The sequence below is a fragment of the Panthera uncia genome, unplaced genomic scaffold, assembly GCF_023721935.1.
Source record: "Panthera uncia isolate 11264 unplaced genomic scaffold, Puncia_PCG_1.0 HiC_scaffold_169, whole genome shotgun sequence".
NCBI classification, from domain to species: domain Eukaryota; kingdom Metazoa; phylum Chordata; class Mammalia; order Carnivora; family Felidae; genus Panthera; species Panthera uncia.
In genome coordinates, this window is record NW_026058349.1 from 1 (window position 1) to 124,663 (window position 124,663).

The following is a 124,663-nucleotide window of genomic DNA, read 5'->3' on the forward strand; positions in this document are numbered from 1 at the left end:
TGTGCCGACCGCTCTCCCTCCTCCCGGGTGTGCGGGAGTCTGTGGCGTGAGCACGGGTGTGAGAGCAGGTGCTGGCAGAGGCCCGCGCGGCGGGCGCAGGGGCAGGAGAGAGCGCAGGGGGGTGGGGGGGAGAGGCGGGTGGGCGAGGTGGGAGAGTCCGCCTCGTTCTTCGGGCACAGATGAAGGGAACTTTTCACTCCGTGGACGTGGGGCCCCAGTTCTCCCAATTCCGCTGAGCAAACCACACTTGTTATAATATGGAAAAACAAACGGGGCCCTCAGGTCATGATCTCTGGTGTGCCTGTGCCTCGTTGGTGACCATGGGGCACGTGTGGAGGCTCCGAGTGCTTGAATAGAAGCCCTCCTGCCTTGAGGGGCGTGGGGACGCCCGGGGGAGCCCTGGGAGGTCCTGGTGGCCCTGACACAGGCAGTGTGCACCGACCCCTGCTAAGTGAGAGCGTGGTAAGTTCCAAGGTCATGGTTCTCTGCGGCCTGGCCAGCAGTGGTACAGCCCCCCGGAATTTACTAGCAATTCACACCACCGAACCGGAAAATCTGGGGGTGGGACCCAGCAATCTGTGTTTTTAAAATTTATTTATTATCAGAAAGAGAGAAAAAGCGTGAGTGGGGGAGGGGCAGAGATGGAGAGAGCGAGAATCCCAAACAGGCTCTGCACCATCCGGGCTGAGCCTGTCGAGGGGCTCAAATGCATGAACGGTGAGATAGATGCTCAACAGACTGAGCCACCCAGGCGCCCCACAACCTGTGTTTTTACCGGATGATTCTCTGTTTCTAAGGGTTGAAGAGCCACCGCTCTAAGACCACACGATCCATGACTCAGGTATTAACTGGTCTTTGGAGGCAGGGTTGGTAATTGATATGGGAGAAAAGAGACAGCTAGATCACTGCTCTTACACGAAATACCAGCTCTTAGTTACTCAATTCAGCAAACACTTTTAATAACTTTTATATTCACATTTTACAATATACTGTGAAGCTGTAGTGTTTGGTCATCGGTGAGTCGTTTCATTCAATTACAAAAATTTGAACCTCTTTTATGTGCCAGGCAATTTCCTGGCCCTTGACTTCAATAGTTAGCAAAACCAGGAAGAATTCTTCTGAGACTCCGCGAGTGTGTACGTAGCGTGTGTGGTGGTCAGGGGAGGGGCAGACATCTCATAACTCATCGAAGGAAGAGCAGTTGTGATTAATGCCTTAAGGAGAAGCGGAGGTAGCCGTCGAATGACCAAGCAAATAAACACAAAATTTCAAGTCTGATACACTCTACGAAGGAGAGGTATGTGGCAGATGGACCGAGGGTCGGGAAAACTTTTCCTGCAGGAAGTAACTTTTAAGCTTAGGTCTAAAGTGGCCATTAACAACGGTGGACACCGGCCTGCTGTGGGGAAGCAAGGCTGCTTTGAGGAGATGTATGTAGGTCTTGGTGAGAGGTTATGGAATTTGGATTTGAATCTAAGAGGAACAAGAAGCCTCATGTGTCAGTATTTACTAGGTAATGCTGCGTAACAAGCAGGCTCCAATATCTCAGTAGCTGCCAGTAGCACACGTCTGTTTCTCGCTCATCTTGACTCTGGGCTGCCACAGCTTTGCTCCCATGGGTCCTCCTCATTGCAAGACCCAGGCTGAAGGAGACGCCTGAATTTGTGTCATTCCTCTCTATGGCACAGGGAAAAGAGCAATGACTAAGCCCCACCACACACTTCTCCCTGTGGCACGGGTCACCTCTGATCACGTTCCACTGGCCAACGTAAGCCACGTATTGTGAAGGGGCAGTGGTGATTAGGATCGGGGCCCCCTTTCAAGTAGCTGGGTGCAATGTTACTACCTTATTTGTAATAAGATCCCTCCCACCTCCTATATTATTTATAATAATATACTATGTAATATAATATAAATAATATACTTATTCTTTGTAATAACTTTTTCCCCCCAATTTTCTTTGAAATATTACCTAAAAGTTATCCTGAGAGTAACTTTTTAGTGGAAATAAGCTTCGTGTGATCATGTTTTTTCACTCTTAGGGTACTTAGCTATTCAAACATTGTTCGCGGGTTCCCGAAGTTTTCCTATTTTTTGTCCCAGGTTATTTAGAAGGAAACACGCTCTCCCTTTATGTTTCCCATTTATCGGTACAAGTGTTCCTGCTTCACCACAAGCTAGAGAACGTGCCTCCTTTTCCTTGGTGACGCGCTGGGGTGGGAGCCAAGGGGATCGGCATGTCGGGATCAGAAGGTGTCTCTTCCACCACCGTGTCGGCAGACCTCCCAAACTGAAGCACGGTGTTGACCTCATCCAGCATTTTCACATCAGAAAACTGGCGAATATAGCCAAGGCTGATGAGCAGCTGAAATTACAAAGGGCTCTTGGACCAATGAGACAGATTTTAATCCTTTCAGGATCCGCCAACCTTTTCTGAGTGGTGCTTCATCTTATGTACATTAGTAGAGTTCACGTACGTTCCGTATTTGTCAGACAAAACAGGATGGGTTGGAGCTTCCTTTATTGTTTCCTCCAGTGTTCCTAGAGATTAATACGGTTTCAGAAAACACGCCGCTTAATTTATGAAGCCTATTTTGACTGGAACGTTGGCAAAACCCCTTCTTTTCCAGGTAACACCCTTTATGTAATTCATGATTGGAGTCCGTGAACCAAGGTGACAAGTCCTGTGGACTGTCACGTGTCTCTGCGTCTTACATGAAGTTTGGAAAGGCTTACTCAGAGTGTTTTAGTAAAAATCGAGGTATTCTGTTTTCTCACCTGGATGCCATCCAAGAAACGATTTCTCAGTTTCTTTTCATTCACACCAGAAAAAGTTACTACGTTTGATGTTCCATATTACTCCTAAACGTAAGCCCGATGAGTCACAGATTGGGCTCAACAAATATTTGTTTATTAGATGTGAGCTCCAGGAGAGCTGGGACTGCCTTCCCCTTGGCATCTCTCAAGGCACCTGTGGCTGAGCCAACAGGGGCCCAAGTAGGGTTTGTTGGATTGAGTCAGTTGCCTACGCTTTGGTTTGGAAAGAGAGTATCTACCCTCCAAGGACAGCTTCCCCCTACGGGTAGGGGATGAGTTTCACATGAGCTGACTAAGCTCCATGGTGGTGAAGTCGGGCTCTGAGGTCATGAACTCCCACTTGGACCGTAGGCTATGATTTTCCAGTGGTGCAACCCTGGGCAGCTGTGTCATCTTCCAGCCCTAACTTCCTCACCGAGTGCGTGTGGGTCCTAAGAGGTGCAGTGTGCAGACAAGCCCATAGGCCACGAATAACAGTAATGTCAACGTCGATAATGGGGACATCATAAACCCCAGCATGGGTTTTGTTTGGAAAGCACAGGTAGATGTAGGGGCACCTGGCTGGCTCAGTCCGTTAAGCGTCCGACTCTTGATTTCAGCTCAGGTCATGAGCTCACGGTTTGTGAGTTTAAGCCCCTCACCTGGCTCTCCGCTGACAGCGTGGAGCCTGCTTGGGGTTCTCTCTCTCTCCCCTTCTCTGTCTGTGCCCCGCCCCCCCACACTCGTTTCTCTTTCTCTCAAAAATAAATAAACATAAAAAAATAAAGCAGAGGTAGACGTGAGGAATTCAGCCGTGAAAAGGAAGGACATCCTGACATGAGCTACACTATGACTGAAACTTGGGGACATTTATAAATGAAATAAGCCAGACCCCGAAGGACACATATTGTATGATTCCCTTAAATGAGGCACCTAAACAGGTGAATCCATAGAGACAGAGAATAGAACGGTGGGTGCCAGGGGCTGGGGGAGGGGCCGGGGAGTCAACATTTAGTGGGGACGGAATTTCAGTTTGGGAAGACAAAAAAGTTCTGGAGAGGACGGTGGTGATGGTGGCACAATGTCATAAAAGTACTTAGTGCTACTGAAATGGCCACTTAAAAATGGTTAAAATGGTAAATTGTATGTATATTTTACCACCATCCAAATTGCGGCCAAAAGAAAAAAATCCTAAAAAATATAAAAAATCCAAAAAAAAAGTCACAAACTTTGCAAAGTATGGCACAAACTCCGGTTATAATAAGCAATGTCTCTGGTCTGTCTTTTTTTGCACAGTAAGAGAGACTAAGGGAAGACAGAGAGAGGAAGTTGGGGTTAACCGGTAGCTCTCGTGGCCCTTTGCACCCCCGGCTCTGATGAGGGTTGTGCTGTGTTGGCTGTGACACCGTGAACTCTCTGATCCTCAAGTGTCCTCACCTGTAAAACGAGGGGTTCATTCCAAAAGGCCTTCGAGTCCCCACCTCACCCCCATAGCACTGCAATTCCCAAATTTCCTTGTCTTGATCCAATTTCATTCTTTTCAATGATTTTATCCTCATTTACTTTTCTAAACACAGGGGCCCAAATCCTGCTATTTGATCGTTAACTTCCATTTTTAACCCGGAAAAACCCCAACACGGCAAAACAACACATAGACGTCCGCACATTCTGAAAACTACCCTTTCCAGCGGGGAAATCGACACCCCGGGCGGGGCTTGCGAGGCCCAGGCGGCGGAGTCGCAGGGCCCTGGAGGGGGCGGGCTGCGCTGCTCTGCGGCGCCCTCTGGCGGCCGCTCTCCGTTATGGTCACCGGCCGCAGAGGTTCTCCTGGGCTTGTGCCTTGGGCAGGGGGAGGACACTTGCCCCAGGAACAGATTGACTCCACCGAGCACACGTGTGTCTGATGCTTCAGAGAAGAGACGTGAAAAATGACGTCCTTCTATTCGGGAAGTCTCTCTCTCAGTGGCCAGTGATGAAGATACCAGAAAAAAAAAGGGGGGGGGCATTCATTATATTTATGTTGTGTGATATTACACCACCGAGAGTAAAGTCAATGAGAAGAATAAGTAATTGAAACAAGCATTTTTTTTCCCCTTTGGCAGAAATTCGCTCATTAGCAATATACCTTTTTACAAAGGGAGATTAGATAAATTAGAGATTAAAGGAAGTGGAACAGATGTTTTTCCTCTGATAAGCATCATTCTATAAGAAAACGCCAAGGCTGAGTTAGAACCGGGGCAGAAAGCACGATGCACTTTTTTTTTTTTTTTTTTTTTTTGGGGTAAAAAAATTTTTTTAGGGAAAAAAAAAAAAAAAAAAAAAAAACCCCAAAAAAAAAACCCCAAAAAAACAACCCAGGCAGGAGGGAGAGCTGACCCAGCTCCCAGGGTCACGCTCAAACAGCCCTCTGACACGCCCCTAGCGATGGAACTCAAACCACGGTGCCTTGCGTCTTCCAAGGACCTGCTAGGGGCTCTGTGAGCCCGGTGCCAGCTGTCTTCTGGACGTTACCTTCAATCCTTTCAATAAGGGCAGTGTGGCAGCTCTCCTGACCTCTGTTTTACAGGGGAGAAAGGCTACGGGGGCTCGGAGCGGGGTAAGAGTTTGATCCAGATGCCTGTGCCCACGCCAGCGTGGCCACCGACCGGGAGCTTGTTAGAAATGCAGATTCTCGGCCCCACCCCAGACCCACCGAGCCGAAAGCTCAGCGGGGGGCGCCCAGCAGTCTGTATTTTAACGCGCCCTCCCGGTGAGGGCCGAGGTGGGGGGGGTGGGGCTGATCCTTGAGAAGCGCTGGTTGGGAAGGCCCGGGCCCAAACCCCCCCCCCCCCCCCCCCCCCCCCCCCCCCCCGGGCGTCCGATTCCTCTGGGAAGTTTAAAAAAAAAACCAACCAAGCCACAGGTGCCTGAATCCCAAGCCCGGGAGACTTGGATTTGGTTGGTCTGGGATGGGGCTCAGGGAGTTTTAATGTGCAGCCAGGAGTCAGAACCGCTGGGGTAGAGAAAAAGGCATGGTGGGGACTGAATTCGGGTTTGTCTTGTCTTGTCTTGTCTTCAGACCCCTGCACCTTACCTCTTGCTCGCCTGGCCGCTCCAGAGCCTGTCTCGCTGGTGGACAGAATATTGAAGACGTCCCCCTCCCCGCCACCCCCGGCTGAATCTAGAAGGCAGAAGAGGCTGGCAGTGAGCGAGGAGGCTCACGTGGCCATGGCATTGCGCGTGCCCCTAATTGAGGGCATGCGTCGGGCACAGAATTGGCTCGGGGCCGGGCCTCCCGTCCACCCTCAGCTACGTGGCTTGGCCAGAGTTGGCTGTGGGGCTTCTGGGAAGAGTTGAGTTTCCTCGAAGAGTGAGCCACGGGAAGAGGCCCCAGACTAACCAGTCTGGCTTCTTCCCCTGAGCTTCGAGGTGCCCGGACGGACGCCTGCCCTCTGTGCCTTCTCGCTCCCCGATGAGCCCGCCCGGGCACGGCAGGGGGACAAGACGGGCAGAACCCATCCCCACAAGCAGACGAGGGCCCCGAGGCCAGCCACGACAGGACACGTTCCCCGGCTGGGTCAGGAGCCCCGATCCGGCAGGCTGTCCCACGCGGCCGAAAGCGTCCCAGCCTCCTGCCTGAATCCCACCCGCCTTTCGAGGCTGGCACACAGACCCTGCGGCTTCTGTCAAGGCTTCGAGAACTGAAAGAACTCCATCTAGCCCAGTTATGATCGCCCGGACATCCTGCTTGCCCCCCTCTTCTGCCGCGTATCACGTGGGCTTTTGTGATGCGGCTGTGTCTATGCCTGTTGTCTTTCTCTGCGGGACGTTGAGACCCATGTGAACGTTGGAGTTTGTCACGCTGCCCAGCACCCCGTCTGGCAAGGCTGGGGCCCTCTCAGGGATCGATGACCAGTTATTACATAAGGAACAAACCGAGGGTGGTGGACACCCATCGGAAACTGGGGTGGAATCTCAAGATGTCCCGTCTGGAAGAGGCTTTCGAGAGGCGAGTGAGGAAACGGAGGCCCCGGAAGCGACGCACTAAGGCAGGTAAGTGTCCAGGGGGCAGGGATTGGATTTCTCTGGAGTCGTGATTCCCATAACCCGACCGGTCCCGTTCTAACCTGGTCACTCCTTGGTTAGAGTCTTGCTTTTCTGGAACTGGAACGTTGGCTTGATTCATTCTGTCTCCAACTCTGGACGGAGGGAAGTGGCCTTGCACGTTTCAGCTTTTTCATTCTTACGGGTGCCTTTTCGGTTCCTCCCTCCCAGGTAGGAGCGAGGACCCATCCCCTCCCGTAACAAGAGCTTTATAATGGGGCCCACGTAGATGGCAGGCTCCCAGGGGAGAAGTGTTAGTGGAGATGATATGTATCTGGTTGTCTGTCGTGCCACTCACTTCTCAGTTCAACCAAGGTTTATTGAGTATCTACTGTGTACCAGACGCTCAGTTTAATGAACCAGTGGGAACCGAAAGTATTACCGTTTACAAAGTTTTGCTAAGGGGAAAGTGTGTTTCTCTGGAAGCCAAGAGGGAAAGCTCCTCATTGCCCTGGGGAGGGGTGTCTGTTAGAGCACCCCAGGAGAGGTGGTGAGCGTGCTTCGTAGTGTGGAGGACTGTCCAGATAAGAAGGGGGGGAGGGCATACCCACACCGACGTTGGTGCCACCGAGGGCTGGGGGCTGGGCAGGCAGGGGCCTGGGAGGTCCCCGCAGCTTCGTGTCACAAAGCACGCCGGTGGAAATGCAGATGGAGAGGCAAGTAGAGGCAGGTGTCACACGCACAAGTTTGGATTTTATCCCGAGAGCACGGGGAGTCATCCAAGGAGTTAGAGTGGGGAGGGGCACACTGGGCTTCACAAGACTTGAACATCACTTTGGAAATGGGAAGCTGCCAGCAGGTGGGACCGTGAACCTCCCCGTGTCCGCCGCCCAGTTCCAGCACTGATCACCTTATGGCCAACTGTTTTCTCTTCTCCCCTTGCTCTCCAACTCCCTGCCTGAAATTGTTCTAAAGCAAGTCCCAGACAGCACATCCTTTCTTCTGTGAACATTTTAACGTGCCTCTCTGAAAGACAAAGACACCTGAGACATAACCACAGTATCATCACGCCCAAAACTTAACAATTCCTAAACAATACCAGCGGATCCAGTTCGTCTTAAATTCCCCGATTTTCATCTCTATATGAACAACCTGATTTTCATATATGTGAACAAACTGTATGTATTTTACAGCTTGTTTAAATCAGAATCCAGTAAGGTCCATATACTGTAGCTGGTTGACGTATTGTACGTCTCTTGTAATCTGTATCCCCTTCATCTCTCTCTCTCTCTCTCTCTCTCTCTCTCTCTCTCTCTCTCCCCTTCTCCCTTTATATTTCCCTGCAGCCTGTTGGTTTAAGAACGCTTTTTATTTTTGTCCTGTAGCCTTCCCCACAGTTTAGATACATGGCGGGCTTCCTGATGGTGTCATTTAACATGCTCCTCTGTTCCCTGTAGTTCCTGTGTATAGGGAAGTGGATGAAATGTAAGTGTGGCTCTTTGGGTGAATGAACCGAACAGGTGGGACCTTGGTTCATGGCGTGACCTGGTCGCTCCTTGGTTAGAGTCTTGCTTTTCTGGAACTGGAACGTTGGCTTGATTCATTCTGTCTCCAACTCTGGATGGAGGGAAGTGGCCTTGCACGTTTCAGCTTTTTCATTCTTACGGGTGCCTTTTCGGTTCCTCCCTCCCAGGTAGGAGCGAGGACCCATCCCCTCCCGTAACAAGAGCTTTATAATGGGGCCCACGTAGATGGCAGGCTCCCAGGGGAGAAGTGTTAGTGGCGATGATACGTATTTGGTTATCTGTTTTGCCATTCCTTTCTGGTGTGCCCGTAATTTTTTCATGGTGCCCTCGGCCGAAAGAATATCGGTTCAGTTGATTAATAGTGGTTCAGTTGATTAATTCATCATGGTGTAATTAATTAATTTATTTAAAATTTATTTTTATTTATTTATTCTGAGAGAGCACTAGTAGGAGAGGGGCAGAGAGAGGAGGGGGGAGAGAGAACCCCTAGCAGGCTCCGCACCGGCAGTGGTCAAACCCGTGAGCTGGGAGATTACGACCTAAGTTGAAATTGGAGGCTCAACTGGCTGAGCCGCCCAGGCACCCAAGTCGTCATGTTTTTAAACAGCTCAGTAAGTGTTTGTGTTCTAACAACCGAGTGGCCCATTGGAAACTACTATGCGTAAATGAAATAAAAACAATATTTCCACTGCATTCTTAGCCACAGTTTCTTACCAGTTGGGCACAGAATAGCTTTTCACGCCTGGGATCATATCTGACACTGCCATCCTCATTTTCTCTTTCGCGTTGATTGTTGCGAGGTTTTACTTTTTTTTGTAATATAAAACTTCGTTTTTATATTTATGGTATTTTTATATCTAATATATATAATACATATATTTATACGTATTTATATTTATATAAATTATATATTAAATTAAATAAAAATGATAAATACATAAATATAAATTATATTATTATAAAATGTAAGTCACATATATATTAAAATATATAAAAAATATATAAGTTATGTATATATAAATTATGTTTATTTTTATGTATAATATATTTATAATATAAAACTAAGTTTTAATATACAACTTACCGCTGTAACCGTTTTTAAGTGTTCACATTAGCGGCATTAAAGTACATTCACGGTGCTGTGTAGCCGGCACCATCATTCACTTCCAGAGTTTTGTCATCATCCCAAGCTGAAACTCTGTACCTATTAAACGCTAATTAACATTAAACACTAATGCCCCATCCTTCCCCAGCCTGTGGCGACCACCATTTTGTTTTCTGACTTTAGGACATTGACTGCATACTTCCTAAGAGTGGAATCATACAATATTTGTTCTTCTGTGTTTGGCTTATTATTATTATTATTATTATTATTTGCCTAGTATCATGTGTTCAAGACCTGTCTGTGATGCACCAATGACGTCCTTCATTCTTTTTTGGGAGTGAATGATATTCCGCCACACGTATAGACCACATTTCGTTTATCCCTACCTTTGGGATGTTGCTACCCGTTGGCTATTGCGAATAGTACTTCTGTGAACTTTGGCGCACACGCGTCCGCGGAGTCCCTGCTTTCCTTGCTTTTGGGCGGGTAACAAGGGGCTCACTTTTGTCACAGCGATCTGGAAAGGCCAGCTGCACAAAGACATGATGTCATTGAAAGGTGCGTAGCCTGATCTAATGAGGAAAAGTGGGACCCCCCCCTTGGGCTTGGGCTTGTAGCTTGCTCAGTGCCTGACAGACACGTTCTGCTTTTTTCCATCAAAAATATAAAATCTGTGGCAGCTGTGTGAACGGAAGGCGGGGGGTGGGGGGGCTCTTGAAAAGACTGAGGGGCCAGGGAGGCTGGGGACTCGGCTGTCACTGGCTGGAGGCAGGGATCTTGGAGGGACCTGGGGGCTGGATTTGAGAGGTGTTGAGTGAGTGGAGTGACCGTTGGTAAAGTTAGTGCTCATTAGCAGGGAGACCTTTTCCAGAGTCTTCAAGGCCTGGGATCCACAGAGAAGCACGGTGCGGCGGCCAGCTTTTGTCTTTAAATAGCGGTGGGTCAACCCATCTCTAGGTGGAGGCCATCGCCGGGGTGACCTGTGTCACAGGCTTGAGTACTTCTTGCATGCATCTTCAATTCTTTTGTCACTTCAAAGAATCCTGTGGTTTTTTTCTAATTCTTGATGGATCCCTGAAATTGTCTTGATGACTGACGAGAATCAAGCTGATTCAGGCTGATACTTCTCTTCTTGGTCCAAGAGTTATGTATAAGTGCTAGCTACGTCTGGTGACACTGTTAAAAATGTATCAAGGGACCCCAGAGGTGGCTCTGATAGAACTTGCCTGATAATCCTGTATGATAGGATCAATTCCTGGTTGGGGTCATCCGTTGGTTTATCCACAAGTCATTCTTTGAAAGCCACGCTGTTTTCTGTTGTATTGAGGGGCTTTACACACGCTGGGAGGAGACCAGCCCTCTCATTATCACTTGTGTGATTTACACCCTCTGTCCTCATCTGTGAAATGGGTCGGTGACATGCCCGTGACTGCCGGCACTGGATGGTTGTCAGCCTCCCCGAGATCGCACTTGAAGGGGAGCTCTACGAAGCATCAAGAGCTGGTCAGGCAATATCTTCAATCAGGAATCTGTGGCCTGGAGCAGGCTGTAAGCCGTGGAAACTTCAAGAAATCAGACGCCCTGCCATCTCTCCACAGATGGCAGTCGGTGATGCTGTGTTTCCTCGCAGCCCTGAGTTCTCACGGCAGTCCTGGAGTGAGGAGACTTAGGGCTATGCTGTTTATCTGAGAGTCAGCACATCCCTATACCGCATCATGCCACGAAGAGAGGCGTGTACGTTGGACCATTCCACAGTATTTATAGATCACCTCCTAGGAGCCGGGCACTGCTTTCTGCCAACACCGGGAGAACAAATAGACATTATTCCTGTTCGTCTAGGGCCTGTAGTGAGGGAGAGAAAGACAGAAAAACCCAATGGCAACAGCAAACAACCCCACGCTACTAAATATGTGACCAAGAGCTGTGACAAACGCCGTGAAGGAAAAATGAAGGGTGTGGAGAGAGTTTGAACAGGAGATGGCCTCTCTGAGGACGTGGTCCCTGGACTGAGCCGTGCAGGGGAATGACGGGGGCTGGGTGGGATGCACAGCAGGTGCAGGGCAGGTGAGGGGGGAAGGCAGTGAGGCCAGGATGCCGTCCAGGTGGCTGGTAGGTGCGGCCGAAAGCCGGAGGTCCTGCTCACTGCGGGGGATTCTGGCCCAGGGCTGGGCATCGTGCTAGTTTCCTCGGGCCACGAGCCAGGTGGCTTAAACAATAGAAATTTATTTATGTGGGGCAGCTCGGTGGCTCAGTCGGTTAAATATCCGACTTCGGCTTAGGTCATGATCACACGGTTTGTGAGTTTGAGCCCCACATCGGGTTCTGTGCTGACAGCTCAAAGCCTGGAGCCTGGTTTGGATTCTGTGTCTCCCTCTCTGTCTGCCCCATCCCCGCTCTGTCTCTCTGTCTCCCCCAAATAAAATAAACATTCAAAAGAAGACACGAGGCCCTGCACATGAACCTGAGGACCCGCAGAAGCCGAGAAACTCGCAAAGAAGACCGAAAAGGGATTTATGTATGTTGAACCTTGTTTTCTTTTGCAGACTAGACACTTTCCTGTCTGGGGCCTGCCAGGTCTTAAGCATTCTGGATTTTAGAGGCTAAATATATATTACTAATTACTGTTACTCATAATTAATGATTAATGCAATTTGGGCTTCTGCTACTTAAAACAACTTTGATTAATCCTTCTGCAAAGCAAACACCCCTTTTCTAATGAGAGGAGTCAACCACTTAATGTAGTATTTGTTGCATCTATAATTCCATCCATCAGTTGCACCCGTGAAGCCCCTCTCGCTGGACTGACTCCTGGAAGGTAATGAAGGATACTGTTATTCCAAGGTTGATAATCGAGCTGCATGCTGAAATGAAAATGGACAGTTGTACACAGGCCAGAACGAATGGGCAAATTTCCATGACGTCTGTCGACTGGATGGAGCCTCCTTCGAAATGAAATAATGTGATTGTTCAGTACCTTGGTTGAGGTTGAGTGGGGGGCCAGGGGGGCAAGGGTACGGGAACCGGTGTGTTTGGTACGTCACGTACGCTCTCCTGGGAGAGGTGTTCGTGTTAGCCCCACGCTATGAATGAGGAAATGGGAGCACTGAGATCAAGTGATTTATCCAAGGTCGCACAGTACAGCTGGAACTTGGTTTTTCTTTCCCAAAGCAAACCTTCAATATGGTCTATGTGACCACTGAAGGAATCTTGCCAGGGCCTGCCCCGGTCACATTGGTGAGGCACAGTGGCTAGGTGGGTTGTGGAGTAAAGCAGCAGACTCACCTATGGAAGAGTAAGGCAGCTGTCAAGGCCTTGTGAATCATCTGGGTGACTTTGGGATCTTTAGCTGAAACCACACGCCAGGCGCACCGCTAAGCCTACTGAATCAAAATCTCCCCACTGAGGGTGGGAGAGATTTTTATTTGGGAAAATATCCCCAGGAGGTTTCCACGCACACTCGTCTTCCAAATGACCCTGGTTTCTGTTGGCCCTTCGTTCTGTGGGTGACGTGCTAGTTGAATCGAGCCTGACCTTGGCCTTGCCGAAGGGCCTGGTGAGTTCTCAGATCACGTGAAGCTTTAATCTAAAGCTAGAATTAATTATCAGCTTAGAGAGCCTTGATTTCTGGTGTCGGGGAGGCACGTGACCCTGGGTGAGTATCAAGGCACTTCGTTCTAGCTGGGTGTTTGGCTGCCCACGCAGAGCTAGAGGTAATGGGCAGAGAAGTCGGGGAGGTCTGGGATTGAATCCCAGCTCTACTGGCCATGACTTTGGGTGGATTACTTAACATTTTTGGGGTTCATTCTCCGTATCAAAAGATGGGAATATCCCCTCAGAAGGTTGAGGATCAACGTCAGTCATTGGGAAATAATGAACCTCCATTATGAATAGTAGAGAGCACGTTGTGTTGTCTTGCCAGGGTGACCAACCTGGGATGCGCCTGGGAGTTTTCTGGTTTATTATTTAAAACACTTTTATTTTATTTTATTTTGAGAGAGAGAGCAAGCATGTGCACAAGCAAGAGGGTGAAAGGCAGAGAGAGAGAGAGAGAGAGAGAGAGAATCCCAAGCAGGCTCCACACTAGTAGAGTGGGAATGGGGATGGGCTGAGGGGGGCAGCGAGAGAGAGAGAGAGAGAGAGAGAGAGAGAGAGAGGGAGGGAGAGAGAGAATCCCAAGCAGGCTCCACACTAGTAGAGTGGGAATGGGGATGGGCTGAGGGGGGCAGTGAGAGAGAGAGAGAGAGAGAGAGAGAGGGAGGGAGAGAGAGAGAGAATCCCAAGCAGACTCCACACCCAGTATGGAGCTTGATGTGGGGCTCGATCACATGATGGTGAGATCCCTGGGAATTTTCTGATTTAAACATAAAAGCCCCTTGCCCTGGGAAACCCTTCGGTCCCAGAGTTGGTCACTCTGTGCTTGGCACAATTGAGATGCTCAACGAAAAGGATGAATAATCTCCATTGTCGCCCTCCCCTCGAGTCACATCTTGTCAGTACACCTACCCGTGAAGCCAGCTTTTCCATGAGCCAAAGTGAGGGAAGTCTTCTGTGATCTTTCTGTGGGATGACAGTTCCCTTGAGACACTGATGGAATGGCAACTCTGTAAATTCTACCTCTGACCTAGAGCAGGTTTTGTCTGAACCCCCTTGTGACATGTGTCCAGCATTTGCAAAATCCCCCATCAGAGCTAACGTGCAAACACTGTGCATGGAATGTGGGAGTGCACAGTCTTTTGGGGGAAGCGAATGACCTTATCGGGTGGGCCAGCCAGGTGGTTACTTCTTATTTTCTGGGTGAACAGGGCAAGGTACAAAGCTTCTAGAATCTAAATCCCCTGGGTAACAGGGGCTGAGGCAGGTTAACAACGCCCCTAGGAAAGATTCCCAGTTCTACGTACGGAGATACTGAGCTACCCATGAGCAATCTATATACAGCACTAAGCTCCTGAAATTGTGCTAAATGATTTGATTTAAATACCGGTCTATCTACGGATGAAGACCTAGGCAATGTAGATTTCCATTAATAATGAATGATTCACTGTATTCTAATCCTGTTAAGCATACAGCTCCTCTGCAAATGTATTAGTGGCGGTGTGTGTTTGTGAATTAAGCCCTTGGTGTATCAGGTTTATGAGCCTAATTGTCTATTCAAAAGGCTATCACTTTATCACGTCATGAAAATTAAAAAGGTCCCTTTTGTTGGAGTGTTTTGTTAATCCTCCGAACGATATTTTCTCTTTCTTTCTCATTTTCTTTTTATTGAGCTTTATTAGGATTTAAATGCAACGGAAGCAAATCCTGCCATTCCGCTGAAATTGATTATTAAAATAACACTGATAATTATACACAGGTACTAGAAAATAACACATATGGTGTGCTGGCAGGAGAACGGAGCATTTTCCCCCTCAGATTATGCTAAAGAAACTCCAGGGCACTAAAAATAGGAGAGCAGTACAATACATCTCTGAAATGGGTTAAAGCTTTAGCGACTGTTCTACCTTAAGGAAGTTTGAGTGATTTCTGCTAAAATTATCATCTGGATCCAAAAATGACATCTGACGACAAGGTATGAACAATTTATTGGGCTATATCTTCATTTCAGGCACTTATATGGCTGACAGGGCTTTCCTATTTAGCTCCTTTATATGTTCTCTTCCAACTATGTCTTTTTCTTTTTTGAAAGAAAAAGATCCTTTCAGATAAAAAAAAAAAAATCTGGTGCCTGGTCTCAGTCGCAAAATAGAACTCAGGGGAAAGTTTTAGCTAAATTCTGCTTGGCTGTATTTGAACACCAAAAGAATGCATCTGTCTTTTTTGAAAGTTAAAAAAATAACCTTTTCTTTTCATATGTGTTTAGAAGACTCAAAAGTATCTTTGTTTTTAAACTTCAACGAAGGACTTGTAACTGCTTTGTTTGAAGAGATTTGCTTTTGAAAAACAAAGTTTGGGGAGTTGACAGAGCGCATACTCAGTGCCCTCAAGTCTTTCTCCCTGTCGCCTCTATAGGGATGTCCAGAGATTCAATGTCTGTGTGTTCCCAGCACTGGAGGCAGGGACAGGGGACCATCTGAATACAGAGCGGGCAAGGAGATGACCCATGAGGTTTACTAGAAAGTGCGGGAGCTGGTTTTTCAGGAAGTCAGGTGAATGTTCTTCTTTTCACAGATAATTTCAAAATCATCCACACTGGGAGACCAGAATGCCATTCAATTAGATTCCCAATAGAGTGAGAACCCTACACTGTAAAGATGGAAGGGACCTTCCAGGACACAGTCTAGTCTAGACACAAGATGTGGATGTCTTTATGGGGATGAGAGTTTTTTTTTTCTTCTTAGAAAATTGATTTGGTGTTTGAAAATTGCCCAATGCCGGTCAGCGTCAAAATGGATAAATAAGGTGGCTTGCAGAAAGACAGAGGTATTGCTTTTGACCATCTAATGTTTCTTGTCCTTCTTTTGATAGTGCTTCTTATCTTTCTTTTTGGGAAGGCACTCCTCCCAGACTCTCAGTCCACAGGGTTGGGATTGGAATCCTCACCTTTTGCTCTAGGGGTGGGCATAGGCTCCCAGCTTTGGCCGGTCGGCAAATTCTCTCCACGTCTCCTCAGTGACCGTTCAGCAGTTGACGTGACCCAGATGAACCAGCGAGAGTCAAGCCCAGGACTCGTGCTGTAACATCTCGGGTAAAAGGATGATGAGAAGTGGGCTGCTGACCGCCATCTTGTCACACAAGAGTAGAGCCCTTTGGAGAATAAAGCTAACATAGAGGAGAGCAGAACCAAGAGCTGGAGTGAGACCAGGGCTTTCAGCCCTGCCTGTCCCTGACTTTACAGTCCTTTCCTGTTTTTAGTTCAAGTCTGTCTGAATTCGAGTTTGTATCACTTAAACATGAAAGGATTCTTCCTCATAGTGTCATCAACCTGGTAAAAGACTTTGGGAAACAATAACTGAAATAAAGTTACAGATTGATACTCCTGCATGGCTCTCTAAAAAAGGAGTTAACTCTTGATTTGTCCTCTTCAGAGAACCTGTGTCACCATTGTAAGGTAGGGCAGTGCTCTGGTTTGTAAGAGAGAGTAGAACATGGTCGTCAGCTCTGATTTTATATTCTGGTGGAGATGAGAGAATCTGTATTTGCAAGTAACGGGTGCCTGAGCATGTTAGATCGTTCTCCTAACCTCTAATCTATTACACACCAGACCCTATACCCCCCAATCCTAAGTTAGTAATTTGGTTCGGGTTGGGATGATGTATTCCTGAGGAAGCAGGAACCACACTCCTGGGCGTAGGGGCATGTGTACTAGCTATTGATTGCTCTGTAACAAGTAGTCATGACTTTGGTGACTTAAAACAAATATATTTACCATCTCGCTCTCTGTGGATCCGTAATCTGGGCATGGCTTGCTTAGCTGGGTCCTCTGCTTGGGGTCTCACAAGGCTTCTATCATGGTATAGGCCACATGGAGTTCCTATCTGGGCACGGGGTCCTCTTTCAAGCTCAGGTGGCAGTTGGCAGAATTCAGTTGCTTGTGGTTGCAGGACCGAGGGGTTATTGGTGGTTGTCAGCTGGGGCTGCTCCCGACTCTTACCCAGTGAGCCTTTTACATCTGCTCTGACAAGATAGCAGCCATCTTCTCCAAGGCCAATGTATCAGTTTCTTATTGCTGCTGTAACAAATTACCACACATTTAGTGGCCTGAAACAGCATGGCTCAGCTGGTTCCTCTGATCTGCGTTCTACTAGATGTTGGCAGGGCTCTCTGTGATCCTTTCTGGAGGTCTTAGGGAAGGAGCTGATCCCAAGCTGCTTCCAGTGGTTAGCAGGACTGGGCTCCCTTGTAGCTGTGGCACTGAAGTCTCCATTTCCTTGCTGGCGGTCAGTTGGGGGCTGCTGTTGGTTCCTAGGGGCCTTTCCCTGGTTCTTGCACTTGGCCCCTACATCTCAGAAACAGCAATGGTGTGTTGAAGGCTTTTGTGCTGAGAATTTCACCTGCTTCTCTCTTGCCTCCTCTTTCTGACTGGCTAGATAAGGGTCTCTGCTTTTAGGAGTATGTGATTAGACTGGGCCCGCCTGGATGTCCCGAGATAATCTCCCTGAGGTTTCCCACGGAGTGGTAGGGCCAGGCCTTACTTGTACACTCTATACCTGCAGAATCTAACGCCCAAAGCATTAGGGTGTAGATGCCCAGAGCCCAGGGTTTAGATGGGGAAGTCATTTAGCATGCAAGTGAGGGTCGTGCCTGAGGACATGTAGGGCATCCCTCTGGCTCCGTGTGTAGGGCAGACTCTTGGCCTCACTGCCTGACAGGTGGAGCCCAGCAGGGAGCGCTGGGTGGTCGGTCCCACGGTGGGGACACCTGAGACAGGCCTTTTCAGCCACACGTAGAGCTCGCTGTCCTTGGGCTCGTTCTCGCTGGGCACGGTTCTCAGCTCCCTTCTTTCCATTTCTCCAAAACTTATTTGCAAATTAAGATACTCTTCTGACATTCCTCACCATTTACCAGGCACCAGAGATATATCCCCTCTCAGAGAATGAGCCCCAGTCTTTCTGAGATAATAGTCTCAGTTACGGAAAACTGGGTGTCTTTGTTATGTAGAGCTTTATCACAGCCGCAGCAAGAATGAGTACAAAATACCATTAAATATCAGAATACAAAAGTGTTTCCTGGATTCATATTCTCCAACAAAACACAATTCTGTTCCTCCCTAAAATAGTGATACTTATTTTGTATCTTTTCTGAAATAGACTGTTTTGCATTTTTCCTTATCTAGAAAACAGCCAGTTTCTGTCTCCTGTGCCATTTGCTTAATCTAAGTGACCCACTGCTCTCTGGGAGTTTCAAATTGTGTGTGTGAATGGTATGTGTGTGCATGCGTGTGTTTATGGCTGGCTATCTCGGTGATCGGTGGGGGTCTGGAAACTGACCCTCTTTAAATGAGTTGTGTAACCCATGAAAACGCTGCCCCTCCCCATTGTCAGTTTGTGTCGTGTGGGGGTTATTCTAAGCCCCGACGTAGTGGCTGTCATTTAGCGTTTACACCTAACAATGCTCAAACACTTCCCCATCTCTAATAAGGCACAGCTCTACACATCATCCGTGTGCGGAAGAGAAATGCACACATGCCCTTTTGGTTATAGGTGCGAGTTGTTTTTTTTTTTTTTAATGTTTTTATTTTTGAGACAGAGAGAGACAGAGCATGAGCAGGGAAGGGGCAGAGAGAGAGGGAGACACAGAATCGGAAGCAGGTTCCAGGCTCTGAGCCATCAGCACAGAGCCCGATGTGGGGCTCGAACTCACAGACTGTGAGATCGTGACCTGAGCCAAAGTCAGACGCTCAACCGACTGAGCCACCCAGGTGCCCCTAGGTGCGAGTTTTACCAACACCATGAACTTGCTGGGGTCCATCTCACACATCTACCTGAAGATGCACCTTAGAGACAGAAACTAAAATTCAGTGAACGCGGTCCTTTCGGTTCAGTGGTTTCATGAGCGGATTAATTCTGAGATGTATTTAACCGGCTTGGCGTATCAGAGATTTTGGTAGATAAGAATAGGAACTCTAAAAGGATCCTTTCAGGGGCGCCTGGGTGGCGCAGTCGGTTGGGCGTCCGACTTCAGCTCAGGTCACGATCTCGCGGTCCTTGAGTTCGAGCCCTGCGTCAGGCTCTGGGCTGATGGCTCAGAGCCTGGAGCCTGTTTCCGATTCTGTGTCTCCCTCTCTCTCTGCCCCTCCCCCGTTCATGCTCTGTCTCTCTCTGTCCCCAAAATAAATAAATGTTGAAAAAAAAATTAAAAAAAAAAATAAAAGGATCCTTTCATAAATGAAGATTGTTTTTGTCCTCCGACAGAGCCATTCATCCGCACGTTTAGGCTTCCACCTCCGTGGCCACACCATCCTTTGGATAGATTGCCTTATAGCACTTTGAAAATCCCAAGCACTGGGACTCAATGTGCTTTCTTCCCCCCTTTCGACCCGATTTGTCCTCAGAGCCGCCCCGACTGCTCTTCTCTCGCGCTGTGAAGAGCGATATGTGGAAGAGAAACTCCCATCAGGCCAATGGGGATTTTTGCCCAGGGTCCCAAATGTTCCCGAGTAGAGACAATGCAGAGAATGCCAAGTGAATGATGTGTTTTTGGTTCGGTTTCTGTCGAGACGCATTTACGGACTTATTAGTGAATAGCCAGGTGCCCCCATCTTTGGGTGGAATGAATCTGGGGGGAGGGGGGCACCCTGGTGTGCTCAGCTGCCCTGTGCATGTCGCCTAATGTCCTGGGCTCTGCAGAACATTCAAAAAATTAACACGCTCACCAAATATGTTTTTCTTGCTCATTAACTCGATAAAGCCCACTGGTTTTTTAGAATCACAGCAGCAAGTTGTAAATGATGTATGAAATGAAAAATCTTTTCTCGCCCAGTGAGCAGGGAGAGACAACTGACAATGCTTTCTCACTGTGGCAGCTTACAATCACTTCTAAACACAGACATGGCCACATAGCAGCGGTGACCTCAGGAGGCGTCCAGGAGGAGCACGCAGTGAGCTCACGGTCAGACTCGTGCTCCCGCAGCGTCCCCTCCTCCTTCGCATCCTCTGCTGGAGGTCAAAGGGAATGTGGTGGAAAGAAATCCAGAAAGCGACCTGCTTGTCTACCCTCTGAGGACAGGGACAGACCGGGTTCTGTTCAGAAGTCAGGACCGTCCCTGGTATTGGAGCCACTGGCATTGGAGGCCTTGGCTGTGGGCTTCCCATGTCAAGGCTCTTTGGTTTATGTCACGTGGCTGTAGTCAGCTGCAACGTGTAGTTTACTCACTTGATAATCTAACACCTGCTTGTGAACTCCTACCCACAGCTGGGCCAGGCCTTGTGGAGGACAAAATGAACCTAAAACATAAATACAGAAAATATAAAAACTCAGCATTTGCCCTCAAACTGCCTGCCCTCAAAGTTCACAAGATGGGAAACTCACTTATTAACATTTCTCTCCCAAAGGAAATAGTTTTATTCTTTTTTTTATTAAAAAAAATTTTTTTTTAATGTTTACTTATTTTTGAGACAGAGAGAGACAGAGCATGAACGGGGGAGGGGCAGAGAGAGAGGGAGACACGGAATCGGAAGCAGGCTCCAGGCTCTGAGCCGTCAGCCCAGAGCCCGACGCGGGGCTCGAACTCACGGACCGCGAGATCGTGACCTGAGCCGAAGTCAGACATCCAACCGACTGAGCCACCCAGGCTCCCCGAAATAACTTTATTCTTAATGTCGGCACTTTGTGGTGCTATCACAGTGACTCATATATAATAATTGGTAATGTGTTATATGTTGGCCCACTTTTGTAAATAGCCTGAGTTCATTGTTTTGAGAAACGGGCGAGGACTGAAAATGGAGGAAGAGAGTTGTCATCGGCTCTGTCTCCTGGGGATGGACACATATTCACCAAACTCAAAAAAGGCCGAATTATAGATCAGAATCCTAATTTACTGTTTTGAAATGTGCTTGTGACCTGTGAAGGCACATTACGGTGGAAAGATTGCGGCGAGCACGGACTTCTAACAAATGCCCAGGTCAAGGGATTTGAATGCTTACTGGCATCGGGTTCTGAGAGCCAGCTCTTGTCATTTCTCTCAGAGAAGCCGACCTGCCCTTGGGACTTGATATTGTGCCCCAGGGCCTGGCAGCCCTCCCCTCTCAGTCGAACCTCTAGCCAGTTCTCTCCATGTTTCTATGATTGTCCTTCCCTCCCAACTAATGCGTTTTGTCTTTGGACACTTAACCTAATCAACCAGATGACTGTCATGTCCTACAAAATGATGCTTCTTTCTTTCTCTAATTTTAGGAGGCTTTGTGATCTCTTTGGTTTATAGATATTAATTTTATCATTTGACTACAAGAGGCAAAGCTGTCTCCAAATTTGTGTGCACTATTTTGTCCCTGTTACCCTCTCTTGCATGGGAATGGTCACGGCTCATGCCCAGAGCTATAACAGAGTAGACAACGTCAACTTTGGAAGTCTAGAAGTCCACCAGCACCGGAAGACCAAAGAGCTATAGATTTTCAGTTTGGCTTTGGTATGGGCTTGGGGTTCATTTCGGGGAGTTTATCTTTATCCATTTAATCTGGCTGCTTTAATGATGTCCACTGAATGGCTTGGGGGTACACAAGTGTGAACGTATTAATGTCTTTCTGGGGAAGGATACAGGGCACATCTCTGGAGCAGAAGGACCAGGTCTTGGCTCGGCTCTCCTGGCCTTTCATCCATCTTAGTGACCACTGCGTATTGCTACACCATTAAGGGTTTTCATGGTGCTATCCTGTCTCTCAGTGATGGAAAAGTAGCTGAAATACCTGGGTTGACTGCCAATGTTTATTTTGGTGGCTGTGTGTGTGTGTGTGTGTGTATGTTTTGACTCCCTTTTTTATTTAAAATTTTTTTTAATGTGTATTCATTTTTGAGAGATGGAGAGAGACAGAGAGCATGAGTGGGGGAGGGGCAGAGAGAGAGACACACACACACACAGAATCTGAAGCAGGCTCCAGGCTCCGAGCTGTCAGCACAGAGCCCGACGCGGGGCCCGAACTCACGAACCGTGAGATCGTGACCTGAGCCGAAGTCAGATGCTTAACTGACTGAGCCACCCAGGCGCCCCTGTTCTGACTCCTCTTAATAAAAATATACTGATAGATTAAAAGCCCCCACCAGCTTTTGTCATTACATTGAATGTATACTGAGAAAGACTACCTTCTAGGTAGGGTGAGAGGTCCGTCACTGACGGCGGTTGCCCTGCAGATGCCAGGAAGGCGGTAATGTTGGGCATTAGGTGTACCCATATTTGCAGAAGACAGAATTTCCACATTTCAATATGCACAGAGATTACTCCATTGTCCCCCCCCCCCCCACATACCAATGCTTTGGAGCCCATTTTATTTTGCACAAAGATTAGCAAACACCAGTCTGAATCCATGCAGACATTTATATAATTACCGCAAAAGAAATAGCATTTTTAGACAATGAAAATCTGGATAATCCTTAAAACGAAGTTACATCAGTAGCCGTAGACTTCAGGCAGCTTTGGAACACCGTGTTCACTGAGGATTTCGCAACGACAGATGGGGGAGGTTTAGGGAGGTAGGGAACCCGGAGGAAGAAAGAGGTGGGCACAGTGGCGGGGGCCAAAACAACACCCCTTCGCAACCTAAACACTTGAGGGAATGATGCGAACCTCTCTCGGGGTCCCTTTACAACCACAAGAAGAGTGCAAATGGAATGTGGGCTGTAGAGGCTTAAAGAATGTGGCAGAATGAATAGAAGACAAAAGTGATATGTCAGCTGTAGAAAAAAACCCTCAGATCTGACCAGCGGTTTATCCCTAGGAATTTCTGTGGTGTTTAGGTGGCTCCTATCACCTGAAATGGGTAGCTCCTGCATTTCCTTTTCCCTCTGGAAGAAATTCGGAACATCCTATGTTCAGAATCTGCCTCTGTAGGCCGGGTCAGCCTGAGAAAAACACATTGGATTTTGCTGTTTACATATCTTGACAAACCCAGCCTCGGAGGCGATGCATCTAGAAAGAGCTGTGAGGACATTAAAATGAAAAGCTGGCGTCTTCCCTGTTCACTGAAATATTCACTTCAAGGCAAACTCACCGCTCAGCCTGAATGTAAAAGCTGCTGCTTGAAAGCGGGTTGGAGTTAGTTTGAAAGTTAGTTCACTGCAGAATGCCCTGGAATCAAAGGGGACATTGCCCCTTAAATTTTGAGAGAGTCAGACATGCACCCCACCCAGCAGGATGAACTGATGACAGAGAATAAAATACACATGCATATTTATGACGCTTACCTAGTGTTTCTAGACAGCCTTTCTTTTAGGAACTCAAAAGCTTTACAAGTCTCACCTCAGGGACTTCTGGTGCTGGGGGAGTCCCCCAAGACCCCCTGGTTCACCTCTTTGCCTCCAGGCAGGCCTGATCTAGGCAGGTTCGAGCCTTTCCTCCTCCTGCAAGTCTCCTGGGGAAGGGAGCTCACAACCTTTATGAAAACCCATCTAATAATGAGATTCCTCCTGTTACCCTTGAAGCCCATTTGTTCTTCTTTAAAAGAGACTTTAATAGTCTGATCACAATTTATATACTCAGGCTGTTTTAAAGTCACCTTCTCAGCATGCTACGGCTCACTTAAATCTTACAAACCATTTTTCTCAGGTCCTATGTTTGTCTACTTGATTTCCTTGCTTCCCTCTACTTTGGGTTGGGGTCTGGGGTTGAGGGGCGGGTAGGAGATGGGTGTTTAAGGGGCAGGGCATCTGGGCTCAAACAGCCGTCAGTCTGAGTGTGTGAGTCTCAGCTCCAGTATTTGCTGGCTGTGATTTGGGACAAATTACTTGGGCCCTTTAAGCTTTGGTTTCTTCGTCTGCAAAATGGGGATGATGGAGTTGTGACTCCCTGAGTTGGTGACTGTCTGCGTGAGATGTTTGCGTCAGCCGTCATGCCATGCTGGGTGCAGAGCTGTTTCCTCGCCGTGTTATTTCAGACACGGTTTTCCTTATGCTCCGAAGCAGATGTGCTTTTGAGAAGCTGCATACAAGTTCCAGTTTGGTGAAGGCAGGACTGGAATATGGATCATTTGTGTCTGGCCCCTGTTCTGGTTGGCTTGATTTCTTTCTTTAAAAAAATTTTTTTTAATGTTTATTTATTTTTGAGAGAGAGAGAGAGAGAGAGAGAATCTGAAGGAGGCTTCAGGCTCTGAGCTGCCAGCACAGAGCCTGACGCGGGGCTTGAATTCATGAACCCCGAGATCATGACCTGAGCCGAAGTCGGATGCCTAACCGACTGAGCCACCCAGGTGCCCCTAAAATAGTAAATTTTATGTTACGTGTATGTTACCACAATGAGAAAAGAATAGGTAATGAGTAATTTCATTTCTGCAAAGAGAAACTCTTTTGATCCTGTAAGTGATGGGTTCTTGAGTTTTACGGAGGCACAGTTTCACATATTAGGCAATCCAGTAGCCAACCAAGAATGTATTTCATACTTTATCATACATAGGGTGTGTCAGAGAATCATAAAACTGCTGTAAGACCATTCTCTTGTCTGGTTGGGTTAAGGATACATTTAGACAAAGAGAGGGCACAATGGAAGTCGGTCTCTGTTACGTGATCGATCCCAAGGAAGAGGCAGGGGATGAATGCGCAGGAGGCAATGAGGGAGAAGTGGGGAAGAAAAGGAGGCCAGCAGGGCAGGGGGTGAGCTGTCTCACTGCCATGCGGAACCAAGTGGGAGAATTAGGGGCTTTCCCAGGGCCTTTTAAGCAAGGCACTGGCCTTCCGAGTTAAATCAGCAAGGAGCCAGTTTTAGAAACTGTTTTTTTAAAGTCCATTTATTTTTGAGAGAGGGAGAGAGCGGGCAGGAGAGGGGCAGAGACAGAGGGAGAGAGAGAATCCCAAGCAAACTCCACACCGTCAGTGTGGAGCCCCATGTGGGGCTCGAACGCACGAACCGTGAGATCATGACCTGAGCCGAAACCAAGAGTCAGACGCTTAACCTACTGAGCCGCCCAGGTGCCCCAACAAGGAGCCAGTTTTAAACTGGAGAAAGCAAGCAGTGTTGAGGAAATGTTTGTCAGTGGCCAGGAATGGACTTGAGGGAAGGAACCAGAAATGCCAGCAGCCCATCTTGTTTTCTCTCCGTGGCTGCGTTGCTTTTCCGTACTGAAGCAATTCTTTTGTATAGATGGCCCCTACCCCGATTGGGGTTCCTGTGCCTGGAGAGCTTGCTCAGCCCACCTCCCCCCTCCACGTGGTTCCCCTCCCAACTTCCCTCTCTCTGTTTTGGCAACGCGTTTCAGACACACACACACTCGAAATACTAATGTTGTCTTGGCCTCCTGCCTTTCCCTCAATCTGCATATTGTAGACATCAAATCATTTTCCTTTTTTCTCTTGACGGAGGCCTGGTTACGAGGATAGGCAGGCTCATGCTATGGAAACTAAGGGGAATAGGAACTTAGAAGGAGCCGGCGGATTTGGCAATGAGGTGATCCCTGGCTACTCTTTCGGAATTGTTTTTAGTGTAATGGTTAACAGTGGGTCTGGGATTATAAACGGCCAAGTAGGGAATTTGGTAAGCAACACGTGGCTGGGAAGGTTATAGTGCCTTGCGTAGATTTGTTTCTGGTAGGAAGTATGTCCGTATTAAGGGCAAGAAACCCAGGAAGGTTCTTCTCATCCAAGCTTGCAGCCCAGAATCCTGGCCTTTCCCCTCATTCCTTTGGTTTTCCCTGGATGGTGGTGATGGGTGGCTTCACCCTCCCAAACTGTCTACAGTGAAGCAAAGCACACCTGCACTTCACCATTGCACGGAGAAATGTGTGCTACTGATCTGGCTGTAAGCCTAGCAGGAGTTTGGCGTTACACACACTCCAGATATAAAGAATAATGCAATTTCCCCCTCCATCCGAAGCCGGCTCTAGGCTCTGAGCTGTCAGCAAAGAGCCCAGCGCAGGGCCCAAACTCACATAGATGTGAGCTCATGACTTGAGCCCAAGTTGGTCGCTCAACCGACCGAGCCACCCAGGTGCCCCTAGATAATACACCTTCTTGAATGAAATAATTGATGACTTTTAAAGCATTACCGAGTTCACTATGTGTTTCTTTTTAGCCCGTTGTTATCAAAACCACAACTATTAATGACCCAAGAGAGTAAAAGAGAAAAACTAAAACTTGGATTTCTGTAAAATGTAATTCGCATGGCTGTTTAGATGATCTGTTTTCGCTCAGTCCCTCCCTGCTGTTGGGCAGTGCACCAAAGGGAACCATTAACAACAGTGCCTCCTTTAGCCGAGTGCCCCCACCGCTCCATGTTTCCCCCCAATTTCTGTTCTTGCTCTGCTGAGCCTGGGCTGTGGGACTCATGGCTGCACACTGGGCCTCCCGAGGTTTGCCACCTTTGGCTTCTTGGGTAGAAGCTTCTGGTCAGTCTGCTCTCCTATCCCTGGCGTTGGCCTTTCTCAGAGGTCTCCAGCCTGGTCTTGACCCAGAGAAAACCACCGTCTGGGCTGGGCCTTGCCTGGTTTTCTCTGGGCAGAAGGTGAAGGTCAGGATGTGGTGGGATTCAATCTTTTATAGACGTGACATCATTTTTAAAAAATCAACAAAACCGAAGTCAGGTTGTATAACTTACTGGCTTAGCATTGTTCCCAGGGACTCTCAGCTTCTCCTCTCTGAACTCCTTCATTCTTGTCACTCTGACTTGTTCTCAGTGGTCTAAGTCTGTCAGTCTGTTCCCTGTCACCATGGAACCTTTGCAAGCAACCACCCACCCCTGCTACCACCCTGGAAGGTCCCCAAAGCATGGAAGACCAGTGTAGAGGAAAGACATCACATGGGGCCAGACCATGCAATTCAGACTGATGAAGCCAACTGGTGTTCCAGAAGGACTGTTCCTGGGGAAGAGAACAAAGTCTGGGCCCAAGTATATGGCAGGGAGTCTGGTCTGGCCGCAAGAAGGATCTTAAAGATAAGCTCTAGGAATTGTTTCCCAAGTTTCCAGCCTTTGGCCACAGAACTCTGATGACAGTGCTGCATTATCACAAGGGGTTTGTGAATCCATTCAAAACACTGCCTATAGAATGAAGAAGTGTTTCACACATAACTTTTTCAAATGTATATTGATATGGTCATTAATAACGTACATACAAGTATGGCTGAGTTCACAGTTGCTTTTTTTTAACATTATGGCGTCTTCTCTCATATAATGGCTACTAAAATGATAATTTCCAAGCAAGCGTACTCGGATTTTCAGTAAATTAGGTTCAAATCCTAGCTTCAACCTTGTGTGATGTTTCTTAACCTTTTCTCTCTATTACTTCGCCTACTGAATAAGGTTTATGATACCAGAATCATCACATTATTAAATGACATAATATATATATATGGCAGGCTATCAATATGCTCTACAGCACTTGAATACAAGAAATCTGTGAGGTTCCTTGTGTGTGTTTTAAATCTGTTTTTAAACAGATTTAGCAGAGAGGTGTACCTTGCACCAAAATTCAGTGAGAGAATTCGGTGCTATGCCTGCTGCCGGATGTTAAAAGCTGGAGCTCTGAGTATACTTTTGACTTTTGCTGGTCGATATTTTTATTTGCATGAATGAGTTACAGGACAGTAAAATAATGAAGATGTGTTTCAGAAGCGCACCAGTTTGTAAGGTCGCTAGAGGTATCTCCTTTACTGAATTGGATAATAGTTCTAAATATTGGAAGAATATTTCTTTAATTTTTTACGCCACTCGCAAACACGACTACGGTCCACAGACACAACACATTTTTAAGCTTGATCTGCATTATTTGCATTTTCTCCATCGCTTTTTAAAAAACAGTGAGACGTAATTGATGTATACCATTATATTGGTTTCAGATGTTCAATATAATGAATGATTCACTATTTGAATATATTGTGAAATGATCACCACAATTCTCCATCACTTCCTTAAATCTGGATCAGGGGTCAGCACCATTTTTCTGTAAAGGAACAGATAATAAATATTTTAGGCTTTGCAGGTCATACAGTCTCTGTTTTCACTATTCTATCCCACCATCGTAGAGAGAAGGCAGCAAAGGCAGTAAAAACTTTCATGGCTAGGTAAGGCATACATGAATGGGCATGGTTGTGTTCAAGTAAAACTTTATAGAAACAGGTGGTGAACTATATTTGGCCCGTGGGCCACAGTTTGCTGACTCCTAGTCTAGAGCAATACATTGAGCCCTGATCTGTAGTGTTTGCCAATTTCTGTGGTATAAATACTCCCATCCAGGTATAGTGAACATAGATGCCTTCAAGATGCCATCGAGAACATAGATTATAGTAAAATGTAGTCAAATGGGTAGGAAATAGGGAGTTTTTAAAGCAAAAAAAATTTTAATGTTTATTTTTGAGAGAGACAGAGAGAGAGAGAGAGAGAGAGAGAGACAGAGCTCAAATAGGGGAGGGGCAGAGAGACAGAGGGAGACACAGAATCAGAAGCAGGCTCTAGGCTCCGACACGGGTCTTGAACTCACCAACCGCGAGATCATGACCTGAGCCGAAGTCAGACGCTTAACCGACTGAGCCACCCAGTCGCCCCTATTTTTAATAATGACTGTGTTTCATAATTGGCTCACAAAATTCCTCAAAATTTAACAATCGACTCTTGTGAGCCAGCAGGCCGGCTGCAGCAGGATCCTGGTTGCCTTCCCCCATTAAAAACTCATATAAAATTCCACCATATAAGGTGCTAGAGAACAGAAGAGGAGTTTGTTCCAAGAAAAGCCTTCCACTCAACGTTGCCAATGATATATCCTGGCCCAGGCTGGCGGTTCCGTTCTCTTTACGGTCAGGGGAGCATAGAGATCTTACGCCAGCTCTTCAGGCATCCGCCTCTCCAGGACCTACGTTCAGCCCCATCGGAGTTGTGCACGGGCCCTGGCTCCTTATGGAATCCACCTTCTCAATCCTCTCCCCTTTCCCCTTACGTAGACCTTCCCCTGCCCCCCAGGTACAACCCCCCTGTCTCCAGCTGCCTCACCTGGAGAGTCCTCTCCTCTCAGGCCTGCATTTGCAGATGAAAGCCTGGGAGCTGGGGGGCTCATTTGGACTTGTGTTTCTTTGTGCCTCAAACGGGAGGGATGTTAGAGCCCCCTGTACTCTACCCCCCTCCATGTCCAGGCAGACTGGAAAGAGGAAGGAAAAAATAATACCTCTCATTCTTTTGAGATTCCACCTGCAATGAGAATAAAAGAGGAATTACTCAAAGAATTCACTGACTACCTGTTTCTCTTGTTTCGAGCAGTGTTAGCTATAATTGTTAACAAATGTTAGCTATCCACGGACACTTAGGTTGCTTCTGTATCTCGGCTGTTATAAGTAATTGCAATAAACAGAAGAGTATGGATACATTTCGAATTAGTGTTTTTGTTCTCTTTGGGTAAATACCCAGTAGTGGAATGATTGGATCATATGGTATTTCTATTTTCAATTAAAAATTTTTTAATGTTTATTTATTTTTGAGAGAGAGAGAGAGAGAGAATAAGGGGGGGGAGGGGCAGAGAGAGAGAGGAGACAGAATCTGAAGCAGGCTCTAGGCTCTGAGCTGTCAGCACAGAGCCGGATGCGGGTCTCGAACCCACAAACCACTCGAACTCGTGAACCCTGAAATCATGACCTGAGCCAGAGTTGGAGGCTTAACCGGCAGCCACCCAGGTGCCCTGGTGATGTATTGACAATGATGATGGCCTAGCCTACACAGCGTGTAAGAAAATCAGAAAACCAGTAGGCAGGTGACAGCCTTTTAAATTGCTGCCTTTTAGGGGCGCCTGGGTGGCTCAGTCGGTTGGGCGGCCGACTTCAGCTCAGGTCATGATCTCGTGGTCTGTGAGTTCGAGCCCCGCGTCGGGCTCTGTGCTGACAGCTCAGAGTCTGTTTCAGACTCTGTGTCTCCCTCTCTCTGACCCTCCCCGTTCATGCTCTGTCTCTCTCTGTCTCAAAAATAAATAAACGTTAAAAAAAAATAAATTGCTGCCTTTTAAATTTGGGGGATGTGGCAAAATTTGGTCTTCAACTTCACCAGTAAACAGGCATGTTCCTTATTTCATTTTTTGTCTCTTAATATAAGTATCGGTGTCTGGGCCAAAGGAAGGTAGGTATTAAGTCTGCAACTCTTCCAAATAACTTAGGGAGGCATAGTTTTTCTTCCTTTCTTCTGACGTGAGCTCATTGACGATTATCATTGCCCTATGAAAGGTGCACAGCAAAACAGCACCGCTCCTGGTTCTGAACATTTGCATCCCTGGGTCAGTGAACCAGCCTGGAGAACGTTATGTACAATGCACGGGGCGCCCAACTGCTAATCTTTGTGGCTTGCGTTGACCTTTAATACCCCAGCAACAGAGTTTTGCACTGTTTTTTCTTTCCTATCTGGATTCTTTCTTGGCGTCTAAGTTAAAATGACTTCCGTCTTACCTTTATTTTTAGAGCAGTTTTTGGTTTGTAGAAAAATCGAGTAGAGAGCCCCGAGCCCCCCTGTATGTTGCCTATTGTTATCTTGCTACAATCGACGAACCGATATGGGTACATTTTTATTAGTCAAGTCCACAGTTTGATTGGGGTTCCCTCTTTGTGTTGTGCAGTTCTGTGAATTTTGACAGAAGCACAATGTCTCACGTATCGGCGAGAATAATTTCATCTGTCCTCTATCCGTGTGGCCTCCCTTTTGCTTCCCTTTGCCTTTGTTTAATTCTATTTTTTGTTTTCTGGCTAGGTTCTTCCTGCTACTTGGAAAGGCCACTTTGTCTTACTTCGTTTGCCACCTCCATTCCAAAATTCAGTCCTCCATGAATTGGTTTCACTGTTACAAATTTAGTAGATAAGCCAGGGAGTTCTATATAGAGGAAAACACTTAAATCCTTTGAAATCTACTGTGGTTTTCTGTGCCTTTTAGGAAGCTTTTTCCTTAAATATCCCACAATTTCAATTAGGTCTGATACAGCATGTCCAAGTTGGGAGGCAGACCTGAATCAAATCTATTTTGCAAGCCCATTTTCTCCTTTAATTATCTTGAGCCAAATGTTTCTAGTGCCTAAATTATGCTCCTACTCCCCATAAATGTGGCCCTCTGGAAGATGTATTCTCTCTCTCTCTCTCTCTCTCTCTGAGGTTCCCAAAGTATTGTTTACTGTGCTACAGCTTTAGTTAATGGAAAGCATCTTACTTGGATCTTGGAGCTGACGGCTTATTCGACGCCCATCTGCCTAAAGTGAGTTATACTTAAAAGATAGCAGTCTGTAAGTGTGATTGAGTCGTATGTAAATAGCAGTAATCCCCTTTATTTGGGCTGTTAGATCTGGTGCAGTTGAGACTCCCAGTGAGAGTTCCTTACGTAAATATACAGTCTTGAGAGTAGCCACATAGACAGAAATGTTATATGAAGCAGTATGCCATATTTAATTTTGATATTAGTTTATGAGATTAGCAGTGATGAAATTTATCTTGGGAAAGAGAACTGACAAAGGTCACCCTAAAGGAAAAAAAAAATCTCTTTGATTTTCAAATTTTGCATAGAAAAGAATTCCCTCTTGTCTTTCTTCTTCCTTCCCTCCCTGCCGTCAGAGATCCCAGGTTCTCCCTTAAGCCCTTCTAGCTGGTGCCAGTTCTCTTTGAGACATACCCTGGGAATTGGCTTTCTTTATAAAGAAACAGAGTTCAGGAATGAAGTTCAAGATGTTTTGCCCATGACTATTACTTGGGGCATTTTTCGATCTCTATTGCCTTGTTCTCGGTCAATGGGACCTTAATCTCTCTCTTTAGAAATTTTTAACAGTACGTATTTTGTGTTTGGTAGGTATCCTGATGGAGTTCAATAAAGCCCTCAGATCTGAGAAACCAGATTGGCCTGGGGCATTTGTTTTTCCTTGCCTCGGTTGACCTCCAGTCTTATTTAATTCATTTATTTGCCATAGTTTTAACTGATCTTCTGTATTGTAAGCACTGAAAATCCAACTCCTATTACCATCATAGTGAATCCATTAAATAAACATCTCGTGTGCTTCTCCTGGTACGGCAAACCAGAGAAGTTTCTGGAATGTAACAGCATAACGCCACTGTCTATCCACACACATGGGAGCAAAACCCCACGAGTTATTTTCGGAGTTCAGATGGCTTCAGTCTCTTTCTTCCTTTGCCTCAGTGGGCTGGGGAGTTTCTGCTTTTGGTGGTGGTTCAAAATAAGTTAACTTAATGCACCGCATTCGTGAACCCTCGACCCGCTCTAGTTTCTAAGTGAGGTACCTTGGGAAGGTTGGTGTGAAAGTGCCGTAACGGTAAGCAGTTGAGCCCATTGGCTTTTATTTACAGTTTGCAAATACTTTCCCATACCTAGAAATGCAAGAGTACTGATTCTACAAAACACAATAACAACAACAAAAAAAACACATGGTCACAACAAATCCATCTATTTTTAGGCTGAGAATATTATGTTGCTTCTTCCCACATAGCATCAAACATTTTCTCATCCTATTTATACCCCAACTCCAAGAAGATTTACAGCCTTGGTTGCTTGTGGAATTTGAAGTACAGGAAATGTTTTAGTGTATGTCTACAGTGTCTGGAAAGTGCTGTCATGGGCATGAATGATGTCGACTAAAATGTAACGGCGTGTCAGCTGTGTGCTAGGCTCTGGGTGTGCGGGCACCTGTTTCATTTACTGTAACAGTAACAATGGCTCGACATTAATGCCAACAGTGGTTAAATGTTCGTCCAGAGGGAGGAGGGTGGCTGGGTGGGAGAAGAAAATCTCCGTCAGGTCGCTGTTCACTAGCCTTCTTTCCCTGTTGCCGTGGCCATGTGGCAGTCCCCTGCGGGCTGAACCCTGTCCTTGACTTGGGAAACCATGCTGAGGGCCTGTGAAGAGCCCGATTCAGGCATCCAGATAAAACTCACCATCAGATCAAGTTGGATTTACTGCTCGTGATTCTTCAATCTTCTACCAAGTTCTGGTAACTAGGCCTCTGGGCTGGTCCTGTAACCACACCATGATGCCACGCCCAGATCTAGGGGCTGGACTCTCGTCATGACCCACATATCTGCATATCCTGCCAGGACCTGGCTTCCAACCATGACCTGGCTCCTGCCAGTACTCCTTCTCCCCCCGGAAGTGAGCCTACCTTCCTGTACTTCCCTCTATTTGCCTTCTCTCAGAGTCTTCAGGGTCCTGGCTGCAAGGCATTGTGATTCTTTGTTTATGTCTATCTCCTTGAATAGACTATGAGCTGCTTAAGGGCAGTTACTGGGCCATTTCTCCATCCATCCAGACATATGGCCACCCGTCCATCTGTCATCTGCATTTATTGAGCACCTATCATGTGGAAGGTGTTTAACACTAAGAACCAGGCAATGAGTAAGAGATCGTTTTCCTGTCCCCTTTGTAGCCTTAGCATCAAGCAGGACACTGTAACTAGTGACTGGTAAATAAACGTTGGTTGAATGAATGGATGAGCCGGGGACTTATTGGAAGTTACTCATGATGCAGTGATCTGGCTTCTTACATGGATTTCCTCTCCTTGTCTACAGCAGGGTGGGCTCCTTGGAGCTGGAGTCTCTACAGGGCATGCCCAGTTTCCTATCTCTGTCTTTCTTGATCCGATGTGTCCAAGGTCAACAGAGTTCCAGAACTCTAGTTGGATCCAAATTTTGGTTGCAGCTCAGCCAGTGGATTGGCAGTGACTGGCATCTTAGAAGGTGATTTTGCTGTGGGTTAATGAAGGCGGGAGCAAAGTCCCCCTCCCTCCTCTATCCCTCCACTGTTGTGCTGGTGCCCTTTGAGAACCTGAAGTGACGAGTGCTTGGTGCAGAGTAAGTGCTAGTCAATTTCTCCTCCTCCTCCTCTCCCTCCCCCCTTCTTCTTCTCCTCCTTCTTCTCTTTCTCCTCCTCCTCCCTCCTTCTTTCTTCTTTTTCCTCGTCCTTCTTCTTTTCCATCTCCTCTTCCCCCTTTACCTCCTTTTTTTCTTTCTTAAACTGAGTGGCTCAGTTGGTTAAGCACCTGACTCTTGATTTCATGTAAGGTCATGATCTCATAGTTCCTGAGATTGAGCCCTGTGTCAGGCTCTGTGCTGGGATTCTCTCTTGGGATCTCTCTCTCCCTCTCCCTCCCTCTCCCCTTCTCCTGCTCATGTACATGCACTCTCTCTCAAAATAAATAAAATAAACTTAAAAATAAACCCCAAAAAACCTCAGTGTAGAGGACTGGGTTTCCCTGGGACTCTTTCCAAGGGGTCCACAAAGTCCAGATCATTATCACAATAAAACTAAGATGTTACTTGCCATTTTCACTCTCATTCTCTCATGAATTGACAGTGGAGTTTTCCAAAGGCTACATGACATGTAACACTGAAGTAAATTAAGCACAAAAGCAGATATATAGGTATATAGTTCTTTTCTGTTAACCTAGACATGAAAAGATTTTCAGAAAGATAAAATAATACCATTTTTGTCACTACAATTTTTTTTTTTTTTGGTTTTGGAAATAGAGTTATTTTAATAAAAGTGTATTATTTGTATTAACATGTAATGGGTTTTCATTGTTATTTTTAGATGAATTAAGCATTTCTCAGCTTTAAACATTATGAATGGTATTATTACATATATCAATAGCAATAATCTGCATAAACAACATTCCTTTGGGGGTTTCAATAGCGTAAAAGGATCCAATACCAGAAAGTTTGGTAATCTCTGATATGACTGATGGTTAAATGTGTACATTTGGCAATCACAGGGCCCGGGTTTGCCTACGTCACTTACAGCTTACTGGCCACACCAATTACTACTGCATGACCTTGGGTAAGTTACTAACCCTTCCCGGGCCTTCGATTTTTTTTTTTTTTTTAACGTTTATTCATTTTTGAGAGACACAGAGAGACAAAGCTTGAGTGGGGGAGGGGCAGAGAGAGAGGGAGACAACAGAATCCGAGGCAGGTTCCAGGCTGTGAGCTGTCAGCACAGAGCGGAGCCTGATGTGGGGCTCAAACTCACTGACCACGAGATCATGACCTGAGCCGAAGTCAGACGCTTAACCGACTGAGCCACCCAGGCGCCCCTCCTGGGCCTTAGATTTTGAATTGGTAAAATGAGAAGAATAACAATCATTATCTAGCTCGCAGATTTACTGAGAGAATTAAATGACATAATACATACTAGAGATTTTGAATAGCCCTTGGCACAGAGCAAGCACTGATTGGTTATTAACTCATGGTAGTGTTTTCAACGTAACATATATTTATTTCAGAAAATTTAGGAAATATGGCGAACTATTGGGGAAAAAGTGAAAGTCATCCATGATCCAACTACTCAGAAATAGCTGTTGTTTACCTTTTAGTGCATTTCTTTCCACTTAGTGTGTTTGTGTGTCTGTGTATTTCGTCTGCTTACAAAATTGCGTTCCATACACTGTGTAACATATTTTCAGCGATCCGTTATATAGTCTCATGAAGCATGAATTTTCACGGCTCTATTATATTACTTATATTCCATTATATCATCAATATGTGCCATAATACATTTAACTCTTCTCTGTTTAGACTGGGCCCAATTTTTCACCATTATAAATAATGCATAATTAACACTCCTATACATAAATCTCTGTCTATATCTGCGATTATTTTCTTAGGGTAAATTTGCAGAAGTGTAACTACTGGGCAAAAACTTTCCATGCATATTTCCAAGTTGCTATTTGGAAAGTTTGTATCCGTTACATTCTTTTCAACGGTGTATGAGAATGTCCGTTTTATGGCATGTGCATTGGCCAGCATTTAAAATTATTGTTTTATTTCACAATTAATTACTTTTTGCCAGCCTGATAGGGTAAAGTGGCACACAATTTGAAAATTTTTTGCATGCTCATTGATCACTAATGAGTATAGTTTTTGGAAATTTGAACTTGTTTTTTTTCCATGCAATGTTGATTTATCCCATGACTTGCGACACTAACTCTGACCACTTGGTAAATGTGGTGTCTGCCTGGCTTCCCCTATTTAAAAAAATTTAATTTTAATTTTTTTAAGGTATAATTGACACACAATGTTATATTAGTTTCAGGCATACAACATAATGATTCTATATCTGTATACACTGTGAAATGACAACCACAATAAGTCTGGTTAACATCTGTCACCATACATAATTACAGAATTTTTTTTTCTTGTGATGAGAAATTTTAAGATCTACTCTCGGCAACTTTCAAATATGCAATATACTATTATTAACTATGGTTGCCATGCTGTACATTACGTCGTCATGACTTATTTATTTTGTAACTGGAAGTTTGGACTTTTCGACCCCTTCACCCATTTTCCCCTCTTCCCCCTCCCCCCCCCCCCCCCCGTAACCATTAGTCTATTCTCTATATTCATGAGCTTGTTTTTTTTGTTTTGTTTTGTTCTTTAGATTTCACGTATAAGTGAGGTCATACAGTGTTTGTCTTTCATGTCTGGCTTATTCCACTTAGCATAGTGCTTTTAAGATCCATCCATATTGCAAATGGCAAGATTTCCTTCTATTTTATAACAATATTCCATTGTGTGTGTAGGTGTGTATGTATGTATGTATGTATCTGTTCCACATCTTCTTTATCCACGCATCCACTGATGGACACTTAGGTTGTTTCCATGTCTTGGTTATTGTTAATAATCCTGCTATGAACATAGGCGTGCCGATATATTTTGAGTTACGGTTTTGCTTTCTTTGGTTAAATACCCAGAAATGGAATTGCTATATCATACGGTAGTTCTGTTTTTAATTTTTTTCAACGTTTATTTCTTTTTGAGAGGGAGAGAGAGAGAGAGAAAGGTAGAGAGAAAGAGGGAGACAGAGGATCTGAAGTGGCTCTGTGCTGACTGCAGAGAGACCCATGTGGGGCTCGAACCCATGAACCGTGAGATCATGACCTGAGCTGAAGTCGGACGCTCAACCGACTGAGCCACCCAAGCGCCCCACCTTTGTTGAAAATCAAATGACCATCTGTTCATGGGTTTATTTTGGGGCTTCCCATTCTATTTCATTAATTTATGTACCTGTTTTTACCACAATACTGTATTGTTTTAATTACTATAGCTTTGTAACATATTTTGAAATCAGAAAGCATGATGCCACCAACTTTACTCTTCTTTCTCAAGATTGCTTAGAATGTTTCAGATCTTTTGTGGTTCCATATAAATGTTCGGAGTATGTGTTCTATTCCTGTGAAAAATGCCGTTGGAATTTTGACAGGGATTGCACCGAATCTGTATATTGCTTTGGGTAGTATGGACATTTTAACAATATTAATTCTTCCGGCCCATGAGCACAGAATATCTTTCCATTTATTTGTGTCTTCTTCAACTTCTCTTGTCATTGTCTTTCAGTTTTCAGTGCACAGGTGTTTCATCTCCTTGGTTAAATTTATTCCTGGGTATCTTATTCTTTTTGATGCAAGTGTAAATATGATTGTTTTGTAAATTTCTCTTTCTGATAGCTCGTTATTGGTGTATACAAATGGAACGGATTTTTGTCTATTGATTTTATATCCTTCAATCTCACTGAAGTTTGAATTTTCATTCTATGACTTGCTGTTCATTTCCTTTGAATCTAAAAAAGGAATGCACTAGTATTTTTCCTACTGACTTTTAAGAGGTTTGCAACTTTTGTCTGTTAAACTTGTGGGAAATTTTTTTCCTGGTTGGTTGATTGACATTTTTTTTCAGTTTAAAAATTATGCTGAAAATATTTTGTGAAAAGTTTTACATGGTTATAACTACTTACTTATAAATTTTTTCATTACCTTTCTGTTTGACTTTAATGGCATTTGTGACTTCTGTTTTCTCATCTCTCCCCACCCTTTCCCCTGATTTTCTTTCCTTCCTTTCTCTTCTCTCCCTCTTTCTGTCGTAGTGACCTGCTACTCATTCAATTCTTTTATGTTTACCAGGGAAGGTTTGAATTTCCTTCACACAAACACTACACATCTGTTGTCACGATTATTTCTTGGATTTTTCTGTGAATGATTTTCCATTTCCTTTAGAGGCTCTGTTTATTGCTATTATGTACACAAGCTATTGATTGTATATTTATCAATATACAATAAGAGCTGTTATATTAACAGCTCTTGAGTGTTGCTATTTTCAGAGTTTACATAAGCATCTCTTGGTATTTTTAGATGTGTAATCATATTATATCACTGTAATTTGTTAATTATTTATTAATGTCATCTACTCTTATATAAAAACATTATCTATAACGTTATGTATTATGTTATACAAAATATCTATTATATTATATATTATTTGTTTTATGTCATATTGGTTAATTCGAATTTACAGCAGGCTGTTAAGTAGTTACCGTGGTAGCAGATGTTCGTATCTGGGGTCATCTAGTATTTTGCAGTTAAATGCTGGCTGATGATGTGAGACAACCAGTCTTTATTATAGTGGCTATATGTCCTTCCACTATTCCTCCTTCTCCCTTCCTCCCTGTCTCCCCCCACCGCGCCCCCATCCTTCTCTCCCTCCCTCCTTTCTTTCCTTTTTTTTTTTTTTTTCCTAATAAGACACAGGCAGGATCTTACCAAATGGCTTTTGGCATTGACTGTACTTAGTGAAGTTTTTCCTATGTGATCTCTTAAAAATTTTTGTAAATTAAAAAATATTTTTTATGTGATCTTTGATATGATGTGTCAACATCATGGAGTCCCTAATAGTAAGCCATCCTTGCATGGCCAGGGTAAACCCATCTGGCCAGGTTTTAATTCCTTCTGAGGTTGTAGGATTCCCTCATCTTCCAGAGATTAAAGATGAGGGAGTTTGACTAATTTTGTAGGTATTGGTAATACCTTTAAAGATGCTTTAAAGATGCAAGTGTTTACAAACTTTCTAAATTCAGTGGTAAAATTTATTCCAGAAATTACTTTTTAGGTTTGAAAATAATACCACCTTTTTTTTCCTGTGCAAAAGCCACTTTGTAAACGATATTTCTCACCAGTAAAGGTGTCCTTCCTCATCCTTTTCCCTCTTTTTCTTTTTAATTTGACTTGTACCTCACGTGTTAGCAGTAGTTTGAGAGTTGTAATCCTAATCCAATTACAGAAAATGGTTATACTGCATTAAAAATGCATTAAGGATTTCATTCCTTCATTATTTACATCACTCTACAGAAAACAGGGACTATAGGGCTAAAATATGGGTGGTTGAGAGACCAAATGTGGAATAGATTAAAGTGTCTATAATAATAACTAAACTATAATACTTCAATTATTTAACATGAATATGTTGTTAGTGTATTGGAATTTAGAAACATTATTTTTCGCGCTACTGACTGAGATTACATTTATATCTCCAAAATAAAAAGGATTATAGTAGGTTACCTCAAAAGAATTTTTTCCCTCATTTTAGTCTTAGAAATTACTTTTTTTATTCTAGCTGCCAGTGGGATCAAAACCAAATAATTATGACTTCAATTAAAATTAGTGAACTATAAAAGAAGCCTCAAACTTTTAAAGAAAACACAGAATTGAGAAAGTTTCTTTCTAGTAGATTCACTTTTGGATTGGAGTCGGCTCGGCAGCCCTGAGTCATTTCTTCAGCCAAGTAAGGACGGTTGTCTAAGTGTTAAGTCTTGTTATCACCGCATTTAGAACATATGAGAACTGCTTTCACTGTCTCTACAACTTGTCAGGCTTCAGCTGGCTCCCGCGGACACTGGGGTGCTTAACTGCCCGGGTCCTCTCTCTCCAGGATGCAGGGTGGTCCCTCAATTCCCCCCATCTCAGCTTTGCCAAGGGGCATCACCTATCTTCAGGCGTTGGAGACGATTCCTCAAAGTGGCTCCCACAACCGCAGAATACTGGGCTTTGGTCCTCGGAAGGGGGTTTTAGTCGTGGTTCCATGAACAAGATCAACACTTGAATCCATTTGCTTCATACTGGCCCTAGAGGAAACTGGAAAGGAAAGTCCTGTCTCTGGCACCGCGTTAGCCCAGCTGAGGGGAGCGGGAGTGACTGAATGTCCCGAGTACTTGTCCGTGTAGATGCTGCCTATGTCTAATTGGACATTCACAGTTAAGTATTAAACTCCTACTATGGGCCAGGCACTGTGTTAGGCTCTGGGGCTAAAAACATCAGGGTGGCATTGTTTCTTAAAGTACCTAAAACATTGTTCTATGTTACTCACGTGCCTAAGAAATGCTTGTTGGGTATCTTCTGCATATTTGGAGTTTAAGGGAGGGCAGGCTATTGGTCAGATGGCAAGACATAACTGGGCTCCTTGGTTTTATGTAGAGGAGACCATTGACAGGTCTGTGCCGACCTAAGTCAGACAGTTGGTCTGACAGTAAGTAACACGATTAATGTTACAGATTCAATTCCTTGGATGAAATGAGGATGAAAAGTAATTCCTAGTCAGCTTCGTGTCTGGCTCAGCAAAATAGTATGCTCAGTTTCAAAATTAATATTGCAGAAAATATCAAAGTGTGATTATTTATACTAATTGTTCAAAGCTATTAACCTTAAAAGATTATTTTTCTTGTTTTTATATCTCATGTTTATATCTTGGTTGTAGCAAAACCAAGATAATCAGCACTGGCAAGAGAGCCTAAAGGCTTTAAAATCATGGAGGGAAGAATCTATTTTTAGACTGTTAACGAATATATTTGGTTTTGAATTTTCAATCGGACACACTTCATTAATATATATAGTGTAGCGATGTCAAGGAGCAGAGAGATGGGGTGGCTTTCGCTGTAATTCAGCATCTTGTTGGCTTGTTTTGAAGAATCTGTATAAGTGGCCTCCGCGGCTGGAGTCCCAGAGATGTCTAACGGTGTACATGGGACACGCCAGGGCTCCTCCGAGGGGCTTGCGCGTGGAAGCTGACCATTCCCGGCCACGCAGGCTTCGAAGTATCCTTTCCTTTTGGCATAACTGGAAAAAATGCTGGTAATGGGAAGGTGGCAGGATGGCGTGTCCGGGTTGGAGAGGGAGATGTAGATACAAAAAAATGCCCAAAGCACCTGTGTGTGACCAGCAGGTGCACAGCATCCTGCCGGGGAAGAGCACAGGAGTGGTTCAGGAAAGCCCCACCGGGGGCAGGACCTCCAGGGTCTGGGATGCACTTCTTTCCACATACACCAGGAAGTCCTGGGAGGGCAACAGAGGGACTCTTGAGGGAACTGGGGTCGGGCTCCTTCTCTCCAGTGGCACAGCCACCGGGGTCAGAGGACTCACCCCCCTGGCGGGACTCCTCGAGCCCTCAGCCTTGTCACAGTGGCACCCTTCCTGGGTTTATCTCTCGGCCAATTCTTTGGGACCTCTGTAAGGTGCAACATGCCCCACACCACCACCCTCTAAAATCCACATTCTTCAGAAGGGCCTATAAGGACGTGAGCCCTGGGACGTAGCCCACTGGCTTTCTGCCAGCTCCGTGGAACAATGGGACTGGTACCACCTAGTGACCGCCTTGTGGGGAGTGAGTCCCAAACCGGCTTTGGGGAAGGTGGCAGAGCATTAGCAATGCAGCCAAGGCCGTTCTGAGGTGTTGTCTATGAGAAACAGTTAAGTTCAAGAACATCTGGGGGAGATTTGGGAATAGGTGAAAATGGGGAGATGGGGAGAGGGAAGGGGGAGGGGGGAGGGAGGAGAGAGGGAAAGAGGGAGAGAGAGATCGGTGGATCTAGGTCACAGCTGCTGAGGAGTTAGGAGGGACGAGACAGACACTCTGGCATCACGTTGCTTCGAAGTGAAATCGGGATCGGCCAAGACTGAACAGCCCTTTAAAGGGAAAAGAGACTCCAAACCAGTACTGTGATAGATCTGTTATTTTTAAGGAACATCCTTTAAATTTATGCACACACACAAATAGAGAGACAGGGAAATGATGAACATATACCCTTTCCTCAGTGAAATCAGGTTAGGAATTGTAACGCATTATCGTTTAACTGTTTAAAAAATATCCTTTATTGGTTATAAGCACTAAGAGTTTGAGAGGAAGTTTTATCGGGGTTCAGAATCTTGTCACCAAGATGGAGTTTTGTCATTTAAAGACCCGAGAAGCTAAAATATTAGAATAGTTTATTAACTTCTGTTTCTTTTGCTCTAGATCTTTACCTATAAGAAGATGAGAAATAATTGTATTTTTACCCAGAGAACTCATATGCCTTGGGGGGGGGGAAACCCCTTTCTGTTTCTAGGATGGGTTTGAAAGTCAGTTGGCACCGGGGGGTGGGAGCCGGGGCCTTGGCCGCCCTCCAGGGGCTCTCCGTGACGTAGACAGTTCCAGTGTGGGCCTGTCTGAGGTTCAAGGGGAAAGGAGTGAGGATAAATGGAGTTTTCCTTTGAAGTTAATAACCTCCTGCAAAGGCTTTTAGTAGAAGAGCAGACACCTGAAACAGCACTTAACGTCCCCCTTTCTTTCCCTGAGATGGTCAAACTCCGTTCGAGAACGCGTGGTCTTTGAGAGGTGGGTGTTGGCCAATCACCGGGTCTGTGTGCCAGGCACACCCTGGGCAGGACCCAGGACCGGGTGGTTTATGCCCCTTCTCAGCCTCACATGTGGCTTCTCCTCAGCTGGGGGCCCCGCACAGAACAAAGAAATGCTTGGCTCTCCTGAATGCCTCTTTCCCCCAGCCCAGGCAGGAAGGAAGCCAAGAGAAATGTCTGAGTGGCCGAGGTTTCTCTTTTCCGTTCTACTGTAGGAGGCAGGAGACCCTTTTTGAATTAGCTCGGTTTTCTTGTTCAAAGGCACACTCTCCAGACGGCATTTGCAGAAGTCTGTCTGTAACAGTCTGTGTCTTCTTATGCCTGGGACTTATTTGGGGAGTGAGAATCTTTCCAGGATGGATTCTGCTGGCCATTTTGGGCCACTTTTGAAAATGCTGTGGGGACACGTATTCTCAGATATGTTCCACCTGGGGCGACACGTGGATGCTTCACAAGGAGCACAACCAAACAAAACATCACGGTGACCTCACACTCAGACAACACGCCAGTGGGGGCCGGACGTCGTGTGTACATGAGGGTGAAGTACATGCTGGTGGGGACGTAGGATGGGGGAAGATGAACTCTGAGCGTTTGTAGGCTGTCGCACGCGCATTATCTCATTCAATCTCCCCAAAGACCATTGTGCGGTGAGATATTTCAGACTCCTATTTTACCCATAAGGAGACAGAATCAGGGAGGTGAAGCCACTTGTCCATATCATAGCTAGTATGTGCTATAGCTGGATGGGGTTTGTGCCCAGCTCCCAGCTCTGGTCACAGCTTCTCTGTGCTCCTTCCCTCCCTGTGGTTAGTGGTACAGGCGGTGGCCTGGAGGATGTCCCAGGGTCTCAGCCGGATTTAGGGTGGTTCGTTGGGTCCCCTCAGATTCAGATGCTTCTGCCGTAAGAACATCCAGATGGCACCCTTTAACCCAGAACTCTTGGAAGCAAAGTTCCAGAACAGAACCTGAGAACAACAGAAGGAGAACCAGAACAACAACCTGAGTTAACACGATGCAGGTTTCCTCGACAGCTACGTGAGAGAGTACAGAGAATCGGGCTTTGGTCGCAGAGGACATAGGTTGGAATCTAATGGCATGATCTCGGCCAAGCTACACAACCTGTGTATTCAGTTCTCCTCTGGCTTATAATCGTTTGTACCTCAGAGAAGTGTGCGTGAAGGAGGTAATGCAAGGAAGTACTTAGCACAGTGCCTGATGCACCGTGAGAGCTATGTGGAGTGCGGTGTTAGCATTATGTATAACTAGTTGAGTTAATTGGACAGATCTGACTTTTTTCCAGTTGTCGCATCACTTGGGTTGGATTTTGTCTCACCACTGGTATCTAACAGGCCACCTTTCCATGTCAGTTCCTTTATTCTCACTCTAAGTACAAGCTTATGTGTTGATTATTCATAGGATATAGGAATCACCTGGATGGGTGTTAGAGGAAATAAATAAACTTCTGAAGAGAAAGCCCAGTGAAGAAAAGCATTCATTAGGCCCGCAGTAGTGTAAACGTGACCAAGTATTGCTGCATGGACCCATATTTATTTTCCAGTAAACATTGCCACTTGTAGTTTGGGGGTTTTAGGATCTTGGTATATTTATGCTATATCTCTCCTGTGGTTGGTTGGCTGTGGGTGTACAGGCTTCTCCTTAACGTGCCAATGCTCTGTGAAAGAAGACCTCAGCGTCAAGAGTGATCTCGGGGTATACAACACGGTTCTAATGTGGGCGTGTCTTGCTGTTTTCCCTAGCTTCGAAGGACTAATGTACTTACAGAGTATATATTCTGGTAGTCCACAAGCTTTTAAGAAACCATGCTTGGGGCACCTGGGTGGCTCAGTCGGTTAGGCGGCCGACTTCGGCTCAGGTCATGATCTCGCGGTCCGTGAGTTCTAGCCCCGCGTCGGGCTCTGTGCTGACAGCTCAGAGCCTGGAGCCTGCTTCATATTCTGTGTCTCCCTCTCTTTGACCCTCCCCTATTCATGCTCTGTCTCTCCCTGTCTCAAAAATAAATAACTGTTAAAAAAAATTAAAAAAAAAGAAACCATGCTTAAACCTGAGTTTAGAAAGTCTTAAAATCCCCACTGTCTTAGTTCTGGCTGCTGAAACAAAATACGTGGCTTATCAACAACAGAAACTTACTTATCGCCGTTCTGGGGGCTGGAAATCTGAGACCAGGGAGCCAGCGTGGTCAGGGTCTGGTGAGAGCCCACTTGCGGGTTGCAGACCCCTGACTTCCTGTTGTAGCCTCACCTGGAAAAGAGCAGAGAGGAAGTAAGCTCTCTGTGATTCCGAGAAGGGCGCTAATCCCAATCATAGGGGCTCCACCCTCGTGAACCATCCAACCCTGACCACCTCCCAAAGGTCCCACCCCCTAATACCATCACATGAAGAGGGGTTAGGGTTTCAACATACGAATTTGGGGGGAGGTACCAGCATTCCGTGTACAGCACCCACCCACGCCCTCTTGTTTCAGGCTGAGTCTGAAGGTCAGTTGCGATTTCTTGCTGACCCTGTGCTGCTTTTATCGGCAAGGAGTCTGCTTCACTCATCTGTTACCGCCCGTCCTCTGTGGGTAGTTACGTGGGTGACCTCCATTCTTGTCACCTCATCAGGCAAACCTCCTTTCTGACTTCCCTTTCGTATAACCCAACTGCCCTTTTCTGTATTCCCTCCCCTCCCACCTGGATTACCGCTCGCGTTCTCTGGTGGATATCCCATCTCTTTCACTGGAAAAAAAAAATTCCGCTCTGGATTCCTCCACGGATCCTCCTGAAGTTTTCACTGACTAATCCTACATGGTTTCAGCCCTGCTGATTATTCCAACAGACACTCAACAAGGAGGGAGAGAGAGGAAAGAGAAAAAAATGATAAAACTAGTATTTATTGAATACTTAGTAGATAGCTGGAACTTTTAGGTTCTGTCGTTACCTTTTGAAAGCAGAAATTGAGGTTCAGAGAGGTCAGAGATCCCACAGTTTTATTTGTGGCAAAGTAGGACCTACATCTAGACCTGTCTGATTCAAAGGCTCACATTCTTTACATAATAATAGTGTTTATACCCTTTTTTCTGGGATTATGGTTGTCTTTTAACCTTGGTCATTGCAAAACAGAACACAGATAGAGAAAACCACATACAACAAATATGTAGCCTAGTGGAATTTTATGAAGTGAACAAACACCCTTGTAAATGCCTTGCAAGTCAAGAAATAGAACTTTGCCAGACACCCCGAGGGGCCTCTATGTGCCTTATCTCTGTCACTGTCCACTCCCTCCCAAGGCAGCCACTACCCTGACTTTTTCTGCTGCTTCTTATTTTTTTTTAATGTTTATTTTATTTTGGGAGAGAGAGAGAGAGAGGGAGAGAGAGAATCTCAAGCAGGCTCCGTGCTGTTGGTGCAGAGCCTGATGTGGAGCCTGATCTCGCAAACCATGAGATCGTGACCTGAGCTGAAATCAAGAGTCAGAGGCTCAACGGACTGAGCCACACAGGCACCCCTACCCTGACTTCTTTACAGTAGTCACTTCCTTGCATTTTAAAATGGTTTGGCCATTCAACTATGCATCCGAGACAGCATTTATTTGACATATATATTTTTAATTTTGTAATTATAGATTGCCCGATATCCCTTTATTTTCTTTAAAACTTATATGTTAAGGAACTTGGCCATTTGAATTTCCCAGAGTTAAGGTTTGGTGCTTGTAGATGCATGGGACGTTTTGATATGTGTTTCTATCCTTTGTGTTCTCTGCACATTGGCAGCTGAATACGGAGGCTGGTTGAGACTCTGGTTTGCTCTCTTCGACAAGACTATTGGTGACCTTGTGATTTTCATCAGGAGGAACACAATGCCCGCTTTTCACTTTTTTTTGATGTTAGCAACTGCTCATCTTCAATGCCTAGATCCATTAATTTATAGTGCTTGCCGAATGGTGGTGTTCTAATTCTACCATTTTATTTTTATATATTAGCTGGAATAATTTTATAGCATAACTCCCCCCATCCCAACTGCTATTGGTTACCCAGAGGTATCATTCAGACAGAGAAGACAGTATAAGTTCTTGATTTTGTCCTTTTATTTACCCAGTTTTTGAGATTATGCATTGGTTCTCTGCCATCTTCAGAAAGTGACCACTTAAAAAATTATTCTAAAAGTGTGGATTTAAATATGTATGTTAAATTTCAATCCATTGCAATTCTAATTCTTACTAAAGCTCAAACAGGCCTTGAATGTATTCTTGATATCTGGTATGTTAGGATATACTAGACTTATCTTCTTATCCTTACATTTCTTGTCCCACCCACTGCCCCAAGAAGCCCTCCCCCCATCTTTTCATTTTTATTTTATTTTTTAATGTTTTTTTCTACCTGAAGTATAGTGGACTGATGATATTACATTGGTTTCAGGCACCCCTCCCCTTCCACTTTTTAAATGATGGGAAATGACATTTCAAGGCTGCCATCTAGGAACCCACAATACTCATTGTTACTGGATTGCTCATTTTTTCCCTAGGCTTTTCCAGTGGATAGATCTAGGAAATAAACACAAGCATATGCATATTTAAAAATAAAATACCTCATGATTAAAAATAAAATACCACTGATACCTCCAATTCAAATTTAGTACTATGGGATTTTTACCTAAGCAGGATGTACATTGTATCTGTATCTTCTTTCTTTTATGTCAAGAAGGACACAGAATGAGGGAATTAGAAGATCCCATAATTACTTGTTTGCTTAATCTCATATCACCCACACACAAAGTATAGGAGTAACAATGCTAATAGTATGTCACCAATTTTTTTTTAATTAAAATTTTTTTTAAACGTTTATTCATTTTTGAGAGAGAGAGAGAGAGAGAGAGAGAGAGAGCGAGCACAAGCAGGGAAGGGGCAGAGAGAGACAGGGACACAGAACTCAAAGCAGGCTCCAGGCTCTGAGCTGTCAGCACAGAGCCTGACACAGGCCTCGAACTCATGAGCTATGAAATCATGACCTGGGCTTAAGTCAGATGCTAACCGACTGAGCCACCCAGGCACCCCAGTATATCACCAATTTTGATTAATAAAAATAAGTAAAATTATTTAAAGTAGTTAAAGTATTTTCTTAATGTTTATTTATTTTTGAGAGAGAGGGACAGAACACAGGTGGGAGAGGGGCAGAGAGAGACAGAGACAGAATCTGAAGCAGGCTCCAGGCTCTGAGCTGTCAGCACAAAGGCCAACACAGGGCTGGAACTCATAAGCCACGAGATCATGACCTGAGTTGAAGATGGATGCTTAACTGACTGAGTCACCCAGGTGCCCCAGTAGAAATATTAAAGTTTTTATTAAAAAGAACAAAAAAAGCAGGCAGACATTGTATTCTTCCTAATGAAAGAATGGAAGAGCACCTATAATTTTTCAAAGGAATCAATCCTGAGTTTTCTCAGGTCTCTGAATGCAGAGACTTATAAATTTCTTCCAGTTTATAGGAAATATGCTATCTTCACTCCTCTCCCATTTTAAAAATGACTGTGCTATATCCATACTACCATATCATTTAGCTATTACATATTATAATCTCTCCCTTTTATTTTTTTTTAGCCTTAGTTCTACAGTTAACTATGTATTTAATACTCATCACAATTCTTTTTGTTGATGCCCTTCTAGTCATTTTGTCTGTCTGAATTCATTAGAAATAATGGATTCCTTAGGATAGGCTCATGGAAACAAAGCTCTCTGAGTTTTGCATGTTAACAAGAGTTTGAGCACTTTTTACATGAAGGCCAGGTGTGCTGGGTATAAAATTTTGAGCTCATATTTTCTTTCCCTGAGTATCTGAAATATATTTCCTTATTTTCTTTTGGAACAAGAGTTGGTATTTAATAGTCTACTGAAAACCCACTTTCATTCTTTTATAAATCACAAGTTCTTTTTATCCAATGTCCAAATGATTTTTTTTCTTTTTTCTTTAAAGTCCAGTATTTTTTTTAGAATACATGTTGGTGTTGATCATTCTGGGGTAGTCTCAAGGATACAAGAATTCAAAGAGCTCTTTCAATATGTGGTCTGACACTTTTTTTCTTTTAATTTGAGAAAAGTTTTGCTTTTCTTGTTTTTGTTTTTTTTTTAGTTATAATTTTTATGATTTGTTCTGCTCCCTTGATTCAGTTTTCTTTTTCAGGGACTACTGTATCGATATGTTAGATTTTCTTTGCTTATCTCCAATATTTGTCATTTTCTCTTGATCCTATTAAAATCTTTTTACAAATTTATTTTTTTAAATTCCTTCCTTTTTACTGTCTGAAGTCACTATGTTATTACCTTTATTTGCTCTTGTGTTCCTTATAATTTAGTCTTCTAGTGATTATTTTATGTGTAAGTTTTTCTTAAGTTTTGTCCCTACATTTTTGAGTTTTTCTAATTCTAATTCGTTGCTCTTTCCTGTCTCATATCATTTTCTTAAAGCCTTTAGTTTGTTTTGAAAGAGTATATTGCAAGGTTGTGTGTGTGTGTGTGTGTGTGTATGTGTGTGTGTGTGTGTTTAATATGTCTTTCTGGGATGTTTTTGTTGTTTGTAGTGATGTTCTGATACATATTTTATTTTTTGATAGTCACTTTGTATGGGAATTGACCTATATATATATATTTTATTCCTCATTTTAATGCGAATTTAGTTCTCTTGAATTTTTAGATGGAGGCTGAGTTCATAGAGTTTTGCTTACTTTGTGGAGCTCCCTCTTATGGTGTTTTTATATAATGTTAAAAACACAGTGACAGCTTGCTTCCTGAGATTTCACAATTCTCTTCCCTTCATCTCTGTCCCACTTTTCTCTGTATCTTATCTTTTCTTTGCCTCTATCATCCCTATCCTGCTCAGTTTTGGTTACATTCCTGACTGTCTCCTCATGGGGCCCCTTCCTGGAAGGAGACTTTGTTAGTTTGCTAGTCAGTTTGGAGGGTTCAGAGGGACCAGATGGCTGGAGAATCTTCAACCTTCTAGTCACAGATTCAGCTGCTCTTCTCAGATTTGTCCACCACACTTTCCCGGATACACCTGTCGGTTATTTTTGTTTTCACTTTCGTTTTTGTTTTCATTTTTGTTTTGTTTTGTTTTTCTTCTCCTGCTCACAGGCTTGCTCTAAATCCTTCCCTTGGATTCTACCTCACAGTTGCCAGTAACGCTCAGGTATTGGGGCATTAAGTACTTTAGCAATATCCACTTATATTTTGGGACTTGTAAAGAAATCTTGTTGCCTACTTTTGTCACAGATGTGGTCCATGTGTTTCAGTTGTGCCATCTACATGCTCTGTTTTACGTCACAATTCTGGAAGGTCCAAAACTGTGCCATTGACACCACAGCCATCCTCCCAGAATTCCTCTACTAACTGGTTTCGCAGGACTTTACATCTGTGTTCCGTGTGATATTATACAAATTGGGCTGAGCCCACCAGTTGTTCCCCTGAGGCTGAAGGGCACCCAAGGACAGGAACCATGCTCTTCTTCCTTCTACTAATGCTTGTCACTGGACAGAATTGTGCTCTGAATGATAACGATGGGCCTGCTTCCCCATGACCGCTTGTGTGGTAAACAACAACTGGTTAACATTTCCTTATTCAAATTCAAGAGGAAACCAGCCTTTGTCCTTTCATTTTTCTCATATTCTCTAGAATTAGCAGTAACATCTGCAGCTGGATCCCTAGAATACGCCTTAACATGTCCACGTTTCTCTATTCTAACCCCAGAAGATGGACTGTGAGCCAAGATTTAGAGTTAACATTGACCCTCCCTTTTATTATTTTTTTTGGCCTATACAACATTTACTTGGTCTCCGTGTAAAATGTGCTGTTATAAAAGCACAAGGGCATACGTGTCTGAAATAACCTTAAGTGAAAAGAAGTAAATTAATTAGCATCCAGTAGATTCTTATTGTTAAGTGGGAATGTAGCCCTTCCTGTGGGGATTGCTGTTAAACAAGATGATTGATAAATTGTTATATTCGCACAGTGTCGCTCAGTGATATAATCATGCCTTTTGTAAATATTTAGTCAAGAGAGCAATCCAGCTGTTCCCAGTCAGGTTTCATCCAGTGTCAGCCAATGCTCTGTGCCTCTGATTTATCTCTCGTGCTGTTTAAGCATTGAGGAAGCTCACATTTTTATGAGCCTCTAAATACCCATAATACTAAATAGTGAAAATGATGGCTACAATAGCAATAGCCCAAGTAATTATAAAGAAGGATATCTGCGATGGCCAGAAATAAGAATAAGGAAGAGGCTATTTTTTTTTCTTTCTTTGTGTAGAAATAAATGTCACTACCTCTACCTTTAGAGCCACTGTTAATACCAAGAAGCCCATCACCCCTCCTTAACAGGGTCATAAAAGACCCATGGATGAGACTAGAAAGTTCTGGTGAACTGAATTTCTAACCTTTGACCATTTGTTGGCTGAAGAATAGAAAAACGTTCTAGAATGTACTTTTCCATTGTCTTTTTTTGAGTTGTTCAGTACGAAACAGTGCTTGTTTTAGGAGTTTAGAGTGATGGCATTGGAGGAGGCAGAATTATTCTTCCTGAGCCCTTCAGGCTGCCCTGTGGAGGTGGGAGCAGAGAGGAAAGCCCCATATGGAGCAGGAGATGTCCTCTGCAGACACTTGTCCTACCAGAGGAGAGTGGGCTGGTGGGCTGGAGCCATGGTGGGAGAGCCCCCTGGAGGCAGGCACCTCACAAGTCTGGGAGTGTGAGGACCGAGATCTCCACCGCAGGCAGACACAAGAGTAACAGAATGCAGGAGGGTCAGGCAGTGGCTATCGCTGTATGAATTAGCAGATTTATTAGTCCAAGGGCCAACAGATGGAACAGAAGTAGAGGTGTAAGATACACCTATTGCTCATGTTGTCTCCTGCTGTATTTCATGATTTGTCCAATTCCCTGTCATTTGGAATCAAAGACATAAAGAACTTCAGAGGTACCGATATTGAGAGGCCTTGCATTTCATCACCATTGTTTTCTGGGTTATGGCAGCCAGTCGCTCTACTATGAAGGTAGAATTATGGCAATCAGGGTAACAACGGGGAAAAATACACAAAAATATGCAAGTTACATTTTGTTTTTTTACCTAGAAAAGGTCTTTGTTGCATGAGCTTCAGTTAAAGCTTATATGGTTGACTATTATTTAAATTAAAAGAAAGAGTGTATTCATTTTTGAGAGAGAGAGAAAAAGAGAGAAAGAGAGGGGAAGAGAATGAATCTGAAGCAGGCTCCATGCTATCAGCGCAAAGCCCCAGGTAGTGCTCGAACCCCCGAACCATGAGATCATGACCCGAGTCAAAGTCGGTCACTCAGCTGACTGAGCCACCCAGGCACCCCGTGCTTGATCATTATTTAGAGGTTTGGGCTATGTTTCCATTTATGCAGTGAGCCACTGAACTTAGTATCTACTTTTTTTCCTAGAGGCTAAACTGATTCATGGAGAGGCATCGAGAACCCCAGTAATAATTGTAATTCAGGTGGATGATATTAAAAGAGTCAATGTTGTCGGTGTCTGCCCACCTCAGAGGAAAATCTTGTAAGAAATGTGAGCCAAAAGTGGAGCGGTTCACCATCAAATGAAAGGCCCACTACAAAAAGCTTTCCCAAAGATCCTGGCCAAGAGCTAGGCCATATTTTATGGGTGTAGTCAGCACAGTGGGAAGAATGGGGAAACTCAGCCGGGCCCATTATACATCTTACAACAGCCCCACCATTAATTAAGGATCTTTCTTGAAGGTAATATGACATTCTAAAGTCATAGCTTTAGAGAACCTTTTTAGAATTTGATAAGCGCTTCCTTGCCTAATGACTACCTTAGTTCCACAAGCAATAGGAACCGCAGTGAAAGACCCATTATTTACATTATTCCAATTGATATTTCCTCATAAATTACACTTTTGTTTTCCAGACCCATTACATTTCCTGTGTGGCTAATTATATTAGGCAGTTCCTTTAATTTACACACTGTTTCCTGCAATTTACACTCATTTCTCAGAAAATGCTGGGTAAGCATCCCCATTCTTTGCTTTCAAAGAGCAGACCAAGGTTATTGCAAGCATCCTACCAGTGTTTAACACCTTCCTTAAAGACCGATCACTTTCTTCTAACGTTTTCAGAAGGTGATCCAAGAGCAGATACTTTGATGTGACGGACTAATAAATAGGAACCGAGACTATGGGTAAATATGCAGATGTGAACAAATTGGGAGAGAGAAAAAAAATAGCATTGATAAGGGGTGGTCTACCATAGGGGATGGGCAGGGCAGCCCGGGAACTTGTAGATAATTTATAAGGAGACAGCACGTTCTAGAAGAGATTTAAATTTCACACATTGGTGGTTTTTTTGTTTTTCCTTTCCTCTGATCTTCTCTTGATGGTTTTGTCTATTCACTCCATACCTGAATTGATGAAGTGAGGACCTGGTTATCAGTGACACTGTGCTCTAAATCCTACAAAGATGCTTCTGCGGAGCAGTGTTTCTCAAACTTCTATAGTGGAACCCCTTCTTATCAGAGTTCCCAGCAGAAGCATGAAAGAGAAAGGGTGGGTTGTTTGCTTGAAGCAGAGGTGTCTTGCCCCCGCCCTTCTAATTCTGGTCCTGGTTATTCAATTTATTGATTCACTAATAAGCATTTATGCTGCACAAATCATGACCAGGGTGCTATGGACAAGACTGGCTACAGCTTGTAAGCAACCTGGACGATCACACAGGGCCCAGCACTTGGTTTATTGCTCTGCTGTCATGCTCTTGCAATTCTTAATTTTTGAACCAGCAGCCCTGTGTTTTCATTTTGAAGTGGGCCCTACATATGATTTATCTGGTCCTGATATAGCAGATACTAGAGGGGAAAAACACTAAACCCAATAGGGATCCTGACCCTAAGGAATTTACACTATACATCTGTTCTAGTTACTTAAAATCTAAGCCCTGTGGCTTTCCCTTCTGGAATATCCTCAAGAAAATTGCAAGGAGTATCATGGTGGTCCCAAGGCCGATGGTCATTGGGTTGATGTTGCTTAGCGATGGCCACTCTGGAGGGAAAGTCCCCTCCCTCTGGGCTGGAACATCAGTGGCTCCCATGTGATACAGAGGTTCCAAGAGCAGATTCTGGACACTCTTTGTTGGCCTCAAATGGGTAGAGTCTTTCTATATTTAGCCGTTGTTTGTGAATCAGACTGAATTTAGGACTGAGGGGTTCATCCAGTTTTCCCATGTCTACGTTTTGGAAGCTGTTTTGATTTAACCAGGAAGCGTATACAAAGGCAACCTTCTCAGGTATTTACCGGATGATTGGCCTGGGCTGTGAATGGGAAGAGGGAAGCGTGACAGGATCATGAAACATTCCTGCCGCGCTCAGGGCCTGTTCGACTGGAAAATCCCTTTGCTGCTTGACTCAAAGCAACCAAAATAAGCAGACGTAACTCTCTTGGCCCTTCCGAGTTTCTCTCCCTGTGGCCTACAGAAAGAAGTCCATGATTTGGACTGTTGCCTAGCATGAGGGACTTTCCTCTGTTGTGAACAGGACATCAAGAAAGAAAAAGGAAACACAAGGAGACTCTGAAATAAGTAGCATGGTTGTGAGACCTCATTTCCTTACATTTCTTTCTTTTTTGCGGGCCAACAAGCTCTTTGTAGGATTGCATGAGGTTGACTAATTTCACCGGTGTAGTCCTGCAAGGCAGCTGGCTGGCTCCGGGGTGGGGTCAGTGCCCCACACTGTGTCACTTAGGAATCTTCGGTGGCCAATGACAGAAAGTGAACTCAAACTACCATAAACAAAATGGGGATTTATTTGAAAGGTTTTAACCGAGTTTTGGGACCCAAGGAGAAGAACGTGGCTTATCTAAGGAAAACGGGGACAGGAGTCTTGAGCCTTCGGGATGCTCTTAGTCTGTTGCCTGGTGCCTCCCTGCCTTTCTATTTCTGTCTTCTCTCTCCTTGCTGGGGGTGGGGGCGTCCCCATGGCCCACATGGCTGAAAACATGGCAGGTCACAGTTTCCAAGCACCTTATCTTGGGCCCAGTCACCAAAGAGAGATTAGTCTCTCTGCCTCAGTTTTGGCCTTAACTCCTGTAGAAAAAATGCTGTGGGCTCAGCTTGGGGCAGTTGACCAATTGGACTAAGAAGCTGAGGGTGTGGGATCACACTGACTGTGTGAAAACAATGGAAATGGCATGGGAGGGAGAGAGATAGTTTCCGGAAGGGATTGGTAAGCCCATTCAGGAGTTTGCTCTATATACACAAACTGTAATTCAGTAATTCATTTAGTGGTAAATTTCTTTCTTTTCCGGATAAGGTGACAAGACTTGATATATTTCAGGGCACTATTACGTGATAGGTCTGGACTTTATTAAGGGCTTTGACTAAGTTTCCTGTAATATTTGTGCAGATAAAATGAAGCTGTGAGGTGACAGACTAGCTTCAGGGAGAAGGGACGTCATAAGAGGGCAAAGGGAATAATGGAGGAAAGTCAGCTGGTTTCAGGGGGATCTATAGCAGGCAAGTTGGTCCTTTGGGATTGGAACCAGGAGCATCCAAGCTCAGAGGAAAGTCTGATGAGTGGGAGGGACGGCAGGCTTTAGTTGGAAGCGGGAATACCGACGAGGGCCCTTAGAGGGGAAGCCAGCCCATGAGGCGGGGGCCACAAAGCAGCAAAGGGGCAGTAAAGTAGCTGATCCAGGGGGATTTTGCATAGTTTCTCTCTCTTGTCCTTCAAATAGCTATTGCCTGCAGCTGAGCCTAGAGCAGTGCCTGACCGGAAGCGTGTGAACTGAATACCAGCCGAAGAAATCCACTTCTCTTTGGATGACCAAAGGGAGTAGATTAATGAGCTAACACCAACCAGCGGGCACTCGCCATGGCCAGCTTTAGGGCTGTACTCTAGGCTCCAGTCCTTGAACTGATTAATACTTTGAAGGAAGGCACAGAAAGTCCGACTTAGACATCCAGGCAGGATAAACAGTGTGCTAGAAGGTAGAGTCAGGAGTCGTAACAACTTGGTAGGCTGAAGTCATGGGTGTGAATACAGAGAGCACTGAATATTTCTAAATGTGAAGTCCTTCACTGAGGTAATTAACGGCACAGGTACAGAATGGGGGTTTGGTGGCTGGAAAATCTGGCAGTGTCTGTGAAGTGATTTTGAGGAGGTCACTTGGAGTCCATGGTGTGAATGGAGATTCCCATCAAAGCAAGCAGAATAGTCTCCAGAAACTGGTCTCCAGAATAGTCTCCAGAAACTCCAGAACTAGTCTTAGTGTCTCATGACGTCAGATGGTATTTGGGATAATTTAAAAGTGAAGTGCTATTCTTCTGAGGGGTTGGACTCATCATCCAGAAACTTGCCTACGGAGATGCTACGGAGGGGATTCCTGTTTGAGGTGGAAGCTTCAGCTACGAAACCTCTCATCTTCCTCGTGACTAAGAATCCAGGAGACCAGGTTCCCTTCTGAGCCCTGCCAATAAACAGGCAAAGATTTGGGGTAAGTCACTTGCACTCTCCGAGCCCCCATAAAATGGGGTTAATAATTCCTGCCCCCTCTCTCTCCAAGGATCGTCACAAAGTGCAAATGAGAGAAAAAGAAAAAAACCCAGGTGAAAGGAGATTGAAAAGTGGAAATCGTTCTCCCCTTGTAAGATTTTATTTCGACTCTTCCCTTTGTGGAGTTTTCCACAGCTGCCAACCTCCACAAGCCCTGCTTCCTGCAACCTCGCTCTCTTGACGTTTCATCCTCTGGAAAGTTTTGTTCAGGGGTTTACACTCGTGGCTTTGAAGCCATCTATCAAAACTCCTCTGCCAGGAACTGCATTAAGATGTTGGCAGCAGGTGGCTTATTCTCCCCAAATGTGCTGCTTGTTCCAACGAAGGAACGTTGGAGAAGGGTGGAGAGTGGGTTTTCTCCTCCTTCTGCCAAACCACATGTATTACGATGCCATCTAAAATCTAAAGAGGCGGCTTCTTCCTCAGGAACTTTCCACAAGATTAGAGTGGGCTAACTTCATCGCACTAATTATTACTTTCTCTTCTTTAATAAATACACGAGTTACCATTGAATGGGCACCCCCGCGACTACGGTGTCAGGTGGCCCTCACACTTCCCGCACTCACCCCTTCGGGAGGGCTCCCCAGGAGCAGAACAGTGATCTGTACGCAGCAAAGGACGAAGGCAGTTTGTAATTCCATAAAACACTTTGAGGCTTTCAGAGGGTGCTGTATACATCAATAAATAATAATAATTTTCACTCTCTCTTCTTTGTAATACTCCCTTAGAAGGTTGAAAATAAAATTTCTTTTGCTATTGATTTTGTCCTTCTACATTTGGCAAACATTGATTTTTCCCTTTCCTAATGGAGCAGAAGCCAACAGAGCTGTATTTCATTTACCTCGCTCTCTGAACTCGGCATCACGGCTGATGTGAGCAGGACCGCAAGCGGCAACCAGGGACACCAAAGGCACTTGTTTAACTGGAGGGCACGGGGTCTCAGAAGACGTCGCCTTGTGTATCGTGCGTAGTGAGTTCCTGGTAAATGCTTGACTTCAGTGTAAGCCGGAATATTGTGACTGATGCAGGAAGGAAAAGAGCTTTGAAACGTGGAGCTGCACGGGGGGGAATGTTGTTAGCAGCTGGAAAAAGAGGAATGCGGGGCTAGGACGGGGTAAGGTGGGTGGGAGATGAGAACGTGTCCGTCTTAGGCTGCTGGCGTTGCCATAACACAATACCACGGGCTGAGGGGCTCAGTCAACAGACACTTAGTTGTGACAGTTCTGGAGGCTGCAGGTTCAGGCTCAGGGCGCCAAGCATGGCCAGGTTCCTGGTTAGGGTCTCTTCCTGGCTTGCTGTGTCCTCACGTGGCAGAGATAGAGAACGAGTTCTCTGGCGTCTCTTCTTACAAGGGCGCTAATGCCACCCTGAGGACCCCACCCCATGGTCTCATCTCAACCCGGTCACCTCGGCTGGCTCCCTAGCCATCGCACCAGGGATTAGGGCTGCCGCGTAGGAATTTGGGAAGACGCGTTTCGTTCCGTAGTGGTATCCTTCCCACATTGTCGATTTTGTGCCGGTCGTTTGGAGAGTTCTGCGCACAAGCATCACCTAATTTAATCCTCACGCCAGTGTCACTCCCCCTGCAGTGTGGCGAGCAGGTGCGCCTGGCACTTTGTGTTGCGTGCGAGATCTGTTAGGTGGAGGTGCGGGAGCCAGGTTCAGAGGTCCCGCTGTGTCTCAATGAGCTCCGTCCCAGCATGACCTGGGAGCCAGCTGCAGGTAAGAGAAATGCCCCGGGTGCCCATGTTTATTTCCATCTCACCGTGCTGAGCTAAGTAGGTTAAGTAGAGGATGCCAAGTTAGCAGGCGCACAGTCGATAGCGTTACCTAGAAATGGAGCTCTCGGTTTTCTGAGGGGAGGAAGGAGGGACTCAGGGTGAGGCTCGAGCAACTTCTCAGGAAGGGCAAAGTCCGGGGCAAGGAGCAAGTACATCAAGGTCAGGCTTTCAAGCGAGATCGTTGCTGAGGGTCCTTGCGGTGTGGTGACGGTGGTGATGGTCACCACTGCCTCTGGGACATGTGCCACGTGCCGGAGAATCTGCCCCCTGTGGCCACAGCTCAGGAGCGCGTAGGTGCCGGGAGACACAACCAGGAGCTGGGTGCTGTGCACACATTTGCTTAATTGAGAAGGTGAGCGCTGGGCTGCGAAACTCTTCTCATCAAACACTGAGCACAGTCCTGTGCTGAGCACTGGGAGAGAAAGTACATAATATGGGAAGACCCTCTAGGGTTATCGTTTTCTTCTCGCACACCGTTCAACCAACTTTTGTCTCTCTGGCGGGAAGAGGGAGGCGATTACCAGATTTATTCGGAAGAAAACAAAATACGCTCTAGCATGCGTGGAGGCAGTGGGCCCTGAATTCCCTAAAACTGACCTTTGGGTTTCCAAGAAAATCCAAGGGAGTCTGAGCGCACTGCCGGGTGATGTGACATCCTGGCACTAACGACTTCGGTAAAGATGTCTCTTTGGCGAACTCCTGTAAACTAAACTGTTAAGAATCAACATCGTCTTTTGAAGGCGTGCTCTTCACGTGCTCGCTTACTGTTTTGTGAAAGCCTGCTGCTTCCGAAAAAGGTTTGAGGAAGCTCCTTGCTCTGGGGATTGAAACTTTATGGTTTCCATGATATGTACAAAGGGTGGGGGTCAAGGCAATTATCCTGATAAGGAAGGTTAAAAAGCCTTTCTCCTGAAAACCCGGATAATTGAAACTAACGTCTATTTCGGCTTCGTAGGCCGGATAATAGCTTCAGGTCTATACTTTGCACACCTAGACTCTCCAAGCAGAAACTGACGCAGTTTACAGGTTGGAACATCAGGAAATCTGACTGCAGCGTTAATGACAGGCCGGCGGCTGCGCTGCCAACGAAGAGAAAAGGAACAAACGCGGATCAACAGCCGTCTCATTCTTGTTCTTTTAAGCGATGTTAACCCACACGCTCAATGAAAACCGGAATGCACTGATGCAGAATTCCTGGAGCTCATGGAATTTTTGAGCAGTGTTTAACTTCTATATCCACTTTTCGGGAGGCGGTCTGGGGAGAAATTAACAAGCGAAAATTGCTCGGCTCTATAAACGTGAAGAAGTGGGCATGGGGGATGGATGGTCCTCATTTGCTAAATATACAGCTCCTTCCTCGGAGACATAAATAAGAACACCGCCTAAGTAGGTCAGATTTGAGCTTGGGTGGGCCTTTCAGAAGCCTTGAAAGCTGCACCGTGAATATGCACTTCAAAGCCAGAATCCATTTTTTGTGTGCACATTTTGTTCCCGAGAAGTTTTCCATCTGTTCTCATGTCATGGCTGTGCCACCGTGGCGTGTCCTCAGACTCTGAATTTCTGGCAAGCCACGGAGTTGATTTGCAAGCGTGGCAGGTAGAGGGGATCACTGGGAGACCCTCACGGCCGGCGCGGGGAGGGTGGGGGCTTCCGAGGAACGAAGGGGAGGTGCGGATGCTCGCGGGGCAACATCGCTGTCAGGGTCTCTTTCTGGGCTGCAGGACGTTGGAAGAGAGGAGGGAGGGGTCGCAAATGCCTCCCCGGCGGGGGTGGGGGGTGGGGGTGGGGGGCTGCCTGGAATGCAAAAAAAAAAAACCCCAAAAAACAAAAAAAACCAGCCAGCCTGACAAAGGTTAGTGAAGCTCTGCTGTTCTGAATTCGAGATTCTGACAGATTTAAACGCTTTTTCATCAGCGCCAGTGCTACGTGATCCACCTGTCACTTTCCCAAGTGCCATCTCCCCGACTCCTTTTTCGAGGAGCCCCGCGAGGGGAGGGAACTTTCTCACTAACATGTCACTCAATCCACCCACCCAGACACCCACGGCTCGTGGAGACTGGCAAAAAAGAAAAAAAAAAATCTGGATTTTGTACCAACTTGAGAAAATGCTTCAAGCCTTCCTCCCATACGTGTGATTTATGGGATGTGACACGACTCTGTAGTATTGTTACCAAAAAGCTCGAGGTTTTAGGTGAGGGAGGGCGTGAAGGAACTCTGTTATTTTCCCAAGCTATAGTCTCACGAATAAGAGGAGAATGCACGTTTCCGGTACCGGGATTGGCTGGCATCGGCAGAATTCTGATGGTGCTGTTAGGAACCATGTATGAGAATTGTTTTTGTCTGCCCTTTGAAATGAAACAGTTTTCTCTGCTGGCCGCTCACTGGTTCCATCCACTGCCCATCAGCTTCCAGTGCCCATCTGATCTATTGGTGTTGCAGCCAACAGATCTCAGGTGGCACCCAGCCTCTCCCATTGGAAGGCACAGAACTCCAGGATCAGGTCCTACCAGCTCCCTCCAGCCAGGAGATCGTGACAATAAACGCTGGGGGAACAGAGGGCTTCCAACAGGGGAGCCACGGCTGAGGGAGCCCCTAGTAGCTTTGCAGCACCCACATCTTGGAACACAAGGGGATACCTGAGCCAGAGGGCACAGGTTCTCCTCCCAGTCCCATGGCCTCTGAGATTACAGGCCCTGGCTTTGTTTCTTTATCTGTAAAAGGAGAAGGTTGAATTGATGGTGTCTCCTGACTCACAGAGTTCTGGGATGCTTTTATTCCATGGGTAGATTTGGGGATAATTGGTATTCACAGAGTTAGAGGTGCCTTATTAGAATTCGTCTGGTTCAAGGGATATTAACTTGGGCTTTATGAATTGATAACAGGCTCGAAGATAACTTGGGTAGGTTAGATGGATCCCTTAGGAGTGTACATAACGCTTGAGGTGTTTGTGCATTATCTCTGGGAAGAGTGACCATAGCATGCGTTGGAGTTTTCAAAGGAGTCTAAAATCTGGAAAGGTCAAGATCTACCTTGAGCAGGATCCTCTGGTCCAAATTCCCTATTTTGCAGTGAGGAAAGAGGGTGGGAAGGTACATGGCTTGCATAAACTCTTGGTGCCACAGCTAGAAGTTAAACAGGGGTTTCTGCTTTCTGGTGTCTGCTCCCTCAGCCCTACTGTGGTGTGCTCTGGGGGATGGTGGCGGTGGTGGTGAGAAGGGACTTCTACGGTGACCAGGGCTCATCTACATCTGGCTGGGCATGTCCAAAAAGAGGTCCAAGAGATCACTTATAGCACCAAAGCCACAAAACACACTCAGAACCCAGAGTGGCCATCTTCTCCCACACCCGGGTCTAGTCTCGGTTGTCCTAACTAGCAGCTCGGAACCTCTTCCGCTGACGTGACCTTCCCTTTGGAGACAGCAATCCAAACTCTCACCTAATTTTTATAATTTAACCTTTCCCTTCACTGTCTGCTTGGGCTCATTTCAGCTGTCTCTTATTTTCCCTATAAAATGGAGCAGAAGGGAAGAGGCAGTCCAGGGAAAGAGGCAGGGCGAGAGAGAAGTAGGAGTGAATGTGTTGCATCCTGCCTAATTTGCTAAGTAGAAGGATACTGAACCTAATGTGGGGGGGGGGGGGTCGAAAGAGAACTAAAATTTGAATGAAAAACAGCACAGTTTGCTCCTTTTCTATGGCAAATTGAAATAGTTCGGATACTATAGGATGGAATATGAATATCATTGTTGGACTCTCCCAGGAGAAGAAGATGATTTGATGGCATTCTGCTCATCCCTCGGATTATAAGACCTGGAAAAAGGATCTCTCAACTCCACTGAAACATGCGATTTTTATGAGAAGTGTGGAGAAGGAAGTCTAGGATCTGTGCTGTCATTATTCTTATTTGTTCCTGATGTTCTGTGTCTCTCTCTGATCGTATTTATGGATGGATAATATGCAAGGTAATTGAGGCGTTTTTCTTTCAGTTTTGTATGTGGCCCCTCTAAGGCCACCATTATACAACCACTATTTTCTGAGTAACGTAGCTTCAAACTCCATCTTCCCTCCAAGTGAGAGATAGTCTTTGGGTTGACGCCGAGAGGTGGTATAATATACTGGCAAGGGTCTAGATGCCGAGTTGGAAAATCTGGATTAGTGTTGACCCCACTACCTCTTTGGATTTCTATGTCATTCCTCTGTTGTTGGAACTGCCTCCCTTCCCAGTCTCTGCTGAAGGGTAGGCCTGGTCAGTCCACGGATCCTGGTCACGGTTGATTGTATCATACTTGACCTCTGGCCCCAAGATGAGCCAGTGAAATCCACAATTTGCAGACCGTGGAGAAGGTGGTTACAAGGGGTTGGGCTTCGAAAGTGGAAGGTCATATGCAGGTGGGATCAGATTTGGGTACCATGGCAGCCCAAAGCCACATGCAAGCTGGAGTCACAAGGGACAGGAATGAAGACCGTGGCAGATATGAGAAGGGGGCAGACGTGTAGGAAGAAGCAGAAACAGGAGGCAGTGGCTTTCCATTTCCGGCAACCCCCCAACTGGATTCTGTGAGAGTCCCCTGGACTCTTATAATAATAAATCTCCCTTTACTGAATTAAGCTAGCCTTGAGCGGGTCTGTCTTTCTTGCAACGCAAGCTTCCCTTACCAAGACATTGTGCTACCTAGTCCAGCCACTCTTCTTCTCTGGTCCCCGTTCCATCTTATGTAAAATGAAGTGGTTGAATTAGATAGCCTCTAAACTCCCTTTAGATTTCAGGAATCTGTACTTTTAATGATCTCTGCTGGCTGTGCATGAGGCTTTAAAAACCAGGGGTGCTGGGAAACTCTGCCCTTCTCTTTGTCCTGTGTAGGCTGGGTATGCGATGTACTTAGTCCAAAGTACCTTCCAGTGCCAATCAAGGTTATGTGTGAATGGAAAGGTGCTGGCTAGGGGGAGAGGCGCTCCTGCCAAATGGTACGTGATGGGCCGGATTAAAGGCTTCCTCGGGCCCAGCCTCTCCTGAGTCCCCAGTAGACTCAGGCACCGCGAGAAAGATGTTGGCAGCTCCTGAACATTCTCACTCTACATGAGCTGTATAAATAAGCACAGCCTTGTTGATTGTACATCAACTTGATGGACTAACTATGGAACAGTAATTAAGCCAAAGAGAACATTCAGAAGTACTTATTGCTATTTGCTGTCTGTTCAATCCCCAGAGTGCTGCAATAAATAGAACCATAAGTTTAATTAATACCTGCAGGTCTGATTACCCATTTAGGATAGGCTGTAGTGGACCAGAGGTTACAAAGACATCCCGCTGTGAGTGATGTTGAAAATGTCTGTCTTCGCCTGGAGAAGAAGTTTGCTGTGCCCTGCAGAGTCCTTCGGGGTCCAACGGAGGTGGCCCCCCGTCGAAAGGAGGAGACCACGGTCGGGCAGTCCAGGACCGCAGCACCGCCCGACTGGCTTCCACTGGGCTCTGAAGGCCTCGAGACTTTTCGTATCCTCCCCTGGTCTTCTGAGGTGGCGCCGTATTTCTGTTGGCGGATGTGAGGCCGCCGCGCCCCTCCCCAGTGCATCCCAAATCTAGGTTCCACAGGATGAAGCAGGTAGAGGGGCCTGCCAGGTGGCTGAGACAGCCACTGGCCCTGCAGTGGAGAAATGATAGCCGGGGGAGGACCATCTCCTCCGTCGTGACTGTGTCTGGCCCGCAGCCCGTGCTGGTCAGGGCTCAGCTATCTGGATTGTGGGTGTGAGTAGGATCTTCCTTGGAGCGCTGACTCGGGTGTTCATTTGTCTCCTTTCGAAGATGTGGATGATGGCACGTGGGGCCCATAGCGTTGCCACGAGGCGATGCAGTGTAAGTGGTTCGCTCACTGCTTGGCACGTGGAAGTGTTCACTAAACAGCTGCCATACGCGGGTTCGTATTTGTCAGGCACCGTGCGAAGGGCTTCTCTTTAGCAATTGCCTCATTCAGTGTTTATTACAGCGACGATTATGATTATCCCCCTTTTACAGAAGAGGAAACTAAGACCCTGGGGATTTACGTAACTTGCTGAAGATCACAGAGCTGGTTCCGGTGAGGTTTATCCAACCCTGGAGTCTATGCCCTTAACAATCATGCATAATGACTAGGAAGATTGGGAGTGTGTGAGGCTGATGCCCTTTGGGAGCTGAAGCGAGGGCCCAGGAACTGGGAAGTGCTCTTTCTTAGCAGGTAGAGGTGTGTTTGAATTACAGGAGGAGCATTCCTGGCTAGAGGCTGGTGACTTATAGAGCCTTTCTCCTCTCCTCTCCTCCCCTCCCCTCCCCTCCCCTCCCTTCCCCTCCCCTCTGCTCTCCTTTTCCCCCCTCCCCTCTCCTCTTCCCTCTTCTCTCCTCTCCTCCCCTCTTTGTCCCTTCCCTTCCCTTCCCTTCCCTTCCCTTCCCTTCCCTTCCCTTCTTTGTCTTTTATCCCTCCAGCTTTACTGAGATATAATCAACACATAAAATGGTGGGATATTTAAAGTTTACATGTTGACTTGAAATACATATACATTTGAAAGGATTCTCCCATTGATTCCATTCACACATCCAGAAGACCCCAAATAGCCAAGGCAATGTTTAGAAAAGCTGGAGGTATCACACTTGTTCATTTCAAATTTTACCACAAAGCTATGGTAATCAGAACAGTGTGGTATTGGCATAAAAGCAGACATATGGATCAGTGTAATAGAACAAAAAGCCCAGAAATAAGCCCACGCATATATGGCCAACTAATTTTCAGCAAAGGATCCAAGAACATAATGGAGAGAGAGAGCAGGCACTTCAGGAAACGATCTTGGGAAAACTGGACCCCTATCTTACACCATACACAAAACTCAACCCCAAATGGATTGAAGGCTGGAATAGCCTTTCTGACGTAGAGCAAGGGGCTTGAGAGCTTTCTTATGTGTGGCAGGGTTTTGTTTCTAAAGAGAAAATTCAAGGAAAAATAGTATATTGAGGGTAACGAACAAAGAAGTAATAATTGAAAAGAAAAATAATGTGTTTATAATGAAAAGAAAGAAAGGTAGGAAATAAAGGAAAGACAAAAAAAAAAAAGAAATGAAATTAAAAATAAACACAGACAGCGCGTCTGGGTGACTCAGTTGGTTAAGCATCCGACTTCAACTCAGGTCATGATCTCCCTGTTCATGAGTTCAAGCCCCACATGGGGTGCTCTGATGTCAGCACAGAGCCTGCTTCAGATCCTCTGTCTCCCTCTTTCTGCCTCTCCCCTGCTTGCTCTCTCGTGCACTCTCTCTCTCTCAAAAATAAACATTTAAAAATTAAAAAAAATTCCTCATTTAACTCAGTTGCAAACCAAAAGGCTCTATAGTCCACATGAAACCAATTATACTATATAGTTTGATGAATAATGAGTTTGCATTATAATGGGGTCTTAAAAACGCAGTTAAGATTTCTTTTCTTTTCTTTTCCTTTCCTTTCCTTTCCTTTCCTTTCCTTTCCTTTCCTTTCTTTTCTTTTATTATTTTTCATGTTTATTTTTGAGAGAGAGAGCGAGAGAGCATGAGTGGGTGAGGCGCAGGGAGAGAGGGAGAGACAGAATCCGAAGCAGGCTCCAGGCTCTGAGCCGTCAGCACAGAACCTGACGTGGGGCTTTGAACTCACAAACTGTGACATCATGACCTGAGCCGAAGTCGGATGCTCAGCCATTTGAACTGCCCAGGCACCTCCAAAATAAATTAAAAAAAAAAATGGAGCCATAGGGGGCAATGAATAATGAGAAATTTAGGATAAAGAAATAAGAGGTGAAAACTGTTGGACAGTGAATCCATCTACTGGACACAGACGCCGTGTAGACATTATCAGCATCAATATTTAAGAACTCAGCCCCCTGCTGGGCAGGCCTGATTCTGATTCAGGAATCATGCCATGTTTAATAAAGCCAGAGAAGGGACAGCAAGCCACGTCCTGCATCTGGGTGAGAAGCGCTTGACATTCTATAAGAAATGCTTCTTCTGAGTCCACAGTGATGGCTGTGTTACAGAGAGGGAGTTTCTGGACCAGGCAGCTTTCCTGCTTATGTCTTGTGAGTGCTTAGTTAGTGAAGGAAAATTACTCAGAAACGATAACATGGGGATTTTCCATGAATTATATAGCAACAAGAGTGAAGAGATAGGGTGTAATATTTGTGACAACATTGAGCATTTAGAAACACTTTCACATAATGAGAATATCTACATCCCTCCTCAGAGATGTAAATGGATGCAAACAGGAATCTATGTTTTTTTGGGAGATTGGCTTGAAAAAAAATTCCTGATATACTCGTGGAAGCTAAGCTCACTAAATTGGGACAAGGCACGTGGTGGTGACTCAAAGCCATTTCTGAATCCAAGACCAAACTTCAGATACAGAATTTATAATGGGTCCAAGGCCAGTCAACTTTTTATTGGCTTTCAGAAGAAGCTTGTAAGCATTCTTACGTCATCTCGTGTCCAGTTTCTCCAAAATTAAGTTGAGATCTTACTGATTTATAAACAGACAGGCCAACCTTGTTAATAAAATATACTAGTTGGCGAGAATACTGCTCGTTGCTTTGAAATAACCGGGCCACCTGGCTCTGGCAGCTAGAGTGAAGGGAGCGGAGGTCAAAGCCAGTATGGCTGGTCCAGTCTTTTTTCTTTCTCTTTCTTAAGAAATCAGATCAATGCACGGTTGATACAGTTCAGCGTCACAGAATCAATTGAAAAATGAAGGCAAAGGCACAAATACCTTGTTGATCGTGCTATAGTGATATAGTTTCATTATGTAGATGTGGTCTGAGTCTGCACAAGTAAACGTAGTGAAAAGTGAGGAGGAAAATTGAGGCAATTTCATGAATTATTCAAGGAGAAAAAAATCCCTTTGCCTCAATTATCCATAGAGTACTTTCCTTTGAAAGTGAGAAAGTGGGAGAAAAAGGGAAGAGAAAAGAAAGCAAGCTTGATTGCCTTAATTCTCCATTTTGTAGATTAAGGCACATCCATAGATGTTATTATTCCTCCCTGTGCACTGCAGTTTACTTCTTGACAAAATATTTCTTTGCCATTGTGTTTATGCAGATTTTACGCACCCTTCATTTTTCTCTAGTTAAATGGTGAGAACTTGAACTGATTCTGTTCTTGTTTCCCATAAATGGGGTGCCTATTCAAAAGACTAATTTCCCAGTAATCCAACTTATTCCAAACATTCCACCCACAGGGCAACAAGTTATAGAACAGGATTCTGCCTGAAGACGTAAGTCATAATTACCATCAAAAGATTTATCCCACCTTCATTTCCTTGGTGATGGGAAATAACAGTGTTTGGACCTAGAGTAGAAATTTTTGTGCAAAAAATACAAATGTCCTCAAAGTTTATCTGCTAGGGGCCACCGTCTGTGGTTTGCATGGGCCAACTGGGAGCTGTGTGTGTGTGTGTGTGTGTGTGTGTGTGTGTGTAAAATCTGCCAGTCGCATTACAGATATTATGCCGTTGTATATTAGGACAAATTTCTGTCAGCAGTAACTCGTCCCAACAAAACTAGTATTTGTGACAATTTTCCACGAGATGGAAGTAAAGTGTCTTGAGGAAGGTGTGCTTTCAAGTTCACATAAAGTCACCGTGTGGACTGATGGAAGCTCTGGTTGCCAATTATCTCAAGATTGAGAGAATGTGGAGAGGGTCTAGAGGAAAGCAGCGGAAATAATTAGTTTGGGAAATAAACCTTAGGAGGAGATGCTGCTGGAACAGGGTTACAGAACCAGGAAAAAAGAATGTTAAATAGGGAATTGGTATTGGTCTTCTAGAACAGGAGGACGTGACATGTACACATGGGCTAATGGCTCTTCTCTGTGTCTACCAAAGGGAATGTGAAATGGTGCGGGCTTAAATCGGATGGATTGAAAGTATATCTGGGGCGCCTGGGTGGCTCAGTCGATTAAGTGTCTGTCTCTTGATTTCGGCTCCGGTCATGATCTCACTCAGTTCGTGAGTTTGAGCCCCGCATTGGGTTCTGCGCTGACAGCACAGAGCCTCCTTGGGATTTTCTCTCTCCCTCCCTCTCTGCCTCTCTCTCTCTCTCTCTCAAATAAATAAACAAACTTAAAAAATAAAGTATATCTAACTTAAGTTAAATATAGTTGCTTGATTGGAGTTCGCTACGAAAAAGTTCCCATGTGGCACTAATTTCATAACAAAGTACGTCCTTCTTAAAGGAGGGATTTTTACTGTTAGCATCTATGACCTGATGTACCTTGTAGGCTGTGAGACACTTGGAGAACAGCTCAGTGCACTCACCATGTGTCTGTGTGACCAGAGGCTTTTCAGCTGATTCTTGTTAGCTTGTAAAATGTGCTTCTTCAAGGGTGTGGTGAACTTGGGGCTCTCATTAACAATGCTGGTTTCTGCTTCCCACCTCTGGCTTGCTGAATCAGAATCCTTGGTGGGTGGGACCCTGGATGCTCCATTTTCTCATATATATTTGTTCTAGAATTACTAAGTTAAACAATGAGCTATTTGGTGACAGGCATCAGATATTATTCATTTTAAAATGCGCAGTATTTTGTGTTATCAGGCTCTCAAGAAATGAATCTCTTAATTGTTAATGCAATGCAATGAACTGTGCTAACAGTATAGCAAATGATAAGGTTATGATATTTAAATAATTTTACAGTAGCAACTCTGATTTTGTGAAGGTTTCAGGATTATTACATAAAATCACTTTGCGGGTTTCTGAAAGATTGGAAAATTATAAAGCTTATTAATAAAAATGTACTCTAACCTCTTGATGACTGTATTTAGCATAAACAAGTCTTAGTCTGGGTGAAACTGTGTATGAAGTCTTATTTCCAAGCATTCTTTTCTTATGTTGATAAGTGCCTTTTCTATATCAAAATGGAAGGAAGGAATCAAGAGATTTGTCTGTAGGTAAATGAGACATACCGAGTCCCGGCAGGTGGTATACAGCTGATCAAAAATTCTGAACTTGTACTTGTGATAATATTAAAAAGGTAAAAAAAAATAATGTTTTAAAGTGGAATAAAATAATAGAGCCTATGTCAGCCACTGGCTGGAAGGAAGCTGCCTGCTTTCCTGCCTGTGTGCTCTCTCCTTCTCCTCTAACTATCTAGAATAGAATTCAGCAGTGATCCACCAATTGGTGGTTTTTGCTGTAAAAGGAGAGGACAGATTTCATTATAACAAGAGCATCCCGAGAATGTATCCTGAACAAATTATGCAGGCTGTGTAATCTTGAACTTCTCTGTCCATCTCTCCCTGCCTTTCGCCACGTGACTCCATACAGATGTGCCATAACTTTGGTCCCGGTCTTTGCCCCCTCCTTTAGTTCTTTTCCCATCCACCGTGCAGTAGAAATGCACTTTGTTGATAATGTCAACCTTTGGCTGCATAGCCACAAGGCAGAGATGGCCAGGGTAATACATTCAATGAACCCTTGAACCTCTTGGTAATTCAACCATTCAACTGTCGCTCAACTAAAAGTTTCAACTGTGGTAGCCAAACCAATTGTCTAAAGTCTTTTCTAACTGGTTTCCTGGCTTCCTGTTCTCTGCTGATGGCCACAAACACCTGGGTGGGTCGGGAGAGGGGGAATCATGGAATTATTGCCAAGGGGTTTTGAACCAGCTGCTCGGTCATTTCCTCAGCCCACTCCCACTGCTGTGCAATGAGTCCTTACCCTGCACTGGCTCTGCGAAGGAAGCTGCCATTTTTGTACGTCAAAGGCAATAGTAGATAAGCAGTTTCCTATGACTCAGCCTAATAAGTGTTATCTTGCTTAATCTTTGAGGTAACTTTATGAGATGAGTATTACTACTCTCATTTTCCAGTTGAAGAAAGATGAGGCTCGGAGTGATCACAGTGACCCAGCCAGGATGTAGAGTGTGGAATGATGCCGTCATCTGCCAGCTCCCTTGGGCCCCACCACTGGGCTGGCTGACTACTCTGTGTGCATCAAACATTGTTCATCATGTGAATTATTACATTTCTGGCATCAGACGTATGTTATCAATCTTGGATGTTTTGTGATTAATAAAATTTAAAGTATCTTCTAAATTCATGGTGTTGTTTTTGAAATTAGGTATCTTGTCAATCAAAGGGTGTGCAGAAAGGGGTGCCTGGGTGGCTCAGTGGGTTAAGCGTCTAACTCTTGATTTCAGCTCAGGTCATGATCTTGCAGTTAGTGAGTTTGAACCCTTCATTGGGCTCTGTGCTGACAGTTCAGAGCCTGCTTGGGAATGTCTGTCATCTCTGTCTGCCTCTCTCCCTCCCCCACTCATCTCATGCTCTCTCTCTCTCTCTCTCTCTCTCTCTCTCAAAAATAAATAACTTAAAAAAAATGTGTTCAGAGAAATTGCCCCAGTGTTCCATGGGTATACAACATTGATTCTGCTTCAAATCTAACCCTTCTAATAATCATTAAGCCCTTTCTTTCTTGGGAGGAGTTTGGAACTTGTTCCCTGGACCCCATTTACCAAGGTGTGTCAGCTCATACCTCTCAATGTCTTCCTTCCCTTTGAGCTGCTTTGAGTCTTTGTACCGTTGAAAAGATTCTGAGGTGTGGACATAATCCATATGGAGAGATCGGTGACACGCTCAGCCCAATGCCTGTAACAGAGTAAACACTTGGTGAATGAACATTGTTGTTAGTGTTATGTGGGCATTCTCATGACTCAAGAGCTCAGTCTGTCAATACTTTTGAGTTGACTTGTAATATATTTAGGCTTTTTGATTCTTCTTTTAGCCATGTGCCTCTCATCTGTTAATTCCATCTAAAAATATTTCTAGATATTATCTATTATCCATCTATCCATCTTTCAGTCAATCTTTATCATCATAATCATCATCATCATCATCTATATCTTCCATCATCCCTCCTTCCCTCCCTCCCTCCCTCCCTCTCTCCCTCCATTCATCTATCTATCTATCTATCTATCTCATCTATATCTTCTATCATCCACTCCAATCTTATAGGCTTAACCTGCATATCACTTTCAAGTTCTCTTATTCTAGGTCCCCTTCTCTAATTTTGTTCTAGACTGGAGTTATATCATTTTTACAAGTGCCATGCTTAGATGTGTCAAAAATGGCAAGAGGTTGTATGTGTGCAGTGGGCAGATTACGGATGTACAGTTTTGTTATTAAACATATCAGTTTACATATGTTGCTTCCAAGCATTTGAGGAGGGCTTTCAGGTACTGACCCAAGCCACTGAGGCTGAGCACCTAAAGGAGGCAACAGGGCATCGTGGCGTGATGGCTATTTTGTGATACTGGAATCACAGGCTCTGAGTAGTTTGCTTGAGAGTGGGTAGAAGGAAGTATTAATTATCAGGTTTCAGTTTCTACCATTCGAGGAGAAATGGAAATAGATGTGAAATAACTTGCAGGTATTGCCAGTGTAAAGTGAATGATGGCAGTCAGTTGATTTTATAATATGGTGGCATTTGAATTGGATATGCTAGCATTGAATCACCCAAAATATGTATTTATGCATGAGATTGGTTCAAAATTCATGGTGCAGTTTTATTTTTAACAAGAAATAAATGGTGCTTCTGACTTTTGTCCTTAGGTTGTTCATGACAGTGATTCAGTGTGGCCCTGTACTAAATGGGATTCATGTAGGAGATAAACACACTTAGAAACTAGTTTGAAAGAAGCCATTCATTGAGGCAAGAAAAAACAAACCCTGCTTGAATAGACAGGACTTATTACATTTCATCACCCTCAGCAAAGATTTATACAGCACCTACTATGTGCTTAGTTATAATTCAAGTAACTTTGGTATGGGCTTAGCAAGGAAATGGTTTTAGTCGAATGTTAAAATGAAGGGCCATTTATGGATCGTGTTCATTATGTACACTTATGGGGAGTGTATTATTTGTCCCTGTTCATAGGTTATTGGCTATTATATATGTATTTATGTGTTCGGTTGTGCTTTATGTATTGAACATGTTTCAAATAGCCGTGTGCATAACTTTTTAGTCAACTAAACTGGAAGTTTTCTCAAGAGAGTTCTCGCTGCCATATGAGTTTTGTGTAGCACCTGTGCACAAATACTTAATGTTTTCCTTCAGAAACTGCACTTCCGTGAGGGAATTAGCTCATGGCATTAAGTGGAGCCAAAACTCAATGAGGATAGTGTTTTAGACACCTGTAATTTCAGTTTTTAAAGGGTGTTATGTACACTCGTTAATCATCGGATGGCATCGACTGCGCTTTTGCTAAATGGAACGTATTATTCTGGCAACCTCATCGAATCCTGTCAGTCACCCTACGTGGAAGGCACCGTTGTCACCCTCATTTCACAGATGAGGAAACTGAAGCATCCAGTTGCTGAGCGGAAGAGCCAGGATTTGAATTCGGGTGTTTCGGCTATAGAGCTGCTGGTCTCGATTCTTCCGCTGTTCTTGCTCCCACTTAGCTTGGTTTTAAAGATTGGCACTGAGTGTAGTTTATTCTTTGAAGGCTGAAGGTAGAATGCAGGAGAGCAGAGCAGCACAGAAATGGAGCAAACAGCTGGGTTATCTGTCTAATGTTCATCCGACTGTGTTAATGCAACCTAACGGCCCTATTTGCAGGAACCATCCAGCATTGCTTTCTTCTCCTTCCCTCCCCCCGCTTCAGCCCAGGCCCCCCCTCCCCTTTCCCGGATTCATTTCCCCTCATCCTCTACTTCATTCCTTTGAATTGCCCCTTTCCACACCGCTCCGAATATTTCCCAACACTCAGCAGTCTATCAGTCCATGCATACCCTGTCTATTGCAGTCTGAACTTGGTCAGAGGGTGACAAAGACGTGATTTGATGTGTTGGGGGTGTAGTTCAAATACTGTCAGTCCTTGTTTTATTTTATTTTATTTTATTTTATTTTATTTTATTTTATTTATTTATTTATTTATTTATTTATTTATTTATTTATTTATGACTTTCCCAGTCCTATCCCTTAATTGCATAATTGCATCCTGGGCAGATTTCTTGGATTTCTGATCTCTTTCAGTTAAGAATCCATACTAGTTCATTTGAGACCGTGGTCTTCCCCCTCTCTCTCATCTAAACCCTATCCCCCCTCAGCCTAGGCCCAGCGTTTTCAGTGGGCAGGGGTGGGGCCCCTCTGGCACTCTTGTGACCCCCTTCCTCTGGAATGGGGGTGGAGGAAGACAGGAGAGCCCTCAAGGGCCCTCTTGGATTTCTGGCTCTGCTGGAGTCCCCTCTGGGCTACTGCTGATCCCACAGGCTAAAACTGGCTTTTTTTTTTTCTAACCCTGTGTGCTCCCTTTAGGGGTGTGTATTCTGCAGAGAGCTCTGCCCCCACTGCACAGATTTTTGGAGGTCATTTCTTTCTTGACCCCTTAGAGCCCTCCCTCAGCTCCTGCCTCCGTGGAACACCCCACGGTGTCTGGCTGAGAGTGGAAGTCGCCTGGGTGGTCAGGCTAGCCCCTCGCACGTCGCATCTGCAGTGTGGCTCAGGTGTGTCCCCTTCTCTGGGGCCAGGACAGGGAGAATCATGCATCCGCCCACACACACTGGTGGGGAACCGATTGCCCCTCTGGCTGGTCCCGCTTCTTGCCTTGCTGTTGTCTTTCCAATTCTTGCCCCACCCACAGAGGGCAGCTTGGTGAACTCACTGCATGAACAGATGCCCAACCAGGGTAAGATGAAGCCTGTTTTCCCCTTTTGAAGGCAAACCCGACATTAATGAGACATTATCTTGGTCCCCTTTTTTTTATGGAGGGAATAGTCATGGTACTCTTCCAACCTAGGTAGACTATGCATTTCTTTCTCAGCCTTCTCTACCCTCACTAGTCTTTTATTTTATTTTATTTTTTATTATTATAATTTTTTTCTTGAGAGAAAAAGTGTGTGTGCTCATGTGAGCAGGGGAGGGGTGGGGGGGGGAGAGAGAGAGAGAGAGAGAGAGAGGGAGAGAGAGAGAGAGAGAATATCTCAAACAGGCTCCCCAGTGTCAGTGCAGAGCCCAACACGGGGCCCAAACTTGCGAATCATGAGATCATGACCTGAGCTGAAATCAAGAGTCTGACACTCAACCGACGAGACACCCAGGCGTCCCTATTTTATTTTTATTTTTAAAAAACTAGGCTGACTGATTCTAAATAAGCCCTGAGGATTTATCTGGTTCAATTTCAGCTCTGTGTGTGTGTGTGTGTGTGTGTGTGTGTGTGTGTGTGGCTTATCTTTGTCCTCAGCCTTAAGTCCAGCAAAAGTCATTTAAAATACCTACTACCTTGACAATTACATGTTCAACATACATTAACATGCATTGAATGTAGTGCAGTACTCCGTAATCCTAATCCGTTTCTTCTTGAGTTGCTGTAGGTGAGAAGTGTGGGACGGGAGTGTAATCAACAGGAAGGCAACACTGATTGAAGTGTCAGGGATAACATGGTTTAAGCCAGATTACAGAGATCACCACCATTTGCCCCATACCTTCAGTATTCCATTTTTGGTGGAAGGTGTTTGTGAGGAATAAATAATATGCGGAGTATTTGTAAATACGATGGGATACACAAAACCTTGGATTGTGAGTAACTTGTTCTGTGAGTGTTCCGCAAAATGAACAAACTTTTTTTTTAAATTTTTATTTATTTGTTTGTTTTGAGAGAGAGAGAGCGAGCGAGGGAGGGGCCGAGAGAGGGAGTGAGAGAATCCCAAGCAGGCTCCGCACTGTCAGCGCGGAGCCCAGTGTGGGGCTGAAACTCACGAACTGTGAGATCATGACCTGAGCCGAAACCGAGAGTCGGACACGTAACCGACTGACCCATCCAGGTGCCCCGATGAACAAACGTTTCTAATAAATTTTAATTCGATACACGAGCGGTGTCTTGCAATACAAGTGGTAGGTGATGCCGAATGTCACTTGATCACAGCTGAGCCAATGGTTCTTGAAATTCACTTTGATATACAAGAGCTTTGGATTACAAGCTTGTTTCTGGAATGAATTATGCTCACAAACCAAGGTTTTACTATACTTTATGCCAGAATTAACTATCAGTTAGCTACTGGGATAGGGTAAAAACAGAATGAATACATAAAATCAATATGTTACCTTAAAATTAAAATATCTAATATTTTCAATTCCTATTCATGTCAAACTCCTTAGTAAAATTCCGATAATTATGTTTAATTTCCTTTCCCTTTTTTCTGCCCATATTCTGGGAACTGTCCTATTAATAATGAAATGGGAGATAGTAGAAAGATAAGAGAATCAAAAGGGTTGCTTATTCTTTCCTTAATTCTTTCCTTTGATTAATCAAGGAGTCATTAATAATATTTGAAGAATATAATATAATGTCATTAACAACAAAATATTAGAAATATGTGTGGCAAACCAATATATGCAAAAGTTTCTTCATTAGGAAAGAGTTTAGACTTCACACTTAAGATTAAAGTTCGCTGAATTTAAATTATAGTACAAAAAGAGATTAATTCCATTAATATTTTTGCAGAAATTTCCAGGGCTTAAACATAGTGTGGCAGTTTTCATCTATGCCATTAGGTCCTTCCTCCACATATGATACTGTCCCTTTCTCCCTGGCATCCCCCGTTCCCCAACTGCACTCCTGCAAAATGATTCTTTTCCTCCTCACTCCACCCCAAATCATCAATGTGAATTAGCCATAGTGAATTTCACAAATAATCAAGCTACGGGCTGGGATCCATTATGGAACAATGCAAAATATTGGCAATTGTCCTAGGGTATTTCTCCTTGGCTGTGTAGAGGTCTCTGGTGATGTGGGGAAATGTTGTCGAACTCTGAAGACAATTCCTCGTCAATATAACTTGTTTGTTTTTAAAATTTTAATTCTTTTCTGCATCTAAATTTAAGGAACATTAACTTAATTCAACTTAATATTTATTAGTGGCGACCTTAAAAGCAGCGAGGATGCTCCGTTAAAAAAAATATACCTTGAATTAATTTATTTTTAAAAAATTGTTTATAACGTAGAGGGTGCCTAGGTGGCTCAGTTGGTTAAGCGTTCGACTTCGGCTCAGGTCATGATCTTGTGGTTTGTGAGTTCAAGCCCTGCGTCGGGCTCTGTTGCTGACAGCTGGGGGCCTAGAGCCTGCTTTGTGGATTCTGTCTCCCTCTCTCTTTGCCCCTCCCCTGCTCGTACTCTGTCTCTCTCTTTCTTTAAAAAATAAATAAAGCATTAAAAAATTTTTTTTAAATTATGATAGATTTCAAACACACACACACACACATGATAGGAGTTAGTGTAAAGAATACATATATACCTGTCACACGTCTTTATTAAGCCTTAATGTTATATTACTTACTGCAGATACATTTTTCAGTTATATAAAACATTAAGATGAACACTGGGTGTTGTACGTAAGTGATGAATCACTGAATTCTACACCTGAAAGTAATAATACACTCTATGTTAACTAACGGGAATTTAAATAAAAACTTGAGAAAGAAAAAAAAAAGATACAGTTGAGCCCCCTTATAAACTCCTCCTTAATCTTATTTCTTTTCCTTCCTAAACTATTATCATGAATTCAGGATTTATCATTTCCCTGCATATGTTTGTACTTTTACTATAGTATAATAATAAAACATATGATACTATTTAGCATAGTATAGTATTGTTTTCAAAAGTTTAAATGTTTTATTAGTGGTATAATACTCTACTTATTCTTCTGCAAACTGGTTTTTTTGTTCGACATTATGTTGTTAAGAATTATTCATGTTGATGGATATAGCTTTAGTTCATTCAGCATTAAATGCTTGTCTATTGTTGCATTGAATGAATGTACATTATTTTATTTATCCATTCTCCTGTTGACAGACATTTGGATCATTTCCAATTTGTTTGTTATACAAATAATGCAGAACTGATTATGCCTGCTGGTTCACATGCATGAGTTTTCCTAGGGCAGAGGTTCTCAAAGTGTGGTCCGTGGGCACCCTGGGCTCCATGTTACCTTTTTCAGGGGGTCTTCAAGGTTGAAACCATTTTCATAATAATACAGAGATGTTATTTGCCTTTTTGACTGTGTGGATGTGTGCACTGGTGGGGGAAAAGCGATGATTGGTCAAACCATTGAAACCTTAGCACGAATCAAAATAATGGCACACACAGCTATTTTCTTCTTCACTCCCATGCCTTTGCAGAAAGAAGCCATTCATTTAAGAATGTCTTTAGTGAAGGACTTAGTAAGTGCTTAATAAAATGATTTTAACATTTAAGAAAATTTTGGTTACATTTCAACTCTTGAGTACACGTCTTCTTAAATTTACGTGTGGCACAACGGGGAGTGTACAGGAAGCACTTCTGTGAGATACAGTTTAAGTTACAAACTGAACTAGCTACATTTTCATGGAACACCATTTTTACTTGAAAGAATGATGGGAAGATAAACTATTAGGAATCTAGTAGACATTTCCTCAAAAATGAAGGAAGCAATCCTTTTACTTCAAGGAAAACAACTGGCCGTGTTTGTTTTCAATGATACAATTTTAGTTTGCAAGCAACAATTAGGATTTTGGAAAATTTGTGACAATGAGCTTAACATTTCCTAATAGCTAAAGACTTAGGAGATTGGTGATCATGTTAACAAAGAACATTATTTTTTGATGTTGTGTAATGAAGTATGACCACATTTGGAAGATCTGTGTAACTCGGTACACCAGTATTTTCCAAACGATCAACCCACGATGTTGCAAAATTATTCATGGATAAATGATTTATTCTAAGTGCAAGGCTAAAATTTCTATGCATATTTCAACCAAAACAATGTAATTGTATGGACCGTGCAGAAGAACATCTGAGAATCCAGCTATGCTAAGCCAGATACTAAAGAGATTTGCAGAAATCTGACTAATATTTTCTGGTTTTGGAAAATATAGTTAATAGGTATGTTATTGGAGAATTAATAAATATTGAAAATTTTATCATTTATATTTTCTAAACATTTATAGATGTAACACATATATAAAAGCTCTTGGGACCTTCGACAATTTTAAGAATGTAAAGGGGTTCTGAGGTAAACAAAAATTTGGGCACTACTATTTATTTTAGGGCATAGCTATAAGTGGGATTTCTGGGTCATGGGTGTGGATATCCTCAAAGGTGGATAAGAATTTACATTCTCACCAGTAGAATATGAGAGCCCCGTTTTCCCACATCCTCACCAGAATTTTGTTTGTCAGACTAAAATGTCTGCCAATCTGAGGTATGTGAGATGATATCAATGTTATTTTTATTTTGTATCCCTCTGACGACTAGTGAGTTTGACATGATTATACACATTTATCGGCCTTTTGGTTTTCTTCTCTGTGAATTACCTATTCATATCCTTTGTTCAGTTTCCATTCCTAACATCCCATTAAATTGTCTTTTTTTTAATTTGTTTTCTTAACGAATTTTTAGGAGTTCTTTATATTTGTTAGTTTCTCATCATCTGTCAGTTATATGTTGCAAATGTTTTCTCTCACACTGTGGCTTGTCTTTTAATTTCGCTTATCATGTCATGGTTTTGTTGAACAGAAGTTTTAATTTTAATACAATTGGGTATGTCAGTTTTTTGATTCATTCTTTTGGTTTTGTATTAAAATTTTTTTTTTAATGTTTTTATGTTTGAGAGAGAGACACACAGAGTACGAGTGGGGGAGGGACAGAGAGAGAGAGGGAAACACAGAATCCAAAGCAGGCTCCAGGCTCTGAACTGTCAGCACAGAGCCGGACCTGAGACTTGAACTCATGAACCATGAGATCACAACTTGAGCCGAAGTTGGACGCTTAACTGACTGAGCCACCAAAATGCCCCTGGTTTTGTATTTTTTATGTTGTCTAAGAAATTCTTCTCTACCCCGAGCCCATGCATGTCTCCATGTAATAAATGACTTTGATATATATATTTTTTGATGGTGAACAAATCAATGAATTGTCTGCTATTGAGCCATCTTTGAATTCTTGGAATTAAATCTAACTGGACATGATACTTTAAAAATTATTAATAATTATTTTATATGCTGCTGAAATTTATTTTTGGATATTTTATTTGGGATTTTGCCACCCATGCTTATTGAAGTGATTAATTTATAACTTTCATTTTTATGGTGACTTACCAGTTTGGTATTCTGATCTTACCAACTTTATAAAAAATGTTCGATAATTTGCTCTCCTTTTCTGTTTTCAGTATCTGCTTGGATGATAAAGCTATTGTTGTTTCCTTGTTCTTTGAAAGTTTGAATAAATTCACTTGTAAAATATTCTGGCTCTAGTGTCTTTATTTGAGGGACTTTTGATTACCAATTCAATTTCTCCAGTTATTATTTGTTTATTCATCTTTTTTGTTCCCTCTTGGGCCAGTTTTAGAAATTTATATTTTTCTAAAATATGTTTCTTTTAAGTTTTCAAATTCATTACATAATATTCATAGCATTCTTTTATGATGTTTAACTTCTACTGTATATTTTTGTGTACCTTTTTATTGCTTTCTTCTTTTATTTTTGATCAGGCTTGCTAAAACTCTCCCTACTTATTAGTTTTCTTTAAAAGAATCTCCTTTCAATTTTATTCTTTCTATTATTGCTTTGTTTCTGTTTCTTTATGACAATCTTATTATTTTCTTCTTATTATTTTCTTTAGGCTTACTTTTCAGTTATTCTAGATTCTTGAACATTTATTTTACTCTTTCAGTTTTCTAGTAAATGGATTTAATGCTATAAATTTGTCTCTGAAGAGTGATTTAGCTTCATCCACATGTTTTGATATGCAGCAATTTCTTGTTAACTCAGGCTTTATTTGATAAATTCACTTTAAGATATCTAAACATATACATTTGTTATGTTTTTGCTACTTTGCAACATTGCTTTCAAATTTAATGAACCACAATCAGAAGAGATGGTATGAATGATATTTGTTCTTTAAAATCCTGGTATCATGCCAATATTTGGAAACGTTCTATGTTTTCATGATAGATGATATAGTCTTTCTGTGGTGTGGGGTTCTCTCTGTACCTAGTTAAGCAAGCTAGTTAATTTTGTTTTTCCAAGCTGCCGTTTTCCAACTAGTACTAATTTCCCTCGATGATCCTAAATTTCCTGGTTTTTTCATTTAATTTTGCCAATTTCTGCTTTATATATTTTAAAGCTACGATGAATACTAATTTCATGTTTGTTATCTTCATGTTGAATTGTGTCTCTTATTATTATATACTGTATTTATTTTTATTAATTCTTTTCAAACTTTAAATATATTTGTCTGATATTAATATTGTTACATCAACTTTATTTGTCTAGTATTTAAAGGCTATATCTTTTTCTAGCCCTTCATCTTCATTCTCCTGCGTGTTTTTTTTCCTAGATGTTTCTCTTCTGAGCAGCATATGGCTTGATTAAAAAATCAGTATGATAACCTCTTAGTTGATGAACTTAATTAATTTACAATTATGATTACTTGTATATTTGAACTTAGTTCTACTATCTTGTGTATTCTGTTCACTCTTTTTTTCTTTATTTCTCCTTTCCCTTCCCTGCCTTTTGTTGCAATGACACAGTTTTTAATATTCTGTTCAGATGATTTGGAAGCTGCAAACTGCATTGATAGTGTTTAGAGGTTACTTTTAATCTTAAAGGTTCTTACTTATCCACATTTTAAGAAAACCAAAGTCTGTAGTTATTCAGTATTTCCTTCTTCCAATGACAGTGAGTCTTAGCATAGGTACCTACTGGGTTGTCGTTGACTGTTATCGTAATTTTGAGTTATTATTTGCTGTTTTTATAGCCAATATTTAATCGGATTATTAACTTTTTAAAAAAGTTCTACATTTGTCTCAAATTCTGCATGTTCTTTGTTCACTTTTTTTCCTGCTAAATTCCTTTTTTTTAAAAAACACCAGTTCCTTGAGTGATACATTCCTAGTCTTTATATGCCTTCAAGTGTCTTTATGTTGTCTTTACTCTTAAATGATAATTTGGATGAATATCAATTTTTTGGTTGTCACTTTTCTTTCCGTATGTCAAAGATATTATTCTACTGCTGTTGCCATCTACTTTTAGAAAGAAATCTGATTTATTTCTTTAGTTAAGTGGTAACTATCTCCAGTAACTCAGTTTGACAATTTTGGACACTGAAAGAGGTTGGATTTGCAGGGTGAGCCCCACTGGGGCCCACGGTTTCCTCTTCAGCATCATGTCTGTGTCAACTTACTGATGGATCTTTTTGTGCAGTGCTGAGATCGATTGGTACAGGAATGTTCGAGACTCAAAATATTTGTCATGAATATCCATGATATTTTTTCAAAAGAAACTTCTAAAAATATTTAAAACATGGCACACACATGAATTAGATGCATTTCTCTATTCATAATAAGAAAAAATAGGCTCTTGAACAAGTTATGAAGAGATCCCTTTGCAAGCAGAGTTGTGTTACAGGTAAAATGCTGAAGCAGGACTTTGAGGCACTGACTTCTAATTCTGGGTTCTACTTGCATGACAGTGGGCATGTTGCTGAGTCAATCAATCAATCAATCAATCATTCTTTCTCTCTTCAGTTGGAGAGTGAAAGTGTTGGACCAGATTAGTGGTTTTCCAACTGTGTTCTGTGGAGTCAACTTGGAGGTCTTTGAAATGGTTGGAGCCACGCACGTGAGCTCTGGGCCTTCCGTTCTTGCCTGGACTGTTCTTTTCTTTTTCACTAGTGTCTTGTCATGGTGTTTTGTGTAAGGTTTCTTCTAAAGAAAGCATTCTGGTAGCTACAATAATCAAGCCACTAAACTATGTAATCTGAAAAGCCATTTCTAGCTCTGAGGCAGTTTTCATACAGATACATAAGGATGACCACTCACTTGTCTCACATGTTTTCAATTACTGCTTGCTTTGTTAAAGTTAAATTCCAGTTTTAAACCTTTACTCACCTCAGGGTTTCCGGGCATCATAAAGCAATTTTTGTGTCATCTCTTCTCGAGCTCCATGTGCTTCTGGAAAGCCTTCAAGATAGTTTAGAGCCAAAGTCACAGCCCTTACTTCTTTGTTCCTGTCTTCACACAGGACGAAGGATACCTTCCTTACTCCTTCTGCAGTAAGTTCTTCCAAGGAGCTTGAATCGCTGCCCCCTTTTTCCTATATCCGATGTGGAGGCCCTGACATATGAACTCAGGGAAATCATGATTATTCTCCCTCCCGCCAGTCTTCTCTGCACCTTCTTCTTAGGACAGTTTCAGCTGGATGACTAAATTACAGATCCGAGGGGATTTACTTCCATTGTGATTTGCAGAGTTTTAGCACCAAATGGAATGAAATGTCTCTGGGCTGCAGTTCTAGGGTTTCACACATTTCTACTGACGGCTATTTTATATATACATTTTTAAAAAAGGATTAAACTTTTTAAAAGCATGTTTAGCATAATAATAGTTTTTGAATGTAATTTTTTTTTTTTTTTATACCAAGAGAGAAGATCTTTCTTCTACGCCAAATGATCTTGATTTGGTGTGAGGTCCCGGCACTACACTGGCACCTTCCATTTGTAGAATCCACTTGCGAGTTGCTGCTGTTTGGAGAACCCAGTTGAATGAGAGGTCGTGGTAAAACATCGGAGACTCTTAAGTACGGAGAACCAACTGAGGGTTGCTGGCAGGGGGATGGGCTAAATGGGTAATGAGCATCAAGGAAGACACTCGTTGGGATGAGCATTGGGCGTTATACATGGGGGATAAATCACTGGAATCTACTCCTGAAATCGTGATTGCACTATATGCCGACTAACTTGGATGTGAACTAAAAGGTAAATCAATTAGTTACTTTACAAAATGAGAGGTCATGGTGTCATTCAAGAGGTGCTAGAGAGCTTTCCTTGCTTGCGTGAATATTTAAAATGAAACCTTTCACTACTTGTAAAAATTCAGCAAGTGTTGATACCAAGGTTTTGTTGTTCGTAAGCCCTAGGTTGTATACATACACAGGGTCCATGGATATTATAAATATTTTTCATCGAGTGGATTAGTGTTTGTAGACTGATCCTTGAAAATTCTGAATAGCAAAGTTTCATGCGCAACTAACTTTTGTCTGAACAGGTAATACGTATTGGAGTGGCCATGCATTTTTCATGAGTTTCCATTTCTCTTGTTTCTTTTATGGTTGCTCGTACTAGTCGAGTTCTTAACTTTTCTGGGTTAATTCTTTTCTTCCGTGATAATTGAATATGTTCCAATTTGCTCTTTTTTGTGGGTTTATAGTGTCCCTTCTAATGGGATATATTGGATTTAGACATTTTTTAAAAATTTACTCCGGTGTCGTATTCCAATGGTGAGATGAACTATCTATCATGTCAGCTTCAAGATTTCACTGCAGTCCGTTGGGAATGCAAGGCAATAAAAAGGTACAGTTTCTTAACTGTAATCAAGGAACATTCCACATGTTGTTTGCAGGAGCATGGGATTGTAGGAGAAAAACAAGCAAGCGGATCCTGTCAATTTAGTCTAATCACACCTTCCTGTCAGTGTTATCATTGTGGTCTAGCCTACATACAGAGCTTGTGTTTCTGTTGGGGTCTCTATTCTGGGAACTCTTTCTTTCTTTTTTGTTTTTTTAAACTGTTTAATTTTTGGAACTAGTATTGAGGGAGCAGCGGGTGGTAAAAATGTATATTTTGCTTGGTGGTTTTTACATGGAAAAGGAAAGAATAACATCATATTTTGGAATATAATTTAAACTTAAATTTCAGTTTAAATCTGAGTTAATGACCCTTCCCCTAAGATTGTGTTTATAATTCTTAATAGCACAAGTACTATTCAAAAACTGGGATAGAGTCAGTTCTTTAATATCTGTGTAAAGACTGATGTTGTCATCCCTTTCAAACAGCTAATCAATGAATGGAAAACAATTTTAATATTATCCAGATCAGAACCCAAGTTTAGCAATACCCCAAATATGATATAAAATACCTTCTACCCATAGGTATTTTGAGGAACACTCACACCCCTCGTGTGATTTTAGAGGCAGCCATGGCCTCGTTTGGCATGACTATGGGGAAACAGTTCCCCTCTAGCCTTTTGGGAAGGCAATTAGTCAATATACCTCTAAACCCGTAAGGTTTATCATAAGGCATTTACAAAATTTATGTTCAAGAATGTCAGTATAAAGCCACTTAAAATAGCAATAAATTAAAGGAGAAAAAAACCACTCTGTAGGGACTGAATGTTTACGTCCTCCCCAGATTCATAGGTTGAATTCCTAACTCCCACGGTGATGGTGTTAGGAGAGGGAACGTTTGGGAAGTGATTAGGTCATGAGAGTGGGGGCCTTATGAATGGGATTAGTGCTTTATAAAAGAGACCCCAGAATGCTCTTTCCCTCTCTTCCATGTGAGGACACAATGAAAAAGAAAGCCATCTGCAACACCGAAGAAGGCTGTCTCCACAACCCCTCCCCCCCCAAACTGTGAGAAATACATTTCTATTGTTTAAAAGCTACCCAGTCTGTGGCATTCTGTCAGGGTAGCCCAGGTTAATAAAGACACCTTCCAAAAGCTCCGTAAATATGAGAACGGTTACATAAATTCAGATAGATTTGTATATTGGAATAATATGCCGCCATGAAAACCTTATACCCGTATAGCATTAATTAAAAATAGTGGAAGCCGAGGTTGTACAGAGAATGTGGTTCCTGTTTTATGCTCGAAACAACGCCAGGCCCACATACGTGCATTGAAGGAAGATAGTTCCTTAGGGTAGTGGGGTTTATTGAAGAAAATGTCCGGAACATGTCCCGTGAGGAGCAGCGTAGCGTAATGGTAAAGAGCAGGGAATAGGAAGTCCCATTGCCTGGCTTCAGGTTCAGGTCAACCATTCATTATCAGCAAGGCCTTGGACAAATAATTGAACATTGTGTGCCTCAGTTTCCTTGCCTGTAAGATGGGAATAATGGTAGCCTTACGTTATGAGCTTCGTTGTAGGATTAAATGAGTTATTGGTACTGAAGGAGTTATACCTGTTTGGTAGAAAGGGAGTGCTGCATAAATTCTCTTCCTCTCATTTCTGCACCGAGTGCTGAGTGTCCACTGATAATCGGAAAGCAAGGCCTCAGCCATAGAAGACTCATAATCTGGAGGGGGATGCAGATATCCCCCCAATAATCCAATAGGTCGATAACTAAAAAGTATGATAAGTACCATAAAGAAAAGTAGTGTTTTTAGACAGAATAATGGGGGGAGAACCCAGTTAAACTGGAAGGTCTACAAGTGTCTCCAGATGGAAGTGACATTCAGTAAGAGAGATGAGCCATGGTTGTGCTGGGAGCAGAGAGGAACAGCATATATATGAAGTTCTGAGTCACACACGTGAAGGCGGGGAGCCGGCTGAGGCAGAGGATGAGGGCCAGGCTGCTGGAGTCTGGTGAGTGCCGTGGCCAGCGACGCAGGGAAGGTGGAAGGGTGGGCCTGGCCTGATCAGAGGTGCCTGGCGGCATTTATCCCCCGTGGACAAGCAGTCCTTGGAAGAATCTAAACAAGGGAAGGACGTGACCCAGTTTCCTGTTGAAAAACACTCTGATTGTGGAGTGAGTACAGAGTTGGAGGTGAGGGAGAGTGAACGTAGGGTCATTTGGGGGCCTCTGGAGCAGGACAGGCAGGAGACAGAGGTGAGGGGGGTGAGGTGGACTGGGATGCTGGCAATGGTCGAGCAAGAAGAGAACAGACGCCAGACATTTTGGAGGAAGAAGCAATTTAGGCTTGGAGATGTGGGATTAGGCACAAGAAAGGGTCTATGTTGACTTCCAGAATGATCTCCTGAGTAGTTGGGTAGCTGGACGCCCCTTTGGAGGGACCAGCGGGAAGAGGGCAGTGGGTTAAGAGGCAACGATTTTTCCTTGCACTTTTCTATGTTGTACATATTTTATCTCAAAAACAAGTTAGGACACCATTTAGTTTAGAATCATTTAGCCGTAGGACAACTTAAAACTATTTGCTGACAAAAGTACAGAAAAGGAACAGAGCAGGAAAAAGAAAATGCAGCAAAGAAATAGGTGTCAAAGAATGCATGCAATTTGCTGGGACTGTGCTTTTTGGTGTTTATGAATAGACTACTTTTTGAAAAAGAAAATCAGATCACATAATACAGGCTGATGAGTAACGTGTTTTTGATTCACTATAAAATGTATCTTGAGCATTGTCTCAAGTCACCAGATATGCTTGCAGAAGTATTTTAATAGCTGCATAGTATCTAGTTGTGTGGGTGTGAACTATTTTATTTCATTCATTGTTAGTCACTTATGTTATTTTCCGTTTTTCTCTGTTATAATGAGGTAGGTAGCCATGATCATTACTGCAGCTCTCTCTCTGCATCCATCATAATTACTTAAGGTGAGTTATTAGAAATGGAATTATTCTTTCAAAAGTTTTTAGTCTTCTTGAGTTCTTTCACATGATATTAGCATCAAGTGTCCTGCATATATGTATGTATATAAATATATTTATATATATATACGTATATATATGTATAATTTATATATGTATATATATTTATGTTATATACATATACATATACACATATATATGTATATATGTATATGTATATACATATACATATACATATACATATATATGTGTATATGTATATGTGTATGTATATATATATAACTTTGCCCTGATACCTCTTTGCATATTCTGAACTTTTTTGGAGGACGTTTTGCTTTATGTTACCTCCTCCCTTGCCCTTCTCTCACTCTGTCTTTCCCGATCTTTACCCAGCCAGTTTTTAGCTCATTGGAGAGTTTAATGCATTTAAACTTATCGGTATATGCAGTGTATTTGGTTTGTATGTTATTTTGTGCTTCCTTTGCTGCTTTCTTTGATTTTTATGTTTTAGATGTAAACTATGTTTTCATTTCTTGGAAAGTTTGGCAACGTTTGTATCTTTCTAGTTCATGCTGAGCACCTAGTCATAGCGGGCACTCAGCAAACACTTTGGAAAAACAAACAGATTCTACTTATGGTTCTACTAGGTTTTGGCATTTCCGTTGCTGTTTTCAGGAGCATTGTGGGACATGTTTCTGTAAGTGTTCTAGGCTAAGGTGAACGGTCCCCCTCGGCTTGTCTCCCCCCTTCCAAGAGAAGGGGCACAGCAGTACCCTTTTCTCTTCTTGCCTCTATTTGCCTTTGTTCCATTTATTTTGTTACATTCTAAGCATTAAGATTCCCTTTGTTCCTATTCTCTTTATTGTACACAGAAGCTTATTTTATTTGTACTCAATTTTTTAAATGTTTGTTTATTTTTGAGAGAGAGAGAGAGAGAGAGCAGGGGAGGGGAAGAGAGAGAAAATTCCAAGCAGGCTCTGCACTGCCTGACACGGGACTCGAACCCATGAACCGCGAGATCGTGACCTGAGCTGAAATCAAGAGTCGGACGCTTAACTGACTGAGCCACCCAGGTGCCCCTTCTTTGTACTCTGTGGGGCGCAAAAAGACTTTTCTAAAAATTTTCAGGATCCTGCAGTAGATCATTTTCACAGAGCTCTCTTCCACTGAGCGTCTTGAGTGTGGATCCTGCTTATTGCTGTTTTCCTGTCATTACTCATCCTTGAATCGTGTCCAGACCCAGTTTTTGTCCACAGACAGGAGCCTTAGATGTGCTTGGTCTCTTCCCTGCCTTCGTGTGTGATATTGAATCTTCTTTTCAGAGTCACAGCTAAAGAGATGGTTGTCCGTCTCTCGGTCTGAGGTTTGGTGCCCAGCAGGGTTCTGTCCAGAGCATGTCTGCCCTAGCAAGGGGGATTTTTCTCCTCTCCTTTACTCCTGAGGATTAGGATGTAGACCTATTATTCCTTTGGGGCCGCCGTTCAGTCCACTCGCTACACACAGGTTTTGAAGAGATTGGATGTAGACCAATTAATTCTGCATACCTAAACCCCACAAGTGACTTTTTTTTATTGAGCACATATTACAGCAATTCCAAGGCTTGAGTGTTCATGAGAATGCAGACAAAGGTTGTACCTAGATCAACCCCTATTTTTTTTTTATTTTTTTATTTTTATTTTTATTTTTTTTTTTTTTTTTTTTTTTTAGCCAGGGTTTAAAGTCAGCAAGTATAAGGTCTCCTTACTGTGACGGTGAGTGACTGGGCTGTCATTGTTTTTCTACCCTCCTTTTCAGCAGGGTACCCAGCCCAAAGGCACGCTGCAGAAGAGCCTGGGAACACGTAACTCTAGTGTCCAGTCCTTGAGTGAGAGTTTGTGGCGACTGGCTAGAGGAGATGGAATTGAGGAGTGTTGGTCGTGGAGAAAAGCAGGTGCTTCTCTCTTCTTAGAGGAGAATCTAGAACCACAAGGGGTGTGCCAGACCTCTTTGGGCTTCTCAGGACGTAGAAAAGATGAAGAGATGATGGTGAGGTGATCAAAGAGGAAAGAGGTCTTAAATATCAGAAATGATTCAGTCTGTCGTCAAGGATAGCTGGGGAGGGAAGTCAGCAAATCAGGAATATTCCGTATTCCCTGCTGCGCCCCCCCCCCCTCGCCCTCAGGAGGCAGGAAATAGGTGATGATCAAGCAGAATAACTTGCATTTTAAAGTACCTTTCTCTAAGGACTTCAAAGTAATTGTTGATTTTAAAAAGCATTCATCTTGCAGAGTTAGCTCCTGTTTCATTTTTAACTTGCGAGACCTCAGCTCACAAATGCCAGGGTTACACAGGAAATTAATTTGAAGGTCTCCAGGCTCACATGGGACCATTTTTCACCATCGCATCACCTGATCTATCTCGGCAACATTGACCTCTGGCCCCCCGGGTTCCTGGAAAGGGGGGCAGTGCTGAAGGTTACCTCCAGGAATCAGGAGCTGCTGGAAGGAAGACCTCACACATTGAGACCAGAGAAGGCTCATTTTTCTTAATGTTCACACAAGCCACCTTGGCTTCCTTGATTGCTATTACAAGAAGAAAAAGGGGAGGGGGAGGGACGAACCCTACTTAGGTTGTTCCTATGTGCCAGGCGTTGCATTGTTACCCTTCTCAAGTGATAAAACTATTACTGCTGCTGTTTTGATAGAAACAGGGGAAAAAAGGTTTCTGAGAGTTTCGGTCACGTGACTGAGGTCCCTGAGAGGCTCTGAAATGGCTTTGATCCCGTGTAGGTGAAGCTCTTGCTCCTGTCTGTGCGGGATCTGCCCGGCCTCCTTTTCCCCCTTAGCCTGTTTGTCCCTTTGCCGGCATTGCTGCAGCCACACGGGTGGCTTTTCGGTTTGTTGAACACACCAGGCCATTTCTGGTCTTAGTTCCTCTGCTGTCCTTTCTGGAATGTTTTCCCTCGAATCTTGGCCTCCATGGCTTTTCCTCATTTTTCAGCTTTCAGTGCAATAGCATTTATTCAGCAGACCCTTCTCTGACGCCCCCCTCCCACCATTGAAGCTGCCACTCCATCCGGTTTTCTTCATGTCGGGTGTCCTGTCCACCCCACTGGAATGAAAGCACTATGAGGGCAGGGTTCTTTTTTCTTTTCTTTTTTTTTTAAATATGAAATTTCTTGTCAAATTGGTTTCCATACAACACCCAGGGCTCATCCCCACAGGTGCCCTCCTCAATACCCGTCCGCCACCCTCCCCTCCCTCCCACCCCCCATCAACCCTCAGTTTGTTCTCAGTTTTTAAGAGTCTCCTATGCTTTGGCTCATGAGGGCAGGGTTCTTAATCAGCTCCCCCATCCACTGGCCTGGCATGTAGTAAGTCTTCAGAATACACGCATCGAATGAATGAATGGATGAATGAATGAATATGCTAACTTCCTAGTGAAATTTGCTAGACATTTTGGCACCATTTTCCTCCATGGTCCATGTGGGCCAACCTTAAGGCTAATTGTGATGCCGTTTCCTTTGGACCTGAGAAATTATCTCCAACATAGTCTGTGTATCATGTACATGTCCAAAACTAAAGCAGAGGAAGTATCAGTATCTACACTAAATTGTAAAAAAAAAAAAACAACAAAAAAACCCTAGATTGAGCGATGTAAATAATCAATCCTCGATTTCTGGGAAAATCCAGACAATCTCCCTGTCTGCAGGTAGGCTGAAGAAACCACACAGATGATGGGAGATGTATTTTACGTAATGGAGGTGTGTAAGAGAATAATCTCTTGTCTTCAGTTGACTAAGTAGCCCAATAGCAGTCGATTGTGGAACCCAGGAATTAATATTAAGAGTTGGAAGCCATTCACAACTCTCAGTACAGTAGTGAGGGAAAGGTCCCAAACTGAACCCGTTTTTTTTCCTCTGAAAATGTTTCTCCTCCAGGATTCCCAGTCTTAGTGATGGCACCCAACTACTTTGTTACCCAAGCCATACGCTGAGTGGAGAGGGGTCATGCTTAACTTCTTATCCCTTTAAAACCCAAAGCAAGAAGTCCTGTGGAGGCCCCTTCTCTGCTTATCTTTTCAGTTCTGTCTCTTGTTAGCAACTGCATTACCTCCTTCCACTTGCTAACCCCCGGGTCACGCTAAACATGAAAATTCCATAGCGCATCACATTATTTAAAAGTTAAATAATGTGCTCAGTTAAATAACTCTGCTCAGACTCCGCCTAGAATGTCTTCTCATTTTGTCCACCCCCTCGACACCCACTGCATTTCCATTACTCAAGTGTCCTCTTCCCATTCATATTCTTTTCTGTTTCTTTCTACCAGTAGAATTAGCCCCTACTATCTGGGAGCCCAGTATACCTTTTGCACACTTAATTCATCTTTCTTTGTGGTGCCTGACATAGCACCTTTTCGAAAGTACTCCATGCCTGCTTAATGAATGAAGATTAAGATCCATAGGCAGTTGGGGGCAGTTGGGTTGCTTCCTTCTGCACCAAAATCTCTAGTGTTGTGAGGAATTTCACACTACATCCCCTAAGTCTGTCTGGTTGAAAAGTAGGAGAGCCTAGGATTTAGAAATTCACAACGAATGCTCTACAAAGTGTGTCAGGGATAATCTTTACATGAATAATTGATAGTTGACTGTAGTGTCATCAATTAGTAATGGAGGTCAGTCTTATTTCATTAGAATGTAACTTCCTGGAGGTACAGCTTTTGTTCATGTAGGTCCTAATTTCTTAAAAGTACAGTGTCAAAAATAGTGTGGGCGCTCAAAAAGTTGGAGATCAATTAATCAAGTATATCAGGTTCCAGAGTGACCAAAGGAGAGGCTGATATTCAGGAGACCCATTTGTTCTCATTAATAAAACAATCTTATCCATATTAATAAAACGATCTTATCCATGTTAAAGTAACAGAAGGTGGAGGATAGGAAAAGGATCTATTAGTGTGGTCCAGCTGGGGACCTCTGAGATCATTCCTTCCTTCCCGGAGCTCATGAATAATAAAATAAATCGGTGTGACACCAGGGAATAAGCTGTAAAGTGTCACAAAATGCCAGGAACAAAATCCATCCAAAGTGCTCTTTTTCTTCCTGAGGAAAAACCTAAAAGAACTTTTCTGATTACCTGACAGTCCATTTAATCCCCAGGAAACATTCCTTTGTTATAGTTTCAAGGAGAATTACTTGAAATAATCCTTTGTACAATGTGCCTGGTTCTATTTTAGTTTTAAGTCGTGTCCCTTTTCTTTTTGAATTTGTTAAAAAAAAAAGACATCTAATCAATGCCCAAGTGGAAGTGGTGTGGCCAAGTCGGAGTTTCTTTTTCTCCAGGATGAAGTTACCTTTTGTGTAGAGGCCTTTTAAAAAGAGACTTAAAAGACTCTAGGAGCTGAGAAAGAATAATGAAAAAAAAATCCTGAATGTTATAATTAAACTGGACAGACTTAACCATCTCTCTTGAGTATTATTGGAGAGGAGCATGCTTTTGGACCAGCCCCACTTATGGATGTTCACAGTGACCCAGATTTTAGGGGACTTGGACATTTCTTGGCTAAGTACCCAGGAGGATTCATCTGTAGCATTTGGTCAAGGGGAAGACACAGCCCTGGCAGTAGATAGGCCAACTGGTCAACTGTGTATCACTTGAAAAGTGGGATGAAAAAGGATAGGGAAAGGAAGAAAAGGAGTCCAATATCCTGTGTGTCTTTGAGACTTTCCCATATTTTGGTTTGGAAATACATCAAAGCAACAAGAATAAAAAGGAAAAAAAAATCAGAGGGATTTTAATTTAGAAAATAAGGCACTATGTAGGTCCATGCACATGGATTCTGTCTAAGAGAGAAAAGTAAACCACTTTGGGTGAACTTCTGGTGGTGACTCCCCCCCCCCCCGCCATTGTAAGGTCATCAGCCAGGAATTATTCTGTGCTTTTCTTATCTTCCTCAGTCTCCTCCTTCCTCTTTCCACTCTCCAACGTGGGGAAGAAGATTGGGGTAGGGGACAAGTGTAATTCCTGATGAAGTTCTAACATTTCCCAAACTCATTCCACCCAATGGCTCAATCCAAGTTCAAAATGCAAAATGAATTAACAGTTAACATGGATGCAATAATTCAGTTCACTGCACAGGTACTTTGTTGTTTGTCTTTCAAAAATGTATTGCTTTTTTCTTTCTCTAGAGGCAGTTTCTTTTTGATCTTTAAATAGTAACTTAAGGTTAAACCACAGAATAATGTTTTTAAGAATGAAAACTGTTCCGATAATTTTAGGGTAGCTGGTTGGGAGAAAGATTCATGAAAAATTCAGGTGGAAACTTTTCTTCACTCTTTTGTTTAGAGGTCTTCAAGTTTTTCTTAGAGCTCTTTTTTTCCTTTTCTTTTATCTTAGAGGAAAAATGGTAGATTCCATGACTGCATTTTAAAACAAATGCTTAGTTAAAAATAATATCCAATTTGGCCTTAACTAGTGCATAGCAGAAATAACAAAAGGCAGTTAATGTGGTAGGAACTAAATGCCCATGTCAAGTTGCCAGCGCATTATCTTTGTGTCTTTTACAAGGAGGACTTCACTTGCTGAAATGGCTCTTGACAAAGTTAAGTGGGCCCAGATATTGTTTGGGAAATTGCCCTTATTTTGTGTGCTTCTTGTTCCAGTAATGGAACCCATGAGCAGTAGATAATTGTAGCGGCCTCATCTATCAAATAATATTAGAAGTCAACAGCTATAATCTGAGCCACTTGCTTTACACAGCTTTTCTCTATATTTTCTGTTCAAATTGTCAGTTGTTACCTGTAAGTGTCCCCATTCCCTGTGGTTGATGGAAGCAAAAAGATTTAAGTAAATCAGGAGGTGAGTTGTGTGTGGGCTTGGGCCCAGGCTCCACAGCCAGCTTACCACAGCAGATGATAACAGCTCCCTGAATAGGGAAAAATCATGGTTCTTTGTACTACATTATATGTTACTATGACTGGTGCAGAGGCTGGGAGAAAGGGTGTTTTTTAGAGATAGTCTGGGCTGTTAAAAACTGAGTTTAAGAGGGTCAGAATGAAACCTCTCATTACAGGAGGGTAAATCCACATAGCGTTTCAGCATTCTGACCTACTTTTGTTCATTTCTTAGACCCCTTCGCTAAAAGCAAAGTTGCCTAAAAAGAGAATTGTGCAAGCTTGGTGGTAGGTACGTGGGTATTTATTATACTTTTCCAAAAGCTCATTTGTAGGCATAAAATATTTCATAATCTAAAGGACAATGTTTTGTGGGCATAGTCATTATAACCATGTTTGGGTTCTTTATTTATCAAAGAAAAATCAGAAAAATACCAAAGCAATACAGTAAAAACATGAATGCACTTCATCCAATGGTTGACATTTTTTAATGCATATAAACATATATATATGTTTATATATGTATATATATATGTTTATATGCATTAAAAATATATGTGTGTGTGTGTATATATATATATATATATATATATGTTTACATGTATACAACTGTCTATATGTATGAATTACAGGATCACATTGTAACTGCTTGCAGTATCCTGTGGTTTTCCCACTTAATGTAAGCATATTTCTATGTTCATAAATATTCATTTGCTATACTATATTTGTTGGTTGCCTTATATTCTATTATTATTCTATTATTATATTCTATGCAGTATCTATTATTAGATACTTAGGATATTTTCAGATTCTCACTATTGTAAACAGTGCTTCGAAGAATATCCTTGCATCTAAGACCTTATCTACACCTATGACAACTTCTTTAAGTGAAATTATTAGAAGGATATTGAATAGTTAAACAGTTTGCATGAAAGAGGGCAAAATACTTGCTATTATTTTAAGCAGTACATGAACGATCCTGCCTTGCTTTTTCTCCTCAATGTCAACTAGGCACAGATGCTTCATAGATGTTTATAGTCATGGAGACATGTTCTATGGAGGCGGGGGTGGGGTCTGCATGTCCTAGAGCATCTGTGGATAACGGTGATCAGGGACAGCTCCAGTAAGGAGAAACTTCAAACACATCCATGATGGGGGTCCTAACAAAGGAATGGGGGCACCCATGGTTGGGGACCGATACGGTCAAAGACACAAGGTGGCATGAAAGCCCAGAAATAAGCAGACTGACAAATGCAGCTGTCTGGGTAGGTGGCCCCTGATGTTTTTGCCACCAGCCTCTCCTTTCTCTGAACCCCCTACAGAATGTAAGTTTATATCGTCTACTTTAACAGGGCAAAATCATCTCCTCACATTGTTCTGTCACTGAATATTTGCTATCATTGCTCTCCCAATGGGATTGTAAAGTATTTGGGGGCAAGGAACAACACCAGCTCCTCAGAGGCCCCAGCTGCTATGAACAGAGAAAGTAATGAACAGAGATCTGGAAACCTGTTCCATGGTCTGAACTGGCCCTTTCTGTCCTTGAATACCAATAGTTCTGCTTGTTTCATTTTTCCCTCTTATGCATGATTCTGTTTAAGAGAGAGAGCTGGGATTATTAAACATACCCCTCCCTCCCAACACGCACACTTTTTCTTTTTCCTAACAAACTTTTTTTTCAACCATTCCAAATGATCAAACTTGTGATTTCAGTTTTCTATTTTTAGTGGTATTATTATTTTGGGGCATTTCCTTGACCATCGTTTTCTCAACCTGAGTATTTTGTCACCCAGTCACTAAGTGTTGCACACCAGGTTTGTCATTATAACCCATGGGTGCTGAGAAAACAGGAAGGGAAAATCAGCATCTTTAGGTAGCCTTTATCTAGTGGGGTGGTAGAAAATAATTTACTCTCCAGGGCTATCCTTCTATAGCTTCTCGCACTGAGCTGCACCAAATGAAGCACAAAGTCAGGTTAAAAAAGCCACTGATGGTTTTCAGTGGAGCTCAATGAAAAGATACTTGCTTCAATAGAAGTTTCTGTGTTGGGGACTCTGGCCCAGCAGCAGCTGTGTTTTTCAGCCTTTGATTGCTGCAGAATCACCTTTCTGGCTAACGGAGAGGCTGTGTTTCTATTTCCATTACTAAATAACAGCACAGGGCCAGGGCCATGAGCGCTTTCCTACCCAGAGCCAATATTTCAGCCTCGATGTCCTGAGGCAGTCATTTACATTCCTAACATGTAATAATTTTTCGTATACGGTATTTCAACAAAATGTTTATATAGTTCAACAGTTGTTCATGGCACAAATGAAGGAAAAAAAGGTGATAATTTATACAATTGTGTGATGAAGAATTGCCAGTTGCCATTAGAAATGTGCCATGTAATTAACACCAATCCTTTGCAAACTCTTCTAAAAAATCAAAGAGTACAGAACACTCCTAAAATCATTTTATGAGGCCAGCATTATCTTCATATCACAACCAAACAAGACCTACTAGAAAAGAAAACTACAGGCCATATCCTTGATTAATATGGATGCAAAGATTCTCAATAAAATAGTGCAAAATAAATTCAGTAGCACATTTAAAGGATCGTTCATCATGATCAAATGGGATTTATATCTGGAACGCAAGGATGCTTCAAAATACGCAAATAAATCAATGCAATACATCAAATTAATAGAATGAAAGAAAATGAAAATAGAATGAAAGAAAATTAATAGAATGATCATCTCAACAGATACAGAGAAAGCATTTGACAAAATTCAACATCCATTTGTGATAAAAACTCCTAGCAAAGAAGGAACATGTGAATATAATAAAGGCCGTATATGACAAGCCCCCAGCTAACATCATACTCAGTGGTGAAGGGTTGAAAGCTTTTTCTCTAAGATCAGGAACAAGACAAAGATGACGGCTCTCACTATTCCTTTTAAGTATGGTACTGGAAGTCCTAGCTAGAATAATCAGGCCAGAAAACAAAAACAAAAACAAAAATGTCAGAATTGGAAAGAAAGAAGTGAAATTGTCTCTATTTGTAGATGACATGATTTTATATCTAGAAAATCCTGAAGACTCAACCAAAAAACTTTTAGATCTAATCAAGGAATTCAGTAAGGTTGCAGGATACAGAGTCAATGTATAAAATCAGTAGTATTTCTACACAGTAGCAAGAACTTTTTTGAAAAAGAAATAAAGATATCTATCCCATTTACAATAGCATCAAAAACAATAAATTATTTAAGGAATAACCAAGGAAGTAAAAGAGCTTTACTCTGAACATCACAAGACCTTGATGAAAGAAATTGAAGCCACATATAAATGGAAAGGTATCCCATGTTCATGGATTAGAAGAATTAACATTGTTGAAATGTCAATGTTATCAAAAGCCATCTATAGATTCAATGCAATCTCTGTTAAAATTACAATGGCACTTTTTTTTACATAAGTGGAAAACAATCTTAAAACTTATATGGAAGCACAAGGACCCCAAATAGTCAAAAATAAATCCCAAGAAAGAAGAACAAAGCCAGAGGCATCACAATTCCTGATTTCAAGCTATACTATAAAGCTATAGTCATCAAAACAGTATAGCACCGGCATAAAGACAGACAAGTAGACCAATGGGACAGAAATTGATAGCCCAGAAATAAACCCAAGCATATATGATCAACTAATATTTGACAAGAGAGCCAAGAATACTCAATGGAGAAAAGACAGTCTCTTCAATAAATGGTGCTGGGATAGTTGGATATTCATGTTCAAAAGTATGAAACTGGACTCCTATCTTACACCACTCACAAAAATTAATTCAGATTGAAGACATAAATGTAAGACCTGAAACCATGGAAGTCCTAGAAGAAAACAGAGGAACAAAGCTTCCTGACATGGGTCTTGGTGATGATTTCTTGGTTATGACACCTAACACACAGGCAACAAAAAAAATAAGCAAGTGGGACTGCACTAGTCTAAATAGCTTATGTACAGCCAAAGAAACCATTAACAAAGTGAAAAGACAATGGAATGGGAAAAATATTTGCAAATCATATAGCTAATAAGGAGTTAATATAAAAATGTATGAATAGCTTATACAGCTTGATAGCAAAACTCCAAATAACTCAATTAAAAAATGAGCAAAGGGCCTGACTAGACATTTTTCCAAAGAAGATATACAAAAGGCCAATAAATACATGAAAGGATGCTCAACATCACTAGTTATGAGGGAAATGCAAATTAAAAACTAGTCATGCCTGTTAAAGTGACCATCATCAGAGAGATAAGAGATGACATATGCTACTATGGAAAAAGTATGGAGGATCCTCAAAAAATTAAAAATAGAACTACTATATGATCCAGAAATTCCACCTCTGGGTATTTATCTGAAGGAAATGAAAATACTAACTTGAAAAGATATGTGCACCCTCATGTTCATGGCAGCATTATTTACAATGGCCAAGGCGTGGAAACGATTAAGTGTCCAGTGATAGATGAATGTATAAAGAAATTGTGGTGTGTGTGTGTGTGTGTGTGTGTGTGTATTAATGGGTGTGTGTACATCCAATGAAATATTATTCAGCCATAAATAAGGAAATTCTACCATTTGTGACATGTATGGACCTTGCAGGCATGTTAAGTGAAATAAGTCAGACAGAGAAAGACAAATACTGTAAGATCTCACTTATATGTGGAATCTAAACAAAACAAAACAAAACCCAAAACAAATAACTCATCCCCCCAAAGCCATACTCATAGAGAAAGAGATCAGCCTTGTGGTTATCAGAGGTAGAGGGTCGGGAAGTAGGAATTGGAGGCAGGTGGTCAAAAGGTACAAACTTGTAGTTATAAATAAGTCTTAGGGATGTAATGTATGTCATGATGAGTAGGTTACACTGTTATATGACATGTAGGACAATTTGAGAGTAAATCCTGAGAGTTCTGATCACAAGGAGAAAATTCTTTTTTTTTTTTTAATTTTTTAAAAAAATTATTTATTTCTGAGAGAGAGACAGAGACAAAGCATGGGGGAGGAGTGGTGGAGAGAGAGGGAGAAAGAGAATCCGAGGCAGGCTCCAGGCTCTGAGCTGTCAGCACGGAGCATGACTTGGGACTTGAACCCACAAACCATGAGACCATGACTTGAGCCAAAGTCTGATGCCCAACTGACTGAACCACCCAGGCGCCCCGAAAATTCTTTTTTTTTTCTTCTTCCTTTTCTTTTTATTGTATCTATATGAGATCATGGATGTTGGCTGCAGCTATTGTGGTACTCGTTTCACAATCTGCGTAAATCAAATCATCATGCTGTCCCCCTTAAAATTATACAGTGAGGTGTGTCAATTATTTCTCAATAAAACTGGTAAAAGAAGAGGCGTGCCATGTGACTCTTCCCCAATGCATGCTGCCTAAAAAGCAACAACAAGCAACATTGGCAACAACAACAACAACAACAACAACAACAAAAGAAGCAGTAGAAATTTAAAATGGTGCAGCCGTGTTGAAAGTTGTGGCAATACTAGCAGATAATAGAATGTGCTCCTGAGATGCTGAGCTGTGGGTGGCTGACCCGGGATTTTGAAGCGATCCTCTGATACTTGAAATCATTTCAAGGTTAAATGGAAACCGTGAGCTCGGATTATCTGAATCCTCCTGCACCTGGATAACGTATAAAGAGGAAGCGAGAAACGTAACCTGTGCGAGTGTCGCTGTTCTCCAGGATGTATTTCCATTGCTAGAGAGCAGCCTGACCATTCACTTCTTTAAGTTAGCTGCTCTGAATCTCAACATCATCATTTTTGTACTAAGCGGGGATTATGAAGGACTGACCTTGTTTTGAAATGTTTATGTTAATTTACCAGTCTTTAGAACATTTAGTGTATGGACAAAGTCCTACATATCCTGAAAATAAAGATGGGAACACTCTATTCAGAGACTACTCCAACGTCTGTTATTATATTCTCACAACAACACTGCTAGGTGCTTGTAATTAATCTCATTTTACAGATGAATAAACAGAGGCCCGGAGAGGTGAAATGAAAAAGCTAATAAGTGGTAAAGGTGTGAATCAGACACAGGTCGATCTGATCTCCAAGCCAGCGTGCTCAGTCACTCGGCTCTCCCAAATACTTTATACTAGAACCCCTTTCGTGTTTCTGACACAGAAACTTCTCTGACCTGGAGGGCTTAAAAATGACTGTGTTGATTACAAGATAACAATATTTCATTCCACTCGATTTCATTTCTTTAAAGGAGAAAAAAATCATCCATTTGCAGCTGATTGCTTTGCCCTTTTGTGCATCTATTTTGTGTGTGAAGGTTTATAGCAATGTATTGACTTTCTTCATTATCTAAATTTTATGCACCTAATGATACTTGTTAGTGTGCTTAGTGACCTTCTTTAAAATTTTTGCAATAAGAACGCACCCCAAACAACTCACGTGAGTAGCTTTTAGTTGGTAAAATGCTTTCAGTGACCAAGCTAAAGCCATATATACTCATTTGTGTGAATGCTATTCTTGCAATTACTGTTGGACTGACGGTTTCTCTGAGGGATTTGAAGGATGCAACTTGTTCAAGTTTAATGCCATCTATTATGAACTCTGCTGCATGCTGTTAATAGCTGGAAGGCATTGATTTTGTTTTCTGCTCTCTTATCTCAAGCCCATACATTTTGCTTGCATTATTGACTGTTCTGATCATTTCATGCACCACCTCTTTAGAAGATGTATGAATCAATGTCAGCCATGAAACTTAAGTTGTTTATTAGGCTGCCACGTAGGTTTACACCTTCGTGAAAATCATCTAATGTGGTCGGTGTCAGACGTTTCAAACAATTGTTGACCAGGTCTGATGAAAGAGGACAGCCTTGGAACATGTCACCCCTGGAGGAGGAAAGTTCACTCAATTATTTATTTGGGTCACATGTTATACTTGACTGGATGCACTTTTTAATGATGTTAATTAACTTCTTCAGGGTGTTAAATTAGTTTAGAACTGCTATGATTATAGCATGACATAAATTGGACTCTCTATTCGAAGAGACGCATTTGAGTTTTACACACCGAAAGGATATTTTGTACCGAGTGAGTGCAAATGGAGCTGCATTGCTTACATTCGAGCCTACTTGATAGACGACCTGCACCGACTTCAGATCAATTTCACACTTAAATCACAGAGTCAAAAAAACAAGTTCAGGAGCCTGAAAGCCTGTCCATCATTTTATACAATTACTGAGTTCTTTAGCCAGCACCCAAAGAGCATCAAATTGCACCTCTAATCCAATAAAAAGTGTTTTCCATAATTAAGGCAATTATGAAATGCCCTACAAAATCCATTCTTAGGGTTCAGCTTCTAAGTGCTTCCTGTGCATACAGCAAATTTTGGATTAGTATAGGCTAGATTTTCTTCCCTAATTTTTACAATGCTTTTGATTCATGTGGCTTGCTTAGTATTTTGTGGGGCATTTTTCAAATAGGGAGATCAGTTCTCCTGTCGGTATAGGAGGCGAAGGGTTGCACAGGGTTGCATTACTCACGGCCGATTTCTGGGACAGCCGTGGATCCAGTAATATCATGTGACTGGTTCTTCTACACATGTGGTGGGAGGGGGTTTTGGGAAAGTCTCCCTCGGCAATCAGTCACCCGGCCCTGGACATAATGTGAAAACCCTGCTGACTAGTTAAAAATTAAATTCAGAAAAATGGTAATCAAATTGTCGTTAAGAATTTATTGCTCAGATGTTTTTTGATACAATTCATAATCAAATAGAAGTACAAGGACAATTTATTTTAAATATTATACATTTATGGGAGAGATGCCCTGTAGAGGCTTGAACTGTGTCCCCCTCCCCCCAAAGTATGGCCACCATGAACTTGAGAATGTAACTTATTGGTATAAGAATCTTTGCAGAGGTAAGGATCTTGAGATGAGATAATTCTGGGTTAGAGAAGGTCCTAAATCCAATGATAAGTCCTGAGACGAGAAGAGAGGGAAGAGAAGAGAGGAGAGGGAAGGGAAGAGGAGGGGAGAGATGAGAACCATTTGAGATGGAGGCAGGGGCTGGACTGGATGCCAAGGAACGCTGGGGCTCAGCCGCCAGCAGACCCAGGAGAGAGGCAGGAAAGAATTCTCCTGCAGAGCCTCCAGAGCGGACTGACCCTCTGGCGCCTTGCTTTTGGACTTTTAGCTTCTTGAGCCACGAGAAAATACATTTGTGTTGTTTTAAGCCGCCAAGTTGGTGGTAATTTGTTATGGGGGCCCGAGGACGCTAATACCTGCTCCCAGCTACTTCCTGAGTCCGATACGCCGGTGTTACTCGCTTCCTCCTTCCCATTAAGGAGTCTCCTCACCACGGCCCCTCCACTGGAACGCCATTTGCTGCCACTTCTGTCTGCTGAGATCCCTCAAGCTTCCAAGGCCAGCTCACGTAGCCCCTCATCTGCCGGGTTCCGGTACCTCTCTCTTCTCTGGATGTCCATAGCACGTGTCTCTATTTCCAGGGCCCTGCTGCCCACGTCCGCCTTATATTATGCTGAACGTATTTGTTTCCTCCCTTGATGTTTGGAAACATGCCTTGTTCAGCTTTAAATACGCTAGAATGCTTAGCACAGACCTTCGTCTATAGTCAGGTTTCAAAATATGTTGAATCTAATTGCATGGCATCCTTTGCCATGAGAAAAATTCTGTTTTTGTTTCACAATTTGGGTATCAAATTGTGTATGCAGAAGAAATTGAAGCCATGGGAGAAGTAATTTCAACAAAGCCAAAATTCGATGATTCTAAAAGCAAGCGTTGTAAGAACTGCTTATATTTCAATATGTTTTTGAATGAAAATATGTTGTTCAATGGATAATTCCAAGTCCAAATATTTTCCTGGGGAATATGATGTTGAATCATACTTACAGTTGGGGATAGTTAATTCACTGTGTTAATCAGTATGCATTTGACTTCTCTATTTTTAGTCATATTAGTTACTGAGATATTCTTCTGAAATATATTATGCCTGCATAATAAAAATATTGAGCTAAATCTCTTTATTCAAGACTTTAAAAGCACCTTATTCACTGCTAGTTGATTTCTGACCGGTTCGTTTAGCGATTCAAACAAGATGATGTGTTTTGTACAACACAATGTACTTTTAGAACTGCCGTGCGTAACATTCTAATTGTGAAGTTTAAAAAGCAGTGCTCACCTCTGAATCGCCAAATCCAAATAAGCACTCAACATTTAACCTTGGTTCAGATCACCTTTCCATACTATCTTTGTTTGGTACGTGCTTTCTTTCTTTCTTTCTTTTTAAATTTCTTAATGTTTACTTAGTTTTGAGGGAGACACAGTGTGAGCAGGGGAGGGGCAGAGAGAGCGAGCGAGAGAGAGAGAGACACAGAATCCGAAGCAGGCTCCAGGCTCCGGGCTGTCAGCACAGAGCCCGACGCGGGGCAAGAACCCACAAACCGTGAGCACATGACCTGAGTTAAAGTCAGATGCTCAACCCATTGAGCCGCCCAGGCGCCCTGGTACATGCTTTCTGGATTTAAGTTCTTTCATGCCATGTCTATGTGTGATGTGGTCTTGCCGTTGCTTCCATTCTCATGATGTTAGGCTTTGGCGGGGTGTGGTGTGGCTGAGAGGAGCAAGCAAGGTCCTTGGCTTGAGGGAGACTCAGATGTGTATACTGGGTCACCTTCCAGCCAGTTGTGTGCCTGTCACCAAACCACTTAGCTCGACTGAGCCACAGTTTTATCATCTGTGGACATGACTAATGATAACTCCGTCGTAACACTGTCATGAGAATTAAAGTGAATAAAATAATATCTGTAAAGTGTTTAAGCCAGGTCTTGGCACATACAAGGTGCTTAATAAAGAAATGTTCAATGTGGTGTTGTTGTAGATGATCAAGAGTTCAACCATCTGAATTTAATTCTTTTAATAATATCTACTGTTGTAGGTCCTGGCAATTTAACAAAGGTGATTCACAGGGTCTGCCTTTCCAGGGAGGAACCAGATATTTAAATAGGAAATTCAAGGCTGAGGGTAGCCCGAGAGATGGTCCGGACACTATATTTGGCCCACATTATCACCCAGGCCATTCAAGGTTCAACTTGACCTTTTCTGGGTAAACATGGCAGAATATGTAGCTCTTTTCCCTCCCCGAATCCAATTAAAATGGCCACAAAGGAAGAAAAATGAATAAACACACAAGCAGAAGGTGAGTGGAGACCCCAGTAAATAAAAGAACGTTTCCAGAAGCTTGGAGTGGCCGCTGACTGAGCAGAGCAGAGGAAATAACAATCCCATGGGCCTCCTCCATGGGGGAGAGTATGAGAAATTAGCTGATCCACTCCGCAGAACCTAGAGAGCGGGGGCACGTTGAGGATCCAGGTGATGTGGATGGCAGGCAGTGGGGAGGCATCAGGCTGAAAATAGGAGATTGGCACAAAGTCTGTACATGACCTGGTTGAACCCCATGCATCAGCTGGCTACCCCCACAGGTGGTTTACATCGTGGACAAATGAAATCAAGAAAGAATTCGGATTTAGCCACAAGGAGGCACAGCAAAGGGTAGAGATAGAGCGGAGAATGAAATTCAAGGGATGAAGTGAATGTCTCTGTAACTGACCTCTAGTTGCCCTTTCCCTACTCTGCTGCCAAGATACTGGATGTTAAGAATTTTATCCTGATCTCGTCTCCTCCCGCCCCCCCCCCCCCCCCCGCCACGTACATCGAACAGGGCAGAGTATCGATAGATTGTTTTTTTGGAGAAACAGTATGACCATAAAGAAAAGACCTTTATGTATTCAGAGATGATTCATATTTGCTTTAGCTGGATGCTTGGGCAGGATGGGTAGCCTGGGGTGCCTTTAAAATGAAAGTCTTGGTTTTCCAGAATGCCAGATAGTATAATTTTGAAATACATGCTTATCTGAGGGGTCTTCATTGTGAAGGCCGATTCAGAGGGGAGATTTTTTTCATTTTTTTTTCTCTTCAAGATTTGAGACGTGATCCTCCTTGTGATCTCCTGGAGAGTGGACGATGTATTTTTGGTTTATCCTTATTGAGACGATGGCCTTTTGGGATTGTAGCTTGTGGTGGAATGGAGTGTGTATCTCCTATTTTACATTCCATCTTTAGGCGTTGTCTGCTGTGCCTTGTGCCCCTTTGAGGCCTTGAAGACCAAGTTCAAGTTCATCTGGTTTGGTGAATGACTTCAGATGAGAGTCAGCTTTGGGGCTCTGCTGTTCATTCTTAGACTGGCTTTTACCTGGATTTTGCCATCTGAGTATTCTTTTCATTTATTTGTTTTCTGTCGGCTCAATGATGCAGGCTAAAAGATAGCTTTTAGACTTCATTAGGCATTTTTAGTTGTTTATGGCAAATAGTGTGGTTAGAGTATATAGTTTACTATACCACCGGAAATAGAAGGCAGTAACTCTTTTCAAGTATATCAAACAATATTCTTACACTTAAAATCACCAATTCATTCTTTTTAGAGAACTGAACAAAAGAAAATGTGTCTAAACTATAGAGAGTCCAGTCAAATTGCCACGACTGAAAGGCTGATTGGATACTGATCAAGTAACTAAGAGAAACCGAAATATCTTCGGATGTTTAAAAAACACAAAGCAAAACAAAACCACACACCGGGTCATTTATCTGGTCGGGCGGAATGCTCCTTTGCCCGAGGCAGGGGGCTGGGGAAGATGACCTGTGAATGCCCCTTCAGTTCTGTCATTTTATGATATTTGTGAGGAAAAAAAGCTAGACTTTCAGAACAGTTTTTCCCTGTGAGTTTGTGAAGTGATCTTATGAAACTGGTCTAGTTTCTGTCTGTCAATTTCAACTTCCTGCAGTGAAATTTCCAGGTACTGAGTTTTACTCTGCAGGACACAAATTTCTTTTTCTTGTGATTTGTCCGTTTTATTAGGCCTTCCAAATCACATACAAAAATGTGTAAAGAATGGTTCCCTCCATCTGTGTCCATAGGGATTCCCTTTGACTTCTCCGCGGATAAGATAGACTGAGCAGCAAAAATAACGAAATCAATTTTCCATTAATAGCTGATAGAGTAATGAATGTAAAGATGAAAGGAAGCGGAAATACTTTTAGTATTCAGAGAGATTTTATCATTGTTGTAAGTCACCAGGGTCTTTTGTGAGATGACTGACATAGAAATATGCTCATCAGGGGTTATTCATTGATGTAGAATTTGATGTCTGGTGCCTTATTGGTTCCCCAAAGTTTACCACCATGTGACAGTGCCTGTCCCTTTCAGTTCTGCCTAATTAGGACATTCTATGGCCATTAATATCTCCTACATCTCCGATACTGATGGTGGAAAGTAAATTGGCCTGCATGAAATCTTTAACTTATATTAAGTATATAATAATATAAATAAAAATAAAGCAAAAATATAATCTTATATTAAAGAGTTAAAAAAGACACCTCAGAACACAGCTGTATGTTTTGCAAAGTATTTTCATATTTCCTTTTTCCACCTGGTTTGTCTAACACCCTCACGAGGCAGGAGGGCAGACATAATTGTGACCATTTTGAAGACCCTCCTGTGTCCTTTTGCCTAGGGAAACTGCCTTTCCCCATTAGTAGGCTAAGTTCCACTTACCTCCCATTCCCCTCACCCACCACCAAGAAATTAAATTTAACAACAGTACAAAGAAAAAAAAAATCAAATACCCATGTCCCACCATCCTGAATTAACAACCATTAATATCTGGCTTTCTTTTTAAGGAATTAACACATTGTAGGTATGTTGACGTCTCTTAATGATTTCCCTTTGTCACTCTCCTTCTGAGAAGAAATCACTAATATGTCGATTCAACCAACCCCGCAATCACCTCCTCCAAGAAGGCTTCCCTGGTTGTTGGGTGCCTGCCCCTGAGCTCTGCCCCCACTGAGCCCTGCTGGCCTGCCAAGCATGGCTTATGTTGACTATCAGACCCTGTATTTGAGCCGTCTTGTCCCAGAGGACCATCGCTGGGTCCATTTTTGTGTTCCTTATGCCTGCCATGGGGCCTGGCCTAGAGCTGGGGCCACTGAGTGTGCGTGTTAAAGAAATAAATGAGACGAGGGAATCCTAGACAGTTTAATTTGATTTGTCCAATTTCACCGTTTCCAATTTCTTCACTGTTATATTTTTACAAAGAGATATCGGCTTTGTCCTGGGGAGCAGTAAAGTGCTTCATTTAATCGGCACCTACTGAATGCCTGCTGGGGTCAATGGATGAGTGCGCTCCCACCCTCAGGGGCCCTGCATCCCCACAGAGCCCAGGCCTCTTCTTCCCAAGCTGCTGGTTAGCCGAAGCAGGTAGGCGAGCATGGTAATAGTCTTGATGACGTCTGCAGCAGGCTCTTTTTTTTTTTTTTTTTTTAAGATTCTTGACTCTGTAGTAAAACACTATTACAGGTAACTTTTTATATTTTTATCTTTATTTTTTGTGCTAGCTATATATTATTTTATAAGAAAAAAAGTTCAAAAGAATTAGTTAAAAAGAAAAGATAATGCTAACTCGTACCTTACTTTGGGGAAAGGGAAAGGCTAAACTGTGGACCTGTGTGTTCCGTGAATCAAACTCCCGGGTCAGTTTGGCATTTTCTGTTTGTTTTCTGGAGTTTACCCGTTTTGGGGGAAGAATCACTCTGGGCCTATTCAGTGATTTCACTTGCTCATCTCCTAAGATTTCTGAACATGGGGTGAACAATGTTATACCACGGATGACTCTGTATCTTTACGGAATCCAGTGGCCTTGAATTCTTTTCAGATGTGGAGTTTGATGGGGGTGGGGTGCACACAGTAGGACCTCATGCTGCCTGGTGACAGCACGTGATGGGTGGTTCCACGTGGCTGCTGTGGTGTTCTGGGCTAGCCTGGGGGTGGCTTCTGACTGCTCTCCTCGTCTGTAAAACCATTTGACCCCACACTTCTCACTTCTGGTTATTTATTTTACTTACAAATGATGTCTAAGTATCACTGTCCTAATGTGTTTTATTTGTTGTAAAACATATACAAAAATAGGGCACCTGGTGGCTCAGTCGGTTAAGCGGCCGACTTCGGCTCAGGTCATGATCTCGCGGTCTGTGGGTTTGAGCCCCGCGTCGGGCTCTGTGCTGACTGCTCCGAGCCTGGAGCCCGCTTCGGATTCTGTGTCTCCTTCTCTCTCTGCCCCTCCCCCACTCGTGCTCTGGCTCTCTCTCTGTCTCTCAAAAATAAATATTGAAAAAAAATACGAAAATACAAAAATAAAGTTACCATAGGATGAGGGAACAAGATATATAGAATGTAAAATTTTCTTCCACATTCTACTGGATTAATGTAGTCCCCACCTTGTGGGGGACGCCAAGTAGAGGATATTGAAAGACGTGAAAAGGATGTCAGAGCAACTTCTATGTGGGAGAAGAAACAGGTGTTAGCCCCAATGGAATTTTCCGGGCAGGTATAGACAGCTGCTGCTCTAGACAGAGGAGAAAATGCATGCTATTTGCCAGCCTCCAATATTTTGGGTTACCATGTCGGTTGGTAGCAAACAGTATCGGAGAGAGGGGAAATGAGGAGACACCTAAATTATGATAAAAGGGAAGTAAGAGTCTCCCTAATTAATTGTGTCCATCTGTAGAGATCGCAGGGAAGGAAATGAAAGGCGGTAGCAGCCAGCAAGGCAAAAATCTTGCAAATTCTTCAAATGTGAATAAGATTCTGTGATAAACCCTCACTTTCTGGTAAGCATTTTAATGGATCCTTTAATTAGCTTTTCTGGAAAGTTCACTGATGATGTGCTGGAATAATGATCCCCTGTGCTCTAAAGTGTCTAGTCATTAGCTCACAAGGTGACTGAACATACTAATGCATTTGCCTTTTAGACAGTTTAAGCCTATGTTCCTAATAAGGGCCTTGCTTTGTTTTGAGTCAGCCACGGAAAGGAGTGTATGGGCTGGGCCGTCTCCCAAACGGTAATGACAGTGAGCCAGACCCAACTTTCTCCCAGTCCCTGTGTAACTGTAGCTCCTGCAAGGAGATCCTTGGGGCAGATCTTTCTGGAACTGTTCGCGCGCTGCCTGCCACCTCTGTGGAGAAGTTTTGGCTCAGCATCGACAGACACCCCGAGATTTGGAATCCATTCTAGGGGAGGGAACCGGTTGTGTCTTATCACCCACATCGGTAGCATCTTTCGGAGGACGCACCCCCCCCCCCCCCCCCATCGATGTGTATTTATTTTTCCTTCCAAATGGTGCATTATGTTTCCATTTTATTTCCCGGGCGTGCTTTCCACCCTTTCCAGGTGCAGGTCGGTCCAGTGAGTGGTAGGTTAAGCAAGGCGTGTGGGTGGAGACTGGGACGTTGCCTCTGCTCACAGCTGAGCCAGGGACGTGGCCCCGCACCAAGCCGATAGCAAACTGGGCTCGGGATCCGATGTGATGCTCCCAGTCGGGTTTGGTTCCAGCATGCTGGTACATGCTAGCCTACACAGTCTTTTGCATTGCATAACTTCTCGTGCCCCTGGCTGAGAAAAGCTAAACTGCAGATAATGTATTCAGCATAAATTATTGCTAACCTTAGCTGGAATAGCACAGGCTTTTGGTCCTCTTCAGATGTGGAGCCAATGGGGAATTGTCTGGCTGCAACGTTTCCCTCCGCATCTTACGGTTCCATCAAATTCCAAATCTTGGGGACATCTGGTATTCCTCAAAGACATTAAATCTATAGAACTGGGGCCTGAATCATACGCAGGGAAGTGTAATTCACAGTTTGTTTTGTGAGTGTGAGCTATCAGTAACATTTTAAACGTCTAATTACATTTTTCATTTAATAATTCATTCTTGTATAATTCGCGACGTAAGCTATGCAACACGCTTATGTTACAAGACGCGGAAGTTTTCCTTGAGTGTTTTTACACCGACATCTATGAGACGGAGCAAAACACCAAATGCATATTGTTACAAATTTAACGTTCTGGCGACACAAGTCTTGTTATTTGGTCTGGCCCACCCGCTAGGTGGCGTTGGTCAGGTGTATTCCGAGCGGTAATAAAATCTCCCACCTGCCCAAACTATATATTCTTCACCAGGCTGTTTCGGAGAAACCTTCCCACCTTATTTGCTTTTAAGTTCCCTATGGATAGATTTTTACCCCCAAAGTATGGTTGCTCAAGTCAGCAAGCAACCTTATCAGGGGATTTTGCACCAACCAGTTGAAATGTGTGTGTTTTGTCCTACAAAAACCAAGGCTCCCATGGCTCCACATTATACTCGGTGAGAACAGACGCCAGAAGGCAAGTATTGCCCACCAGTCATACCGTGGAGTTGGCGAATGTTGATCATGATCATGTGGAAAAAAATTATCTAGTTTTTAAATTGAAAATGTAATACTCCAAAGCGATAAAAAATAATTCAAGCAGTGCAAAAGGGTATACAGCGAAAATAGATTCCCTTCCCACCAGATCCCAATCTCTAATTGTGTTTCCCATGGGCAACAACTCTTCCCACATTCTTACGAACCTTTTCTGAAATAGTCTGTGCATCGACAAGGTTTATACGTATGCCTCTCCTTATTTTAACAATACCCACAGGGTGTCCTACCTGTAGTAGTTAGCATCTTATTCATTCCACTTACCGGTTTATCTTGGTGAGGTTCCAAATCATCCGTACGATTATTTTCATGGCTGCATAGTAATCTACTCTTAGGAAGCACCATACTTTATTTTAACCCATCCCTACGGCTGGACATTTGGCCAGTATTAAAAATAGTGGATACAGGTGTGGATATCGATCTAGAGCATAAATGACTTGAAGCAGATTTGTATTATCAGAAGGGATCTACACTTTACTTTTCAGAGACATTGAAAAATTGTCTCCCCCAAAAGATCACACGGTGTGAGATTGTAAGAAAAGTAGACTCTTGTCACTGGAGGAGGATACGTGCAGAAACTCGTGCGTCCCCAGGTCTCAGAATAACAACAGCTGAGTGAGGAGGCTGGGGTGAGCAGGGCTCACTCATTGGTTGCCTGGCTCTACCCCTCATGTCGGTCTTGTGGCACATGTGATTTAAAGTCCTATAAAATGCTTCCCACATATTGTCTTCTCAAATCCTCAAGGCACACCTATGAAGCAGATATTATTATCTCATTATAAATCACTACACGACACTGATATTGGGGATCAATCAAAAAGAAAAGAAAATGTGATTGTTCAACGCGTGCTTGCCAAGAGTGTCTTTGTAATTGAAATAGTGCACGCTGCTTACAAAGACTATTCTAGGATCTCTGTGAAGCGTAAGTAAATTCCATCATTATGCGTCTCTGTAATACTTGAAATGAAAGGATTAAAAGAGGCACACTTGTCTTTTAGTGCTATTTGAGGATGTGATAGACACAAGAGTGTTTAAGTTGAAGCCACTTAGGTTACATTTCGGGCTCAATACAAATTTGTGACCTATTCAATTTCCCTTTATTTAAAGATAGCAGAGCGTATTCGAACAAGAAGAACAAAATGCACGATTAATTCCAAAGTCTGTACGAAAAGACTCTATCCAGCGGGGCTTCCTATTTACTTATTTGGTGAGTTATTAGGAACAATTCATATCAAATTAGAATAACTGAATATCGAAAAGTCTAAAATGCACTGCGTAACAACGAATGTATGAAAACTCCTGCCGTGCGTGGATGTGTACTGTGTATCATGAGGATGAGAGGTCAGGAAATGCTTAATGGAAATATCGTGTAACCTTTGAAATCCTCCCGGGGACCCCCAAAATCACACAACGCCTTCATTGCCACAAAAGGCACCTATTAATTTGCTTGCTTATTATCTGAGACACGTAAGTCACGGGCCTTGTGTACTCGTTCCTGCTTTATCTCTATGTGGGTTCTCATCCTGGACCACAGGCATGTGGATTGCTTACCCCACACACCCTGGCTGGTCCATGACTGTCTGGCTGCCGTTGTAGAGGTGACACTGTATTATTTCCTGGTGGGGGGGGGGGATGCATTTGAGAACCAGAACATGTGGATTTGAATCTTGGCCAGTCATTATCTGTGTCTCTGGGCTTCAGTTGCCTCTTCTGTAAAATGGGATCTTGGCATAAACAATCTCACAGGGTTTTGGCAAATGTTAAATGAATTCATTATGTAGAGCTCTCAGAGCTCAGGCCCATCACTTAAAATAGGTTGTTTAAAAAGCCAGCTGTTGTTATTATTTTATGCCATCCCTTTTATGTTCAAAGCACTGTACTCAGGACTGTGAGGTAAACAAAAATTTAAGAATGGGAACATCCTTGTCATCTGTTTGCTCATTATGTAATGATGAGAACAAACCACACGTTATGAGGGAATAAGGAAAGGACTTAACCTAAATAATAAAAGACTTGAAGTTTTCACCATGGGGAAAAGGGCATCCAAATAGAAGCTAAGTGTCTGGGCGCATGTAACTCACACATTTAGCTAGTCATTACTGGCTACCTGTGATTATGTGCTAGGTAACGCAATAAGTACGGTGATACTCGTTAAAAAAAAAAAAAAAGTAGGTCCCTGCCTACATGGGGCTTATCACTGAGACGACCAAACTGAGTGATGTGTTTTATGCCTCCGTCAAGAAAGGAGGTCCAAGAGGAAGAGGTGCATGCCATACTTGGCTTTGTGCGTTATTGTATATGGCTGTGATATAATGGTTGATTTATGAAAAGTGAAATAAGGATCACAGTTTGTCATAGAGCAAGCCGATAGCAGTGGAGCCGGTTAATTGTCAGGAATCATTTCAAGTGAAATGGAAGAGACTGAAATGTTCATGTATTTTTTAAAACGGAAAAGAATATTGAAAACAATCTTAACCTAGACTAATTTTAGTTTTTATTTATTTATTTTTATTTTTTATTTTTTAATTATTTTTTATTTTTTTCAATATATGAAATTTACTGTCAAATTGGTTTCCATATAACACCCAGTGCTCATCCCAACAGGTGCCCTCCTCAATACCCATCCCCCACCCTCCCTTCCCTCCTACCCCCCATCAACCCTCAGTTTGTTCTCAGTTTTTAAGAGTCTCTTATGCTTTGGTTCTCTCCAACCTAGACTAATTTTATATGTCAATAGCTCAAATCACATTTGGAATGATTTCTTTTAGGGTGTGCTTGTGGTTTTCTTCTTCCACTTACATCATTTGTTCAACAAACACTATGGAGTCTCTCCTGTCACAGGTAGAACAGGTAACAGGAAACAGCATTGACGTAGATAGCATCTTTGTTCTTTTTTAATTTTTATTTGTTTATATTTATTTTTTTATTTATTTTTTGAGAGACAGGGACAGAGCATGAGCTGGTGGGGGGGGTGGGGGACAGAGAGAGAGGGGGAGTCACAGATTCCGAAGCAGTCTCAGGCTCCGAGCTGCCAGCACAGAGCCCGACGTGGGGCTCGAACTCATGAACCACGGGATCATGACCTGAGCTGAAGTCGGATGCTTCACCGACTGAGCCACCCAGGCGCCCCGATAGAATCTTTGTTCTTACCGGGTTTATGTGTTACTGAACCAAGTTAACATAACACTAAATAATGAAATAAATAAAGAAACCACCACACACAGTGTGCTCAGAGCTTAGGTATTCTACCTAAATGAACCAGTTGGATTCTCAAAGGTAAGTGTGGAGATGATGGGATAACCAGTGCATGGTGTAAAGAGTAGGAAAGATCTGTGGCTCATGGAGGCAGCGGGTATGATGACGGTTAAGATGAAGGGTCAGCTCTAACCAGCGGTTTGTACGGGAGTAGGTACAGCACCATGGTCAAGGTGAGGAAGGGAGGCTTTCTTCCCCTCCAGATTGTGCCATCCACTTTGGAGTATAGAATGGCGAGAGAGAGTGAGAGAGAGAGAGAGAGAGAGTGAGAGAGAGAGAGAGAGAAATGAAAACTGAGGCCATCGTGGTGGGTGTGCTGGCTGGTTGTGTGGTTGTTCAATTATTGCTCTCAGCTCCAGACCCACCCTTTGTGCTTTGCTTGTAAGTGGAGTATAGAATGGGCACGAGGAAGGACCATCAGGCTTTGCTGTCGGCTTCCCAATTTGCTGCTGCTCCTTTGGCTTTCCCACCCAAAGGCATTTGAGTCCAGGACCAACATTCTAGCCCATAGAGCATTTCTAAGGGTGGCTGCAGCTTCTTGCCGCCTTGAGAAGAACTAGAAGTCAAGTTAGTCTGAGATATTTGCTCCGGGGAGGAACTGTTAGTCCTAGAAGGACTCAGAACTGGCTGGAGTCAACCATTTGCCCTCGATTCAGGGCCACGTGTGGGCTGCTGGAATGTGAGCAGTCTCCACGCCTGCCTGTCTTGTGGTTAGGGAATGGGAAGTGTTTTCATATTTCGGATTTTATTTTAATTGTGGCTCAGCGACAGAAGGCCCGGGAGGGCTTTTGACCACCATGGGTAGAGACCGAGGAGCACAAAGCCAGAAGGAAACCCTTTTGTGAAACACTGGAAAACTATTCCCCAGCGGGATCCAACGGCAGAGTGATCTGGAAGAAACTTATTTAGAGTTCTTTCCGATTATCCGCTTTTCTAGGCAGGGAAACGTTTGTCTTCTTGTTCAGTGAGTGCCCACCCAATGAATATATCATTAACTAAGAAGCCCAATGCACATCGAATGATGCTGACGTTTTATGTCTAGAGCTAATGGCAATCTTAATATGACAACCCTCTGTGGCATCCAGGGGTACCCCGCACGGCAGCACCCTCAAGATTTCGCAAACAAGCAGCAGAGGTCTCTGAAAATTTGCAGTTATAATCGAGAGTTTATGGTTGCTTGCATTTGAAACAAAAATGTTTTCGGGCTGCGGGGATTAGCTTGGGCGTGCCAGTGACCTATTTTGTAACGCCGAGCTTACATCCAAGACCCTCCCAGGAATCGTGAGTCATGTGAGTGGAGCAGGAGACTAAAAACATGAAACAATTCCAGAAACAATTTCAAGTTTCGGATAAATTATAACGTAATTTGGTGTGTCTTTGAAGATGAAAGTTGTCGAAGGTTTTTACTGCGGCCCGTTGCGCTTTTTAAAGTCGTTAGAAATGAAGCAAAGATTCTAGCTTTTTTTGGCTGATAATAATAGACCGCTCATAAAAGTGCCGGCAGAGAGGGGGTCAGCAGGTGCAGAGATGCAGGCAGATAGAGGTGTGGAGTCCGGGCACGTGGCAGGACTTCTTGGGCCGGGAGTTCTTGTTCCTCCTAACCCGATGGGGCTGTATTTGTGTTCATTCCAAGAATTTCTGAGAAGTAAAGATCCAACGGTCACAACGCATGAAGCCCACGTATCTACACAGAGTGAGTAAATAAAGATGCCTAAACTGTTCTCAAGTAAATCCTGAGGGATATTTTGGCTCAGTACTTTTTTTTTTTGAGTAAGTGGGAGAGATAATAAAGTGATTTCCAGGAGAGACACACAGAGAAATTTCCAAGGGAGGGCGGGGGATGAGGCCAGGAGTCCCGGACTTCTCCACCTCGGGTCTGGGAGAGATGGCCCTAGTTCTTAGAGCAAGTCTTCTGTTGAAATGCCTGTCTCTAAGGCATGTATTTGTTCTTCTGGGTTAGACGCATAGGGGAATAAAATCACCCGAATGCAAAGCTCATATTTGCTCAAATAAGATTTTTTTTTGCCACAAGGTAACTGAGCCGTGCGGTACCAAGAGACAGCAGGTGGAGACAAAACTTGCCATGTAGCTCATTATACTAAGCTGCGGAGGAACCCTGCACGCACAACACACACCTCGTCGGCTCCTGGGCCCCAGGTCACCTGTGCGCACCGTCCCGGGAGTGTGTACCACGCTCTTCCCCTGCGTGTGCATGTTTTGGTGATCAGATTATTTAATACAATGATCTGGTTATAAAAGTTCAAGTAGTGAGCATAAAGGGAGGGTCTTAGGTATCGAGGGGAAACTGGAAATAACAAAATGCTTTAAAAGATACGAGAAGGGGAGAGGAGGTAGGAGGGCCAAAGGAGTCCTCATTAGAGACAGTGCTGGAGGGAGAAAGAGAGAGAAAGGAAAGCTGAGGCCATCGTGGTGGGTGTGCTGGCTGGTTGCGTGGTTGTTAAACTATTGCTCTCAGCTCCAGACCCACCCTTTGTGCTTTGCTTGTAGAGCAAACTACGTTTTCACTTTGCCCTTTGGTGACTGCTCCTCGTTAGGCCCACACCAATCGAAGGTGCTAGAGAAAGATTTAAAGTCGGAAGAACGGCAGTTGGTTCCGGTCTCCGGTCATCTTGCTGTCCTGGCATCTGGCCCGTTTTACCAGTTCAGAGGTACCAGTTCCTCCTGATCAGAGAGCTGAGTTCCAGCTCTGGGGAGGAGGGGGCCCCTTCTCTAAGTTCCCGAGGCATCACCACCAGCCAGGCATCCCTCCTTCCTCTAGGACGAACAACCATCTGGTCTCCCTGGGACTCTCTTGGTTTTAGCATGAAAAATCGGTGTCCCAGAGCAACTGGGATGGTTGGTCACCCTACTTCTCCTCAGAGGTCTGGTCCCACCAAGTGACGCTCCCACTTCATTTCTTTTTCCATCTCAGAAGATGCTTCCAGAAGTTGCCTGAGACTTCCCCCTTTGGCTTTTTAGTCATCCATCACCTGCTTCACCAATCCCTTGTATTAAATTCTCACTCTTAAAATAACTTGTATGGTAGTTATCAGCTACTTTAAAGGTGTTTTAGAAGCACCTTCAGGGGACCGAAGATCATGGCTTAATGCCAAACCACAAATACAAATACAACAAACTAGCACTTTGTGTCACAAAAAGAGGGAACGGGCCCAAACCCAAAAGCTGGATTTCTAATTTAAGTCAGCATAGAAGTAAGAAGTACGGAACGTCGAGCCATGGCTATCCACCGTGGGTGTCGCAACATTTCGTCTTAAAAATTAGGATGGCCTTCTTCCAGCCCTTCCTCGTAATTCAGAAGCCAGACTAGCTCACCTACCTCCTTCCACTAAACGAAATTTATGCAATTTGTCAAGGAAATGTGTCAAATAATGCGTTATTTTAAAACATGTATTAAGAATCCAAGATGTTTACAACTCTGGTAGCATTTTAATTGTGCTATCGCTTCTCTTTCTTCTTTGTCTGCTTTGTCTGGTGCATCACTGAGGAGACATAAAGGGTCTGAGCGCCTGGCCCAGTCCTATTATCCCATAACCCTGTATCGTTTGGGGGGTTCCCAAGAAGAAGACCCTGAGGCCAGAATTCAAGTGCAAGTAGTTTAACTGAAAGGTGAAGGAAATGCTGGAAAGGAGGCAGGGAAGAGAAGCCAGCTGACGAAGGTGTCTGGAGACAATTACAACTGTCGGCCACAGGCACATAGACCCCTTGGGGAAACGCAAGGAGCCCGTGTAAGACACGCTCTGAGTTATCCCACCTGAGGGGTAAGGGAGCTGGAGCCTTTACACCCCAACTGCTGTTGGACGTTGGTCAGAGCTGCTCCGGGGAGGCATTAATTCCCCAGCATCCCTAGTCCTCTATGTGGGCAGGCAGAGAAGACTCTAGAGGCCAGACAGACCCGCGGCCAAAGGAACACAGTCGCGGGGCTTGTTGCGGGAAGTCTGGCCCACATGCAACCAAGGGATGAGCGTGAGGGGCTATGGTTGAGGCTCTTGGCAGCGTCTGCTGTCGTTAGTATTTTTATTGCATGAAATCCCATAACGTGAAGAGATTTAGGAGCACATGTTCATTGGTATGGGAGAAATCCTGTAATTTGATTTGTCAACCCATAATCAATTCCTAGGGCTTGGGAACCTCTAATTCTTGTGTTGAGGGGCTCATTTCTAGCAGATGCTAGATCCCTCGGGGGCATATTTAGAATCAGGGGCAGTGTTGCATGTGGGATCTTGGCTTTCCCAAATTTATCTGGTGAAATTTCCAAATGCTAAATGATGGAAGATTTTAAAGGGGTGCAAGAGTTCTAAGAAATTTTAAACAATAGGGCAACTCCTTTCCTTTGTTCAGATGGGAAGGTCGAGGAGAGAGAGAGGGGAGTGGAGAAAATGGAGAAATCGGACACGGGAGAGGATCAAGGGTGGCAACCCGGATAAAAATAGAGTGGGCAGAGTGGAGCGGATACGAAGGTGGCCTAGGAATCAAGAAAGACAAGTAAAGGGGGAAGACGGATGACTCGTGTTTTCACTAAATATTAAATCATAACTGGTTCACACAAATGAAAGAGACGCCAAGCCTACCTTCTGTCTTTCGGGAAGGTGTGGTAAATTCTGCATGCTAATTTACAGTCAGGAACAGGTGCCAGTGGGCATGAGGACAGCAGTCCCTGAAATCCGTGGATCGTCGTCTGTTGCACCCAAATTCCCATGCCAGGTTTTGTGGTCTCAGGCCACATGATGTAAAATATATTTTGGTGGAATCTCTGAAATTGTAGTGTCAGTTTGCATAGGTCCCCAAAGCAGTACCCACGCCACCTTGCTTCTCCCCTCGGGGTGTCGTAAGAATACAACTTTCAGTAAGATCCAGCTGTTGTCTGCTTGCAGCCTGAATTCAAATGGCGTGGGGAACCCTTTCAGTCCCGTGTCCCTGCTTGTGCTCCAGAAACGTAACAAGGAGAGAACCAGGCAGCTAGTGTTTTCTCCGGAGAGGATTTGGAACCATCAGTAGTTGATGGCGTTTGTTATGGTTTTTCATACCCTCCCAATCAGATAAAAGTATCACATCGTCTGTCCTCTTTGCCAAACCTGGGAGAAACTATTCGGGGGGAACGTCTTGATGGGGACATTTACTACTGAGCAGTAATGGTAGCCATGAACTTTTCATAACGGAGTGAAAAAAAAAATCCGTTCCTTTCTTACTTGCAGACATCACCTAGGCGGTGCGATTTGACTTGTTTGTTTTTATTTATTACCTAGAGGTTCCCTGTGACAAATGCCGGGCCTTCAGGTTTAAGCAGACTTGATTTAACAACATCTCCAGATAAAATTCAAAACAGCTATAGAAGAAAATGAATTGACTTTACAGCCTGCTAGGATGTCGACAATGGCTCAGGACGTACACAACTCAGAAAAAGAAAAGGGGGGGGGACTGCGGAAGGAATCCCCTTTTCAGAGACTGAGCACGTTGGTTTGGAGTAGGTTATAAGTAAAATGGAATGACGTCCACGTTAAGCTTCCATCGGTGATGATCAGGCGCTGGAATGCTCGCGCCTGGGCTCATCTGAGCATTACTAATTCAGGACAGTTCTGTTTGTATGGAATTATTTGCACTTATGTTTTGCCCGAGTTAAGAAAGGGTACCCTCAGGTCTTGCTCAGAGCGTGGGGGATTAAACACGCAGCTCTCATTAACAAGCCTGCGAAATGTGCAAGCCTGCTCCACTCCCTAAACGCTTTGCAGGAAGTGTTCCTTCTGCCAGCGTGCGGTCTACAGCAGCACCTTCCAGATTGGAAAGCTTAGCAGAGTGGTATAGCACTGAGGAACAAGCCACCATACGGGAGGTCTGTCACCCAAAAGGTGGCTTGGGAGCCAGACGTTTTCGTGGGACCAAGCCAAACAAGGAAGTTCGGGCAGGTGAGAGCTGGCCAGCGCCGTGCCTAAGTTCACCAGTTGGACTTTGCTCGAAGGGACCCTCTCACGGCTGACAGAGGGCCTCGGAACTCTTGGGTCCCCTTCGTGTGAACGCGCGGCAGCTGTGGTGTGTCAGGAAGGAGTCCCCTTTGCCACAGAGACGATGCCACAGTTCAAAGCGTGGCCTTGAACGTCAGACAGATTTGGGTCCCCTGCTCCCCAGCTGATTGACCTCGGGGATGCTGTTCTGCCCTTTGAAGCTTTGGTTTCTCCCACTGCAAGATGGGTATAAAAACATGACAACTTGCCTCATGGCTTGTGGTGAAGCATCTTAACATAAGAAATGCCTAGCGCACAGTAACCACTCAAGAAATTTTGGCTTTTTTTTTTTTTTTCTTCCTCAAACTCTCGGAGCCCAGGGATCAGTCCATGTGGGAAGCAATTTCCTCAGCACTTGCAGTTGCTATAAATCAATGGGCAGATTGCCTGGATTTGGGGTGGAAGGCAATTTAATTCCAGTGTCTCTACTGTTTGCTTTGTTTTGCTCTGAATTCAGGCCGTAAAAGGTAAGTTGGCATCAGCAGTCAGCTGTTGCCACCTACATCTGAATGCCAATGTCCTCTCATCTATTGACACAAGAAGAGAGTAAATAAGGTAATGTCCCCGGAATTTTCTTTACACTAAACGTGTAATTAGCCACTTACCCATGATGAGTGAAATTTAATTTCAGCTAAGTGAAAAGGAATGCTGATTAGATTTATTTTATTATCTGTTTACTTTCTGGGAAGAGGGCAGCTGGATAAAATATCTTCTTGACTCTACTTTTAATGTCCTGCAGTGTTGACCACTGAAACGTGCAGAAACTTGAAGCCACTGCACGCATAAATGCAAATATTCATTTTATTGGCATTTTCCTTCTTTTTATTAGTTGGAGTGGAGGTGAGCATGACCCCCTAGCTTCTGTCTGCCCGAATGCAGAGGCGAGAGGGGCGGGAGGCAAGCCTGGGAGAGAGGCAGAGACAAGTTAGGGCAGGGCCAGCCCTGTACAACACTGCTTGAAGGGGCTTCTCTCCTCTGCTTTCACTGTTTCTCTCTTTCCGGTGACCTTGCCTCCCCTTTGGCAGCCCAGAGCCCCTGCCGGGGCCCCTTTCCTGGACTCCCTTACCCCAGGATTCCTGGCTGTTCCTGAACCATTGTTCTCATAGCCCTATTTCATCAAGACCCCTTTTCCAAAGGCTCTCCGCGAACAGTTGTAAGGAAAGAAAGAGTATACATTTCTGCGAAGGTTTTTATTTTTTTTATTTATTTTTATGCTTATTTAGTTTTTGAGAGAGACAGAGGACGAGTGGCGGAGGGGCAGAGAGAGAGGGAGACACAGAATTGGGAGCAAGCTCCAGGCTCTGAGCTGTCAGCACAGAGTCGGATGCGGGGCTCAAACACACAGACCGTGAGATCATGACCTGAGCCGAGGTCGGACGCCCAACCGACTGAGCCACCTGGCGCCCCTCTGTGAAGGTTTTTGTAAACGATAGTAGCTTCATGGATTTCCCTGCTGATGTCGTATTTTTGTGGAGTACACACTTTAAGAGATCAGTATTTAAACCTTAGGGAATGAATCAGAAATGTTGGAGTTTCAGGAAGGACTTTCTAATTGCCCTTCCAAAATTTTTTTAATGTTTACTTATTTGAGAGAGACAGAGACACAGAGAGAGAGAACATGAGCAGGGGAGGGGCAGAGAGAGGGAGGGAGACAGAGAATCCAAGCAGTCTCTGGGCTGTCAGTGCAAAGCCTGATGTGGATCTTGAACCCACGAACCACGAGATCATGACCTGAGCCGGAGTCAGATGCTCAACCGACTGAGCCACCCAGGCGTCCCTCCTTTCAGATGTAACAAGAAAAACAAACCTGTCCATTTCTACAGTCTTAAGACACTCCTGTTAACCAGTATCAACCAGTTCCTAGAAAAAGAGACCGGAGAACATCCAGAGAGCAAGTCTATGAATTCCACCCCCTCGTTTCAGGGATAATTACGACATTGTTTACCATCAAGGCTCCATAAGCTACACTTGATAGAATATTCTCATTCTATTTTGTTTCAGGCTATGTGTAAATGTGGGGATGACAGATGACTTTTCCCCATTCTTCCTGTCTTTGTGGTTTCCCGGTCATAGAATTTGAATGAAAAGCTTTTGATCGTTGTATTTTTTATTTGTTACTGAAATAACTCTTCCGCTTACATTTAGGCAGCTCTGGGAATGGCCACTGGAAGAGCACACTTTAAATACTTCGGCTGGCACCACCATACTTCGGCCATCTGTCTAGGTTTCGAAGTACATGGCCTTCCTCGGGACCTCACTGGGGTGATACTTGGGGGATGACTGTGGAGCATCTGTGAGCATCTAGGTCTTGACATGACCCCATTAAGATGCTCTGGCCTCTGTTCTCACAATCTTAGCTGTTCACTTTGAACTGGGTGTCTAGGTGCCCTTTTCTTTATAAGTGCTGTCAGCCCAGGTTGGCTTTGCCACAGCCTGACATGACTTTCTTTGGGTCTGATGATCTACTGGAGAGGAAGGCAATTCTTCCTTTTAAAGTGGGCGGATTTTCAAACTGGGGTGTGCTTTGCAGAACTGCCATGAATCTGCCTATGGCTGTGACTTTGAAAAAAAAAAAGCTACTTTAACCTTGAAAGTCATTGAGGACAGGAAGTGCGTGCTGGGGACGTCACCAGATCTGCCACTTTCCTGGCCCTGGATGGCCACTCTCTCCACTCATCCCCTTTGCTTCTGGACCGTGGAAATTCTGGGTCAAGGGGTAAAGGTATAGGATTGGAGGCGAGTGAGTTAAAGTCACGTGGTCAGCGAAAGGTGACTCCTTCCTACAGTGATAACCAGACTATTTACTCGAATGGGCAGCAGAAGCAACATTTGTATCTCCTTTTGAAAGACGGCTTACTGCTAAATTAAAATGATCTCAAACTTTGGGAATGGTGCCGTTGAGCACGTGGAAGAGGCCCAGGAAACACTGTCCCCTCCCCTAAAGATACTGTATTTATTATTTTCTAATGTGCTGTCTCTTCCCAGTGTGGCTAGGGTTGAATTTTAAACTTGTCATCGTGTGCAGTTAAATGTGAAGGGGTGAAGTGTCAGAAGCATTCACCTGCTTCCCTCCTCCCCCTGCTCCCTGCTCTCCAGCTTACCTTTTGAAAAGCGGATCATCAATGGCTTATTTATTTAAAGAAGTGTTAGGGCTATTAATAAATATTTTGGTAGCACCGTATACTTTAATAGGGCTGAACAGTAAACAAATCTGTGCCAAAAGAAAAAAAGAACAAAATCTCCTTCGCCCCAGGAGTAGAAAACTTCCTTTTATTGGCCGTTGCCACCTGTTCTGATAGATGCATTTTGACTGCGGCTCATCTCGTCTCTGTTACTTAGACAAGGGACGCACCTGTTGTCTGTCTCTGGGGACGTGAGGAGATGCTTCATACCCAGTCTTTGCTAGGACCGAGAGGGAAGGAGAACTTTGAGTGTGGGTCAGAGTTCCTGTCTTAGGAATTTCAATTCCTTCTGATTCAAACACTGAGTAAATGAAGTCGATAGGAGTTTCCCACCTATTGAATATTAGCTCAGGCGAGGTGTTTCAAATAAATGACTTTTCTATCGTTATTATCAAAATCTTTTTAAAGATATACACACTTACTTGCCTTTCATCATAAGGGATAAGGAACGTATCTTTTAAAAATAATTTATTGTAATCACTGTGGCTGTCACCTAGCCTAGTGGCTGTATTTCAGGGTGACAATTCCAGGGACTCTTGTTTGCCATACTCTTTTACCCTGTCTGCTTTCCATAGCCAATTCCTTCTTTCGTTGAGCAAATATTTATTGAGCGCTCACTATATTTGAGGGAGCACAGGTATGAAGCTATGCTCAAGGGCGTCTCTGCCATTAGGAGCTGTGGAGTGTGGCTGGAGAGGTAGACGCATCAAGATCTACGTTCAATTCATTGGTACAAGTGTGCAGACGTGTAATGGAAGGTTTCACACAGAAGGGGCCATCTGGGTTGGGTGTTGAAAGATAAGTAGGTGGTTGAGGCCCAGAGACCCTAGGAAGGAGCATCCCAGGTACTGAACCCAGCACGGGCAAAGGTAGGTGACTGTGAAAGTACATTGCATAGGACATCAGGGTGCCTGAAGGGGTGGGTGTGCAGGAGATTCCCGGAGATGAAAACTGTCCACTGCCCCCAGGGCTCTAATTTGTTTGCTGTCACTTTGCCTGCCTCGATCCTCTTCTCCTTCCTGCCATGACAGACCTTCATCTTTCATTGGCTGTGAAACTCGATACCTAACCTGGTTGTGTTTAAAATGAGAGTAATCAGCTTTCAGGGGAGCGCTTCCTCTATGAACAAAGGGTGAGGGCTCTGATGCATCCATTTCGGCTATTCAGGGACTTCCTGGCTCTCATTTGCATATTGGATGATGAAGGAGGGTAGAGAGGTCACCTTCAGAAAAACAAGGCGTCTTGCTAACTGTTTTTCTAAAGGCCAGAGACATAAACAGTTAAAATGGAACTCACTTGTGATGGAGGATGAATGAATCAGTGTGTGCAAAGCATGTGGTTATCTTTCTATGAAGGGTGAGGTTGGATGCAGGAACACTGTTATTCCAAGAATGATGGATGGTGGCAAATCTCTTTGAGATAAATCGTGTCAGCTCCCACCAACATCCTTCCAACTGTATGAACTCTGCCCTTTGATTCTTGGATAACCCCCTGCTCACTGTAGATGTGAGACCTTGATAGGTATCAAAGCACCAGGGAAAAATAATATCATAAAAATAACCAACATCAATAGAGCAGGGAACAAGAATTACCTCCACTCCGTGGGCAGCAGCCAGCGAGGGACACAAAAAAGAAATGATTGACATCAGCATACAAACATACACCCTGATGAGACCTGGCTATGTAGTTCAACAAGAAAGCTATAGCCCATGACAACAGGAATGGACGTGGGCTTGAAAAGTGAAACACTTTGTGGATACATCCCCCCACCCCCCAGTGCATTGCAGCTGGCCTCTGAGGAGCCATATTGTCAGTTCACTGACCCCATCCCTGCTTCTCAACTCTACAGCTCTGGAGTCAGGTTCAAACAAGGTTGAATGTTGGGCTTCCTGGCGGGGACTATCCTTTCTGTAGGCCTTATAAATGGAGCCTAGGTGCAGGCATGCTTTGCAACATGCCCTCCTCCCTTGGCCCTAATCTTTCCTGGAGCTCTCCTGAAGATCCCAGGTTATATGACATCACTTGCTAAAGGAGTGGTGTTGCCACTTGAGTTGGACCCAAGCACAGGGACACTGTTGAGGGAGAGTGCAGCTCCCAGTTGTCCTGAAGTTTTGTTGAGAAAGCAATCGTTTTATTAATACGTACTATCTACAAAGCATCGTTAGGTACTATTTGAGGTATTAAAAAATAAAAAGACAGGGTTATTTTAGAAGATTTGATAGTCCTGTTGGGGGAGAAAATACATAAATACAAAGATTGACATATCATCTCATGTACTCTGGTTGAATGGAGATTGGGTTTATCTGACAAAGCTTGCTAGACAGGCACGTTCTTATCTAATGCGGGAGGAAGCAGAACAGGCTTCATGGGCATGGGACCTATGGAGTCACACGTGGCCATACTTAGAAGGGCCCCCGTGCTTGGTTTACTGCTCTGCTGTTGCATGTTAGATTCTTAATCATTTTTGAACAAGGGGATCCACAGTTTAGTTTTGCCATGGGCCCCGCAAATTACGCAGTTGGTTGGGGGAAGGGGGATATTTGTGACATGGCTGCCTCAGTCACCAAAGTGATATCTTGCAGAGGAACAGCTAATAGATTGGCTTGGTTGAGCTGAAAAGCCCACGTGTAAGAAGCGTGGAAAGGGAAGGCTTTGATGGGGGAAGGCGAGATACTTGATGGTAGTATGGGATTTCAGGAAGGAGTTGCCAACCATGGCCAACACTTTCTTTTTTATGCATTTGCACATAACTTGTATTAGCATATGCTGTCCTGAGGGGTGGAAAGGGTTAGAAAAGGCTTAGGTTCGCTGTTTCCCATCTGTCCCCATCAAGGATGTCGTGTGGACTGTTACA

General features: G+C 43.5%; 1 long non-coding RNA gene across 1 annotated transcript; it reads left to right on the top strand.

The window, feature by feature from the left end:
• The first annotated feature begins 43,397 nt into the window (after positions 1–43,397).
• Positions 43,398–116,056, top strand: LOC125917315 (uncharacterized). Its single transcript, XR_007456148.1, has 4 exons — positions 43,398–43,647; positions 110,463–110,562; positions 114,244–114,303; positions 114,643–116,056. It is a non-coding gene; the product is annotated as an uncharacterized LOC125917315 (long non-coding RNA).
• Positions 116,057–124,663: the final 8,607 nt, after the last annotated feature.